Genomic DNA, 102,035 nt, shown 5'->3' on the forward strand with positions numbered 1-102,035 from the left:
TTTTGAACAATCACAATAATGAGCCCATTTTAAAAAATGCTTTAATTTCAGACCCACTTTTAATTTAATTTAACTATTGAAATAAATAAAAACATAGTGTAAAAATGAAATGTAGAATATACTGTATATCAAATATGGATTTAGTCTATGAAATGTAATCTGTTTTTAATTACATTGTTGATCTAAAATAATAAAGCTTTACTCCAAAAATCTCTACATTTCTGAATATATTATTATTAATAGATAGGGTTTCATGCTTGAATTTAAAATGCCATTCCTAATATAATTCTGAATGTAGCCTATTCTTAAACTGTAAAATATGTTGCTATTATATTGACCATATTAATGTCTTAAAGCTTCCATAATACCAGAGGGGCACGTGTGTTCATGCAGGTATTACGTCATTGTCAATATGTATTCCACATTAAACCTGTTTAAAACTATATTATTTGACAGGGCCACTCTTCTAAATGTTAGAGATTATTATTTATCAAACAATTTTGTTCTGGACTGTTAAAATAAAAAGTCCATTCACTGTTGTCAGGAACATTTACCTGATATTGTTCCCCAGCTGCAATAAATCTCCGGCCCCTGCCAGTAAGAGCATGAACATCATCCAAATACGCCGCTGAATAGACACAGACACAGTAAATCTTTTCTGCCTGCGCTGCCGGCCGCACAACACATAAAATGTCTCCCTCAAAATGGGCTCTTTGTGTGGTCAAGTGAATATGGCCCGAAGAATGAACCGCAGCGCTGTGGCTCTTTTCCTGTTTCCCCCGTCTAAAAGCAGACTGGACTGAAACGAAGGCAGACCCAAAAGAAGAAAAAAAAAGCCAAACCAAGAATCCCAGAAGCAAAGCAGGCAGTGAATATTCAGCTTAAATAAGTTCAGGTATCATATCTCCTACATTGCTTGTGCTGCTTTGTGTTATGCTGCTGGACAATGATATGAATAAAGTCATCTGGCTGCTGTGGTTGTTTCACTTTCCTCAAAAGTATGTTGTGTTTTAAGAGTCAACCTTGACTTTACGTCTCAACAAGATGCACGCTCCTGCGACACATATTCATTCGCATGCATCTTCTGCTTCACCTCAGTCTGACCCTTGTCTCGCACTTTCAGGGTTGTGTCATCCAAACGCGTCGAATCCTCCTGTGCCGTCTCGGGCTCCATCGTGGGAAATGTTTCACACTACAATAGCAGTGGCAGCACGGGTTGCTATTTGGGTGCCCTGTCCTGTGTTTTTGTTGGCCATCGGAGCTGTTTTTTGGGAGTCAGACAGAGAACAGGCTAAGGGTCTTTCCCTCTTTCTCAGTACGTCCCCGCTGCAGAGAGACCAGCGCTCAGCTCATCGATCACTGTGCACCAGGAGGGAGGACAGACTCTGTGGGTGGGACGAGAGAACGTAACCGAGACGTGTATAATATGGACACGTATGAAGCTTGTGCACGTCCAGTATTTGCTATTCTGTAATAAATGAAAGTTATGGAAGCATTGTGGGGTTAGTGTGAGTGTGTCGGAGCAGATAAAGGGGATCCAATAAAATATGACAGCGGCATGTTTTGAGCACGAAAAGAAGATGTTTGCATGAGCAAAAGGTCAAGAAGGAATTCATTTGTCTGGCTGGAAAGGTCTGACGTGATAAAACACGCACACAAGCGGCGTGTACACCACCGCCTGCACACAAGCTCGTGTTAACACACTAACCTCAGTCCCAGAAAACATGCTCCTTCAGTCTGTTTGAACAAGGCGCTTGGCTCCATTTAGTTCCCTCAGCAATGACTCCTCAGCAAGACCTAAAGCATAAAAGAGCGCAGCACACACACACACACATGGAGGCCTGATGGATTATGGCTCTCTTGGCCACCGAGGCCTCTCAGCAGGGCTGGCAGACTGAACAGAGACCCCGTGCAGGCCAAGGGGTGAGCCAGAGGGACGAGTAAATACAAAGCTGATGGAATGGGCCCCATTGTGGGACCGCCTGACCAGCAGTAGAGCCCAACCTGGAGATGATATGGAGCCAAGCTTATGACCCGACAGCGGGGAACCTACAAGATCATTAAAGGCTTCGCCGTGGCCATTTGATCAGTGTTGAAACCACCGACTGTAAACACTGGACACAGCAAGCTGCTGCTTTTCCCACTCATCTGGAAATCAATCTGCGTGTGGGTGGATGATGGCTATTTTCATTTCAAATGTCTTGTTGTACAGTCGCTGAAAAAAATGTGCTGTACAGTAAAGATATGGAGCATTTATGAGCTGATCACTTAATTATCCATCTACATTTAACTCCTGACACATTAAAGGACATCATGGAATATGGACAGTCCATTATAAAGACATGGGATATTAATGATCGTGTGGTCAGCTGCAGGCTTTGAAAACAAGATTTAAAAACAGCACTGATATACTATCACCTTTTAATTTGGGGGAGCTTACTAGCAAACAATTTATATGGAAGATATGAAAGCAGATATGGAATTACGTTAACATTAATTTGGATTTGTGTTAATGTCCAACTTACTGTCCTTTTAGTTCTGTTTTGGTCTCTACCAACTCCTGACGGAAATATCACGGGGCTGCAGATTGAGGGTGAAAATTATATGTCGTACAATGAGCAACTCTGATGAGACATTGGTTTTACACTTTCATTTGATAAAACGTCTTTGCTAAAATCCACTACAGCTGCAAGCAAGACTGTCTAACCTTTGCTCAAGCACAAGTAGCACATGTCACTATAAAGGTAGCACAAGAATAGAAGAGTCATAAAGCAAAGTGAGCCGGAAAAGGCAGATACACTGAAAAGTTTAACATTAGCCACTAAGAAGTCCGTATTAGAGCTAATGCTGAAGCGGTGAAACCCCAGTATATTGAAGTTAGCATAGCAAGACCTTTTTCCTCTAATAGGTTACATGGTTACTTTCCTTTAACTGTGACTGGGTCTGTCAATGATATCTATATTTCTAAGATAACTACTAATGGGGGAAAATCACTCGATAACTGGACTTTGTTCTCATTGGTGGTGAAGCTCAGCTGTGTTAAAAACAGATCACTCAACCCAGCGTGTTCCCACCGCTGGACGTGACGACACGTGTTCTGCCATTAACTGAACATAAACGTGGTCTGTCCCCCCCACCCTACAACCCAACGCAAATCAGAACCACCTGCCCCCAGGCCCTGAGAAGTGGCCGGACTTCTCCCCTGGACCTCCTTGAAGAGAGGGAGTGAGAGCGAGAGAGAGAGCGCCTCTTGTTTGGACAAACGTCAGGGCCAGCTCCGGGGCTCGTACATGAAACGAAAGAGTGGAGCAGGGAATCTCGCCCTTCACGTAGCCTCCTGTAACCCCCGGGCCTCGTCTCCTCCCTTCTGAGCGGAGCCCAATATTTTTTAATTACGTAGAGGAAACTCCTGTTACAAAGGACACTTTCTTAGTCAATCTGCAGGGAGGCGGTGAGGAGTTCTGGGGTCACCCTCCCCTCTTTTTCTCTCCTCTCTCCGTCCTGTGTGTGGGCGGCAGGCGTATCGGCTAACAAACTGAGTGCATGCCACCCAGAGATTCGGGTCACCGGTGACAGCCCACCTTCCCAAAGCAAAGATGGCACCTGGTTTCTGAATGCATTCCCCCGTTTTTCACACAACACAGCAGCTACCTCCAGCATCCTTTCCCTTTAGCTACTATCCACACCACACAAATCAACTCCAGCAGCAACTTACATTTTTTCAAGTATTATAAAACAGAATTTATACTTATTTTTGTAGACTTAGACGTGTCAGTAAGCATTTTTTTCTCCCTCAGCTTCTTTGCTCTGGTGGTCTCTAACTGACAGGAACTCAGGCACTATTTGTTATCTTTAGGCCCAATAAGTCCATCTGGTTTTGGTTTGGCTCCTCAAGATCGCCCCTGGAGATGTGGATGGAGGGGACTTAGGGTGAGGTGGTGGAGGGGCAGTTCTAGCAGGCTTTTTTTTTGTTTTTTCTCCCCGTAAATTGAATTTCTCACCATTCCAACCTGGGCCTCGGACCAGGGATATAGAGCGAGAGCTTGTATTCGCCTTCCAACCCTCAGGCTCCTGAAAAGCTAAGCACAAAAAAAAAGAAAAAGTAAGTCAGAGGGGGGAGAAAGATCTTTGGGAGAAATCAGTATCACCTGTTTTGTCAAAACGACTCGTATGTTCGCAGTAATGGCTATTAACCGACTCGGATTCTCTCAACCTGCGTTTGTTACCGAGGAATGTACGAACTCTGTCTGAACTGGGCCCGACGTGAAACCTTTTGTGTCCAATGAAATGATGTGTGAAAATAAACAAATAGCAGACTAAACAAAGCTGTTGGTCCTCGATGGGGTAATCGGGATGGAAAGTATTTAGAATCTGTGTAGGGTGTATTTGGGTGTGTACCTTGTGTAAATGTTAACATTTTATTAATAAATCTACACTATACAAGGAGGAATCTTTTATTACAGGCAACATCTGTAGCAAAAACTAATACATTGTTGATGTACATGTACAGTAGCCATCATAAAAGTCTATATATCAGGCTACCTAGCTAAATAGCTAGTAGCCACATCAAGCTAGTTGTACCTGCGCTTTGCATGTTGTTTATTTTAGGTATACAATCAATATCAGAAACTGTTCACTCACTGTTTACTTTCAAGTCTTTGGGTTTCTCTTTACTTTATCTGAAGCAAAAGTTTAAAAAGTGAATTGAGCACTTTCTTATTATTTGTGTATATGTAGGCTAATATTGTTTTTTTATAATTGGCTTTAATGGCCTAAATGATTTAAAAAATGCTAACCTCTATAGCAAAGATCGATAAAATGTTGCAGTAGCACACAGGCAAATCTCACTGTAGCTGCTTGTTAGCTTGTTAGCTATCTCCCCACATTGGAAAAACACAGTTTACACATTTATTTATATCCACAATATAATAATAAATGGTTCTCTCAGTCATCTATTACCATTTTGTAACATACAACTTGCCCATTTTAATTCCTAACATACACATATTCATCTTAACCTCTTTTTCAGTTGGCTTTTTATATCAGATGTTCTGTATATATTCCTAAGGAGGGTTTCCATTTTTAGTCTCTATCTTTGTCCACTTTCTAAGAAAGATTCCACAAAAGGAGCATGAGCTCGAGTTGATCTCAGATGGACGACAGTTTGTCTCTCTCTCTGCCGTCCATCTGTCTTGTCACCGTCCAGTGCATGCCCTATAAATCAAAATGGAACAGAAAAAAGGAAAAAATACAAAACTGTGAATTATTTTGTCGGCCCTGACAATTTTATGGCCATGACAGTCTCAAACTACTGGATGTAAAAGTGGTCAACTACCGGGTTTCTGTGCTTTTCGGTGGTACAGTTTGCTTTTCTGGTATTTCTGTACAATTAAATATATGTTTTAGATGGTACTCCCCCATAAAGTCTGCAAGTATCCCTGTCTAACCCTGTGGGTTTCTGTAAAATAAGACGTTACTATCTTTTAAAAGATAGAGCAGGCTGAATGTTAAGGTATACTTTGTGGAAATGTACACATGTTCCTAACAAGCTCACATTGCTGTTTCCTCAATGTCATTCATTTCCATGTATTCCCTTATGTGACCTCAGTAAAAATCCTGGATTTTTTTCTGCTTTTCAATTTTTCTTTCATGTGTATCTGAAACAAAACCCTATTTCATCATCATCGTCTTCGTCGTTGTCATCACCGCCATCGTCATCATCATTGTCGCACACACTCAACTTATTTTCTCAGGTGATCAAACAGAACTGCATCAGTCCCTCGGCTGCTCTTCATTAGGCTCCTGGAATCCGCTCTACTTTCCTCTTCAGTAACAGTGTGTGTTTGTGTGTTTAAATAGACCTGCGCTGCGATGGTAAGGTTCTCATCAAACGTAGTTCACTACATTATGACAGATAACATGCTTTATTATGAACACAGCTTTTAATAACAGGGAGGCGAATGCTTTCCTCTCAATAACCAAGAAAGAGTTTAAAGTGAGAACTGAATCATGCTGAAAATAATTGGTTGAGAACAGTAGAAGACAACAAACTGACTGTACCACTTTCCCAGTTCTATGTATGACAAAAAAAATGCTACCTATTGGCACATGGCATATGTTCTTCTAAATGCATAATGTATTTGTATTTTCTCTAATATAAAAACACACACATATATATAATTTTATCTTCAACTTTAATTTAATTAATTTATGTATTTAGCCCCTTTACAGTTTTATTAACTCTCGGCTATACCTTTAAACTGAACCTTGACAAAAATAGAAAAAAAGGAAACAAACTCTGATGAGACAATTTCAGTTTAATGGACGTGTGCACACTTCACAAGTACATGCTGAATTTGAAATTAACACTCTATGGTGACAAGTTCTCTGACTATCTCTCTACGTTCAACAACATTTAATGTAACATTCATCATGACGGTAAGATAACATCACATAAACACATCTAACAACAGTTAATGCACTTAGGCTACATTATAGGTAGGTAGTGTATTGCTTTCAGTTAGTGAACCTTCACAGAAGGTAGTTTAAAGATAACTTTGTAATGTGGAAAACGCATCTAAGTTATAATTCTTTTCTATTAAATCTCACGTAAACATAATACGACATGCAACAAAGAAGAAAAGAAAATACTAAACTTTGCTGATAAGACATGTATTGGTGAAATGTATTTTCTATATAAACACTAGGACGAAGCACGAGGAGACATGAGCAGATTCGACCAGTGGTACTACCGTAGGTTCGGGTATGATATATGATAAAATAAATAACTGTATATAAAGTGCACATACTACAGCTCATGACACCAGCCACACAAATTCCCTTTTGTCCTCACGTACAGTTCACATCCACTAAGATATGACAACATCTGGGTTTTAATCTACAGTTCAGCGTCTATTTACAGCCCAAACAGAATATTCCTAACTGAGAGGGGAGATCATTACAGTCACATTGACTGAATCCCGCTGCAGCCTCCACATAGAGAAAGAGGATGAGGTATGTTTCTAAACACGTAGGTTTTTATCTACAGTATCAGCAGGACATGAAAACAGCAGCAAACAATGACAGCGCAGTGTATTTGGTTATAAGTAAGTGAGGGTGAGTACAGTATATAGTAGTATGTGCATGTTCAACTTTCAAGACAAAAGGTGCTTCACACAGTCAAGCTCATATTTATTTATGACAATACGTGTGTGCGTCTAATGAAGGAAGGTCAGATTGTGACCTTAGCACCGTTTGGATTTAAAATCTACAACAGGATGAGATAATAGAAAAAAAAACACCTTACAGAGTCACGTAATGTAATAAAACATCACCACACGTGTGTAAAAGTCAACGTATCACCTCTCTGACACAGTCTAAACAATAACTGAACACTGTAATCTCCGAAAAGGTCACATTTATTGCATGGAAACAGAATTATATTGAAAGATGCTCTCTCTATTTACCTCCCCTGTTGTTTTTCGAGCATTGCAATGCATTCCTAATTTGAATAAAACTCCTAACTTGTATATTGCTTTATACATTCCAGGAAAATGCCGCAGGTGCATCGACTGATGTTCGGGTAACATACATGGGCGGGAGGGTTGGTCCGGGTGGCCACAGCTGGAGCTGTCACATCAATGCAGAGCCCTGAAAGAAGGAAGGTAAAGTCTCTGGTCTCTGCACAAAATTTGGGACATGCTTCCCCCTTGTGGATGTTTGGCTGTGTGCAATATTTACATCTCTGAAAAGAATAAAGACTTTCAAAAATCAAAATGTGACAAAAGTGTCAAAGAAACAAAACAGCAGACCAACCTCAACTATCAGTCGTGGGCACACATGATGATCGCCGTGATCTGCACATAGTTTTCTGTGAAACAGAGAGGGTCAAGAATAAAGGATTTATTCAAATTAATTTATTAGCCCAGTGGCATATATTATATTACTCCCTTAACATTTTTCTGTATCTATAATTTGCATATTTTGCTTACTATGGCATTTCTACCACATAAGAAATATAAACCTTTATAGTACACATAAATTTAAAAGAGGCATAAACATCTGTGTTCTCTACCTTTGTATTAAGGCGATGATGAAGCGCTGTGTCAGAAAGCCAAGGATGTCTCAATGCCTCAGACGCCCCCATCCTCCAACTGATGACAAACACAGTGGCACATAAATAATCAATGCATAGACTGTGTTTCAATAATAAGTATCACCAGATGTTAACATTAGACATTTGATCGATACCTTTTGTTTACAATAAGGAGCTTGGAGATGAAATCTTTGGCTTCTTCTGTGGTATCTACAAACTCTTGTTCCTCAAAGTTCCACTGACAGGCCAAGATGTTATTCAGAGTCTCGTTGTCGTCATCACCGAGGAAGGGGCAGAGACCACTCAGACTGACGGGACAAGACGTACAGTCAGTAACATCAGTACGAATTTAAAGTGAAAATGTAAATGCCTGTGTTTGCGTGTTTACTCACAGCATGTATGTGATGACGCCGAGGCTCCACATGTCTGTGTTGAACGACACAAAGTCGTAGTTGATGACTTCAGGAGCCAGAAACTCCGGGGTGCCAAAATTCACTTTGAGCTTCTCCCTTGGTTTATATCTATGCAGAGATAGAATAAATAATTTTCATGAGTCCAGCTGATAATAAAACTGTAAATAAAATAGAAGCAAATAGCCGCACTTACATCCTGGCGAGGCCAAAGTCGATGATTTTGATCTTATTTGTAATGCGGCTCACGCACAGAATATTTTCTGGCTGAAATACAAAGCAAAACAAGTATTTTAACAGAGCTTTGATAAAACCACAAGAGTGTTTAAATTCTGTGTGTTATTTAAATGTTGTTTTTTATAACCTTTAGGTCCAGGTGCAGGATGTACATTTTGTGCATGTGCTGCAGGCCCTCACAGATCTGCCTGATGAACCCCACAGCGTCCAGCTCCATTAAAGTGTCGTTTTCATCAATGATCCTGTCGAACAGCTCCCCTCCACCAACACTAAGGTGAAAAACAAAATACATAAAAAACATGAAAACTCCCAGAATTTAAAGCTTATCAAATATTAAGTATCATTTTATGGTGACAAAAACTTTTAAGACTGAATTTTTCATGTAAAATAAATTAACAATCAAATAAATTAGCAGAAATTCTGCAGGTGTCCCACTAAATCAGTACAATTCAAAGGATGTTCATTAGCGATAAAGTGATGAATGATCTGTTTTGAAATGTATAAACGAAATGTGCTGAAAATATAAAAGAAGGAGGAGCATACTATTCAAGTACAAGGATGATGTCATTCCTTGACTCATAAGCTGCATAGAGCTGGATCAGGCTGGCATGGTCCAGATTATTCATGACCAGGATCTCATTCTTCACCACCTCCTACCAAAAACACAGGTGCAGACAGACACACACACACAGATGCAGAAGCAGACAAACACGCACAAATGCAAACAAACACACAGAGACACAGGCGAGCCAGCACACACACACACACACACACACACACACACACACGATGAGAGGTGTCAGCTGTTCTCTGCTATGAGACAATGCATCTTCTCTTCTAGGTCAAACATTTCTCACCTAGGTGAGAAGTATTCCCTTTGCTACTGTTCCAAGTGTGGCCTTGTAGCGTACTACTATGTACTCAAAATGTGTAACTGAGCCCCTCTCCTGCTTTTTATATCATGTGTCGTGGCTCTCACTGTCACTGTACTTGATAAAATAGGACTCGTTCATTATTCATGACAGTGTACGCTCGGTGCTGTACCTTTTCCTTCTGAGCCCTGGCTTTGATGACCTTCGCTGCCAAAGTGAGACCCGAGGAGTTTTCGACACATTTGTGCACTTGGCCAAAACGGCCCCTGGAGGAGGGATAGAGAAGAAAAAAGCTGATTTCCGAAATTGCCATCTGAAGTCGTACAGCTGAGAGGCAGAGAAACAGTTGTGGAACAGGACAGAGTTTTTACGTGTTTTCCCAGGAGAAATCAAAAAGTGATCTTGCTTCAAACAGGGATTCCTAATCTGTTATTTCATTAAATCTGAGCTGCGCTCTGTCTCCTCTTTGAAGACTTGGCTTAACACTTAGTGATTAGCTACCAGCTGGCACCGTGGATACAGTTTCACATACCACTCAGTCCTGGAGTAAAAATAACCGCTGTGACTCTGAAGTTATGAACCAGGGGGAGAGAAGAGGAGAGGGGATGAAGAGGGGGTGGGTTACGCAACCGGGCTTCATGGGAATTGAAACTCTTTCTCATCATCTCTGATTGTGTGATGATTCAACTCGTCACGGTAGCTCTGATTTCTATCTTTGATTTCAGAAGTACAACACTCACCCTCCCAGGACCTCCTGCCAGTTGATGGTGTAGAAGTTGCTGATCTGGTTTGGCTTGGCCGAGACAATGCGGTGATTAAAAGGAGCTGCTGGCGGAGGAGTGGTGTCTACAGTCGGACGGGGGGGGGGACAAGAGAAAAGATATAATCTGTATTAACAGGTTATTAGGAATGTGAGAACACGGGGGCTTCATTGTTGCTCAGCTACAGCGAGGCCTTCGACAGGGGCCATGGCTGCCATAATCAAGTTAGCACATTGTGCACTAACGCGCTATATGATAAACACACTTGTTGCCTTGATACCAGAGAAGCGTGACTTTATATCTTCTACTTACGCTGCCAGACAACCCTAAAGGCTTTAAATTACTTCTTACTGCTGTGCTGTACCGACCTGGCGTTCTCAGATGGGCAAAGGAGTGACACTGTGTCTTAATTACCTCAAACGCACTTTGGTATTTCTGTGCTGTCACTTCTCAGGTGACATACACACAAAAAATGTGTATTGACTGATTTATCAGCCGGGTAGATTCATCAGTCTAGTTCTAGTATGAACTTATATGCAGTTTAAGAGTCATTTAAGCATTTTAATTCAAACTACCAAAGCATATTTAGACACTGGATCTTCACTGGATCTTCAAGTATCTCCAACATGTAATTTTTGTTATATTTAATCATTTCATCACTGCCTCACAGTGGACTACAAGAATTATAGCTATTATTATTATTATTTAATCTTCCATCTTCATGAGTTTTGACTTACCAATAAAGTACCGCTCAGCCTCCTCCTCCTCCTCCTCCTCCTCCTCCTCCTCCTCCTCCTCCTCCTCCTCCTCTTTTCCTGCATCGTTTCCCTTCTTCTCTCTCTCCAGCCGTTGTTTGAGGTTTAACTGGATTTCGACTCCATCTGCCCTGAACACGGCCCAGCCCTCAGACTCCAGCTTTTGTTCTTCTTCCTCCCGGTCTCCTCTCTTCTCCTCCTCCAACACGGGGCTCTTTGTGGGTTCCTCCACCAAAAAGTGCTCCTCGGTCACAAAGGTCTTGGCAGTCGGGCCGTTTCCCTCTGCTTTCTGGTCTGGCTCAGCTGGGGTAGCCTCTCTGTGGTCATCAGGGCAAAAACAAGTTGATGGTATACATTTTTATTATTATTATCATTATTATTAATATTATAATTCAAGAGTATCTGTACAAAGATGTGGCTGATCGAGCACAGCAAAATTTGGGTGAAATTTGGGACTTTTTCAACATGTCAATGAATCAGTGACAAATCTGGAAATAAATCTGTATATTAGATACAAAATCTCCAGACTACTGTGCTGAGAACTGTGTAAAGGAGCTTTTTGTCTTTATGGTCAATATCACATTACCTTGAAAGATGCCTCGGATTTAATTTTAGTTGATTTTGATGTATTAAAAAGATCATAATAATTAACTACCAGAAACAGGACCTTTATCACACTCACACTTTACATTTGTCAACATAACGTAATTTAGCTATATCATATCATAACATGTAGCATGTTTCACATTTTATAACATGCAATCGTTGACTGTTTGGCACTATATATTTTTTATTAATTCCTAATAACATTTTATAATATTGCTTGGTTTCCTGTTGATCAGTTTGTTGATTAGTTTATGAATCATTGCAGATGTTATATTGATTAAACATTTACTACCTCGCAGCAGTTGGTTCTTTTTCAGCAGGGATCTCTGGGGCTGCAGCCGAAGCTTCCTCCTCCTTCTTTTCCTCTGGGACCTCTTCATCCTCTTTTACAGCCTCCTCCACATCAAGCTTGGGTTCCTGCTCTGTGACCACTGCCTCTCCCTCAGCTACCTTCTCCCCCGCTCCCTCCTCACTCGATGCCTCGTGTTTCTCGGCCACCTGGGAATCTTCTCGCAGGTAGTCCACCAAATTGCGAGCGGCGGCATCGAGCTGTTGATCTTTGGGTGAAACTCCGGCCTCCAGATCCAGAAATCCGGTGGTGAGCTGGTGATCTGATTTCTCTACATTTTCCCTGTTGAGCTTCTGAACCTCTTCCAGAAGCAAAACCTGCTTCTTCAGGGAGATATTATCTGAAAAAACAAAGTCCAAACTGAATTTACACTTACACTTTTACAACCTGCCAAATATTGATATCATAGCTTCCTGTCATATTTAAGGCTGTGAAAGGTTAGAGGGTAAAGCGTGAGGTTGTCAAATATCTCACTCCGACCTTTTGAACTTTGTCACGATTCCCATGCAAGTATAGCAACACTTTTAAAAGAATATCACATTAACACAAAACATGTTCATGGCATAGACGCTTTGTGAGCAATAGCATGCATTTATATTAACTATATAAACCTAGAACCTGGACGTTTAAGCACTAAAATACAGCATTTCTGTTGTAGAAGTGTATAAATGTACAACTATAAACTATAACTGCATGTGGATCTCAGCACCTGCTGTGTCAGGGGGCTTCATCCTCTTTTGAGCTTTCTGATTCTGTGGGCTTAAACAAGGCTTCTCGGTCCCGTCTTTAGCTTTATGGTCTTTCATCTGTGAAATACAAATAAAAACAGTCAAAAGAATATAACGGCACAATTTTTTGACATAGCATGATATCATTTTAAAAGAAATAATCTGAATTACAATGTTATATAATAAGAATAGCTTGATGTTCTTCTTTATCCAAACATTACTATAATTAAAAGGCAAATATAAAAAAAATTTGGTTTAGCTATGCAAACATCTCACATTTTGTGGACATTTCACGAAAACAGCTACAGCCCTTTAAGCCAAAAACACGACGAACATTGTTGAACACAGAAATGAAAACAGCACAAACGAATTGAAAAGACAAGTTCCTTTGTGAAAACAGCTTGTAAAGCACGATACACCTACAAATCTTCCACATTTGCGAGGGGCGAGGAAATTCTTTGGTCCGTGGAGCTTTATCTTGTGAGAAGGCTGCGGAGAACTGGGCTCACATGCAGGAGTTATCTGTTGATTCCCTTTACTGGTTTTATTAGAGGTAGTTTTCTAGTAAAAAGACAAGATGGCAACGTTTAGTCGGTTATATGGAAAGGAATACAAAATATCACATGTTAAATATGAATGTTAACAAAACACTGAACATAAAATATGATGTAGTTAAGGTCAGACAACATCAGAAATGAAGCAGAACTCGTGTAAATAATTCAGTGAAATGACAGAGACAGGAAGGTTTGATGAAGTTAGGGCCAAATGGCAAATGCACAAGACAAATTAATCAATAACTGGATGAAATGAAACATAAAGTTATGAAGAGGACAAAGTAGAAGCAGCACCTCCTTTGTTTTCATCTTACACACTAGCACATTTATCTCCATGCGCAGACTGACTGGTACGGCATGCCTTTGATTATTCATGGCAGATGGAGAGACAGCAGCAGGGCAGTGAATTTATAGCTTATCACTTGTCACACTGGGCGACGGAATGCAATGCTGACCCCGAGCGGAAAATATTACAAGCGGCCGTAGGCTGTTGTTCAAATTTCTCGGCTGAGGAAACGCACTAAACACTCTGTGATCAGGTTATAGCAAATGGAAAAACCTGTCTTGAACCGCAGGGGCCTGTCTCACATTTGTGGGGGTATTTTGGAGCGCAGCGTTTCCCCAGCGACAGCAGTGTTTGCAAGAGTTCAAATCTCTGATTGGGAGAGTATGTGTGGAGGGGGTAGCGTGCAGAGGCCGCAGTAACAGACAGAAATCTCACACCTCAGAAGGTGGCGGAAGATGGAGTAACCACCTGACAAGTGCTCTGACGACAACGGAGATTCCTTGAAATGTGACTCACATGGAAGCCGTCGGATTGGTATGTGGTCATCAATCATCAGAGTATAATTTAAGTCGTAAATTGAGGATCCACATTGTCCAAGTCATATCTTAATTTAACACATATGCGCATTCAAATAGAAGACTGCGCTGTTATGAACTGTGCAGAATGACGCAATTATCTCTACAAGTATGTGATAACACGGCCGCAGTACGTCACAATCACTCAGGTACTTCTGCACTTTGCTTGTAGGTCACAGAGGAAAAGAGATATGGCTCCTCACATTGAGAGCCATGCAAGTGATAGTGGTGTGGTGATGCCTGCAAGTGCAACAGAAGCCTCTGATTCCAAGCAGCACTTATTGACCTTTATTCAGTGTCATGATCTGAATTATGATGGGATTATTAAGGGAAAATCCTCAAGGTTTGATTTATGGCTGTCACAGGAAATGTTATTCAGTCTCAAGTGTTTGGCTTCTTGTCCAGTTTGGACAATCCAGACAAGGCAACGTTGAAATTTTGGGCATTGAAAACTCAAATTCTTCATCAGGACCTACAAGTGCAAAGTGCAGTGGAACAACAATCATAATTTTATCAAAACATATTTACTTTTTTACTTTTCTAAACCTGCACCAGCGGTTCTCAAGCGCTGCGTTCTGTGTTAAATGCAGATCTTTATTGGAGCCTTTAAATCAAAACTGCTTTGACATCATTATCAGAAGGAATCCCAATAAAATTTTATGAAGAGTTATTTTCCGCTGCAGAATCACATTGCACTTCAGGCAATACCCTGGTTACAGCAGAGGGGGTAACGACTGGAAACTATCGGTGGTTAAGAGGTGGCACAGAATTTAAATGGACAGAGGTAGGGATACACGGACAGGTGGAAGCAAATCCGGTTTGAGTGAGTCAGAGCGAGAAACAAGAGAGAAGGGGAGAAACACTGACTCACTACAATTTGTTGACACCTAACTCCCTGTGAGCTGAAGGGGTTAAAGCCCTTTTAGACCACAAACACTGCAGCCCCGTTCCAAAAACAGCATATTCTAAACTGGGCCACTCACATTTCACCCCTGGCCTCACACCGGCCCTCTCGTGCCCTGCCGGGAGGTCCCACAGCCGGCCGCATGCCAAGATGGCCACGTTGCATTAAGCGCAGGGGTAGGTACAAATCTGAGTTAAATCGGGACTTTATATAAGCTGTGACGTACGTATTGTGAAGAAACTTACATAACACCATGAACATTTGTGTCCTTAATCACTTTGTCTTCAATCAGCAAATTGGCAAGTATACTGAGGCCCATTACACGTGCCTGTTAAATGAAGCATTCAGCACATGAGCCAAGTCACATTCATAGGCAACATGGATGCTTTACTGCTATGATCATTTTCACATGTTCTGCCAAGAACAACTAGATCCTGGTAAAAATCAAAGTCAGCAAAGTCAGAAAAGATAGCATCATTGACAACACTGACAAGATCAGGACTAGACGTCCATAGTGATGGACGGACTGCGACACCTTTAAGTACTTCAAATTATAAATGCACTGGGAAATATCAAATGCAAGATTCAAAATGTTAAATGCATACTTCAGAACCTAAACTGCAAGAATATTAAACTCTCAGTCCAAAGCAACAATAGCACAAGTTGGATGATATTTCTCTAAAACCCACTTTATGCAACAATAATATAATTCAGCCCATTTACATGAGACTACACTGTACAAAAATATGTTTAGATTTTCAGCATTTCAGGCTCTTAACCTCACCTTGTCCAGCTTCTTGGTTACTGCGTCTGTAGACAATTTTTTCTTGATCGGTTGCTTTACTTTATTGTCTTTGGGTTTGCAGCCCTTCCGAGCCGTGGGGCCTTTCAGTATCAGCTCCATAATCTTGGAACTCTTCACCGTCTCCCCAATGAAGCCGATCACCTGCTGCATGCTGAGGACCAGCTTTTCCATCCCCTCCAGCTTCTGAGCCTGCTGCTCGGAGCGCTGGTTCACCACCGACATGATGGTGCTCATCTCCTGGCATATCTCCTTCACCTCTCGCCCCACGACCTGGGTCTGGCTCATCACCCTGGGCGGCAGATGGATCTCCTCCTTGTCAACCTTCAGAGTCTCCATATCCTTTTCGATGCCGTCGATGTCCTGAGACATCCCGTCCAGGCGGTTCAGCACCTTCTCTTGAATGTTGATGAGCTTGTCCATCTTGCTGCTCAGCGACTCAATCCGATTTTGGATGAGGCTTACACCGTCTCCCTCTGTGTTCACTACCAAGGCACTCATGGCTTCCGGTGATATTAAAATCACGTTAAGACACCGACTTCAGACAAAAATAGGACTGGCAGCGTCCGTGACAAAGTATAAATCAGAGCCAGCTCTACCTTTCAGTGCTCCACCTTGACAGCTATGAAGTTTTAAAATATCTAAAACTGTAAAACCCTGTGGAATAAGCTCTGAAAAGTATCATTTAAAAAAAATCTATTTCTCTCAGACTTCATCCCTGGCTCCTTCTCTCCACAATAGCAATGGTATTAAGAATGGAGTGAGCCGGTGTCCCTAAATGTAAATGGACAGCCTACGTCAGCAGGGGTCAAGTGTTTGGGGTGGGGGCTTGGCAATGCTTGGGCTATGAGACATTTGAGAGCCTTCAAGTGTTAAGCCCACCACCGTCACTCGCCTGCTAGGTGTCAAAATGGTCACTGTACACAGTCCTTCTTCAACATGTAAGACAAGTGGGACAATGCTCATTCATTAAAAAAAAAAAATCCTTTTCGAATGACTCGCTGTAACAGGTGGACGTGTCTGGTTCACATTCTTGAGAGGACTGAGCAGGTGTCCACGAAAGGAGACGGGTAAAGAGTGAGTTCCCAGGTGGGGGTTTTTTTTAAGCGGAAGAACATGTTGAGATAAACTCAAAATAGAAGCTGTGTTGACAACTTAAAAACAAAAATACAAATCAAATGACCGTAATGGCATTGAGGAGACTGAAAGGTCCGAGCTGCTGGTTATTTAGCAGCGCTGCTTGCGGTTCTGTCTGCGCACCGATGTGAACCAGGACCGTGTTGCAATGCGAATGCCCTCGTATCTCTTGAACGCCTGTAACATGCACCCAGTGTCGAAACGTGAGGAACTCTGTGGTTCCCGGGAACCTTCTGCTGAAAGAAGAGACATGACACTTGTGATTTATACGATGCCTGCTCACTGATACAAACTTCTACTGATAACTTCAATTAAAAGAGGACAGCTTCAATTTTACCTTAGCTCCTGTAATATGAGCGTAATCCGTGTCCCCTATAAGTCAAAATATGATTTATTGTAATAACAGACATGTGTTAATCAACTCACAGCCTCACGATTATTCAAGTTCTGTGACAGCCTCGCTGCTGTGTAATCAAGCTATTTCCTGACAAGTTCATCCGCACGCGCTTCCCAAACTCATTTAGCCGCCATAAATTCACAGGTGATAGAGCCGAGGGGAGACTCCGGCTTTGCTCAAGCCACCATGAAATGCTTTTTGACAACAGAGGCACGGACTGCAAACTGAGCCACGTTGACCCCAGCCAAACCCGCCTCACCCCGGTGGCTCGAGCCAAAAGCCATCTACGTGGTGGAAAGGCCCGAGGAGGGACGTGAACTTGGCGGATAGAGCAGAGTTGCGCAGGGTAATGTGACGGAATGGACGGAGTTTACTTGTCAGCTCGTGTTTCCCGACAGGTCATCGCACACGAGGCCGCATGTCACTTTCTGTCTTATAAGAACCAAACTGCATTGGGCAAGAGCAGCTTGACCCCTTGTAGTCTCATTTTTCCTCTGGGTTCAGTCATGTAAGATGACTACAGGGGAAAAAACAAGTGCTTCTGACGGGGCAGAAACAGATGGGAGTGGAAACCAGCCATCAATCAGCCACTGGGACGCTCACACCTGTCTCTGGATGCCAACAGATGACAGACAACATAGGTCATTTGCAGCATGTTGTGTCAATTTGTGGGGCAGGGATTGTCAACTTTCTTATGCCGTGGTGTGCAGGGAACACACCGACCGGGCTGGGGGGGTTTTTTTCACTCGAGCTGCATGAAGAATGTTAAGTGAATGTTTCCGAAAGTGTCAAAAGAAAGAGAAAAAAAGTATATTTACGTCAAAGGCTCAGTTGTGACGTAACTATCAGACGGGCACTTTAGGGTTATGAAACGCTGCAGGGGATATAAACAGACCTGTGACACAAAGCGAATATGGACTTTATCACAGCATCTTGACCAGCGCTCAAAGTGCTCTATCACCTCCTCTGCCAAACCCATAGAGGCATGTGTACGCACAAGGTGGCAGCTGAGAAATCACTGCCCTGTCTCACTGGTGCATGATTAGAGTGGTTAGATCATGTCACAGCAAAAGGATCAGGATGCTTGGAGACAATGTCAAATGCATTAAGTTCCCTGGAAAGCCTGGGAAAAATGTGACGAATAATTCAGTGTTTGTGTGCATGTGTGTGTCCTCGTTGACTTTGTGGTATGAACTTTAAAGGTACATTTAAAAGCACATTGATCATTAGTTCATGAGTTAATGATTCTGAAATCAATAGTATAAATCTGACTTAATATCATTAGTATGATACATTTAGCACTGCAGTTAATAGTTATTTCCATTATCTATTATTTTAAAGATTTTTCAGTGAATTATAAATATGATATCTGATTTGTTTGTCTGTTTGTCCGAAAAACTATTTTTGTTCTTGTCTGACCAGATGTACCAAAAAACAAATGTGTGTAGCATGAAATGTGATTTCAGAAGCTCACCTGATATTTAAAGGTTCATTTCTGTAAAAATGTATCTATTAATTAAAACAATTAATTGATCATTAAACTAGCTCAAGTAATTGATTTCCTGGATTATCACTGTGGCTTCATAATGTTGTTTATAATAAGTGGATCGTAAAGCTGGTTATAATGACAATAAATAAGAGACACACTTAAATCAAGACATATTAAGATCATTTTACATAAACAACTGTTTTAAGCTTTACACTTTCCCTAAAGCATAATTGTTTTTATACACCATGTGACATGTTGAGTAGTAATGTCTGTAACTGACAAAACAAACTTCCCTGAATAATCCCTACATGTGCTATGTGGTATATGTTTGAATAGCATGACCTCAGCATGTGGCCTGTTTGTTCGGCGTCTGGGAGAAGGTGAACTGTTCAAAATGGAGCAGCACCTCCCGCACAGAGAACACAATGTCCTGGGAAGCGGTGGGTCTCTGTGCTGTGGCTACTGTCCAGTCACCTCTCCGGTCTCCACTCGCACAACGCGCCGCCTGCCAGTTCTGGCTATGCTCTCTCTTGGAAACTTGCGGGCTTAAATGTGTGTGGCAGCCATGAAACTTTACTCCCTGCTCTAACGTCTAGGACGTCTCCTCTGTTCTTTCCCTGTCATCTCAGCTTTTCTCTTGGCATGTGAGCACATTCTGCTGCTGCTCGTCACAAGACTTTTTGGTTTTTGTTTTACAGGGTTAGAGAACATTAGACTATATGTTGTGCTGATTCAGGACATTGTACATCTGTCTAGAAGTATACGGTTGTTGAGAGATTTTCATCTGGTGTCCACTAATGCTGTTTGGAACTGGACATGATCCGATAAATTAAATAACATGAAACTATGTGGGCCTGGTCCAATTCTTAACTTCTGTAACCAGCACTGATGGAAAATATGTAGACATTATTTCAAACAGCTACTTTTCAGATTAGCATTAAACATAGAAATCATGCACTGCAGTCATTTAAGCCAGTAAAATATAAAGTAGTTAAATTACCTTTACATTGATGAAGTGGGAAAGTAAAATGACACTCCATGATATATGATAATAATGTAAAATGTACCATTCTGTATAATGAGACCTATTTTAAATAATAAATATTTCCCTGATAATACTTTAGAAAATACATACATGCATCACTTGTATTTGCTTGTCATCATTCAAGAATAAGCAGTGAAATGCAACTAAACACAAATGTTCTTCTCGGGGACAAAAATTCATTGATTATTTTCCTCTACACACTTCAACACAGAAAGTCCATTTAAATTTAAAATGATCATCTCAATAGGGAAAATTATATATGTATAAGGTTTACTAATATATTTCATCATTTCCAAAACATACAAAGTTTTCCTAGGACTGTTGGAAATTAATTAAAAAAATTTCCAAAACATCTGAAATTTTGAAATTTAACTTTGTCAGCATATATATTGTTTAAGCTCTAAAAGAATAACAAGATATTTAGCAACTTTCTCTGAAAGTTTTTGACATTAGAATGCTTGTCTAAGGCAGGGGATTAGAAAAGGTGAAATAACACAGTGAGGGTCGTGTCAGAATAGCTGCCAGGGGCAGATTGCTCCTTCGTTCTGTCCAACATGCAGTTGCTTCTTAGATTACACAGATGACTAAGAAAAGCAACACACATTCACATTTTAGTAACTTCCTGGATTTGGGGTCAATGCTTTTGTGGCTTTTTTACTTAAAAACTACAGAATAAAAACACTTAGCTGATTAACCACTGAATATCTGAATTATTAAGTGTATTCATATTTAAGTGAAGATAACAACCTGGATCTCATGTAACCAGGGTTTTTTTTAAATTAGACCCCAAGTAACCCCACTTGTACTTGAGAAATACTTTCAAGTCCAGTGTTTCTTCTTTTGGCACGATATTTCCAGATGCACTATTATTAGCAGTATGGAAATATAAGAAGCCCCATACATTAAGGATGGATCCGAGGTTAGTGACAGAATGTAAAGAAAGCCTATTTGCATACTCGAGGATCTCCTGCCGTAAATGTCAGTGTGGATCTCCTAAATGCCAAAAGAGGAATGGAAACAAGAGCGGGTGAGGGGGCTTCAGCTTGTCTCCCTGCAGCATACTATCACAGCATTAAAGATAACTGCAGAATGTGTGTATATATGTTCCATGTGTAGCGAATACATTCACACCAAGTATAAATATGCATTTCACAAATTTAAACAAGTGACGCAGGTTCATATCTTACCTTTATTAAGAAATAGCTAACCCTATAACATGCACTCAAACCTATATATTATTTTGGCAAGCACTATGACAGTGCTACAATTCTGCATCACAGCAGCCATGTCATTTATTCACCACTAGATGGCAGCAGAATCGTGATATTGAGCCTCCATCGTGCCTGTGTCACGCTCCACCACTAGAGCTCACTGTTCCTTCACAGCTCATTTTCAAATCTCTGTACTCATAAACACCACCAACACCTTCTCTCATGTTCTATCCTTCCTGCTGATGTCCATAGCATAACTACAGCCACTCATGCATCACGACTGTAACAGCCTCACCTGTCACTCAGATACTGAGAATTATGCTGCAAGGATATAATCCCCATATGTTGAGCTAACTAATTCAATTAGATTTGACATTTAGAGAGAACATAGCATAGCGAGTGTAAAGCAAGCACTTAATTGCACAAATGAAATGCACTTTAAAGGCAACGCAAAGATGGCTTCATTAAGCTTCTTAATGAATAACTTACGAGACAACCTTTTCTGTTGTCTGGGAGCAAAGTGGAGTTATTCCATTATGATTGAAAGGGACATGCCAGTATTATCCCTGTTATTTAGAAATGGCTGAGTCTTCAAGAAACCTGATGCAACGATAAATCATGACAGCACCCAGCCTCTGCTTCCTGCTGGCAACATGTGTGTTCTAAAGACTCGTGAGCTGGATGTCGACCACAGAATTTAAGCAATTGTAGATCATCAGTAATAAATCATTAAAACATATTCAGCTTCACAAGTTATTACAATGAGGACAGTAATATTATCACATAAGGAAGGTCATTAAAGCTGCAGCCATCCCCTCTGAGGACAGTCCAAATCTGTTAATGATATCTATAAGTAAGTGATCAAGGCATGAGGTACAGGTATAGTTGCTTTTATATGCAATATATCTATGAATGATGATCAATATGTAAATCTTATCCTTCCGTAATCATATGGAAAAGGTGACAATGCAAAAAAAATGGTTCCTCCTTCTAACTTTTGAAGCTTTAAATCTACCATCCTAGAGACAAGACTTTGAAGAGAACATATTCTTCAGTTGGACTTGTAATAATACAATTTAGTGGATTTCCAATGGACTGCGATAGAATAGGTGTTTTATTGTCCTGAAAATTGTCCCATCTACATCAACTAATATTAAAACACGTATATATGACACCAACAAAAATACTTTCGGCAATGCTTGGTCCACAAACCATAAAATACACAACAATGGTAGATCAACATCTACCATTGTAACAAGGTTAATATCACTGCTGCTTTCAAACCTGTTGACCTGTGTGGCTCAGCGAATGTCTGAGTGTTAATCCTGAAGTCGAATCAGTACCTGAGACGCAGGTGGAGTAGACGCTCTGTGCCTCCTCCCGTAGCAGAGTACATCCCACAGCCTGTGCCAGAGGTAGGAGGCAACCAAACACATGGCATTGACGAGCCACGCATCCAAGCCTGTGACAAATTTCTCCATGGCTTTAACTTTACTCCTCATCCTTCTCCTGCAGTCTTTTTTTATTTCTTCTTCCTATCTTTAACCACACACCGGCCCTCGTGGAGCTTAGGGAGAAGAGAGTCGAGTGGAGGAGCAGTGGAGGAGATGACAGCTTCTTCTCTGGGTAAGGACCGCCCAAACATTAATACTATCCTCTGCAGCCTCTGTTAATTCAGTCAACACCCACCCACCCCCCCACCAACTCTCAGAGCCAAAGGACAAGCAGTGTGTCCTCGGGACAAAGGAGTGACAGGTGCCAGAGCTTCATCTCACTCTGTCCCCTTTTCATTTCTTTATTCCCACATTCGTCTCTGTGAATAAACTATGTGAACAAGAGTCCATGGAAAACACAATTTATCTGAAACACGGCCCTGACATTGAAGATCAAGAGAACCGTGACGGGGGTTTAGTGTCCCTGTCAGCACAGACACTTGGGATGTGGTGTAAATAAATAGCCTGTGCTATTGGATTACTGCTGCAAATGTCACGCTAACTATCATGTGAGGGGTCGCACTCGGTGGTCTGTGCTTTCTGAGTTTTATATCATCCGTTATTGTTTTCCAAACCTAGATGACAGCAACCAGTGTAAACACAAGAGAATTATCAGTGTCTGTCCTAATTAAGGATTTCTGAACTGAGCCACTTAGTCTGCATGTTGTGCAACAATCACACACTTTGAGAGGCATCATCTGGCCGCTAGTGGCATGTGCAGCATGCCCCCTTAATTCAATCAAACTTTACCAAATTTCACACTCATAGATATCAGTCCCCTGCATAGGCCTCATTGTTTTCATCAAGATCAATCATTGATTCTCTGGAAAATCAGTGAAAATACCCACAAAACACTATATCTCACATTCACAAAGATGGTGAAAATAAAAAATCCTGGATCTGCTCCCTGTGATAAATTCTGTGATAATCGGTTTGGTAGTTTTTGCATAATCTCGAAAACAAACAAACCAACAAACAGGGGTAAAAGAAAAACATAACCTTTGGCAGAGGTAAAAAATGTAATGTAAAGCCACATTTGTTTTTTAATCTTTACTGTAAATATAACTGGAATATTATGTGTTTATAATTTGATTCTCAAATTGGTGAACGCACTGGTATGTAACAGCATTTCTACAATTAAAACATGCATTAGCACCCTCTGGTGCGGCTCAAGCAGACTCAAGGTTGACTCAAAAAGCATATTAATACTTTTTTAAACAGGCTAAGTACCTATTATGAGGAATTCATTAACTGCATGGATACCTCTAGTTCACACTTCATTTCCCAGAAGCAGCGCATGGCTTTCACCTTCTCTAAATAGGGGAGTAGGGCCAGCTTGGTCATGTTTCGGCTGTTGGCAAAATGATGAACTGACTTCAACTTGGCCCCTCTCCCTGAGGGGGACCCTTGGCCGCCAGCCCTCTCCCTTGTGAGCCCTCACTCCGTCTTCTCAGCCTGGTCGACCTCTCTGGTGTGTTTCTCTTGGCTGGATCTTTAATCTGAGCGGAGAAGAGGAGAACGACTGAGGAAGAGGGCAGCAAATCACCAATTAAAGAAAATAGCAACCACTAGATCATGTCAGAATTTTGTTTAACTAAACAATGACTTTCCTTACTTTAAATTGTAAATCGTTAACAGTACCAGGACATTGTACAACTATAGAATTGTTGTAAAAAAGTAGTTCATTAAGCCATTATAACTTTCCAGGAGGCTCGAGGTCTTAAAGTAAAAAAGTAGCTGATATAGACCTGCAGTCCAAACCTCCAGAGCAGTGAGGGACCCTTACACCCTGTGCTGTGGTGATAGGACCAATATGTAATAGATGTTATCACCATATGTATACCAGGATTTTAGATGGAAGTTCAGAATTACATTGTATAATTGTAAGGACAATTGGACAAACAATACATTTTCAGGATAAAGTTTTTTTTTTTTACATTTTGAGGGTGATGTGTTGGATAAATATGTTATATTCTTGATACAACTCATTTTGTTACTAGGAGATGGACACATTTAACAATTTTTAAATAAAGAACTACATCAATACAAGAACAAAGAGGCTCAAACAATCAATTCTGTGTTTTACTAATTTGTATTGACTGATGGAATCTAACTTAAATCTCATACAATACCTCAATTATTAAGTATCCACCAAAAGCGATAAAAGTGTTTTTCAATATACAAGGTGAACAAATGCGGACGAATTTGATTTCATGCACGAAGCTTGTATCGCAAACGCACCACAGAGCAGAAGAGTGCTGGTGTCGGACCGCCCCGTGTGTCCGTGAACGCACCAGGACCGGAACTGAATCATAGGTTTGTTAAGTAAAAGATTATGAATTAATAAAACCTTCTAATGAACGTCATGGTTACCTTTTAAAACTAAATTAAATAAAGGTGAATATAAAGTTTAAAATATTTTAAACCGTTTAATATTAGGACAGTGTTTGGTCACGTGATTGGAGGTTTGGCGGGGAGTGAACATGGCGCAGGCGGACGAGATGAGCTCCTCTGCCGCGGACTCGGTGCAATGTCCGGTTTGTTTGAAAGACTTCACACCGACCACCATCAACAAGCACCTGGACGTGTGTCTGCTGGGAGGTGCTGCTGACACTACAGCGTCCACCATGGCTGACAACAGCGAGCCTCCTCTGAAGAAGCCCCGGGTTAGTGGCGGGTCTGCACCGGCCAGTCCCGCTGTCAACAAACCGGGGGCTGGGTCCTTTTCTCTGTTTCACACCAACAAGTTGAAACCACCACAACCAGGTGAACGGGCTGGTTTGTTCCTTAGTAAACACAGTCCTGTCAACAACAAGGGGCTGAAACGTGGCGCAGTGGAGGAGGCTGACACTGAACCAGCTGCAGGGACAGAGACCGTGAGGGGCCAAACATCTGTGTCCGTGAAGGCACCACCGGCTCCATCGCTGCTGACCATGAGCAAGCCCCTGGCGGAGATTCTGAGACCGAACACCCTGGATCAGTACTTCGGTCAGAGCCAGGTTGTGGGAGAACAGACTCTCATCCGGTCCCTGCTGGACTCGCAGGAGATTCCGTCCCTGATCCTGTGGGGGCCGCCCGGGTGTGGGAAGGTGTGGTGCTCCCTGCATGAAGCTCCATCTACTATGTATCCCAGTTTCTAACTAACAGTAAAATCACCTAAAACTAAAGGAGCAAGGTTTTCAAATGTTATAGTATTTGCTGTTTTTTTGCTTTGTAAGTGATGTAAACTAGAGCTGTCATCAATTGATTATCAGTCGATTGACCAAAAATTCAAAATTCAAATTGGATGATCGAATAACTGTTTTAATATTTTGAAAAAGTACCAAATATTAGCTGGAGCTTGCATCTGAAATATGAGCATTCCATGATTTACTCAATCATATACCTGTAGAAACAAGACATTGGAGTCTGTTTAGTCTATAAAGTGTAAGAAAATTGTGAAAATTTGCGGCTCAGTTAACCCTTACATTTTTTTACATATTCAAAGAGTAGATAGGGTTGTTAAAAAAACTAAAGCAAAAAACTTTCACAGTTTTGTTAGGATGCTCTTGATTGGTTTACGCATATAACTTTTAATTAATTGGTAATAACTGCTGATAAAGAACCATGTTTAGAGTAGCCCTTCTATGTTTTATTAGTTTACGAAACTTACTTTACAACCCAGATTCAATGGAGGTGAATAATATTCCAGTTGTAGGGCTCCATGTATTTGTTACTGACATTTAATATCCCCAGTTTCTTCAGATAGTTGAAATACAGCCCTTTCTCTTAGTGTAATTTGTTACGCTCTGAGTTTTTACAGCATGTTGAAGAGAGTGAATTATTCAGTCTGTGGCTGCCAGGCTGCTTCTCGCTCCTCTTCCCTTTGTCAGACCTTAATATAGCACGTTAATGACTTCTCAACTTTGCCAGGGTACTTGCACAGATTGTTGTACAGCAGCTGGCCGTACTTAGATGTTGTCAACATGCTTTACTCATACTTAACGTCTGTAACTCCCTCCGCCAGTTGTCTGACAGTGTTCAGGTTTCATCAGTGAATTGTTATTTTTCGAGGCCGGGTCAGATGGGTTTACAGTGACAAGATTTATTGGGCTTTGAAAGCAAGGTGCATTATTTGACCTGGGAAATTAAATGTATAACTGACACAATGGAGATTAAAGCTGCCATATATATACAAACAATTATTATGATCCCACGTTGATGAGCAGGAAATGTTTTCACATTCCAAATGTAATTTGACCCATTCATCTTCTAACTGACATAATAGGTTTTAATATAATTACTCTGTGTATGTGATTCTGTCTTTCAGACCACACTGGCTCACATAATTGCCAGCACCAGTAAAAAGAATGGCACGGCTCGTTTCGTCAGCCTGTCGGCGACCAGCACTTCCACCAATGAGGTCCGAGAGGTGATCAAGCAGGCGCAGAACGAGCTGCGACTGTGCAAGAGGAAGACCATCATGTTCATCGATGAAATTCACCGCTTCAATAAGTCCCAACAGGTGAAGCACTGAGTCCGTATTAGTTTGTAAACTCAGATTCAACTACTAAATATTTAAAATGACTTATAATTGTAACATATAATATAATCTATATTAAATACAGGTCAGGGATTGACTGGGATTTAACAACCACCCTGGATTTTCTCACCCAGACCTTCCCCAGCATCTTCATTATTTACATTTTTTGCTCTCCTGCTTTTAAGCTCCACCCTTCGTCTTTTTATTAGGATCTTTGTCTATTTCGTTAAGTCATTGCTATGCTATGAATTGCTGGTAAAGATTTTATTTTCTACTGCAATGGAAGCAAAAGCCCCACAATGCAGTTTTGCCTTTGCATGACATGAGCCCAGAATGAGAAACGCCGCCCCACCGAACATAGAGGTGTCAATCAAAGTGGGCCGACGACGCATCTGTAGGCTGCTTAAGCCAAAAGAAAAAAGATGCTCACAGGCATTCCTCTCGGTACTCAAGTTTATATTTAACCTCCATTTCTTTTCAGTCGTACAGTTTCCATTCAGTCTGTTTACATGATCATGTTTTACGATGTTATCCCTCCTGGGTAAACCACAGTTTAATGTTCTCTGTAAGAATAAATATAAAGTTATAATTAGCTTGCAGACTAACACGTCTACTCCCTCTCTTAGCAGCACCAGTATGAGTCTGTGCTAAACACTTGATTCCCTCTCAAACAATACCCATTTAATTCCTCTGTTTGATTCTTGGAAATCAACTATTATGTGAGTTGCTAAAAGAAGACACAGATTCTACGGAAACCTGATATGTTAGTGTGAAGGCATTGCTCTAGATTTAGTCATCAGAAACATCTAAAGCTTCAGGTTGTTACATTACTGTTCAAAAGGTTTTAAACTGAGATTTGAGTTGTTTGAATAGTTTGCTCCCCTTACTTCCGAGCTCACCATGAAAATACATATCATAGTGATGCAGGTGTTGTCAGTGACTTTGTCTTACGATTCATTCTCTAATGGAGGAAGCCTTATGAAAGTACTCAAACAAATACTTACTTTTTATCGTCCCTTCAGAGATGGTGGTTATTTCTTCTCATGTCACATTAGTCTCTCTCTTCTCTCTTCACTCAGTATGTGTGTTTTTCTCTAGGACACCTTCCTTCCTCACGTGGAGTGCGGGACAGTCACACTGATTGGAGCGACCACGGAGAATCCGTCCTTCCAGGTGAACGCCGCCCTGCTGAGCAGGTGCAGGGTGCTGGTCCTGGAGAGGCTGTCTGTGGAGGCGATGGGCTCGATCCTGGACCGGGCCGTGGCCACACTCCGTATCAGAGTCCTGGGACGAGAACTATCAAATCCTGAAGATCAAGACCAAACAGATGGACACGAGTAAGAGCCGAGTCCGCGATGTTCCAAATGTCATGATCGGGAGCCACCCTACAAGTCTCCTCTTTTATTCCTGGCTTACAGAGTTCAGACAATTGATAAATGGGAGGAGTGGACCAGTAGCTGTTGGAGCCGCAGCAATCTTCCACACTCTGTTTTACTTTGATATGTTGACAGAAAAGACTTTGCATATGAGCTGCAGCTGTTTACTGGCTCACTTTTATCCAGGTTAAATGTCCATGGTAACCAGCACTATACAGCTAATCTGCTAAGGAGTCGTGAAAGTAGCAGGATGAAAACACATAGTAACAGTTTGACTTTAAGAAAAATAAAGTAATAATTTCCACTTAATCCAGATATTGTGAAACAGATTTTTAAGAAGTTGAATCACTTCGCTTCTAATAATTGTTATATTAGAGCTATTTTAATAATCATAACCAATAACAAGCACTTATCTGATTGTGCAGTTTTTTATTCCTCAGGTGTAATATGACAATTCTGTGTTGTTCTTATTGTAAAATTTGTACAAAACACTAATACTCATATTTTGGCAATATTTTATGTCATTGATTAATATTTTATTTCTCAGGTATTGATTCTTTACAGAGGGAAGTGACTACAGTAACAAATATTCACACCGACACTCTCTATATGTTTTCTCTTCCCAGGCCAAAGATATCCATCGAGCAAAAAGCTCTGGACACCATTGCTTACCTGTGTGATGGTGACGCAAGAACGGGACTCAACAGTCTGCAGCTCGCTGTGCAGGCTCAGGTGAGCTTAACCCGGTCGAGCCCGTCAGCGCAGAACGGTTCTCCTCAAGAAATAGTGGTGACGGAGGACCATGTGAAGGAAGGTCTTCAGAGGTCCCACATCCTCTACGATAAAGCTGGTAAGCATGTCTGTACTTATCATTTGCATGTTGCTGTAGTTACTTACCAAAGTAAAGTATGAACCCCACACATATGAGAAGTTAGAGTCCGGGGCCACTTCAATTTATCAGAGCATCAACTGTAGTTACTTCCAAATCATTAAGTCCACAAATGGGGTTGTGTTTTCTGTGTTAGTTTGTCTTATAGTTAGCAGTATTACACAAAAGCTACTGAATTTATTTCCATTACATTTTGTGGAGGGGTGGGGCATGAAGGAAGAACTCAACACATCTTGTAGCAGATAAACGACCAGATCCAAGGATTCTTTACTCTTCAACATGGTGAGATAGAGGGTTGATGGAGTTATGAGCTCTCCGAGGGGGTATTATTAATGATTGCTGAAATGTGAGACACTCTCAGAGGAACATTAACACATAACAACATGTTTTATAAATCCATATTTTAGAAATCCTCTCAGCAGCTTCACTGTAACACCTGTCATCAGTATTTTCTCTTTATATAACGTCTAAATAACTGGAGGTTGAAGGCCTGATCATATTACCCCCTGTTAGCTGTTGGGACTTTATTGTCATGGGGCTTTCATGTGAAATGCATGAAATTATAAAAGATATAACTGTGTCGATGGTGAAGCTGTGTGTGTGTGTGTGTGTGTGTGTGTGTGTGTGTGTGTGTGTGTGTGTGTGTGTGTGTGTGTGTGTGTGTGTGTGTGTGTGTGTGTGTGTGTGTGTGTGTGTGTGTGTGTGTGTGAGAGACTTGAAGGTCCACTGTCCTGTTGCGTAACACTCAGCTGTCCCAAGAGTTTGAGACTTACTGTTCCCAGTTTCACGGGGTGATGACACTGCCCCTCAGTCTGACTAATGACCCTTCATTATGGTTTTATATTCTCTGCTATACGTTTACACTTTAATCTTTTGTTTTAGTGCAGCATTAGTTTATCAGATAATCTGTATGTCAGGTTCTTTGCCCTGTGGGAAAAGGTTTTTTTTCATACCACCTGCAAAATAATCTGTTTCATTTCTCTTTCTTTTCTTTTATTTACAACACAGATTTAACATATCTGACCAAAGAACAGACAAAAGGAATAAATACAAAAAACAAAGACTGATACATATATTATCACAATCTTATCAATAGACCCAACAACCTTATTATGTAACAAAGGGAAAAAAATAATAATAAACAAACAATATAAATGAATAAATAAATAATATGATGTTCTTTCTTGGTTAAATAAGTTTCATTAAAGCCTCAATAAACTTTCACCATCTATACCGATATTCAATGATGTGTCTTTTTGTTTCTCTGTGTCACTCGAAGGTGAAGAGCATTACAACTGTATCTCGGCGTTGCACAAGTCGATGAGAGGCTCCCAGGAGAACGCCTCTCTGTATTGGCTGGGCCGCATGCTGGAGGGCGGCGAGGATCCGCTCTACGTGGCTCGCAGGCTGGTCCGCTTTGCCAGCGAGGATGTTGGTACGTGAAATGACTGCATCACATCATCAAGTGTTTTATCTTACGCAATATGTATGGATATCCTTCATGGATAATATTAGATTTGACTGATACATCACCGACGCTGTAGTTCATGTTGAGCCGGAGTAAAGACTTTGTTCTCTGGACAGGGGCCTCTACATTGTCCCTAAATCTCAGCTCATAATTAAAGATTACTGAGGGCTGTTGCGGTGACATCCCTCAGCTGTGGGGCCTGTCGTGAATCCACAGGCATGTTGAGTCTGGCTCTTCTTTCAAAACTTGTTTTTATGCAGAAGCCTTCACTGTTCTATAATTTCACTCAATTCACTTATTGATTTCATATTCAGCTTTTTTTTATGCTTTGCATTGTTGTATTTGGCTTTTGTGTTATTCTTTGTGAGGTGGTCCTGTTGTGTTTTAATTCATTTATTTTGTGGAAAAGTTCTTTGGAACATTGTGGAAAATAGGATTAATAAATGCATTTTGACTGGATGTTGTTCTCAGGTATGGCAGATCCCTCTGCTCTTCCTCAGGCTGTGTCCGCCTTCCAGGCCTGTCACTTCATTGGGATGCCTGAATGCGAGGTAGGCTGGCCTGACTGTTAGTGATGGTTTTACACAGTTTTCCACCTGTACATCTAAATGTCATGCCTCACACAATAGTTGCATTTCACAAACTTATTTCTGCTGCTCATCAGGTGATCCTGGCTCAGTGTGTGGTGTATCTGGCACGAGCAGCAAAGTCCGTGGAGATCTACAAAGCCTATAGTAATGTGAAGGCCTGTTTGAGGAACCACAAAGGGCCCCTGCCTCCCGTCCCCCTGCACCTCCGCAACGCCCCCACGAGACTGATGAAGCAACTGGGCTATGCTAAAGGCTACAAATACAACCCAGCGTTCGGTAACCCTGTGGAGCAGGAGTACTTACCTGAGGAGCTGAAGGGCATCGACTTCTTCACCTGGACCCCCTCAGACTCATGAGTATACACATAATATAACAAATAAAACCAACGCTGCTAATTATAATGAATCTTTTTAGGTGAACAAAAATGGGATTTGATGTAGCTGCTGGTTCAAAAATGCTCAATTTCAAAGGTAAAGGAACCTGTTCTCACCTGTTCACATGTTCTGTCATGTTCAAATCTTTATACAATCTTAGTTTCATCAATTGTTTTGGATTGTAAGGTTACAAAAAACATTTTGCGTATTCTTGCGTTCAAACAAACCAACCAACAAACCAGCTGACAAGGGGTGAAAACTTAACCTTCTTGGTGGAGATATGACCAAACTAAAATTACACAACATACCTTAGTATCCCTACATAGTAATATCTTTAAATGTGTTAAATATGTGTATGTTGAGATTTACCTCTGTCTTGTCCTTGTAAAAATGTCATACGTTGTTTAAACTAATTAAAATGTCTTTTTATGTGTGACTATTCCATCCCATTTGATTCAATACAAGACAAATATAATATGTACATTTAATAATACAGTTTATTGTTCAGTCACTTCTTCAGTTTTGGGCCATTGTCTGCAAGGAAACAACACAACATTAAGTTTGTGCATGTCACAAAGATCCTCCACGATATTTAGTGTATGTCTTCATGTAAAGTGACATTTATGTGGTTCCCCTCACCTCGCTGATCCAGGGGATGAACGAGGACACACGGGTAAAGACTGTGGGCTTCTGAGGAGTATTACATCCACGTCCGTCCACAAAACTAGTCACTCCCTCGACGTACCACCTCCTGTCTCTGCCCTCACAGTTCAGAGGGCCGCCCGAGTCGCCCTAGAAGATGATGACACGTGTGAAGCATTGGAGCAAATGGTATAATTTGTGTTACACAAGGCAAAACGCTGCTTCGTTGTCCCTTACGTGACACGCTGACTTGCTCTCTCCTCCTGCGCACACCATCGTCGTCTTCACTGAGCTGCCCCACCAGCTGTTTTGTTTGCAAATGCTGTGATCCACCACAGGAAGCAGGGCCTGCTGTAGTGTAGTCGCCTGTGGACCTCCAGCTAAAAGACAAATTGCACACACTTGTTGTAGTAACAGCTGAGAATTTAAATTACATGTGATGCTCCTCTGCTTGTCCCTGAACGGTAAAATGCACTGCACCCATCGTAAGCCGGGTGTTAGCAGACTTGGCAGCAGGGTCTTACAATAGAGACGACCCCAGCCTGTGACATAACACGGCTGGTCGGGGGCGAGAGCAGCACCATGGAACGGCAGGCAGGCCGGCTGAACCTTATCATTGATGACAGCACTCTTCTCCAGCTTCAGCAGGGCAATATCATTCCTGTGTAACAGAACGAAACACAAAGAATTAAAACATTTCAGCAATGATATGTACTTAAAAGCTCAGAGTCTAACAAACTGTAGAAAGTCTGTTTCTTTACATGTTTAGGTGCATTAAACATTTACATAATTATATTGACTCAGCTGATGTTAAACAGAAACTCTCAGGCAGGCACCTTTTTTAAGGACATATTTACTGACTGGCCAGGTTGAATAAGGTGAGTCAGGATGATAACGTACCCACAAGACACACAGTTGTTGTTCCATTTGGGATGAGTGAACATTTTTTCCACCATAATGGACTGTTCAGGTCCCTCCTCCCTGTTCATGTCATGCTCAGCAAGCACCACCCTGTATGTGTGGAATCTGCATGGGAGGAAACAAAACTCCATATCTTTAAACTAAGTTTTAGTGAAGACATTACTTTTCCATCGCTCTCATTTTTATCTGGATACATTCAGGGTCATTTATTTTAGTTTTAAACTGTTTATCTGAGATTTTCCTCACGTGAGGCAGTGTGCAGCAGTCAAAACCCAGTCAGGAGCAATGAGTGTTCCACCACAGGTCGGGAAGAAAGACTCCAGAGAGACCTACAGGTAAATAGAAACCTGGGTGTTTCAGATCACAATGGGAATCAGATGTGTACATTTATTTTTGTGAAAAAGACAACTCTTTGCTCTGACTTACCTGCCATGGCCAGCTGTAGGGTCGGGCTTCGTCCCCGTTCACCACACGGCTGGTGCTGGGCTGGTACCTGGGTTCGCCACACGCAGACACTTCCACACAGTGGGAGACAGACACAAGTGTAAGAGGGTCTTGCTTTCTTTCAAATCAACGTATCAGCAACATGAACTCACCAGTTGTGACGGTCCAGAGGAGGACAAATGCCAGTTCCATCTCTTATTGATCCAAAAGTGTTTTGTTTTTTTATCATGCAGAGCTATTTATGGGCAGCAGGCCAGACCACATCTCACTCTACCTGGGAGGGTTCCTCCCATTCTCCAGGTGGTGAGTTTACAAGCAAATAAATTAGATAAAGGCTGAAATTTAGAACAGCATGTGCAGAGTGAGAGATCCCAATAGTACAATGCAATAAACTAATTTATTAATTATTTATTTCAGATGTGCCCTACATGCAACCTTGTATAGAGTTGTGGTTGTGACAGTCCTTTCAAAGTGACTGGAGCCCAACCATGATTCAAATATTATTACAGAGGTTAATTGCCAATCAACAACACATTTTTAAATGTGTTTTAAGGGGTTTGCATAGTTTCTGCCTTAGAACCCAATATTATAAACCTTGAATTTATGATAAAGGAAATATATAAAAACATGCACCCCTTAAAATGTCCTTAGCTTATTATGTGAGGTAATTTGAAAGCTAGTTTGTAAGGGGTTTGGGTTTTCAATTATCAACAATGTAATCATACATTAATACAAAGAAATCAAATTTATGATGGTCGATTAAGGATATATTAAATATTGTGAAAATAATAGATCGTTGTGTAAATCATACACTTGATTAATAAAAAGATGTACCGGTTATTTACTTTTACTTTATTTAGATGTCATTTGATTTCACGCCTAACAGAAGTTTTACAAGAATTAAATGATACTCCTCGCCAGTCGGTGTCGCTGTGACCGCTGCTGTCTACTTCCGCTCACTGCCGCAAAGAAGAAGTTGTAGTTTAAAAATGGCGCTACCCGGTGGTTTACTCGTGCGGCTGAGAGGACTGAGCAAAGTCCCAAAATGTGTTTATAAAGGAGGCACGACAGCGTCCAACTGGACCGGAGAGATGCGGTGGTACACGACCAAACCCGGAAGCTTCGAGGAACCCGGTGCAGCGTATTTCCAGACTAAACAAAGTGAGTGAAAACCGGCTGTTAGCTAGGTTAGCTAGCGGCTAACGGGTTTGACAGACCTCTGCAGTGCTAACCCTCAAGGACATCCATCCTGAAACACACACAAGTGGATGAAAGCTCAGTTATCACAGCTGTGACGCTAAAATGCTGAAACACATTATATAAACTCAAACAGCTTCGAAAGGAGAAAGAATCACAGAACATTAAACCAGAATTTTCTCAGTTTGGATGCAAAACAAATCCTGACCCTACTTCTCCACAAGCAGTGTTTACCTGAGGTGGATGTTGTTGTCTGACCTTTTTCTTTTTGTTTTTAATTGTTCAGATAACCTCAACACAGATCTCCTCAAGGAGTTTCCACACCCGAAAAGCCTCTTGAGTAACACCATCTCTCGCTCACTGGGAACCAATGATCTGTCCCGGCACATCCAGTACAGTTACACTGAACACGCAGGGGTCAAGGTGAGAATCAGTCGCGATGATCCAGGAAGAGGGAGCGATAATGTCTCGATTATAAGTTTTGTATCGTTTCTCTGTTTCTGTAGAAAGCTACTGTCACACTATTGTGGCCCCACAAGATCGAAGAGGAGGGTTTCGCCTCCAAGAAGAGCGATGCAGAGCGATTCGCTGCAGCCGCTGCTTGTCTCAAACTCAAAGTAAGACTTGCTGTTAAAAGTGGACATGCATTTCTTGATTATTATTTAACGTCTCTGTAATAATTTGCTCATTCTCCACTCACCTTCCCCCCTTTTCTCTTTGTGCACAGGAAATGGGTGTTATTGGACCAAACAATCAGCTCCCCAAGAAGAGAGCTGGTCGGGGTAGAGGAGGGATACGTACAACCTTTAATGATATCGAGGAAGACCCTTGGACAGATGACTTCCACTTGTCTAAATCCAAAGCAGATGCACAAAAACAATACCTGCCCATTGTAGAAGAGTCCTCCGTTGATGATGCTCTCTCCTTGTTTCCTCAACCTAAACATCTCCTAATCCGGGTCATCCAGGTGGCCACGTCGTCTAACAAGACCAAGGTTCGTAGCTCTCGTCCCTGCCACAGTGAAAACGAGTCACTTTTAGCTCACGGTATGTACTGTAAATCAATCTGTCATCTTTTATTACAGGACATAATGAATTTCAGAACAACAGGAGGGAAGCAGAAGAAGTGTGAACTGACCCTGAGCTGGCCGGAGAAGATGACGTTCACAGCCACAGCGACCAACAGAGTGACGGCGGAGAGGAAAGCTGCGGCTCTTGCGTGCATGAAGCTCAAGGTGGGAACGACTTCACTGTAATACTTTACCCTTGCATGTCAGCTTTGTGCTCATGTGTGTTATGTCACCTGGTTTAGGAGCTCCAGCTGCTGGATAAAAACAACAATGCGCTGACTCATGCCAAGTACCACCATGATGAGGTGAGGCAGGCTGGGGACAGGGAGAGACGCCCCCTCCCACTGGAAATCCCCAAATACCTGAAGGTTAACATGAGGGAGTATCTTGAACAGGTGAGAAAGATGGGTGGAGCTTTTTATTTAAATCACATTTATAGATATGTAAACTGCATGGACAAAATTTGAACATGTACTTTTGGTCTTGGGCTGTAGTTTTTCTTGATTGTTGTTGTAGTTCTTGTAGAGACATTTAATTATTACAACATATTCAACATGATCATCTTTTCAGGAAGGTTCCAAAAAGGGCAATTAAAAGTCAGTAATATAATGAGCTATCTTGTGACCCCTCAGATTTAACTTGGGATCCCTTTTGAGGGTCCCAACCCCCAGTTTGGGAACCACGGTCATTGGCCGTTTGGTGATATTGTCATTTTCCTTCAAAGCTAAAGTCTCTGTTTTTCTAACAGTACCCAGTGGCAACAGAAGTACAGAAGCTATGGGAGGAGAAAGAGGCAACGGGAGAGCAGACAGTAAACCAGGAGGATGTCGACAAGGAGGATGACTTTGTGACAGACGCCATCACGGGCAGACCATACAGACCTTTGTCCAAGGGGGAGGCTCAGCAGCTCAACATCCACCTACAAGAGGAGTGGGAGCAGTTGAACCCTGGACTGAGCGTGGAGCTCCCGGTTGACAGCCACCGTCAGAGCGTGGTCTCAACAGTGCGATCCTCTCGGGTGGTCGTGATCGCCGGGGAAACGGGATGTGGCAAAACAACGCGTATCCCCCGTTTCCTGCTGGAGGAGTGTGTGAGAGGCGGGGAGGGTGCGAACTGCAACATCCTGGTGACCCAGCCTCGTAGGATCAGCGCCGTGTCAGTGGCTCAGCGTGTTGCTGATGAGATGGGCCCAGCTCTAAAACGCAGTGTGGGATATCAGGTAGATACAAATTTACAGAACTCTGCCTTTACTTAATGTATTATGTCAGTTAGATGTAAAATTACTAATGGACAACTTACAATAGATAGATAAACATGTGTCCATATAGAGATGGATGGATATTTGAAAATTAATGTCGGCATTTTGTGAATTTTCTCTCAATCTATAAATGATGTGATTTTAGTTCACACTTTATTGCATTACCTCTTACTCTGGTGTCATTAAAGTAGAGACAACAGATGCAGAAATACTTATTTATTATATAAAGGAAAACTTGGACCAGAACAAAATTTATGTTTGACTTTTTATTTATTTTTTTTCAACATAAGCAATGATTGTTGTAAAATATGCTACAATTTTACATTTACTTTTGAATAAGCTGCTATTTTGGTTTTAGAATCCAAAAAAGATGCAATACAAATTCCCCTTTTTTTAATTTGGTGTTTTTATTAAAGTCCTAAACAAAATATTTATCAGGGCAAATTTTGATGCTTTTAACTAAGGTCCTCATTATTCTGTAAGCAAGATGCAGATGTAAAACTTAAAAGGTTTTATTTTTACTGCATTGGTAATGTAATCTTTTTACTCTTGAATTGAAATTTTAAGAGTTTATTAGACTCCCATGTTTCTGGTTGGATTCCATGTGTAGAGTTGATTCCTTCTGTTGTAATGTTCTTGTGATTATTCACATTTGAGGATAAATGTGTTGACAGTTTTTGTACAATAACAAAGCAAATTAATACTCTCTGTACGAAGGTGAGACTCGAGAGCCGACCCCCTGAGCACAGCGGAGGAGCGCTGCTCTTCCTCACCGTGGGCGTCCTGCTGAGGAAGCTGCAGTCCAACTCGTCCCTGAAGGGAATCAGCCATGTGGTGGTGGATGAGGTCCATGAGAGAGACATAAACACAGACCTGCTGCTGGCCTTACTGCGCTCCAGCCTGAAAGAGAACCCCGACCTACGAGTGGTTCTCATGAGCGCTACTGGGGACAACCAGAGGCTGGCCCAGTACTTCGGAGGCTGTCCCATAGTGAAGGTGCCAGGGTTCATGCACCCAGTGAAGGACAGCTACCTGGAGGATGTGCTGAGACAGATGGGACGCCGACTGCCAATCAAAGAGAGAAGGGAGACAGACAAGCAGGTGAGCATCGACTCTGAATGGATTTGTTTTTTTTACTTTCACGTTCATCCCACTTTCCTACATTTTGGTGCAAAAAATTCTCTTGTGTCCTGTGTAAGAGGAATTTGTATATTATTGTGTTTTTAAGGGAGGAAGAAATGAAGTTGCACCTGATCTAGATTTAGTAGCTGATGTCATCGAAAACATTGACAAACATGGAGAACCAGGTAATTAAGCTACAGCCTTTTTTAACTTGCATTAGCTTTTATAGCATTGTTATAGACGGTGGCCTTGGTTATGATTCTCAAACCTCCTTTCCCATCATGCGTCAGGTGCAGTGCTGTGTTTCCTCCCTGGATGGCAGGACATCAAGGCAGTTCAGGAGAAACTCGAGGAGAAGCCCCACTTTTCCCGCGGCTCACAGATGATCCTGCCATGTAAGAGGACGGACGAAGACTTGTCTTCTAAGTGTAAAAAGAAGATTTCTCCCTATGAGCAGAAAACATTTATCATTTCTCTCCTTTTTTCTTTAAGTGCACTCTAGTTTATCAGTGGCCGACCAGCAGGCTGTGTTCCAGCACCCCCAAATGGGCCAGAGGAAGATTGTGCTTGCCACCAATATTGCTGAGACCTCCATCACCATAGATGACATTGTCCATGTGGTGGATGCAGGAACTCACAAAGAACAGAATTATGACCCACGGACAAAGGTTGGTAGAACAGTTTCTGCATTTACCAGTTGTTCATTAAACTTTTTTTTTACATTTGCAAAAGTATAGATTTGCAAGGTGTGCTATTTTCTGGTGGAATTGTATAAAATAACTAAGCAGACATGTTTGTTTTCTAGGTCTCCTGTTTGGACACAGTTTGGATATCCCACTCGAATGTCACTCAAAGAAAAGGGCGAGCAGGGCGATGTCAGCCAGGACAGTCTTACCACCTGTTCCCACGAGAACAACTGGAATCCATGAATCCGTTCCCAATCCCTGAGATCCTGCGCACACCGCTGGAGAGTTTAGTAGTGCAGGCCAAAATTCACAGTCCTAACTGCAAGGTACTGATGTAGAAGAATGGCTTTTGTGTATTTATTTACTGCTGTAATGTATTTTTCTCATACTGAATGATTCTCTGTTGTGTTTAAGGCTGAAGATTTCTTATCCCAAGTGTTGGACAGTCCAGAGAAAGAAGCTGTGAGAGAGGCTGTCCGAAATTTACAAGACATAGGTGAGTGACTCGCAGCAGCTTGTGCTCCGGATCGTGTGAGGATATTTCAACCATCCTGTCTTTTTAACTTGCATGCGTTTCTCTGCTGCATCAAATTGATGTCAATGCTTTTATTTTGGCAGGAGTTCTGGACAAGACGGAAAACCTGACACCTTTAGGAGAGCGTGTGTCCTGTATGTCATGTGACCCTCGGCTGGGCAAATTGCTGGTCCTGAGCGCCATGTTCAGATGTGCTCTGCCCATGTTGTCTATTGCAGCATGTCTGACCAGGGACCCGTTCTACAACAGCATGCAGAACAGAGCACTAGTCAACAAGGTGAGTTGTCCTTGTTTATTAATCAATGTAATTCTAAAAACACAACAGATATGACGTCTTGGATATCTAATATTTAATATGATGATCTGTGCTCTGTTTGTTCAGGCCAAAGAGTCTCTGACTGGCTCCAGCTACAGTGATTATTTGGTGTTCAGCAGAGCTGTGTTGGGCTGGAAGAGAGTTCAGCAGGACGGCATGAGAGAGGACAGAGATGATTATCTGCACAAACACACTCTGTCCAGGGCAAGCCTGCGATTCATCAATGGTTAGTGTGACGCGTAGTGTGTCTCTTTAACATTGTGAGATAGGGCATCTTTCAACATCTTGTTAATTCCTAAGATGATTTTTCATGGATCTTGATTTAAAAAAAAAAAAATAAAAAAAAATCTTGCATGTTAAGGGAACTGATATTGAGTGTGTGCAATTTGATGCAGAGTTAAATCAAAATTCAAATGTGGTTTCCTAAGGGGACTGTTGGGGCCTGACTGAGATATGCGTTCTTCTGAGTGCCGAACTAGTTTCCAACTGCAAAGACGTGCAAAAATGTGTCAAGACGTTCTTTTTAATCTTTGGTAACCTTTTTTGTGAATTAATCTTTTTCATAAACGAATCAAGACAAATCCATATATGGAGAATTTATGGCTGTAGATTATGCTAATGATGAAATCTCACCTCTTTCTGAATGGGTTTAAGGTTCAGTGTGTAAGATTTAGGTGAAAGGGATCTATTGGCAGAAACTGAATATAAAATAATCCTAGTATTGTTTCACTAGTGTGTGATTGTTGTTTTGTTTACCCTAGAATGGGCCCTTTCTATTTAAATACTTATATTTACACTGGGAGCGGGTCCTCTCTACGGAGGCCACCATGTTTTTTACGGTAGTCCAAACTGGACAAACTAAACATCTTTTGAGTTTTTATGACAACTGAAGGCTACCACAGGTTCTCTATCATGTTTGGAAGGGGAGGGTGAGGTGAGGGGTATTCAGCTGCAGCATACAACTTCACCACTAGATGTCACTAAATTCTACACACTGAACCTTTTTTTTAAAGAAGTTTGTGGATTGGACTTGGAACACTTGAAGAACTGTCACAGAAAAAAAGCAAGATGGTTTCAAGATAAGATTGACAAAGAACAAATGCATCACAAAGTCATTCCTCCCCTTGTGTCATAGGTCTCATCTCTCAGTTCAGTGAGAACCTGCATGAAGCTGAGCTGGTGTCTCGTGCCAGTGAGTGTCAGCGTCACATGTCCCTCTACAATGAACACAGCAACCAGGATGAGCTGCTTAAAGCTGTGCTGCTGGCTGGACTTTATCCCAACCTCATTCAGGTATTTGGCAACTTCTCTGAATGGAGTCTAATATAATATGTATCATATACAGCTTCTTTCCTTTGTGCTCCGTCTTTTGTCTTATGAAACTTTTCATCCTGACTGTTTTTTGTTTTAGGTGAAGAAAGGTGTTGTGACCAAAGGAGGGCGTTTCCGTCCCAACAGTGTGTTTTTCCGAACCCTCACTGGCCCGGTGCATCTTCACCGCTCCTCAGTCAACAGGTTAGAGCATGATTGAAAATTCAGCTACAGCAGGTGTTGACTTAAATAGTGTGTGTATATAAATCTAAGGCCTTTCTGTATGTTCCTTCATGATATTTTAGAGGGAAAGAAGAGTTCCCAAGTCGCTGGTTGACCTTCTTCTATGCAGTCCAGTCAGGCGGGACCGTTTTCATCAGAGACTCGTCTGTAGTCCATCCACTCGCACTGCTGCTGCTCACAGACTGTGATATCACAGAGACAGGTAGGACATGTCACTGCTGACAAAATACAGCTTAATTTCACTTCAGTTTAATAAGCCTGACACTGTGTTGTTAACTTATGTCTGAAGTGAAGAAGCTGTTGTTTTACCTAAATCAATGGTCATTTTCAGCCCAGAATGAAGAATATTAAAAGATAGAGGTTTTTTTTTTTTGTCACTTTGGCTCTGGCAAGAAACATCACATTCCTTTTCTTAACCCCACTGACAAACCTTTGAATTGGTTAGTTTTTCCAACCAAGCTAAAAGCTGCCAATGACCAAAAACCTTAATTCATCTCTGGACTGTGCATTCTAAAAGTATTTTCGTCTGAACAGTGACGATGCAAATATATAATCTGTTTTCTAAACAAGAATTATTTTTTTTCCTTGTGTCCCAGTGAGAGGAGACATGGTGGAGGTGTCATTTCCTGGTCGCTCTCTGATGCACTGCGAGTTGACAGCGGAGACGTGGGAGCTGCTGTGGGAGCTCCGCACCTCCATTCAGACCATGCTCTACCGAAATCTCAGCAATCCCAGCAACGCTATCACCAACTCTTCTCAAGATGGAAAGCTCATATCCTTGCTCATCGGGCTGCTCAACAATACAGACTCAAGCTCTTTCCCTCGGCATCACTACAGCGACAGTGAGGTGGATTGAAGACCACGAGCTTTGTACACTTGTACATCGGCTCCTCTGACTGGTACAGAGGAAGGATCATGGCATCCTTTTTTTTGGTTAAATGTCCGAGTACATGAGCTTGCGCTTAATGTGCTGAACTGTGGAATGTCCTCTGCTTCTTGAGGTAAATTATCAACTTGAACTGACGTGGGAGGAATCCATGTTGGACTTAATTGTTTCATGGTGAGTTATTTGCTTTCTGAAAAGCAGGTTGAATTTTTATCTAACAAATAAAGACAGTGTCTGGCCAGAGGTCATTTAAAATGACTGTGAAGTAAATATCATATTTATTGTAATAAATATTCAAATGTCAACATGAGGAAAACTGTTGCATTCTTTTTATTCTCCACACGGAATCTCCACTTAACTGTTAAAGTGTTTATTTACTTAAGAAAAATCTTCCATGAACTGTGTGTGGAAGCTTGTCAGACGTTTCAGTAGTTCCTCCATGATGTCCTGAGGCGTCATGATGCAAAATCTGTAGAAAGAACAGAGGGTTACAGGCCTGAGGTGTAAAATGTTCCAACACGTATTTTGAAATATTCAACTCTTCTTTGAAATGGTCCACTTTAACTGTTTTTATGTTATGATGCATTTACAATTGATTAATCTGTAGTTTTATACCTGATGTGGAAGGTGCCTTCCTTTTGTCCGTACTCACAACCTGGACTGACTAACACACCAGCCTCCTCTAGCAGCCTGGAGCAGTAGAACGTGTCTGGCTTCATTCCCACTTCCTAAAATATGGAAAAGCATCACATTTGATCACAGATATGTGACAAATTAATAACATTGCTCTGGTTTTGCCGTGCATTCTGTAAGATGGTATTGGAACCTTGGCTTTCTGAATGGCTTTAGGTGGAATATGAAGTCTGGGGAACACAAATATTCCTGCCTCCACGGGCTGGCAGCAGAAACCCGGCAGACTGTTTAAAACCGCACGTGCTGTCTTCACATTATGAACCAGCGCCGTCCTGATGTGTTGTTTCTCCTGCAGAACAGGGAGTTGGAGGCAAGAACAGAAACAGTAATTATAAGTAATTTTCAAAAGAAAATCAGGCAATGAAACATCCTGCTAAATAGTACAGTAATCTCTGTGCTCACCACATCATACAGAGGGTATGATGGATCTCCTGGTTGTGGAGGGTTCATCATCAGATCCAGAGCCATCTGACCCAGCACAGGGGCACAGGTGTCCATGGAGAATATCGTGTAGATGTGTTTCATAACCGCAGGGTCCAGATTTACCAGCTCCACATATCCACCACGTAGACCGCACCTGGAGAGACACAAATCCAAATGGAGTCGTAACATTGCCAATATGAAAACTTTTATGTTATATGTTAACCATTTATGAAATGATTATGTGAACTCGGAGACTTAATATAATTGTACGTCTTCCCATCTTCTTCATCATCCCTTGAACCTGATGGTGAGATTGTTTTCTCAAGTCAAGAATGAACTTTGTTCTAAGTTTTGTGACGATCACCCGGCACAGAGTAACTCACTCACTCTCCCATGTAGCCTTTGGACGCTGAGTGGAAGGAAGCCAGCTCCACTGTGTCTGAAAGAGGAGGCCCCATCTCCGCCAGGACCCTCTTATAGGAGACAAACTCACTGTTCTCCCCATAAACACATTCCTGATAAACCTGTGGAACGGAGACTGTCTGAATTTGCTGTGCACCTGTATTTACTGACTATGAATTTTTCCATTATGCTTGGATAGATAACACTTTTAAAACATCCACCTCATCTGCCAGAAGGAAGAGTCTCTTCTCTGAAACTAATCGGATCACCTCCTGCATGGATTTCCTGCTTTGGACGTGACCTACAGGCAAACACAGGAAAACAACAATGTGATACTGAATATATTAGTATAAATATACTTGGATGATCTCCATTCTGTTTTATTACCTGATGGATTTCCAGGGTTGATGACATACAGAGCCACAGGATTACACACTGCCTTGGCAGACTCCAGGGCTCGTTGCAGCTCCTCCACCTGCAGCTCCCAGCCCTGCCTCTCACTCAGGTAATAGGGAACGATGACGGCTCCCAGTCCCTCTAAGGACAACGTGGTTGTGCTGTGACACGGCACTGGAGTCAAAACGCCAGTTCTGGTAGAAGCTTTGCTGTTCACCAGGATCTTGAGCATATTCTTGTAGGCACACGAAAAGACTGGGTGAGCATGAAGATCGTGATAATTTACAAGAGAAAGGAGTTTGTTATAATAATATATATTATAGAAATATTGGTTGTTACCGTGAGCGCCCACTGTGAGCCTGGGCTGATGTATATGTTTTCAGGAGGGGACGGAGCGCCACCATCTCGTCTGGTTATGAATTCAGAGACTCTGTGGACTATTTTTGGAATACCTCTTGTGTTTGTATAGGCACCTGTAGAAATAACACAGATTGTGATGAACTGTCACAAAATAGACTAATAAAAAAAGCTGCGATGAGACTGCAGCACAGATTGATGATATGACGATATAAAATGACTCAGGAACTTGTTTTGACGGCGTTTCAATCCTTTTAAAATGACGGTCAGACACTTGTCGATAGTAGGTCCCTAGAAGTTCATACCCTTGTGTGGTTTGTAATTTGCACTTCAGGCTCACCGTGCAATAACACAAAAACATCCCCTCACTTACTGGGCTTCTAATCATACAGGTTTTAAGTTTTCTACCACCACCCCTTCATTATGCGTTTGAATGAAATCTCATTAGTGGTGTTCAAAACATTGAAAAATTAAAAATTCAACAAGGCCTCCATTCATAAAACAGCCGATCTTTTACTCTGCGTAATTCACAGTAGCACTTTTGTCACCAGTTTTTACAGGAACTATTATTAATGTGGACAAGATATGTTTCTGTAAACGCTTTAAAATGTAATTTTTCAAGGTATTTAGCCCCTTAAACACTAATTCACAACTGTCCCCCCCCCCCAATGTGTTGGTACAGGGCCGAAATCTTCTAGACAGGCATAGGTTACTTAAAAAAGAGAGAAGTCTAAAATGATTATTTTTATGTTTCTAATAACTTCATTACTGCATTCAACCCTAACCCTTACCTACACTCCCTCCACAGCATTCCTGAAGCAGCCTCTGGGCCCTCTGTCTGACGTCCACAGGCAGTTTGTCACTGTTCACAAGCTGAGGGTAAAGACACGCTGCCAGAACCTGCACAAGATGAGACCACATCAGAGAAAGACAGAGGTTATAAGTTCAGATGGAAACACAGGGGGATCGCACATGCAGTTTTTTTTTTACACAGCTTAAAAGTGCAGCCTGTGAAGGTCACTGATTACCTGACGGACAAACGACAGAGGTTTGATTCCTGCCCTGTGCGGGTCGCCCCAGCAGACATCTATCACTTCTTTGTACGGTTTTCTCACTCCCTGTTAACAAAGCCGAGATTCCATGTATCACAACACATTTTGGAAAAACTACTGTAGCTACCATATATCGTAGATTATTATATTACTATATATTTTTTGTCTTTACCTGTTTGAGCTCTTCCCTGATCCGGATTGCTTGTCTGGCCAGGACTGCGTACTCCAACTGCCTCATCTGCTTCACATTTGGACTCATCTCCTGCAGCACGGACATCTCGGTTTGTCTCGAACCTCGATCTGACCAGACAGACGACTGTTCTGAGCTGAGCTGTGTCTTGCTGGTGAACTTGCTCTAAGTCCAGTCACAGAAACCAGACCACACAAACGAGAAAGGACGCCAACATAAACATGGGAGAAATTTGGTAATATGTGCCTAATTAACAGACTTTACTTTTGAGAACATCTTTTCCTGAGAGTTTGCTGTTTTATATTATTGATTAACCATATTTCGCATTGACGATAAAAACCCTTTACTTATCAACTTTTTAGTCGGGGGGGGGCTGCCACTATAGGCCCCATTAGAAATAAAATATTTCTTTTCACAAAAAGCTGGAGGGCTTTTAATTTGAAAAGCTTACAGGAAGCGTCGCATAACAGTGAATTAAATATAAATAAAGGCATATTTATAAGTCTGCTTCAAATAAATGCATCAAGTTAAAACTCCTGTCTTTGACACAAATGTAGTGGTCAAAAGTTTAGGGTGACAGTTGAATGCCAATCGGGTTCACCACATATATCCAGAAATAAACGGGACGGGAGGCTGAGGATTCCAGAAATAGACAATTTATTCAAGTTGGACAAAGGATTTAAAAAAGACTGATCAAACAGCACAGGATCATGTGCAATGTAGGGAGTACTGGCCTGTACTTGATATAAATAACAGATTAAAAAGAGAGAAGTTAAAGGCTCCAGACCCAATTTAACAAAGTTAAAATATCATGCATAAAACAAACACAGCACACTTTAAGAATCCCAACACTGGTGTGATTGCACCAGTGGATTATCACTGCAAGCGATATTATACAATGAAATAACAGAAGAGGGCCTCTAGTTTACGGAGCCAATAACTCACCAATATTCAAGCCATTAAACCAGGATTGCACAGTACCCGTCAACCACATTGCACATTACCCACAGAACAAAGAACAAAATAAAATAAACAAAGAAACCAGAAATCAAACCAATTAATCAGAAAGAAACTAAATCTAAACAAAATGAAATCTAAATGTGGGGAAAAAACAGTGACCGTAAATATTCTGCCTGAAGGCAGCCCTTCAATTCATTAAAATAAACCAGAGACCCACGCCGTCCTTATTGTCTTGACGACAAGTAAAGTATCGTTCCCATTAGTTTGTGTATACACGCTGACTGGAGATTATTACAGCGTGCCTGTATGGCGACGCTGATACCGTCTCTCACACACACACAGCTGTACGCTGGGCTCGCAACAAACAATTGGCGTCCACACCTGCTGCCCAGGCTACACTTCCTCACAGGACCGGCATTGGAAAGAGGATAAACTTCGCCAACTCCCCTCATCCTATAGGCATCGCCGTCCTGTCAGGTTAATTAGAGCTGTGATTTTATATCTACAATGACATGTAAGCATAACTAGGAAAGTAACACTGCGAAAACTATCCTGTTTTAGCTAAAGCTTTTTATTAAGGATTGACCCCATTACACAAATATGGTTTATATGTTGTTTGATGTTTTTGATTAATAAATAGTAATTACTTTGTAATGTAATTTCATATTTATAGTACTTCCGTGTTTCTAACATTTCTGTTGAGTTGGATGTTTCACGGTGACGTTTCTTTCCGGACATAAATAAGAGACGGACTCCTGCACTTCCTGTTGTGTGAATGTAGCTCGGTGCTCAGCTCGGGCAGAAATGGAAGAATTTGCGCGGCGAGGAGAAACACGCAACCTGCCCGCGAAGGAACGCGCCCTCTCCGAACACCGGTGGACCGAATAGACCGCTCAGAAGCAGCGGGCAGCAGTCCCACCCGCCGCGGGGCTTCAGTCACCCCCACCCCGCCTCTGGTGTCCGCGACATGGCTCTCAGCTCGGGCGGCTGGGCTCCTCCAGCCCCGGTGCCTGCCTCCTCGTCCCAGCAGGCTGCCTGCGGCGGGCCTGCGCCGACCGCCTGCTGCACCACCGTGCTAATGTCGGTCCGGGTGTCGGTGTGCCACTCCGGGATCCGGCCGCTGTGTCTCCCCGGGGCGGGCAGCGAGACTCTGCGCCTCCAGCTCAGCATGGACCCGAGCCGGGCCGGAGAGTTCCGCCTGGCGCTGCGAGACACGAGCGGAAACCGCAGTGTGGTGAGAGCCCGTTCACCTGTGTAGCAGCAGAGCAGCCTCCATGTTAGTGAGGAGCCACAGATTGTGTTTGTGTTTTATATCCACACGGGCCTGTACACAGCCTCTGGTGGAGCAGTCAGCCACAGACTCAGGCTTTAAATCACATTAGGTCTCCTCCACTTTGTGTCTTTATCATGACAACACCACCACAGACTTTCCCCCGGATCCACTGCGACGACTCGGCGTCAAACATTCAGCTGAACCTTAACTTCAAACTGCTGTTCTCATCTGACAGTAACTCAGATTAACTCCTAACAAGTTTATACATGTTCTATAAACCTGCAGCTTTATATTGTCTCCGAGTTACAAGAGCCCGAGTTCAGAGCGCTTTTAGTTTCACTTTCAATTCCTCGCTTCCCATCAACACCTTCACTCTTATGAGAATCATAACAGCAACATCGGGGAGGAAACCCTTCGACGGTGACTCTCTTCGGTTTCTCTGTTGTCCCCACTACAAGGAAACAAACAACCGCTTTGTTCAACCTTGAATTTGTCCCATGTGTCATGACAGACATGTAACACACGTACTATGACAGTCCACTCTCTTGATTCGTGTCAGACGTCGCTGTAAAAGTCCCTTTTAGAGTTCCACACATGATTCATCACCCGAGCACAAGGTCAGTTTAGACCCAGCATCTCTTATCATTCTACATCATAACATAAGACTGGGCTTTCCACATGATGTAATCTGGTTGTAACAGTTCAAATACTGTGCCTCTGTTACAGTCTGATGCCACCGCTCCTTTAATACACACTGATCTTAATTACTACATATTCTCTTCTACCTGATTGTCAACATGTAGAAACTTGATGAAATGGAAAAGTAGGAACTAGAGAATTATGAATAAACCTTCACTTTGTTTCACACCAAGCAGGAGGAAATGACTCAGGGATGAAGTGGATGATATGGAGAAACATACATGTTACTGCATGAATTTCCATGACATGATTTCTACTTTATAAGACATGATTTGGAAAATCTGACATGACAAATGCTATTTCTAGAGAATGTGTCCTCTGCTGTGTTCCTCTCTGCTGAGCGGCTGCTTGGTCTCAGGCGGTAGATCAGTGCACGCACAGCAAACGCGGTCCCTCATGCATTTGATAGATGCTTATGAAACACTTATAGTCATTTAGTAAACATGTTAATTGGGATGCGCACGGTAAAATACGATCAGTTATACAAATCAATCTGAGGATTAGAATTCAAGTGGCCCAAATGAGCTCTAATTAAGTTACCAGCTGGATGTAAATGAGTTGCTTGCTCAACAACCAGCGCTTGTGGAAAAGCCCTGATGAGAAAAAGTTTTGAAACTATGACACCAGAAAAATGAAGGAAAGACTCTCTCAGCGTTTGGCAGCGTTATGGTATTTGTTGGGACAAACTTCCTTTTGAGTTCCGGAGTGCTGACGGTCACACGGAACAAAAAGAAACAATAACATACAGCTAACAATGTGCAGCAGTTAGTTTAACGTGAAGTTTAGCCGCCCTGCAACGGTTCAGAGGTAAATTCAACCTTTATTACCACATCAGTGCACAGTTTGCTCACATGAGGCTTGAAGTTCATTTGAAGTAGCAACAACGACATATACTTCATGGTGTATACTTCATGGTGTATACTTCATGGCGTGTACTTCATGGCGTATACTTCATGGTGTGTACTTCATGGTGTATACTTCATGGTGTATACTTCATGGCGTGTACTTCATGGTGAATACTTCATAGCACAGATTTCAGACTGAGCCTGATGCATCATAAAATGATCCACTGAAAGGATCATGAAGCCTAACAGTGGATCTACCACTAACAACATACCTGACAACATACCTGACAGATCAGTAACACAGTGCTTGATGTGTTACTGGGTTAATGGAAGAGTTTCATTCTAGTTTCTTCATCTACTTCTGGTCTTTCCAGCCCAACATATGTACATTTGACCCTTCGGCTAATTATTGCTGGTTTTCTATTTGCTGTTTTCCTCTAATCAAGCAGGTTTTATTGCATCTGATCCTTGTCCTTTACCACCTTACCTCAGTTTCTTCTTGATTTCTCTTCCTTTAAGCGCACACAGGGCTTGTTCACTATAATAAATTTACCCTGCGGTGCTGAAGTAAGTTCTTTAAATCCTTTTGTTTTCTCTGTATCTCAGGGACTTTGTTTCCATTTCAGGACAAGTTCTTTGTTCTCTCTCAGTATTACAGCTGATTACTGGCTGCGGGCCGCATCGACCCCAGCCGTAGAGACGCACGATCATTCTTGAAGTTGACCTTCTTTTGCACTCTGCCAGTCTCACCTCCTTAAGTCTCGCAGTCCTTTTGTTCATCAGATCCACTCTGTGCTTTGTTCCCTAAAATCTGACTTTGCTTGGAATCAACTTTTCATCTCATGCCAGACAGATTCCCTCCCTACAATCGAGATGCTTCTTGATTTGCATGGTTCTACTTTGATCCCAGCTTCTTTTAGCTTGTCTGCCTGAGCTGGCAGGCTTTTCATACACCGTCATTTCACAGTATGTATAGACATATACACACACACACTGTCTGGCAGGTGGCAAATCCCTCTTTGCTGTCTTTGTCTCACCCACAACAGACGTCAGTGCCCTAATGTTTCTCTACATTGCCTCAGTGAAAGAAAAGATTATACTCGACAATCCCTTCGCCTCCAATCTCCCTTATTTATGACAAGTCTTTCACTGTCAGAACCAAGGTTTCACTTGCTTCCTGTAATATTTCAGGGAATTATTTCCCTTTTCTCACTTTATCGTGGTCGTGCAAAGTGTTTTTCGTGTTAACGTCTAAGAAAAGGTTACCATAGGTTTATCTGCAAATTCCAAGGAATGTCTGTTTCCCAAGGGCCTGCAACTAAATGATCATAATAAAAACAGCACTGTCGAGCAAATCAAGTCAATTCATACATGAATCCATCAGCAGATAATTAATTAATCAACAATTATTTAGATTTTTCTCTTTATTTTTTAAGCAAAAGTGACAAACATTTGCAGCTTTTTCAAATGTAAGGATTTGCCTGTAAATTGAAGATTTATAAATTTTGGACTGTTGGTCAGACTCAAAGAATTCATTGTAAATATTTCCCCATTTTATTCTTTTTTGTAAATAGAAGTTAATGACATGCACCACATTTCCTTTCTTATGGCCTTGCAGAAATACGACGACGCCTTCTGAGATCTGTTTGTTGTTGTTCACCCTCAGTTCATTGCCGAGTTTGACCTGCGCTCGGTGCAGTATGAGGTCAAGTCCCCTCGCTGCCATGAGATGCGACTCGCGGCTCCACCACACGACTGCATCCGCTTCAACTTCCGCTGCGACCGGGAGGCGGAGGAGTGGGCCACAGTGGTGATGTCATCACTCAGAGAGGCACATAGAGGTGAGTCTGACAGATTTTGTCTTTATTCCTCAACCTGCTGCGTCTATGAGCTGTTGTTTTTGAAGATGTGGTTAAAGCAGTGGTTCTAACCAATGTCACACACACTACAACTATTCAAGATTAAATAGTACTTAGATAAGACAGATGTGTCCTTGTAGTTTATATAGTTTAGTGTCCATATCTACATTTCCTCCTCTTTCAGGCTGAATATAAAATATGGTAAACCAACAACTGTCATTTGCCTCAAAGGAAAGGAATAAAAATAGGAATGGCACTCAGTGAAGCTCATACATCTACCAAGACACAACATTTTTGCGGGCTATCTCGCAATGTTAAAGCATGTGGGGGGAAAAGGATCCTGGAGCTGCCCCCTGATCCGGATCCACGCCCAAATTTTAGGGGTTCTTCTAGGACTAATAGCACATCCTTCCACCAAGTTTCATGGTAATCGGTTCTGTATTTTCGATGTAATACTGGTAACAAACAAACTAACAAACGCAGATGAAAACATAACCTGCTTGGTGGAGATAGGAAAATAAATACAGGAATAAATAAATAAATTACAGATGTACGTGAGCAGACACCATCATGGAAGTAAATTTTTCTTTTTTTCTTATCTTTAAAATAAAGAGACCAGATGAATTGGATGTTAATCTCATTAGTTCCTCACTGTCTATTAAACATTTATAACACAGAGCTGTGGACATTTTCTAAAGTAAACAAGTTGTTTAGTTGCTCTGTTTATAAAAAACAGGAAGAGCAGCAGTACGTTTGTTAAGTAGAGAATGTTAATTGCTGCAAAACTATCAAGGTAGATTCTTCAAGCAACTGTAAACTGGGACTTAAGTTTGTCAAAAGAAATGACAAGTTAAAGTGTAATGTCTGTAAATTACACATGAGCCGAATTTATGAAATACTTCAATGAAGTAAACGTAAGGAATCGCTTGATTGTGTGTCTGTGACGTGAAGTCTTTTCTGTGGGATTAAGGTGTGTTGCTGATTCACACGTTGGGTCTTTATCAGCCAAACGTAGCCCGAACAAATACTCATATCGGTTGATATTGTTGTCTCTTCTCTCGTCTGACAGTTGCAAACATTAACACGTACGAATCAGATGCCAGACAGAACCATACGGTAGCAGCCATGGAGCAGTGGAGCGCTGCCTCGCTGCCGGTAACTGGTGAGTGTCGCCGTGTTTCATCCCTCTCTCAACAAAACATGCTCTGAAACGGACGCCTCTGAATGCTGCCTCGTTGTTTGTAGAGGAGCTGTGCTTGGAGCTCGCCAGGGCCATCGAAGCAGGCGACACTCAAGCCGCTTCCCAGCACGTGTCCGCTCTGGCTCGACAAAAAGCGGTGCTGACGATCCAGCTGTCTGAAAAGAACTACGCAGAAGGGGAGATTAGGTGAGTGGTGTTGTGCTAAAGAGTTAGTCAGAGTAACTACGACTCATGGGTCTTCCTGGTTGTGTATGTGCAACTCACCGTGCTGTATTTGTGTTGCAGTCTGTCTGTGGTTGTGGAGGATGTTTCGTCGTCCTGTTGCGTCACAGTGAAAGTGTTCCCCTACATGACGGTGGCTGCCCTCAAGCAACAGGTTAAAACAAACAATGAATTGACAATGAGATAAAAAACATCATATAGTTGCTTTGGCAGCTCCAGTGACCTCCTCCGCTCTTCTTCTTCAGGTGTTTCTCGAGTACGGTTTCCATCCTCGCGTGCAGCGCTGGGTGATCGGTCAGTGTTTGTGCACCGAGCCGAGGTCGTTAGCGTCGTACGGGGTGCAGAAGGACGGGGACACGGCGTACCTCTACCTGATCTCCGCCCGGCAGGCCCGCGTTACCCGCCAGCTGTTCCAGCAGGACCTGGAGAGCGCCCTCCTCGCCCCTCCTGTCCCCCCAGGCAATGGACCCATCTCGCAGGATTGGAGGGCTTATAGCACGCTGCCCTCGAGGCTACCACACAACAACCAGGGTCAGACTGATCTTTTCATACCTTTAACAAACAGCTAAGGATTTTAAATAGGATGGTTTAAGTTCATGTTAACACTTCTAAACTAAAAGAGGGTTTCATTTCCTACAGTGAGGGATATTTATACAAACAGCAAACTGCAGTACATGTTATGTCAGTCTTTGGTGAGTTTTATTGTTGGCATAAAAGTCTGAAAATATGTAATGTATGCTTCATTTGGTTCAGTACTTCAGTCATCTAGCCTATATTTCTAAATCTGACACATTTACATGTTAGATTTAATGTTAATTAATGTGCATTGTACAATTTATAAATAAATAAACATAAAACATGCACATCATTCAGCTGATATGGATGTTAACAGTAAATTTTGCCTTCTACTCACCGTTTCATCTTAAAACGAGTGTTTGAGTACAGAGTCAACACCAGGAAACGTGCCACTCTGTACAAGTACTGCATGAATACTCCATTACTACACAGGACAAAGCACAGAACTTGTCTTTTGTTGTTTTTTTTATCAACTTTAGGCGGAGCAGGAGGAGGCGGAGGCGATAGACCAGCTGATATCAAAGATGTCCTCGACTTAGAGAATCTGCGCCTGAGTGATCACACCAACAAAGCCAGTAAAACACAGGTAACTGTATGACACCAGTCTGTACTGTTTATAAGTTCATCATTGATCCTGTAATGGATCTACGTTAAACTCTGCTCAGACTGCAGCAGTTTAAAAACCTAGATAATTTTGAAAACTGGTTTCATCACAAACATGAGAATCGTCACAGATATTCTTCTCAATAATCTTAAACACACCGGTACTACAAGATAAGAAAATAATGACACAGCACAGACTACAGGATATTATTAAGATTATTGCTCCAGAGGCAGCGATGCATCACCTCACGTGTCTCATGTGGCCTCAATGTAATCACAATGTCTGAGAGCGACAACTTGCTCTAATGTTAATGAATAAAAGCAGAGGGCCAAACGTTCAGGATGAGAAAATGGTCAACACGAGTTATCCATTCTTCAGGTGAGATTTTATAACATCTGTCCAGCTGACGTTCATATCAGAATGTTTAGCGTTGCTTGGCAGCTCCGTCAGCTGATCCAGTCTCTGGCTGTTGTGGTTCTGCTCGGAAAGTACTGAAGTAATCATCCAGATTTTAAATCCTGAATATCAAACAAGTTTGATAATTATCAGGGCCGAATATCTACAGCGTAGATTTCTCCACCGAGTCCTGGGGCTCCTGTTGTCTTTAGGCTCCTTTCACTTTCCATCACAACTTAGAACTAGGGCTACGTTGTAGCACTAACGGGCCTGAGCACACGCATTTTGAAGCCTGTTGCAGTTAGTGGAGAGAGCGATCAATGACCAAGCGCACGTCTCCGCGTTTTGCGCACTGCGGCAAGGACAAACGCTTCACTTCCTGCGTCCGTCACGCGATGTCGATCCTTGCCTGCTAATTGCTCATTACGGTCCACGCTATCAATTGCACATCACACCGTGAAAATTTTATGTAAATCAAATGATAGTTGTAAAACAAAGCTTACTTCCTGTTGCCAGACTAATAGATCTGTAGGGGCTCTGATGTAGCGTGAGCAATTTTGTGTCAATTGGACAATGTTACAACAACATAATTATCACACTGATCAGTAGGTGGCGCTATATGGAGCGTCCGTCTGTCCGTCCGCAAAAAAAAAAAAGACAGACGGACGAAATCCACGTAACGTAAGTTACGAAAATGTGGGAAATGGCCAAATTGACCACTAAATCTAAAATGGTCGACATCCTGTTGCCTTTTTCATAATGCACTGAGAGACTATTTTTGTGCATCTGATTATGATACACAACTGTCCTCATTTTCGTGAGGATCGGTGAAAGCTAACTGAGGGTCTTTTCCGTAGGTGGCGCTGTTGAGCCATTTTGCCACGCCCATTTCAAATTACTCCAGAATACAATAACTTTTTGGGGTTTTGAATTTCCTGCAAACTTTGGTCGGAATTTGAGCATGTCTAGGCCCTGAAAAAGCCCAAAAAGGGAAATAATAATAAGAAAAATCCTTACAATGTCAATAGGGCCTCCCACCGTTTGGTGCTCGGGCCCTAATAAGTTCAAATAAAGTTTTCTCTGAGCTGTCAGACTAAGAAGAAAAGTAAAATGACCTTACCTCAACTCCCCTCCTCTCCGCAGACCGAGTGGGCGTGTCCCTCATGCACTTTCATCAACAAACTGTCTCGTCCGGGCTGCGAAATCTGTGCCACAGCCCGACCAGACACACACATCCAGCAGGTACGGCACCAGATCTCCACTATTCAATGCACCTGTGCTTCTCCACTTTACATTTCCCCTCAGTGACAGTCACCTCTTTATTTCTCTCTTTCACAAAGGAGAAAGGGAGGAGAGAGGAGCGGGGGGAGCCTGGTTTGAGCAGCAGCAGCTGACTGCCCATCATCACCCTCCTGTTGCATTTTCTCACTCACACACACATACATGCACACACACGCAGAGTGAGGATGCTGCATCTGCCACATACATGTCGACAAAAATACTCCCATGCAGACTGTCGAGTGCACTGAGTCGTCCGACAGCGAGCAGGCTGCTGACGACGTCTGAGGCGCTGTAGCATGACACAGGCTCAGACCTACGGTGGACGCTCGGAGGATGAACTGCGGCATCAAGCTTTGACCATTCATGATGATGATGATCCTGACATACATCTGAATTTGGCCAGAACTCTTTCTTATTTATTTTACAGGGTGTGTGTGTGTGAGTTTGTTTGTTTGTTTGTTTGTGCGTGTGTGTGTGTGTGTGGTGCAAACAGCAAAGTCTGATTTAATATTTATTTTAGGGAAGAGAGAAGTGACTCCTTCTCGTGTGATTGCGTCTGAAGTCGAGAGGACGTCGTACTTTCAGTTTCTGCCGACTGTGAAGTGAGAGGAAAGGTGAAGCTCTGTGGGAACATCCCACTCTGTTCAGGTGTGTCATCTGTCGGTGCCAAAATGTAGGGATTAAAAAAAAAAAAAAGAGCGACGATAAAATGAACAGAAGTAACGATGTTGCGTTTACAGGGTTGTCAAGTGCTTTTATTTTTTATAACGGTGTATCAAGTGTATTATTTTTAACAAGATCCGTGGACTAATTGATTAGAGTAGATTTTATCCGTTGATCTAATTTTACCCGATTCCCTCTGGGCTGTGACAGCGATGGAATGATCTGTTTTCAGTACATAATACTGTAAAAACTTGCATTAGCTGAATAAACATAATGGAACTAAACCAATCACGTTCTATCTATTGATCTATTTTTCTACGATTCACTGATCGATGGACAAATTGTTCAGGTTTTAATTGCAATCAGCCGCGTGTCTTCATGGATTCCATTGGTTGATCCACCACTAAACGTATTAAATTGCCTTGAAATCCAGTTCAGACATGTATGGTTCCCAGACAATTGTCAGATAAGGACATTGTTGGTTCCCCCAAGTTTTCCTCTGGTATCACCTGCAGGTTGATATTTTTGGCTTTCAGTGAAATTTCTTGATAACATTTGAGAGCTGGAACACGAGTGCATCCGTAGTGATCACCTCTGCAGGGGCGGACATGTTACTCTGAGGATGAATTCAGTAGACTTTGGTGATCTGTCTTTTCCTCTTGTGCCTCTGTCTAGTTACGTTTGGAAGTATCTTCCAAAATGTCTCTCTGCTAGATGGATGAGCAAAAATAAACAGTGTAGATATTCTTCTTTGAAGTTGACATAATTTCCTTAGGTTTAAGTGCAGTAAAATAAAGAACATGTTCCAAACATTTGCACATTCCAGTCTTTTATTTTAGAATTCATAAATATAAAATAAACACGTTCCAAAGAAATTTATCAAAACAAGTATAAAAATATTAGATGTAGTGATGTTTGTTTGTTCAACAGATGCAGGTGAATGAATGTCTCACATGCTGCAGGCTGTTCATTGACCAATTGGTATCTTTCTGTTTCCCCCATAGAATAAACATGTTGATTATTATCATATCATTATCATCCATAAACAAAACATTAAATGCAACAAAACATAAAAACAGTGCAGTGTTTTTCCTTATGCGTCACAAACAAAAGACAGAAACCACGTTAAATCTTTTTTACAGAAGGCAGCCCAGTAGTTACTTATGTAAGATCATCCCTTTGTTCACTTAATAATTTGTAAAATGTTGGAAAAAGAAAGTTTCTGTTTATCAAGAAGGCCTGGTTGCTCTCCATTGTTTTAAGAATTGAATACTTGGAGTTGGTAGTTGAAATCTCAACAAATAACAACAAATGAAAGTAGGAGGAGTCACTGCAGTCTTTCCAAGTCAGGGAGAGATATTTATCTGCTTTTCAATCTCCAGTGGATTTAACTCCCATTCTTCCAGCTGAAGACAAACCTGAAAATACCTCAGAGGGGTTTCTTTCAAAGTCCTGCTTCATCAGTCTCTACTTCCAGAAGAGGATGTTCCAGAACAGCAGCCAGCAAGGATAGACCAGCAGGGCTATCAGTGGGTAGACCAGAGAGCCGTACAGGCAGTGGTCCAAGATGCCCTGCGAGATGACCGACAGGTAGAGCAACCAACCTTCCTGGAAGCTGACGGGTATTTCCTGCAGCTCTTGGAAGAAAAAAACGGAGAAGAGGAGCGTGCAGGCTGGGCTGAGGATGACCAAGACGAAGGCCGACAGAACCCTGAGTGGAGAAGAAGACAGTTCAGTATCACTTCCATTGGACTAACACCTCTACATCTCACTAAGTGTCCTTTTCTTACTTTGGGACGTGGGGTGTGACGAAGGCGGCCACAGGCACCAGGCTGAGAGCCAGGATGAAGCCCAGAGAGAAGTTGATGAGGGCGGTGCAACCCAGCAGCACGGCCAGGTAAAGCACTGCGACCAGCTTCAGCACCTTCCAGCCCTGCTCCGTCCCCTCGCCCGATAGGAGTCTGGAACAGGAAGAAGTACAAAGAACAGCTCAGTCTCCTGCATCACGGTGATCTTATAGGTTGCTCACGTTTACCCTCTGTCTGAACTGAAGCAGCACATGGTCATTTACAGCTGCTCAAATTAGAGATAAGATTTTGAACTACACAGGTTAAATTTAATTTCTTATATCTTACATTGAGACTGTACTCACAAACCCACTTTCCTATTCTTTTTGTGCAACAGGATTTCACTGTACATCTCACACTGCGCAGTTGGCTCAGAATATTGTATCTCTGAACATATAATACATTGGTTAAGACATGGAAAAGAGCATTAAAACCATATCAGAGGTTAGTTAGGGATCAGTAATTACCTGTTTGTGTTATGAGGCAAAGCCAGCCCCGCCGTGTAAACAGCAATGGCAGTCAGGACCACGGCCTCGGTCTCAGACACCGGGAAGTGTTCGACGGCCAGCTCCTGGAAACGGATCGGCAGCATGTACAGAGCTACTCCAGTCATGTGGCTGATCACCAGAGGAGTCAGCACAGACAGCACTCCTGGATTCAACTGCCGGGAGGAAACAGATTTTATTTCAAGTGGTGATTTATCAGCTCTGAGGAGGTGAATAATTCAATATCTGCTTCTCACCTGCTCAATGTCAATGACGCCATCCTCTGTCCTCGGTGGTGGAGTCACAAGTTGAACCCACAGGTCTAAGGCCTGTAGCATTGTCAAGGGAAACTGTGACACTTACAATTGACAAGTAAAAAGTCATAGTTTTAACAAGTAATTGTACCTTTTCAAATTGTAATTGAATGATTATAAAAGGATACACGAAGCAACAGAATGACGGCGAGCAGGCCGAAGGCGGGCATGTAGTAACCAATGGAGACAAAGTGAGAGAGCGACGGCATGAGGTAGAAGAAGTAGGATTGGTGCAGACGCTCCAGAAGGTTATTCAGCTTACGATACATTCCTTCCAGGAGTCTAAAGGATGTTCAATGGGGCAAAAACAGCAGTTATCAGGTGCACACCCACATAAATACATTAAAGCTAAATACTAGAAAAAGTCCATAGAAGCTCGCTCTGACCTGCCGACGGTGGTGGCGTCAGTCTTGTACTGGCGGAAGCTGTTGATGCCCTTGATGGTGGCGGCCTCAATGTGGTAGCGCAGGAACAAGCCGTGATCCCCCCAAGGTCGCCCACTGGCCTGCTTCATTACCATCAGCATCATGGTCTGGACTGCGTGGCTGTAGCCAGATACACTGTCCCAGTCGTTCCTCTGCAGCTGCAGAAACAGACAAGAGCGTAATGTTACCCATCCAACCCAGAGGTAATCAACACAACGCAAGAGAGAAGAGGAAATGTGCCAACCTTGCCCTGGATGGTGCACAGGACTCCTATCTTCTGGCAGAAGGCATAGAAGAGGTTGGCTAAGTCCAGGTTGGGTAACTGGCCGTTGAGGCCTTCCAACACCAGATCCAGGCTGGTGATGAGGTCGTGGCTGAGCTCCAGGGACAGAGCAGCCTGGATTGAACCGCCGCGGCCCTGCAGCGGAGTCCAGTCCATTCCTACAGGAAGTCAATTGAGAAATTTGTTTTTGTTATGAGCTCTGAAAGAACGTGGTTGAATGGTGCTGACTCCGACAGTAAATGAAGAATTTAAAACTAGCAGGGATATTTATTGGTGTGGTTCTTGAGAGCAGGTGATCACCTGTGGTGTTGGTGTGGTGGTAGCCCTCCAGCCAGGCCTGCATACCAATCAGATCATGTTCATTCACCAGGAAGATTATGTCCTTGGCCAAGTAAATCTGACCTATTGAAGAAAACAGCAGGAAAACCAAGAAATCATCATTTACATTGTGTGAAGCCCAAAAACTGATGTTAACCTGCAGCGCACAAACTGAATGAACTACAAATAAATAGATAAATAAAATGCACCAACTGTCCAGTATATGTATTTACAATGTTGCATTCAGGTAGAGTGAGGTGTTGTGGACTATATGTATGTCTATAACACAGACTGGGTGCGACACTCACCCCTGAAGTACTGGGCCAAACCAAGCAGCAGTCCCACAGCCTGGTTGTTGTCGTCACCCGGGCTGCAGCGAGCGCTCAGCACCAGCGCTTCAGTCCGTGGAGCTCGAGGGGCCCGAAGGATCCCGTATACATTCGTGCCTTTCACCATCTGAATTTAATGGGGATCCACCAAAAGTGCATGAAAATCATTTAAAAATCAGGCAGTCACTTAAAGAGTAAAAGTGAAAAGAGAAGAATGTGAGACCAAAAATGTAACTCACATATCTCTCTTTGTCTTCATCAGGAAAGGGAAGGGTGCGAGAGAAGCTCTGTGTAAACACTTCTAACCCTCTAGCCTGCATCGTCTTCACCAACCAATCCACAGGCATCCCACTGCAGAGACACAAGTGATCACACTACAGCACAACAACGAATACTATGAGGCTTAGCATGGCAGCTAAAACCAGGACAGAGCATTAAATATTCAACATCTGACAGATATTCAGGCATTAACATGTTACCCAGTTTTCTTCTTATGAGCAGCGAACTCTCTGCCGGTGGCCAGCGCCCTCTCCCCTGCTGGAAACCGCTCCTCCACCATGGTGGACCCCATGGCGTTCTCTGACATGTACGTCCGCAGGGTGAAGGGCTCGAAAGCCAAACCCATGAACCAGGCCACGCCCGCCATGTAGCAGACCATACTGAGGAAGGGACATGGAAATGACAGAAATTGTATGAAGGTGCAGACACACAGGTGTACAGTGGCTGGAGTAATAAAAGAAAAAGTGTCTGTTGTTTGTGAAAACCCCAACACGGCACTTTGAAAATCGATGCCTGTCTATTCGTGGTCTTACGGTACAGTTCATTGGAGTGGAAAGGTTTAATGACACTTATTATTGACGATTGATTTGATTTACACACAAGACATTAACAAGTTTAATGAAATGGAATATTATATGTATGTTTTTATGAAAATTAAAGGGGAAGTGGCTATAATTTAATTATATCATATTAAATATATGTAATTTTCTCAAAGATTCTACAGTAAAACCTTCTGAAACTTGACACACAGACAGTGAGAGTGACCATGAACAAGAGTGAGGTGAAATATCTGTGTCACCTCTCAAGGGATTTTTGTATATTAATATTTGATATGAGCAAGTAATGAGTGAAATACGAATAGACGCAGTCAAGGTGGGGCTGGCGTTCTACCGGGTTCTCGGGCTGCGGACTCACCAGATGGGGGTGTTGAGGCGGGTGAGCAGGCTGATCAGAGCCCGTCTCCGGTTCGGGTCCGACAGCAGCCCCATGTTGTCGTCTGCGGTAACACGACCCTGAAGCCTGGGCACACTGGACCCTGAAGGCAACACACACACACGTCACTTTAACATTTAAAATACGCACATTAATAGAAATATAGATAATTGTTATCACTGACGACCGCAAACGCTTAATATCACGAGTTTTAGTTTAATGTGAGGATGTATTAATCAGTGATTGTGTCGGTTTTCTGCTGCAGCATCTATTGACAGCTGGGGTTAGCCTGCTGTTAGCAGCGGTTAGCCTCCTGTTAGCTAGCAGGCTCACGTCACTGGACGGTGAAACAGCCGCCATCTGCAAAACCGAGGTGTTTATTCAAAGTAGTGTGTGAAATACTGCGGTAGATTCACTTCTGAACGGAATAAGTATGAAAACAAACCTGTTTACAGGCTACAGCCGGTCACATCCACCTGCCGGGGTGGAGCTCATTCACAGCAGCTAATAAAAGGTCTCCAGCTTCCTTGTTCCTGCGGGAACATTGACGTGGCGGACTGACTTCCGGTCCAGAAATAAAATAAAATTTCATATCCACAACAAATATAAAAAACAAAGCACCGAACAGGATGTGAAATACCACAGCTTTGAGAATTATTCGCATATGCTATCAATCAATTGCTTTATCATTGGTGTTATTTCAAAATTATATTAACCAGCAAAATTATTTGTTTGTATGAAAAGCTCGAGCACAAGTTTAACATAAATTTGATAAATTCAAAAGTTTGAGAAAATTGTGCTTTTTCTGACTTGATTAATTTCTTGACATTGTTGATGAAAACAAACGGCATCACAACATATTGAAAGCGTCTCAGAGATTAATCATTTGAAAGTGATGAGAAGATTTGTCTTTTCTTCCATCTTTGCACGTTTGGTTTGAGGTTGGAATGGGATCGAGCGTCTGACAATAACCATACGAATCTGTCACTTTCTGTACATGTTAGCAGTTGGTCAGATTAATCAGTGCTACAGCTAGTGGAATAAATAAATTCAGCTACTCACAAATAAGCAACACTGACAGGGTACAGAGTTCACATATTTATTGTTGGCTTCCCCACTTATATACAAAAGTACAAAGTAACTGCTATGAATGCATAATAAAAACAAGACAATCCATCCAAGGTCTTGCATCACTCTCCAGTGAGCATCGACACTTCCTGGAGATGATGTCGCACCACCTCATCCAGCACCTTGCTCACACCTTTACAGGCCGTCATGGCCGCTTCGATCAGCGCCTCCAGGTGGTCCTGATGCAGTCTGGCGTCCATCTGAAGCAGGGCTATCTGTCCACTCCGGGGAAGCAGCGCCAAGGCCAAAGAGCTCAGCCCTCCACTTTCCTCTGCGTAGCAAAGGTCGGCAAGGGGCGTCTCGTCCACGAACCCGACTGAGCAGGCGCACACGTAGTCCCGCATGGGGATGCCTGCGTCGATCACAGCCAAAGTGGCGGCATTCACACACACGCTGTAGTTCCCTCCATCTGACTGCAGAATCTGTTTGAAAAGAAAAGTTTTCACTGAATCAAGTAAAGCAAACGAAACCCGATTAAAACCACGTTTCCCTGTTGAGCGCTCTAACCACTGACCTTGACATAGATGTCGATCTGAGACCGCGGGTAAAGCTGGGTCATCACAGCGGCCTCGAACGTCTGTTTGAGGTGGAGGCTCATCTCTGTTGACTTGCGGTCACCATGGGGTCTCCTCTTCCTCTCTGCCGTGCTGAATGTGGCCATGCTGTACTGGCAGTTGATAACGGCCCGGTCGTGGAGAGCCCGACTCCGTGAGCCACGCATCTAGGGGGCGACAAACATACACATTTAATAACATATCTATCTATATTCATGTACTACCCTTATATACAACGTGAGGAGTGTTTTGATGGTTGAATGGTTGTAATATGCGGGTGTTGTTGGTGACCAAGGTCCAAGAATTGCAATGAAAAACAAACATAAGAAGAGAAGTAAAGAAAAATGGGAAAACAACAATGTGACTCCTGTCTCAACATTCACACTAATTACTGATATATAATGAATAAACATCTCTGTATAGACTGTGGAGTCAGATGTAGAGCACCGTGTGGAGGTGTTGGATGGAGGAAAGGTCAGAGGTCAGGGCTGTGTCTCTTCTTAACCCTTCCCCACAGAGATGGTGGGAAATGTCAGTGTTGTAACTTCATGAGGAAAATAAGAAATCCACAAGTGTTCACATACTTTTGATCAGAGCAGTGAGTTAACGAGGCGTTTATTTTGGCTCTAGTAACTTTACTGTTTACTTCTGATTATAAAACGCAAAAAGATCCAGATTTGCACTTTAATCTTCGATGTTTTCCGTTTTAAAAACAGGTCAAACATTACCTGGATGGATCAGCTGATAATCTAAACACACGTGCAACACACAAGTAGATGAATATTTGTATGGTTCATGGGAACAGGCGAACCGGCCTCCCTCCACCCGGGACTCCTACCTCATGAGGACCGTACACCACAGCCAGAGCCTTCGTGTTTCCCTGCTCCAGATACGCGGAACCGTCCGCCTGAGCGAACACCCCCATGCGGGCCTGCACCTTCCGCAGCTCGGTGGCTTTGCGCCCGTCCAGACGGTAACCCTGGTCCGACAGCAGCTCCATGCCCGCCATGTTTCCTCAGAGGCAGCAGCAGCGACCCGCGTGTCTGCTGCTACGGCAAGAGCGAAGGTTCAGAAGGCGAAGTTGAAAACGCGGATAGATTTCTCTCCTCTTCTGAGGGTATTTGAGTTTATAAAATACTGTACATACATGTAAATACAAGTATATTTAATATATTAATATAATATATAATATATTGTCCTGTCACATTCATGAACTACTCTTGTCCTTGTCATTCAATCTCCAGTTGAATCTAAGTGTCCCAAAGCAAGGAGAGCTGCACACCTTCAACACTTTTAAAAATAAAATTTATTAGCATCTCTAATGTGTATAAATAAAAACATATATGAAACAATGCATATACGTATAATGTAATGAGCTTAACAATAACAGGGTTACATGTGATACAAAGGAGCAGTCTTTATTTTAGACAGTGTATTGTGAGGAAAACTGTACCTTGAAATCAAGCCTTCAAATATGCATACCTATAAGTTGCAAATCTACATTCTTTGACAAGAATGAAACAACAATCTGTTTGGGGGGGTAACAGGGAAAATATGGCAAATTACAATTTTTGCATTCCTGTTTCTCACGATTTTAAAATATCCTTAATTTAATACATTATTAAATTCTGTACTTTTTGTAAGGTATCACTAACAATGTTGAGGCACGGAGCCGCAACACCATTCACAATGATCCCCTTAACGTAACATTACACTCAATGGAAACCCTCAAAAGGATTTCACTTCACTCTGTTCAATTTACCGAAGTCACATTGTTCCACAGACTCGTAACGATTGGTCTTTATAAGCAGACCTGAAATCTAGGGACAATATGACTATAATGTTCGACACAGCGACGAAAAGAAAAGAGGAAGATACCAGATGACAGATTTTACATGTAACTCACAGATCCAAAAGGATCAAAAACAAACAACTGGATTAGCATTTGACTAATGTAACAACCTTTGTCATTTTCTGCAATGGCTTGCTGTGCCTGGGTCAGGATACAGAGAAGACAGTGAGCGGATGCTTTAGTGGGAGGGGGAGGGGGGGCGATCTGAGGATTTGGCTCTCTAAGGCAAAAAGCAAAGAAAGGAAAGGACCTCTCTTCTTGTGTCACCCAATATTTTCTATTTGGTCATGCTTTAAACACCCGACGTGTTCAAATGTCTTACAAAACTGACAGATATGCACATAGGACGAACACTACGTCTGAAAGCTGGCCAGTACTTTACAATAGCCAATGTGATGTGGACTTGTAACAGACCGTTAAATATACACTGCTGACGACGAGGGGGGATCCCTTCAACCCACACATCTGTGTGTCAAACTGCCACAGACAAAGTCAGCTACAATGTGTGGACTGTTATTGGCCATTATCTCAGTTTTTCCTCATAAATTCAAAAGAAAAATGTCATACTTTAAAAGGGGATAACAACATCCAAGACTAACTGCTTCAAAGTAAAAAAAACAAAACAGTTGGTAGGTACAAAAAAAAGAAAAAGTAAAAGAAATAAGTGGTGTGTCTGCTTTAATACGCAGGGGTACGTGACAGTGAGAGGTTATCGGCACCCAAGGATCATGGCGACCTCACTCAGCCCTGTGGAATGAAGGGACTATGTAGTAGATCTGAAAAAACGATGGTCTCTGCTCCTTCCCAAGTCTTTAGAAGAGTGCAAAGATCCCCTTATTTTTCCCTGATATATCCATGTTCCCGCGTCCTAAAACTCGGCAAACTCTTTCGTGCATTTTTCCGTTAAAGAAACGCGGATTTCCTCCTCCTCGTAGTCGTCGAAGTTGCTCGTGTCCCCTGGGCCTCTGCACTTTGGTATGAACGGGGCTTCCACCTGCGGGAATAAGAGAAATACACATTTCAACATGCAGTATTTAAGTTAATGTCAAGAAAATAGCAAGAACTGATTGTTATGCTTATGAGTGATGACAACTAAAAGAGTTAGTGAGTGTTTAATGAAGTGCTCGACAGATGATCAGTGTGTGAAACCGTCTCCCTCCACACTTTTCGATTGTCGAAATTGTGTGTCTGGGTCCAACGATTTCTGTGAGTTTCCAAAACTGACACTTGTCAATCATGATCACTTCTCCTGTCTTCACCCTCTGTTCGACAGCAAGTTTATCTTCACAACTTTGAGTGTTGACATCCAGAACAGTTACAACATGAACTCTCAAGCTTTTAGATAAGGTCAGACAACAGTATATGCTTTGGAGTCAATCTCAAGCAAACAACAGCTTCAAAAGGCTCCTGATGTCATGGCTTTTGTTTTGCACCCTTATCATAATTTTTACCAAACATTTAGCTGTAATGTTGCTCTATTTTCAGACAATTCCCCAAAACATATTTCATATTTGCTTACTTGTCTTACGTCTTTGTTTATATTTTGTGATTACAAAAACTTATAAATAATCACTTGAAATTAAAACTATTTCAAACCTTTCTCAAGTGAAACTCAGTCTATTATCAATAAATGTCGGGGTTGTTTCTACTTTCAAGGCTAAAGTACACTTCCCATGTTTGCTTTGTTTCACCCACTGTACAGGAATCTACACATTTGTTTGACTAAAGGTCAACCCCAGACTGATGTATGGCATCGGTGTACTATTTCTGTTAAGTCGTCAGTCCACCTCCCTCAACTCTGTATTTAGTAAACATGTCGTATGTTTGACTGGTAGAGAGAAGACAATGACGGTGGAGAGATACAGAAAAATCTAACATTGTTATAGAGCTTGTGGAAGCAGATATTTTGAATTACTCTAAAGATTAAAGGCAACAATAAATCGGGGAAGGACATAAAGTAACAGAAATGGTGACATGATGTAAAAACAACAACCCACAACCAGCAGGCTCGGCTCTGAGGAGTCATTTGACCAGAAAGTTGGTCTAAAGTTGGTAAAAGCATTGAATGACTGTTTGGTGATCGAGGTTAAACAGAATCAACAGATCAATGGGACTGAAGCCTGAGCTAAACGTCTACTTTGATTAATCAAACAACAACAAGCAAAATGGCATGTGACATTCATTTCTGAAAGCCACTTTTGTGCGTGAACATCCACACAAAACAAACAGTGTCCATACACCTGGAACCCAGAACTATACAAAAAGATGATGTACAGTCCTCAGACACATTCCTGGAAAATAAACTGTTGCAGCATCATAGCCGGGAATTTTACAACTACCAAAAAAAGATCAATGTGAGTAAATCAATATCTAATTAACTTATGTAATGGTAGCTCAGTGTGGTGTCACTACAAATGGTATTCGGTGTCTTGCCTTTCTCTCGTAGATTGCGATCCAGTCTGTTGTGGCGAACCATTTGTGGCCCTTAATGTCATTGACTCCGTTCTTCAGGTTGCCGTAGCGTTTGGTCAGATCCACCTGCAGCAGGTTTCGCAACAGATCCTTTAAGTCGGAGCTGAAGTGGGAGGGAAATCGGACCTGGAAGAAAGAAGAGCTTATTAGTCGGTTGCATTTTTCCCCTCATTTTGGAAGTTATAAATAAAAACAACTGCCTGCTCACCTTTCCAGACACAATCTTCTCATAGATCTGAATAGGTTGATCTGCAAAGAACGGAGGGTAGCCAGCTGCCATTTCATAGATGAGAACTCCGAGGGCCCACCAGTCCACAGCTTTGTTATAGCCCTGAAACAGTCAAGACAGATAACAGGTATATGAGTATGTATTCTTTTTAAGAAGGGACCTCCACATGTGTCTTATATGCCGAAAGGGATGATAATAACATGAGCTTGCAAACATATGTTACAGCAAATTCGCCTCAAACAAAGTGATTTTCTGTATTTTTCTAAATCCAAATGCAGTTTTTTCATTTAACAAAAAGCTCCGTACTTTGCTGAGGATGATTTCTGGCGCCAGGTACTCCGGTGTCCCACACAACGTCCAGGTCCGGCCTTTTACCCTCTTGGCAAATCCAAAGTCTGTCACCTGGAAGTCAGGAGCACATATATTGAGCATGGGTCCACAGTGTGGACAGATGATACACAGAAGCATGATGTGCTCATTCGTTATGTTCCAGCTCACCTGAATGTAGCCATGGTGGTCGATGAGAAGGTTCTCAGGCTTCAGATCTCTGTATATGAGATCTAGTGAATGGAGGTACTCAAACGTCAGCACTATTTGAGCGGCATAAAACCGTGCATGTGGTTCACTGGAAAACAAAACAGCAGAAAATAAAAGGTCAAATCGATGGAAACACTGCACAGTAACACACTGGGAATTACATGTCATGAGTGTTTACTCACCTGAACCTTCCAATTCGTCTTAAGTGTGAAAACATTTCTCCTCCTGGAACATACTCCATCACCATGTACAAATTGGAGTTGTCCTACAAAAACCAAAGGCACTTAAATGGCTGATAATTTTTTTACAGAAAATGCATTTATATTATTCTATTTCATTAAAAAAAAGCACACATACCTTAAACGCGTACTCAAGTCTGACGAGAAAGGGGAAGCTCACAGCCTGTAATATCCTCTTCTCGTTTAATGTGTGTTCTATTTGCTTGAGTTTCACAACCTGACAGATGAAAAGAGATAAGATGAGCTTGTAGGGCAAATCTCACTAACTAGAGCAGCAGAGAAAACACTGAGCGGAATGAGGAAAGCTTTGAGTCATTTATTTATATATTTTACTCGTGTTCTCTGGTAATCCCATAATGCAACAAAACAGGTTAAAATGTCATTTTAGACCATTTGCTGAATATAATGGCACCAGTCTTTTATTACCTCTGCTCTGTTTTCTCCTCTGTCTGTTTGTTTGTTTGACAGCAGGATTACACAAAAACTACTGAACCATATTCCAAAAAACTTGGTGGAAGGAGGGGACATGTCAAGAAAGAGCCCATTAAATTTTGGCACAGCTCGGTACAAAGGGGTGAAGCCAGGATTTTCTCTTCACTTTCTTTAACCTAGTGAGGTTTTTTTAATATTTTAACTAATTCCCTGGGGATTAATTATGGATCTTGATGAAAAAACTGAAATCTTGGCATGTGTGCAATCCGGTGCAGCTTGATTGAATTTAAGGGGACTGTTGCTGGAGGTATGTGCTCCACCGGGGGCCATTCTAGTTGTACCTGCATATTTATGATACAGGTTTCGACTGACCTTCTGCTTGTCCAGTATTTTCATGGCGAAGTATTGCTCTGCTCCTTTGTGTTTCACCAGCATGACTCTCCCAAACGAGCCAGTACCCAGGGTCTTTAATCTCTCAAAGTCATCGAGGCACGTTGTGCTCTGTGGAAATAACAATGCGTTAGCCTCATGTGTGGACAGAGCTAATATTATGTTTAGCCTTTACTTATTCTCACCTGTGGTGGGGATTCCCATTTCCGTAAGAAATCTTCTTTGGCTTTGGCTAGAAACTCTTTCACTAAAAGAGAAAAGGAGAGCATACTAAGATACAGCTAGCCCACTGTTCTTCCTCAGCAATGTAATTTGGGTTTATTATTATAAAAACACAGTCAGGTATTAGATGGGACTGGCAAAAAGACCAAATGCTATCATACTATGAGGGGAAAGGACAATTTGAGGTAAATTGAAATTAAATTGCAAATCAATGCAGAAGAGAAAGGGACAAAGTCAACTCTCATCTGGATATAAATGAAATATTAAGAATACCACATACTTTGTTCTAAGAGGAAAGACAAAACACAAACACAAGACGACAACGTTCAAGACAGGCAGACAAGTGATGCATGCCAAGACACTCAGTATGTTTTGTGTTGTTTAGTAGACTTATTTAAAAGGGAAGGGGACCACAACACTGAAAAGTTACAGGGCAGATTCGTCTGAGCGTCTTGTGCATCACTTAATGCGACTTGGTGGAAAGCTAATAAACACAGCATAGTAATGGTAAGCAGAGACAAACCAATGTATGGGAAACACAGCAGACAGCAGATATCCAGATTGAGAGAATGTGGACAACAAAAACACGGACTCATTATCAAAGCACACAATAAAAAGCAAGCACAACTAGCAAGTCTGTCACAATGAGACCAATGCAGTTCTGCCATTCTGGTCATCGTTTGGAGGAATGAGCATACCAAAGGTCTCTATTGATCACCAAGGTTTTGCAGGAACAACCACCCACATGGATGGGATGATACGGAAGAGAAGAGAGAAATATAGAGTTCATGTACAGAACAACAAGTAAAAACACATCAACAAACATGAAGCATATGTAGTGAATCAAAGCAACAAGAATGAAAACAGAGTTGACATTCACCTGTGGGATTTAAAAACAGACTGATTGTCAGAGAACAGGAACAGAATGTCAAGTGGTAGAAATTCAGTCGTGCATATTAGATCAGACTGAAAAGATAACGATCCATACAAGAGAGAAACAAGATTTACTATCTACTGTGTAGATTGTGAGTTTCTGTTAACTTACAAGGAAGACCAAATTCTGAAAACTGAGATAAACTCATTTAGAAGAATTACAACAACTTTCTATCAGTTGAGAGGCTACTGAAAAGATAATATACGTTTTATTAGTACATAAACAACCATTTAAGTCCCAAATACATAATTTTTTTAATTATGTAAACAGAGACTTGAATTATTACTGAAAATGTGAATTATTAAACAGATGTTGATAAGTCTTTGTGATAAACTAACTGATATATTAGCTGTTTCGGTTCTGGTCTGATATTTTACAAGTCAAATAATAGTTGCAAGCCTCGAACACAACTGCAATGCTGATTTAATATTCTCCATATGGTAATAATATGAGTTGTTTTTGTTCACACAAACTTCTCTCCAACATTTTGTGCCTTGAGGGAAAATTAAATGGTCCAAAGCCAACACAGTTGGCAAAACTTCCCTGAGAACAATGCCAAAACCAGACAAGAATAACTTAGTTTAGTTATGCTGGCGGCTCTGTTCTGTTAAAGTATAGTGTGAAATACAATACATGGACATGGGGGGGGGGAAATAGGTGTCATAATGGCAGCTGTTTAATTTCCCCCTGACCAACTGTGACCATGTTGGTGCGGTTCCAACTGGTCCAGCTAATGGCAGCGATAATAGAGTAAACACAGGTAGTCTGGTGTATAAACAGCGCTGTAGGTGAGCAGGTCGTCAGAGCTGCTTTTCTACAGACAAATCTGCAGCTCAGGGTATCGTGTCAGCTCAAACTGGTTTAACAGTTAGCCACAGCCCAAGATCTCCAGATCATAGCTGCATTCAAAAGAAATGCTTGGCAGTATTGCTGATCTGATCATCTCTGTCTGCCTGAATGTCGAGCAGGCACAGTTCACTGTACCTGCCTGGTCTCTCTCAACAGGTCAATAAACTTCAGAGGAATGTTTCACTGCATCATAAAGTGACTGCTTTAAAACCAAGTGTGTAACTGAACACAGATGGATCCCTACAGGGGCTTAAGAGTGTAAAACGTGTGTGAAGGTAGGGGACACATTCAGTGAATAAATGACTAATTTGAACTGATTCTAGAAAAATCAATCACACCATGAAAAAAAAAAAACACCATGGTTTTTTTTTAACATGTCCAACCAGGCACGAGGAAGCCTGTGATACACTGGGATGGGATGCTCAGTGATGACCAGCTGCACACATCAAAGTATTTAAGTGCAAAGTAACACTGGCCTAGGCTGAATTACGTCAAACCTTTCAAAGCTTGTAATACCCCTTATCCTCTGACGAAGGTTTGGTGACAAGCTGCCCCAGTCAATGACAAGCCGAGTGTGAGAAGTGAGCCCCGGTGGACCTGCACCACGAATGGGGACTCTAAATAAACACGAGTGACACGATTCAAGTGTGTTTGTGTGGGCGTGCGTGTGTGCGTGTGCATATGCCAGGACGACAGTAGTAGCTCCCTGTTTTATGAATGGAAAGAGGGCATTTGTCATTTCTTCACCATATTTGGTCAGGGTACTGTACTGAGGGAAAGCTCTGTTTATAAAGCCAAGAATAAAAATGTGGCAGCGAAGCCCGAGGCAGAAACAGTCCCACAAGTACAAAAAAAATAAATTTACCGGGTATTTATATCAATTACTCAGGGGTTTTGTGGTCGAGTATCGGAGATTTAAGTTTAAGTGTGCTGGGAAGAGGCTGCAACACTGAACATAAGTCAGAAGCAAGTCGTGATTGTCATGAGCTGAAGGCGACAGCATGGAAGATGTGATGAGCTGATGCTACACTGGAGGTTTTTTAGCCATTATCCAAGGATTTAATGGTGTGTGTGTGTGTATGTGTGTGCAGGCCTGAGCAGCAGCACCACCACCAAGAGGCAATGCAATGACAGGGGCCTTCGGAGGGCTAATCCCCCCCTCTTCATAGCTAAAGTTAGCAGGCTAGCTGGCCATCAAGCTCGATCCCCCCCTGTGCTACAGCTGCAAACAACCGTTTAGTGGGAAATCACCCATATTGGGGGGGAATTGATCGATCAGCATTGCATTAGCAGCCCTGTGATATGCCTTCATAGATTGTTACCACTGTCTGTCAGTGCTCTCGCCTCCCCAACCCCCCCCCGTTGAAGCCTCCAGAAAACCACAACATGCACGGGGGTCTCCTCGCTGCTAGCTAACTTTAGCCGGGCCTTTAATGGTTGAACGTGCAACTAAAGAAATATAAAAACACCCCAAAGATGGTTGTTTTGTTCGTCAACTAACTAAAGAGCGAGTGTGTGCGGGTGGTGGTGGGAGAAGGAGGGGGGAGGACAGGCGGCCCTCCCCAGCTGCCGGATGGGACAGCGCTAACTGTGATAGCTTGGTTAGCTAGCTACTGTCACAGGAGAGGCAACAATAAATAATAATAATAATAATAATAACAACAACACAGAAAAACAGGAGCAGGTAAATCAGTGGGACTTACCGCTCTCCAGCTCGTTGCCCTTCTTGGCGGTGGCAGCGTTCCCCATGGTGCGGAAGACACGGCGGTCGCTCCGGCGGAGGAGGCGGAGGAGAGATGGCGGTAGGCTACAAGCTAGCAGATGATATCCCCCGAGCCCCCTTCTCCTTCTTCTTCTCCTTCTGTTCTTTTTGGAGATTATCGCTAAACACAAATCGATAACCGGATAAATCGGAGATCTAACGCGAGCGAGTGATGTCCCTTCCGGCCGGCAGCCCCCCCTCACTCTCCCTCTGTTCCGCTCCTCCTCTTGCTAACAGCGGCAGGGTAGCGTCCGTGTCTCCCTCCGTGTGACATGAAGCTAAAGCGGTCACTTGTTCCTCGCTGAGCCGCTGCCGCTCTGCCCCCCCTCCGCAGCACGTCCTCATCCCCGGGCCCTCCCCAGGTTACGGTTCAGGTCTGGAGACGTCTCCGCGGTCCCGGCTCCGCACCGACGCTGCTTCCGCGTTCTTTACCAGCGGGGCGATGCTGGTTTGACATTTTGCAGGGAGTCGGTAGCAGGACTTTATTATCAGTCCAGAAACTCACCTCAAATTGTGGAGAGAAATGTTCAGCATTGACTGAAACAAGTGTCTCTGCACTAAAACACAGTTAGTCAAACCTGGAGTCACATTAAAGAACCTCAGGCAACAAGTGATAATTACTCTGTTATGAAACCTTTAATTTCCCCCCCAAAAAGGAAATGTTTTACATATACACTAAACATTTGGGCTGAATTTCTCACCAGCAAATGAAGATTGGCTAAAACAAACCCTTCACAATATTTAAATATTAATCAAAAAGCTAAAATCATAAAATACATAAACACAAATCAAGCTTTACTTGTCCAAAATAGTATGTTACTTATTTATTCGTACACAAGTTTATTTATTTGCTTTGCATTATTATACCAAGTCATGAGCTCAGTCGCTAAGTTGTACTAATGTGTACTTCACCATTTGGTACTCTTGATTATATTTTTGATTAATTAGTTTCTACCAGTTTTTTAATTCTAAATAAAGTTTTATTAAAAAAATATTAAAAAAAACATTACCAGAGGCTAAATATAACTCAGGCGACTACTTTGTTTTATCTGTAATTTGTTACTAATGCAGCCCTTAATTTGCACAGAAGCGTTTTGAAATGGCAACAGACTGTTTCCATTATGACCTAATATACTAGTAATTAGCAGGCACTTAGTTTTAAAATGCTCCTATAAAGTTTTATCTCATGACAATTACACTGTTTATTAGCTGCGTAGACAGAATACTTTCATTCTACGCATGATACACTTGCAAGTTTGTGTATTTGTAAAAGGAAAGCAAAAAAAATAAATGATAAAATTACTAAATTAACTAAATTAACAATTTTATTTACGTTGCCTGAAATTGTATCTCAGGTAGGCTACTCAGATTCTTTGCTTAAGTAAAAGTGATAATATACTCCATTACAAGAAGTAAAGCTTGAATCGCTTTAAGTGGAGACTTACCCACAAATTAGGTGTTTAATATTCGAATTATAGTTACCAACTGTGTTAATGTTAACTTTAAACCAACTTAAATTATTTGTGTGTAACCAGCTGAAGTAATTTCTTCAATACAATTCAATTCAATTTTATTTGCATGGCGTCAAATCATGTCATATATTATCTCAAAGCACTTGAGGTCAAAATGACAGTTCCCACAACAAGTCTCCTCACAGGAAGAAGAAACCTCTAGCAGAATGTTGGACGGCCATCTGCCTCTTTAAGTTGGTCAAACTTTTTTTCTTTCTTCAATGTATCGTTATCTCTACTGCTAATCCTTTGAGAGTCATGTGGTCGAGTGGTGTGGTACATCCTGGTCCCCAGCTTATCGCAGAGCCAACATTCAGAGACAAACAACCATTCACTCTCACATTCAAATCTAGAATCTGATGTAGAGCAGTTAAGTAAATTAAATTAAATTCTAACACTGCTTATCTAACTATTAATATTTATTTTTTAAAGTGTTTACAGCTCAAAGAATAATTAACTATTGCGAGTATGATTTAGCGTATTCATATTTAGAAGATATTACATTTTTAACCACTTCTTGAAACTTTTATGTCTTGTGCATCTCATTTGCTTATCTCATTTGCTAGTTGATTTCGATCACTGATAATGTAGCTGTTACAGTGTGTTTTATGGCTCAAAGATTACAAGACTCTTGCTATTAGGAGATTACTGTTACACTTTCTAATAGCTGCTCATACTGAATGCTATCACATCCAGTGCATAAAAGCATTTAAGCATATTGGTACGTGTTTACATTTGACAAACATGAAGGATTTCATAAAAATACATATAAAATAATCGGGAGACAAAAAGAAATATGACTGTACTATTTTACTGTAACTCATAATGCAGTTATATAGAAATGTTGGCCTTAAAGTACCAAAAGTAAAGTACTTGCAGCTGAATGGCCTCTGTTAGATAGACTGAGGGGTGATACTGGTGTATTCATGTTTAACAGGTCATTGAAATAACCCATTTGAGATAAATCTTCACTTCTTTGATTCAATAAATCACATAGAGTTGTTACACGTGATCATTTCTAAAATATAACAAATAAATGGTTACAATTTCCGAATAGTAAGTTTTCATTTTCAAGGTTAAGGGCTAAAATCACATTTATCCATGTATGGTGTATTTGTTGAAAATGTCCATTCACCAGCACAGTCTAAATCAATTTGTCTTGCTGATATTCACTCAAAGTTTAGCCTCATTTAACTGCATGCAGTAAAAATTCTATAAATCTAAATCACTATGAGCCACCAGGTACAGCTATACAGCTGATTTAATATAGTTGTGTTCAAGCCTGCTCTATAGAAGTTTATTGTGGTGGAGAATACATCAGTTTACTCCAGGAAAGAAGAAACTTTTGGAGGTGTTTGTAATTTACTTGAATATTTCCACCTCATGCTTTCTGTTCCACCCTCATTATGTGAGTTGGATTGTTTCCTGGAAGCAGTTCTGAAATGAATACAACACAAAACCTTTTAGAGTAGTTATAACAAATCAGAAAGATACGAGATACAACCAAAAACAACAAAACTTGATTCACAAAGGGCAAAGCAATTTTACTTACATAGCAAATTTATTTCAATAGCACCTAACAAGAAATACAACAAGAGCTTTATGTAAGATATAAAAGGTATTGAGATAAGATGTAATGTTTACACAGGGCAAGTTAGAAACATATAAAAGTTAAATTACACTTTTGCTAAAACACATTATAAATAATTCCCCATAAAAAGCAATGAATATAAAATGTAATGTCGAAAGAGTTCAAATTAAAAAGAGTAAAATAACCACACTATAGCTCCACCCATGTTGAATTAGCAGCACATTAGCCTAGCTTGATTAGCACATCATAGAAAAACTGAATTAACATCTCAAATTATAAACATTTATTTAACAGTTGCAATAAAATGTATAGTTCCCACAGACTATGCTCCAACAGGAACATGTTGCAGGCAGATGCCAGCAGATGTCTGTCAATATTTGCACTGAAGGACAAATCTGACATAATGGTGGATGTAAGAATGTCAGTGGAAATGTTACTGACGTGGAACTCCACCGTGTTGTGGTTGCTATAGCAACAGAATGTTCAACTGAGACCAACTGCTGCTGATGAAATACCACTTTTATTATTCTACTCCGTTACACCAGGGATGGAAATATACTTTTTCTCTACATTTATGTGAGAGCTTTTATATAACCATCTTTTTCCTTTTTCTTCTTGGAGACTGAGCTTTAACTGAAACTGTTAAAATGGGTTAAAGATTCTCACTTGAATTCTTTCTGAAAATGTATTTAAACAATAAGACTTTTTTAAAACCTTATTTAATTTGTGTAATATTGCTTGAAGTGTTTAGGCTGTTAACAGTAAGTCTTAATGTATCATACTTTAATTTGTTGTTGTTGTATTATTATCACTAAAGTTGAATATCCAGTTAAATAATCCAAAGTGATTTGAAATGAAACTGACTGCTTAAAAGGTCCAGTGTGTACGATTTGGGTGAAAGGGATATATTGGCAGAAATTGAATATAAAATAATCTTATTGATGTTTTTTGCTAGTGTGGCATCATCTGAATTCTTTACCCACTAATGGACCCTTTATATTTAAATACTTTATATGTACATCAGAAGTGGGTCCTCTCTATGGAGGCTGCCATGTTTTTTACAGTAGCCCAAACTGGACAAACTAAACACCTTTTGAGTTTTTATGACGACTGGCTCCACAGGTTCTCTTTCATGTCTGGAAGGGACGGTTGAGGTGAGGGGTGTTCAGCTGCAACATGCAACTTCACCACTAGATGTCACTAAATAATACACGCTTAACCTTTAACATTTGACGTATTTTAATGGTATTTCGCTTTGTTGGTACATGAGTTTAGTATTGTTTACACTGTGGTACTCTATTTTCTATTCACAAGTAGTAAAGAAAAGTAAAAGTTAAGATTATTTATTTCTACCACTGCTTGCTGACTGTAAGAGTAATGTACAGCTAACTATGAGGTGGGTGTGATGGCTAAGGTCACTGCACAACCTCATGCAGATACCGTGGGTCTTATTATCATTTCCATGTGGGAAGGGAGGTTCCTCCGTCACTGACACACTCATAGCCAGCTGTCATATTTTGATAAGGTGTCTGATGATTGGTGTTTGATTACAGACTCACTGCAGAGCCCAATCTCCTGCGTGACCTTTTCTTGGTTGGTACACTATTGCTCAAATAGGTTTACGTGTGCCTTCTCCACCTTTGAATTGTGAATGTATAGTTTTTTTTGTATTTAATCTTGAGTTTTAAAATGTCTCCTTACTCTAATGATAATAATACGCTTATATATGTAGCACTTCAGAGATTATGAACTGCTTTACAAGCACAAAATAAAAAACAATAAATAAAACAGAAAACATTCATGGTACATTTTAGTCTCAAACATATAAACTAACCTGCATAAACACATAAATACACATATGCAGCCAAATGTACCAAAATTGAACAAGGTACAATAGCAATATAAAAAAAATAGGTTATTTCAAAGAAATATGTTCACAATAAAAGAAGATTCTGATTTTTAAAGACAAACAAAATCACTATTCTCTAAATACACTGCTACACTCGCTGACATTTATGCTGTGAACAATTTAGACCACAATCGAGCTGCATGGTGTGTTATTCACCCATTTACATTAACAATTATTTCAGTAACAGCTCTCTCGTGCTGCTTCTCGTGTCAGACTGATATATCACAGCGTGATGTAAACCGCTGTAATGTTGTTGACGGACGTGTATGTGCTCTCTTCAGGTGCTATTACACTGAAGTACACAAGAGGGCAGCAGATCTCTGTTGCATAATCCGTGGAGAAAACGTGGGCCAGTTGTGTGGATAGTGATGTTTGAGCCTTGGCCACAGTCACGGTGACTGGATGCAATTTCATAATTTAAATCAATTGTTTTCTCGGCTATGAATTCTCTGCTCAGATGTCCTCATTAGGATATTTGGGCTTTTGGCTGATGTAAGCGTGCGGGTTGTCAACTGGGTGAATTGAGCATTTCTCTTGTAATTAGGTTGCACTTTTTTGGGGCAAACACATGATGCCCCATTGTCTTGTGAGAGCTGTGGTATGTTCATGCTAAAAAAAAAAACCCTGAGTTTTATGTAACCCCAGTCTTCCAAGAGGTTTTCTCTCAGCCAATAAAGTATAGTGCCTCCTTTTGTTTTTCATAAAAGAACATGCGCGAGCCTGTGAGGAGGTATTTCTGTTATTGAACGGGACACTCATCTGTTTTCACTCTTTTATCTCCTCATTTCTCCGTTTCTCTCTGTGTTCTTCCCAGCAAACAGCATGTCGTGTTCATCCCGACTGACCAGCTGCTCTCCATATTGGCTTTCTTATGTTCCTTGCAAACACACTGGGCTGTTCTTCAAAGGGAATGATTGATGTGCTTAAATGAATGAATGAAAAGCCATATCTTTCCTGTTTTCTGATCCTGTCTGCTTGGAGCCGTAACCATGGACTGCGCCGCATCATTTCAGCCTGACGCATCCAACTTGATTTAATCGCAGCGACGATAATTGGGAACATTTTGTCGTTGCAGCCGAATCTAGCTGGTTAGCGTAAAACATGCTGTAACTTTAACGCAATTGTAAGCCTTTATTCGTCGAGGCGAGTGAACTATTGCGTGGAGCGGCTGTATTTCAGACACACCCTGCTATACACATTCACACAGGAGCTAGAACCACAGATTTCCTCTGTTGGCGACCGACCAACTCCACTCCAGTGGTTGGGGCTGAAGTGCTTTCCTCCGCAGCACATCAAGTGAATTTATAGTGAGTGAGCTGTTTGATATTTGCAGTTATCCAGCTTCTGGTTGTCACTGCATCCCTACATTTTCATCCTCACGCTGAGATTCAAACCAACGAAATAATGATGGAAAATTCTTGGTATCATTTTTAAGAGTACTAAGGCCTGGAGAGCACAACCGTTGGACTCTGGGCATGCAGGGTGGGTGTGGCGGTGCCTGCATGAAGCTGTTGACTGCTGAACATGATGTATTGTGGTGTCGCTGATTTAAAAGAGGCGAGCGAACTGATGTAATGCACAGAGGAGACCAAAAGCCTGAGACCACTTATGGGAAAGTGGTCTCAGGCTTTTAGGAAAGTCTCAGACTGGTCCCCATTGTATCTACGTTAATTTGTTAATATCAGCACAATTTTTCAAGGTTGTGCAAAGACAACAAAAAAAATAAGAGCATGAGCGAGTGGGAAAGAAGAGGTTACAGGTTGCAGATGACAGTGATGATCTGGTTATCTCCTTCTTATCAGTCACCAGCTCCTATTAGGATGTTGCATGTGGTTCCAGGACATTACCCATTTCCTCCTCTGTATATCAAAGCCTCCAGGTCCCCCCTCCCTCCCGCAGCCTAATTCATTCCAGATGAGCACAATGGGACATTTGATTTAGTGTGCACAGACACATGTATACAGCTGTGTCAGCTCGCCTCACACAGCTGGCGCGGAGCTTCAGTACGACTTTTAATCATGCATTTGTTTATGTAATTAAGATGGAAAAAGAGAAAAAAGCCTCACAGCACCGGGAGGACTGTGTTGCGTCGTCCTCAGCTGCAGACCGATCAGATATTTCAGCGTGATGTAGGTCCTGTCTTTATCGCAGCTCACACTGCTAACAAATGCTCATGGTTTAATGACATGCAGGTGATACAAATCATGTGCGAACTGCAGAAGGTCTTCCAAATGTTGTCAACACTCGTGACAGCTCTCTCGCCGAATATATTTATGTTGCATATGTCCTCTGGCCCCGGCACAACTGGCTCAAATGACCCATTGCAAAGGCCTAAAGTCTAATTGAAACTATCATGTAGTTCATTTTTTATCTGCTTTTATTAAGATGTTAAGAATTTTGACTTGGAGCAAGAGCCGTGCAGAACACGCCTCACATCTTTGCTTCCCATTTTTTTTTCTTTTACTTTCAAGCGAGGTTCTTATATTAGCTCCAAGCTGGGTGAGCTCTGCACATGAAGAAGGTATCATATACACATATATTGTACGTCTGTCTGGGTATATTGATCTGAAAAACATAACTCTACTCCGTTTCAATTCTCTGCACCCAGTCTCCTTTGTGCCTCCATGCAGGGAATATCTACGCCTTTTTGTCCTGTGGTAGGCTCAGTGGCGCACTACAACATAAATGCCTATAATTTCACAACCGCAAGATAATGTATTCTTACCAACAGAGGACGGTCTAAAAGTGCTCAGACAGTTGCTCAGGCAGCTAATTTGGGAAAGATGCACAATATCCCTTTGAAGTTCTGCTTTAGTGCTCGCACTTCAAAATCCCCCCACCCCCCCTAGAAAACAGCACATACCAGCTTCTCTGCGGTTCACTGTTTTAGCTGCTGAAAGGAAGGTAATGTTGCATTTTATTAAGAGGAAGGTTGGCTCATTAACAAAGCACTGCACGCACGAGGGAGTCGAAAAACCAAGTACAGCAGAAAGAAGTGGTCTGAGTCACCTTGTGAGTGTCATATTTATATATTTTATTTCAAATAACTATTATTTTCCTCCTTGACAGACTAAACCATGTGTTTTTTTATTTATAATGTATTCAGCGCTCCCTCAGAAGATCTGTCTCAAGTTTTTTTTTCATAGATAAGGTGATTCATGCTTTCTGCGTGCGGGGGGTGAAAATATTGGTCGAGGCAGCGCGGAGACAGACAAATCCAGTCAGTGTCTTTTCCACTGCAGCGTTTCAGAGATGGCAGAGATTATGGGAGGATAACACTGCACAACATGGCCGCCCCAAACCAGATCAAAGCAAAGACAATCAAAGCCAGAGTGAAAGCTACAGCAGTAAGCTCTTTTAAATGTCTGCCTCCCCCACCATGCCCCGGCCGAGTGAGAGTGTTACCCTCAAGTCAACTGTTTCCATCCCCAATCTTTGCACTCCTGGGACCGACATAAGCCCCTTCCGTAGGAACACTGGACAGAGAGTCGTCCAGACATAAATCCTTCAAAGCAATGCAAACAGTGGAGTAAATGGCCTATGATGATATTAAACCTAAGCAGTGGTGCTGTAAAACCTGTGTAATGCCAGAACTGATAAGACATGACACTGGTCATAATCGTTTATGGCGCTGGTTTCGGGCTATATAAGATCGTCATGACAAACGACTTGTCATGACTCATGTATGGTTTTACATGAAAGCGCACGACCACAGGGCTTTGCACACCAGGGTCGAAGTTTCGAACCGCTTTCTCACAGACGATAGGCGACGCAGTGTAACGCAGGCGGGAGAAGTCTGTTGACACCTCCCCATACATCTTAAAAGTCAAGCCTGCTTGACTTTTAAGCCTTTGACCTTTTACCTCCTTGACTTTTGTCCATATGTTTTCAGATTGATGAATGCAGGTTTTCCACCTCACAGACAGCTATTGGTTTCAGTTCATTTCCAAACGCTGTGACACTCAACATCAAGAGACCTGCCCGAGAAAGGTAATCCATCATAACCGACTTTTTATTCATCTTTATTCGTCGTCAGAATGTTGGGTTAATGGTCGCGTGGCAATGCACTTTAAAAGGCTGGATTGTTTCAAAAGGCTTTCAAGTGCTCAGAGGAAGCTCCAGTGACCGAAGGCCTGTATGAATCTCAGCAACTATTCTCGTGCAAAAAGCTCCCGAATTCACATTTTCAGTGAAGTGAAGTGAATTTAAATTTTTGAGAAATACGATCCAGCCATGCAGCTCGCAGCTCGCAGACATTTTTAGCTCGTGATTTTGGTTTTCTGGTCTGTGTGTGGACTGTGTGGTCGAGTCTCTCTGTTCTCAACAAACCCTGTGTTTTAAAACCATGAGCAGCTGTTTCCAGCAAAAAACAAAAAACAAATCAAACTATAGGCCTGTACACTGGTTGCCAGAAGTAAATGGCAATGAGCTGATGTAAACTCGTACTGGTGAAGAAAAATCCAACATCTAGAGATGAAAACCAAGATATTTGTGGACAAAAACAAAAGCTTGATGTGACTCAATACTCATCTAAGATGTATCAGGATCATAAATAAAACCTCCTCTTGGATGTTGCTGGGTGGAAGCTTCATTTGAACAGTGACTAGGCAGTTTGCTTTCCCTTCTATGTTAGCTAGAACAACAGGATGAGCACATAATGCCTTAGAGCTGTATTTGTGTTGCCCCATCGTAGTAATACATTGTTTGATAGAGTTTTAAACCTTTAAATCAAAGGTGTTTTTGAATAATATTTTACTCCCTTAGTTATAACATGTCATTTACTTGTTATGGAACACACACGTTGAACTATATTCTATATCTCATTTTTATGAAAAGAATAAAACTTTTATAGTGTAAAATATGTGTTGCATTTTTTACTCCCTTTAAGCGAAATTGTTTTCTGCTTTGGAGTTATCATTTATTCAGAGTTAGTTGGGTGGCCACGGTAACCAGGAGCTTACTCAAGTTCTGAATATTAAGAGAAATGACAAGATTATGTTTACGTTTGCATAAATGTTCATCTTTCAGGTTTGAAGTTTCCCAACTAATTTAACGTAGTAATTTATAAATTACCCCAAAAAATGGATTAACTATCTAAATTCCAAATGCTCTACCATATCATTTTCATCTTAAAAGTAAACGGTGTCTCCCAAGAAGGATAAAACATTCAGTGACTCTGTTGCTGTTGTACGCTTTGGAAAATGGTTTGCAGCAGAATAGATTATGCCCAGTTTGCAGAAAAATGGGCAATGCACAAAAATGCTGGTGTGGACCTGTACAAAAAAAAACACTTTAGTTATGAGTCTGCAGTCTTAGATGTAAGATTTCACCTCAGGGACGGAGGTGTCTCACAAGCACGTCTCAGGGACAGAGGGGATAAATGTAATGTTTCACCTGAACCAGCCGCTGGGGACGGACCTGTATCAATTAAAAGCATCATACTGATAACGACTGAGATCAAACACCCCACCTGACCTGGCTCTGCTTGTCGAATCCACAGACAGCAACTTCTGCAGAGCCTCTGTGAGAGCACACTGAGGGGAACTCTCATTCTGTTTGAAGTAGTTTTTGTCCTTTTTGTGTGCCCTTGTACATCTCATACCAACGGGGATAGAAACTGGTCGACAGCCCATCATTGTGTTACCAGCGCCTCTATTGTACCTAAATGTACAATTCAATTAGACCAGATACAGGTTAAGTGGTTTGTTGGCCGGTTCGTCGAGACATTGCTAGAGAAAGGTCAGACTAAGAATGAACGTACACATGTTTGTAGTCTTATCAGGCTGTTTTCTATATATCCTGTATATTCTGAAGCGAGGATCCTTGCAGCTGTTGCTTTCTTTTGTGTTCTTTTCACCATAAGTCTTATAAATGAGTCTCTACGAAATGTGACAGTTCGGTTTCTAACTTTTGTATCATTCCGTTTTTTCCCCCCACTCCTTTGTTTTCCGAGCACTGATTAAATGACTTTCTGGCATCAGCGCGGCAGACTGCGGTCGTGTTTCATGCAAATAAAACGAGTGCTGCCTCTGCTCTAAATATTTAGTCATTGCAGCCCTGCAGTTCATGCTCTGTGTCTGCCTTAACAAGATGTGACCGTGTCTGGACTTTAACTCCATTCACATTATTACACTTTTCAAATAGCTCTAAATTTCGCCTTGGACATGAGAGACAGTTTTGGCCTCAGGTACCAGTGTTCAGCAGGGAATGGCTTGTTAAATAGCACAGAATCTGAGCTGTGGAGTCTGCAGAGGCGTCTCGCACGTATTGCTCAAGACATTGCCGATTCCAGTGTAACTTTCTGATCTTTCAGTATTCAGCTTGACTTCAACTTTCCCTTTATAAATCAAGAATGTGGGAGTGGTATTCTCAGCCCATCTCTTTTTTTCCAACTCTCCTGATAGCTCTGCTTCCTGTGTTCAACATCTTTTTCTCTAGCCTAGGTCTGCCTGCTACCGTTGTAATTAAGACCCAGTATTATCAGACCGGGATCAGATGAAAGGCTCATAAAGCACTGCTGAATTCAGACGTATGCCAGGGGCCAGCTCAGTTACAGACTTAATTCATATTCCCTTTGTTCCTCTCCAATCTCACAGAGGTCTGGAGGCTGCTGGAGGACTAGTGGCTCTAGTGACAATATAACAGGTATTGAACAGACCATTTCCAGTGTCACCATGTGGTGACTAAAGGCTTCAAAGAGCCAACAATTTGCTATGAAATTAAACCAGGGATCAGTCTGGCCCACACGATACTGTGAATCTCCAGCACTGCAATGAGAAATGTTGTGATGCAGACATTTAGCACCCCCACATTAGAGACCCCTGAACATCATTATTTTCCTGAAGATATTAGACTGCCGTGGCAATCGTGTGAAAGAGTTATTTTCATTTGTAGTGTGTATAAGTCATGATGTGTTTCCTGAGTGTGTGGCGTGGACCAGAGCGAGCGACATCATCCGTTTTGCTTCCCTTTCTTGGCTCAAACCCTCTAATAGGCTGTTTCAAGTCTATTTCTGTAAACATGGCAGAAATTATGCTACCTAGCCTTGCAAGTGAAAGGATTCTGTTTGTAAAAGCTTGTTTGGTATTCCAGTCATTCCCCACCGAGCCATCTGGTGGCGGTCTTTGCACTCTCCTAGTGGATCATTACTCTTAGTGATGCTGTTGCCCTATCACCTGTTACCTCATTAAAATGAGTGATAATAAACCCCACAGGCCACGTGCAATGAAATTGATCTTCAAACACATGCATGTATGCATATGCATGCATGTATGCATACAGAACCACAAATAAGCTCTTATACAAACCGATCCACTATTAGAATATTTCATCTCAAATCCCTCCTCATGGTCCAGCACATTTGCAGGTGCTCGGTTCACACACACTATAGAGACGCAGAGCGCAGGCTGGGTTTTGAAAACACAGACCAGAGAGGAATGTTTAATCAGCCAAGGTCACCGTGTGTTGCCATGCACTGTTGTAGAAGGAGGTTCTGGGAGAGGAGAGCGACCATCTCTCATCTGTATTCTCTTCAGATGGCTTGCGTTAGGAGGATCATGCAGATACGGGATCTTTTCTCCCAGAATTAAAACCCAGATGTCATGCTACCAGACACACACGTCCTCGCCACAGTAAAATATTATTTATGGCGCTGCAGTCAGCATAACTAATGCCTCACACTCAGCAATCACTCACTGTGAACAATGCAAAAACAGTCGTCAATTTGAACTTGTTGGCAATAATCCAGTTCCACCCATGCACCTAAATCTATCTGCCCTCCTAACTCCGCTCACACACGCACGCACTCACATGTGAATGTTAAAAATTAAACAATTTCACAGAAACCATAAGAAAACAGTTATGTTTCTGTGATATTTCTTTCCCCCACTGTGGTCCCAGTTATTTTCTCTGGATGCGAGTTTAAATGTCAGAAACATCGAGTAAAAAGACTTTTGCTGCAGCGCTGCATAAACACAGCAGTTTAGCCTCTTTCTTGAATAAATCCTCCACTCACTGATGTGATGTGGAATCTACTCATTTGCATTGGAATTTGGAAGTGTGAATAGTAAAAGAAGTTAATTATTAATTCCATACTAAGGTGAGAACTGAAATGCTGCATTCACATAATATATGCGACACCAGATTATCTTCTCACTTCACAGAGACACACACAGAGAAGATGACAGGTTACGCATCGGGAACTTCTCGCACAGAGAGATTTTTAACGCCTCTCTTCTGCGTCGTTTAATGTAATTATAAACAAATTTCTGCATCATATCTACAGATAAACTTGACACGTTAATGCGTTTTTGTTGTGAGGCAGAAATCCCAGATCCATCCTGAAGTGGCAATCGACTGTGCCACAGATATGAAGCAGCCGAGAGCCTTCTGCTGTTTTACATAGAGAAGGAGAAGCTTTGATGTTCCCCCATGAATTGTGCTGCAATAACAGTCCCAACAGGAGAGATAAGATCCACATGTCACAGGTACAAGCGACGCAACAATATGACAAGGGTTTCATGCAGTATTTGATTATGCTAATGCGCCACATAAACACGGGCAAGGCACCAAACAGCAGTTTAATATGTCTGTTCTTTTGCTTTGAAATATCCTGGAAGCTGCAGTGATTACTTCTGTGATTTCTTCTTTACAAAGTGACTCTTCACCCAAAAATACCCCAAACTCCTTTAAAACCCACTGATGGGATTGCGCAAGCTCCAGGGTGTACGTTGGGTAAAAATAATAATAATACTAATGCAAAAGAGATGAGAGTGTTTGTCATTTTAATGTTCGCCTTGGCATTTTTTGGCAAAACACAGGGTTCTTCGGGGAGCCTATGAGTGAAACCTTTTTGACTCTGTGCCCACATCGCTGCATTCTCTGTTCTGTCATTACGAGTCCTCACAACGGAAAAGCAGCCTGAGCCGGTGCCAGCCATCTTTACTTAGAGCGGAAGACATTAAATGGAGACATACCTGAAGTGACACAAACTTGGCAGGCCCGAAATAGTTTCCAGATAGTTAATTAACCTCAGCGACTGGTACGGCAGCGTGTGCGTGGCTGGTCAGTCGCAGCCCGTGCCGGGATAAATACAACCAGTCATGTTGACATGCCACAGTTCATACATGTCATGTGTGCACTGCCAGCTTTTACACGTTGTTTAGAGCTGAGTTCACAGGGTGTTTTCATCAAGGAGGGGGAAAAGGTGCGGAGCCATAACGGTATGCAAACATACAGGGAGTCTCCCTGCCCATAATTAACTCAACTAGTTTCTAAAAGGATATTTGTGTAGAGTCGTGATACAACCTATGTCCTTTTCTCTCATTTTTGATGACATAATAAATAGATATAATCTTTATCTAAAAGACCAGTCCACCAAAATTACCAAAAAAAGCACATCTTGGTAATTTTAAAGCTAGTTTTAGTTTGCATGTATTCTTAGTCTAATGTGATATCAAATTAAATATATTTAAAGGTTTTATGGTTTGGTCAGACAAAATGAAAGTTGGTGGAAGGCTGCAGTATGGGTCAGGGAGGAACCCATTACATTTTGGTGCAGATCCATGTTCACATTGCAAGATTTTATTATAATTATCATTATTATATTTATTTTAATATTATTATTGTTGGATAAATTTGGTGCTGATCCATATAATGATCTGGATGTATCTGATCTCAATATGGTGCTAAAATGGCCAATCAGCCTCAGTGGGGGTATGAACTCTCCAAGTGCCCTACTAGTTTAATTCAGTTTAAAAGATTCAAAAAGACGAATTCATCATGAAAATAAGTGTTTGTTACAGTCTGAATTGAGATATTTTATTTCTATGATGAAAAGTCAGTGACTACATTGCCGCAGTGCTCTGTTGGAGAGATAAGTAGCGAAAGCCAAACTGACGTTTAAAGAGTAACAGTGGTTTGGATGCATGAGGTCCAGATGTCACTCTGCTGGGATGTTATGGAGAGAAAATGTCGAGCCAGGAGGTGGTGGCTCAAAGTATCTATTAAGTCCAGAAAGCGACATGAACATTTATGTGGATCCCTTCTCTGGTTTTAATCATTTCCATATTTCTCATCACCATCGCACACACAGCTAAGTTGATTTTCAAAAAGCCTTGTCTCCAAATCAAAACGTCCGAGCGAGTGGGACCGAGAGGGAAACATGTGGCGGGCAACACCTCGCAGCTCCTGGGGAAAGAGAAGAAAAAACATTCGTTGAAAGAGATTGCATGTGTCAGAGAAATGGAGGTAACGTTGGCAAGATGAATCTGGGAACTGGAATCAGGGAATGATGACACTAGCATGGCTGCGATTACACAAATGAATAGAAAACAGGTGGAATCGGCATGCACACACCAGAGACTCTCCATTTTACCAGTGTTGATTTTTTTGAAGGCTATTATCCAACCACCCTTTGTGTGGCGAAACCTTGGTTTTTTTGGTTGTGCTCAAAGGTTACGCACATGCTTTCTTAGTCCCACTGTGTGCACGGCACATTTCTCATACCAGGCTCGTCATGTTAGCTCAAATGCAGAGGTTTTTTGTCAAGTTGTATCAGTGGAGAGTTCAGCACACAGCTGTGTTCACTACCTCAAATGCTTAAAGACGTCTGTCCGGGACAAAACGAAAGACGGCAAGATTTTGTCGCAATTTGTTGAGCAAACCCAGTCAGTTTGAAAAGGTATATTAGCGTGATATTGGTGCCAAAAACAATCATGGCCAACATGTTGAGTATCCCAACCTCTTTATGTATATATAAGCCCCACAAAAGCGTCATACCCCCGCGTCCATTGCCTGACATGTCTCTGTCAAATTGCCCCCTGATATTTTGTTTTAACAGAGTTTAGGTGATTTAAGAAACCCTAACAGAAGAAGACATGCGGTTTGTATTCTCATGGCTCTCTCGGCTTAAATGTCTCCAGATTCCTCATGGAAGGGATTGTAGGGGGTGATTTGCTGACGTTATTTACATGGAGAGGGATTCGCAGCCTCCTCGTTGGCCAGAGCATCAGGATTTTGGAATTTTTTGGCAGTGACCTACATCTGGATTTCTGCACTAGCGGATGCCCCACCCCCTGACAGCCTCTCGCAGAACCACAAGCCTGTTTTTGCTCTTGCTCTGAGTCACACTGCAACCCACACAACTGTGAATCTAAGAGTTCCCTGTCACACCTATCACAGCGGCGTCCAGTGCACTCCTAAAACAACACTTCCTCGCTGTCTCTGCAACAAAATACGAGACACGGGAGGGAGAAACAGAAAGCGTCCTTAAGGCCTTATTCTCCGTGCTGTGTGTGGAAGAGAATGTGGAGCACCCAATCTGGTTTTCATCCTCGGTGCCCCACCCTGGCTTAAATACAATGGATTGGGAGCAGGCCTGTGACTTTTAACTCACTCTGCAGATTCTATGCTCTGCCGCCAGTCTGGCCAATCTGCAGCCCAGAAAATTCCCTTGATGTGTCCGCCAAAGCAGCTTTGAATCCAATCATAAGGCCATAGGTTCCCTTGTAATAGAACATCCATGGTCCTTCGCTCAGACACAAGGACGTTGCGTTTACGTTCAGCAATGTGGAAAAAGACAGAATGATTTTAGCCATGAATCTCAGATCCCCCAAGTGATGCACTGCAAGACGCAGATAGTTGAGTAAACCTCCTCAATAGTTAATCAGTGAACTCCCTGGTGAAACTCTGGCTGGGAAACAGTTAAAGTCTCGTTTCTTTTTGTCAGTTGTTGAAATTCAACCATAATTTTAATATACAGTCGAATATATCATCTGGCGAGTCGCCCGGGGTGTGTAATCAAATCTATATTCGTCTTAGTTATTTCCACTCTGTTACTGAAGCGCCGTTTTCCATAGTAGAACCAGGATGGAGACTTTAATTAAAGAAAGCTGTGGTGAATGAGTGAACGTCAGTCTTTAAAAACCCTGTTGTTCACCCGTCAAACTTTGAACCACTGTTCTACGGACTTGAGTGTCTCCACAGTGGGTTTTGAATGATTTTCTTGTTGTAGCCACCGTACAAACAAAGGCACCCCTGTAGATTTATGTCTCATCCCTCTCTCTCATATTGGACTCTGAGGGTTTTAAGGCTGTAATTAAATTCCAATCCCCACTCTCACTTCTCCACCGACTGTCCCCCTCTCTGTGGGAGGTTGAGAAGCTGGGTTTTACCGCCTGTTGTGGTTTGTTTGAGAGATCCAGAAATCTCTGGAAACCCCGGCCATTACAATAGAATTCACACATGTGGTGCAAAAAGAGAGGGAGAGAGAGAGAGTGCGAGAGAGGGAGGGAGGGAGGGAAACGGCCAGTGCTGGTTCACAGACGGAGGACTGGTGTGACATCCGGTCTGGTCGAGCATTTGAGACACTGCAGCATGTTTTACCCACTTCTCCACCTCTGCCTGTGAACTGCAGGATTTGAGCATTCTCATGTCAAAGTTAGTGAATTTCGTTCCAACACGATGCCGTTTCATGCATTGTGATGGTGCTTTTCGGGTGTTTAAGATGCCCTTATGAATAACTCAATCATCGTACCTATCAAAGCTTCTCCTTACCAGACGGCCACCCACTGCCAGAGCACAGATTGCTGGAGTCGGCCCATAGCATGGCCGACAAACTGGAATCAGCTGCAGCAGCAGGCTGTCAGTTGGGACTCCTGACAGCGATATGAGGGGCTAGACCGAGCAAGTCCAGTCCAGCAGGGACCAGCGGGAGTGGAAGGATGAGTTCTGCACCACTGATCCAGAGTGACAGTGATGGACAGGTTCAGAGAGGAGAGCTGATGGCCAAGGTTTTTCTCCTGTCTGAACAGCGTTTGAAAAGATGGACATGGCGGTCGCAGGGCTTCAGAGTCCAACACGGCATGCGTGTGTGCCTGAGTGTGTGTGTACGTGTATGATTGCCTGTCCCAGAGTGTTGATGTGGGTGTGCATGCATGTCAAATGGTCAAGCAGAGCAATAAATGTGAAGGGTGACAGTGAAATCTGAGATCAGAACCTTGTTTATGTTCCATTTTAGGTGGTTTTTAGAAAGTGATGTGTGACATGTAATGTAGGGCGGCACTGTATTTTCATTATATATCCACTGTTAATATATTCTTTTTAATTGATCAGTTTGTTAGGCAGATAAAATATCCGAAAATTGTAAAATAATGCTCATAATATTTTTTTGAAGTGGAATCTCCAGATGTCTTGTTATGTATGACCAACAGTCAGATGTTCAGCTTTCTATCGCATTAGAGGAATAAAGCAGAAAATCCTCACAAACGAGACGATGAAATAAGAGGGTGTTTAGCATATGTGCTTGAAAAATGATTAAAAACTAATAATCTATTATCACAACCGGTGCCAAATATTTAGCTGTTGATGATCAACTAATTGTTTCAGCTCTGTAATTTCTTAAAAAAAACAAACGTTCATTCCCGGAGCCTGCTGACGCTGCAATTACTGTATAAACCCCAGTAAGAGAGAGGGACACATTGGTTCTTTAGGGTTTTGGGAGTCAGCTCTGTCTTGTTAAAAACCTGAGTTATTTGTCACAAAACATGTTTCCGCACAGCTCGTGTGTCGTCGAGAGTCAGGGTTCCCTCTGACAAGTAATTACGTCAAGAACAAACGTTCCCAACGGCAGCAATGAATGTTGAACTCATAATACACAATGATACCCCCAGGCCCCGGATCTAATATGAACACTGGCACCCCTTGTCGTGCCGTTTACCCAGTTGCCTGCTCTGATGACTCACATACTTAAACAGGTTTTCTTATTAAGTTGCATGTGTGTGCATGTTTCGTTCACTCGTCCCCCATAGTTCCTCTGTGTCCTTAATTCTACAGATTGGAGTCATACGGATTATATATGCCATCATATCCAAGGACCAGTAATAGAACTTATGTTTTTTCTTATGGGAACTTAGTTTTCAGACACATACATTATCGATTGCTACAACTTCAGGATGCAGACTGGGTGTATATCCTCTTTATGATGAAATTAATCTTTCTTTGACTGTGGCTTCTCCTTCAAGATTTGCAGTTCCTCCAGGAAATACATTGAGCGCAGATCCCTCTTCACCCCCTCTGGAAATAAGCGAAAACACAAGCCCTGGCCTCCCCATTTTTCCTGGATGCCTTCAAGGTCTCCACTATATCTCACACACACACCGCGTCCAAGTTTGAATTATGTTTAACACAATTCAACCATGGTCAGGAGAGCTTTCAGAATCAATACACGATAGGCTCGGACAGAAAAATGACCAGTGCATCTGCTCGATGTGGAAGATTGACATGCAGCATTTGGAGTCTGTGGTTTGAGGGACGGCTTCCTCTTGTGCGTGAGGTGGTCAGAGACAGCTCTGGGTTTAGGCTTTAGGGGCTTTGTGAGGTTGTTAAAAATGTTCCTGCTCACTTTTCCAGCTGCAGCCTTTTAACGGTGCATTAAACGACAGTTACCCCCAAAACGTCACAGGGGAAAACAAGAAATGCTATTTGAAAATCAAGGGAGGGTCAAGAACAATCTTTTTTTTTTTTGCACTACTCTCTCTCTTTTTCTTTTCCTTACTGTTTTTTTTATGTGCGGATGTGCAAATAGAAAAAACAGATGAGTCATGACTCATTTTACTTTGGAAAAAGATAGTTCCCAACCCTTAAAATGCATCAGTAACGCAAACCTACAAGAGTATTGAAGTGTTTATTTTAGTTTTTAACAGCTATAGTCTAAGCTTTTTATTTATTTATACCCCATCACTCGTAAGCATCTACAGCTTAAAAGCTCTGTAAGGCTGGATTTAGAGATAGGTGTTGTTTTGCTTATGTCGGCTTGCTAATGCTCACAGCGGCAATGCTAACGTGATGATGTTTAGCTTGTATGTTTACAATGTCACCAGCTGAGTTTGGTGTGTTAGCAAACATTCGCAGATTACAACTAAATACAAAGCACAATCTAAGACTGTTATTTTGTCATAAGCCAAACTCGGCTTTTCAGTCCATCCAACAGTTGCTATGGTATTTCACTAAAAACCACCACAGCTGACCTCATAGTGGAGTCAGATTTTTTTAAAACCATAAATCAAAGAAAACACATGTTAAAGGAACAAGGAAACATGGTTGAAAAACTAACTGAACTTCAGCTAAAGCAAGGGAGCAAAGTTAAACAAATAATAAAATAATCCCAGTGATGTTTTCACGAGTGTGTTTCATCTAAATTGTTCTAATTGTTGTTTTCTTTACCCACGAATGGACCCTTTATATTTAAATACTTTATATTTACATAAGGAGCAGGTCCTCTCTACGGAGGCTGACAAGTTTTCTACAGTCGTCCAAACTGGACAAACTAAACACCTTTTGAGTCTTTATGACAACTGAAGGCTACCACAGGTTCTCTTTCATGTTTGGAAGGGGAGGGTGAAGTGAGGGGTATTCAGCTGCAACATGAAACTTCACCAGTAGATGTCACTAAATTCTACACACTGAATCTTTAGTGTGTCACTATTTTCTCACCACTAGCTGTTTCCTGTAGTTCAATTAAATCTATTTTGATGAACCGACATTTTGGTTATTAATTTTGTCATTCTTTAATTATTGAAATGGCTGTTTCTCAGTAACGTAAGGACATACCAAATATTTGTTTGTCAAGTATGGTTTCTGACATTTTAGATACTTTCCTTAAGTGTTTGATATTAAATAGAGATTTGATGCTAGAACAATTCACTATATTATATTGAAAAATATCAAAGACGACAGCTGAAATGGACTTACAATTGGTCAACTACTTTGTATCGATTAGTAATTATGAATGTGAGCAAGCATAAATCACATGTGGAGTTCCTCAAGGGTCTATTCTTGGGCCTCCTCTTGTAATCAGCATGTAAATACTCTGTGTTTCTCAAACTATGGAATATTACATAGTCTCTTACTATAACCTAGCAGATGACTCATAATAGGACTAATAGGACTAATAATAGTCCCTTACATTCACTGAAGAGGTGCATTGAACAAGTCAATGAGTGAAAACTGTATTTACTGTTTTTGGCCACAAAGAAGAAAGCTAATAAATCAGTGTTTATCTTGAGTCCATGACACTTAAAATCTAGAAATCACACCAGAAATCTTACAGTTATGGACTCAAACCTAAATTTCAACAGTCACAAAATACAATAATATAATTGTAAAATCCAGCTCCTGTCATCTTAAAAAAACTATAATTAATGGATCTGTCTAAAAAAGATACAGGAAAATGTTCAAGTGTTTATTTTCAGCAGGCTGTTGCAAAGCATGTCTTCACAGGTCTTAGTAAAAAATCAACCAGACAGCTGCAGCTCATCCTGAATGCTGCTGCCAGAGTTCTCACCAACACCGAGAAAGTGGAGCACATTACTCTGCTCCTTAAATCACTGGATTTCAGTGCTTCCTGTGTGTCAGAGGATAGATTTCAAAATCCTATTACTTGTCTATAAAGCACTAAATGGTTCCGGGCCTAAATACATCTCTACTTGTACGTTACCCCTCAGGCTATCTGGAACAGGTTGACTCCATGTTTCCAGAATTAAAACCAAGCAAGGTGAAGCAGCTTTTAGTTTCTGTGCTCCCAGTACACCAGTGGAACAAGCCTCCTGAACACCCAAGGCCTGCTAAAACTGTCTGTTCATTTAAATCAGGTCGTAAAACACTATTGTTCCCTGCAGTTTACCAATAAATCACATGCATAACCTCTTTTTATTCTAATCTTTAACTATTTATTTTCTTGCTTTTGCTTTTATTATCTGTTAAATTAATTTGTATTTCAATGCCTCTGGAAATCACTTTAAATTGCCTTGTGTCTGAATGGTGCTGTGTAAAGACACTTCACCGTCGAGGGGAATAAAAACCATCAAGATAGTTTCATACCAATAAAGTGTGGTTAAATTAATTTAAGGTCACATCTATTTAAATGTATGAACTTTAAATAGTTTTTTTACATTCATTTCAATGAATCACTCACAAGTGATCAATGGATAGCACATTAGAAGTAATATTTCCTTTTTTCTATGCTAGTCATAACGCCATAGACTTCTCAGAAAACAGCTCACGCTCAAGGTCATATACAGCATATGGATTTATATTTATAGAAATACATTTATTATTTATTTTATGGGTATACACCCAAAGAGAAAAAACTATTACCATTGCAGCGTCTTTTATTTCTTCCACAACATTTCATTCACTTTCCCAGCACTCGAAAAACAGTCAGTCAAAAACCTTTCTCGATTTAGAAGCAACAAAGTGATGAGAGAAAGAGGAGAGGGCAGACAACCAAGGCTCTGCAGGACCACAGTGGGAGATTTCCCTTTATACGTTGACTGAAGAGGCCTTTCGGCTCTGGTAAAGTTGAATATGTGAGTTCTTGAAATGTAGCTCATCATTTAAAATGCACCTCCTCAAGAAGTGTATCCATGGGAGTAAAAAAAAAGAGGTGCAACGCAGGAACAAGTGTTGTATTGGGCTCTCAATAGACTGAAATGTTAAAGATGAACGCAGGCATGGGGTGAAAACTTGGAGATTTCTCAGACTGCCTCGAGCTTTTCCAGTCTGATCTCTCACAGGCCTGAGAACACAGAGCTGCAGTGACTTTCCATAAAATATCATGGTTTTCCTCCTGTCGACTTCCGAATGACTTTTCTATCTTACATTGCTCAAATGAAAAAAAAGGAGAAGAGAAAGTATTGCTTCTGAAAAAAACACAGAGGCAGATATGTGCCCTGTATTTATTATTTATTTTGCATCAATACAATTCTAACATTATTCTACTCTTTTCCATCACTGGAAAATCAGCTGTCTTCTCTCCAACAAGACCTCTGGTTCACATTCAAGTCATTCACAAGCATGAACAGAGCTTTTTCTGGCCAACACTTTTAGTAGAAAAATAAAAAAGTAGTATATCTACATAGTGTGTTAGGTGTGGAAGGGATATTAAATGGCCTCAAAAACATACAGTTGGACTGCCAATACACATAAAGTGAAGGTGATATTGGCCTGTTGGACAAGCTAACATTTGAGTTGGCCTTATAAAACCATGTCAAACAGATGTTAATATATCATCTGATATAAAACTAAAACTATTATCCTCTCTTGTTAGGAATGGATTTGACAGAGTAAAATATAAGAAAAAGTAAAGTTACATCAATATCAACCATAGATTCAACAACAACATTAAGTTTGATCGGTTTAGTCAGACCTTGCTAATGTTAAAATGCTAGTGGTAGTAAGTGTTTTAAGAAAAGTGAAATCTGCCTGGTCCTTATTGTTAGATTTTTATTTGACCTATTGCAGATTTTTAAAAATACATAATTCACTAGCTGGTAAATTAACAGATATTTGGTTTATGCTTATACGTTTGTGGGAAAAAAAGGAAGTGATCCACCTTAATGTCCGGAGACTCAACTCTTTCAATCGGCTCGGAGACCTGAGGTTTGCCACACATCTGTTCCGCAGTTGACCGCAGACCCCGCTCAGCAAGGTGCCTTGCTTCAGGGCACATCTGATGGTAGGAGGTTGAACCAGCTGAGGAGCTTCCCTTTCAATATTCGTCTCAACCTCTCAATGAGAGGGTCAAGGAAATGTATCCAGACCATCAAAGTACAGCATATTCTGTTTAGTGTCGTGTGGTGAGTCTGTAGATGACCATTTCTAATTAAAAAGATAACAAAAAGATTCTTTCGAAAAAAAAAAAGTAAGACGTTGAAATCTCCCCCACAAAAACATTATGTTCTCGCTGCTCTTTTGTTTCCGTGTGTCTGTGGGTGGTTCGGGGCGTGTGCCTCCGTCTTAACCCCTAAACCAAATATTTTGAGGAAATATGAACCGTTGTTGATGTAGTGTGTAGCAAAGGTCATTAAGTGTCTACAAGAGAGCAACAATAAAACATGTCACCATGTGTAGCGGCTCAGTGCATCACAGCTCTGCAGTTTTCAGGCTGAAGCCAAACTTTTATTCAACTCTCTTTCTTTCTCTCTCCCTTGTTTTTTTAAACCCGCCGCTTTGAATTTCAAATCAATGGCCCAGGAAAACATTGCTCTGGGCATCTTTTGAATGCAACTTCAAGCATGACATTGATTATCCTAGCTTCATAATTATCTCCACATGCTACTGTACCGTTGTACTTCGCATTCAGCCGAGGCGCGCTACATCCTCTCTGAGCGATAATGGCAACTGTAAGTTAATTAGCGGTGCGTAAAGGCCTTTTAAATAAAGCGTTAGGCAAAGACATCCCGCTGTTTAATGCTATAAATTTCCTCGGTGATCCGACAGCGAGGTCAGCGACAACACAAGAACCGCACACTGACATGGCTACCGTCAGTCGGATGGAAAACGGTTCTACCGCCGCACTCAAATATTCAGTTGTCCTGTTTTGCACTTTAAATCTGAAGCAGAGTTGTACAGAACAAATCGCGCCAGCGGTTCCTCATTTCATTGTTTTGTCTTTCTCTGTCCCTTTTCTGTGATAAATTGGAAATGCAAAATCGCCACAGATGTGTTTGTGTAATGGTGGGGCTTTCATATAAATAATGGGTGTACAGTTTCAGAGATATATGGAAAACATCTGTGAGAATGATCTGTAATTATCACTCTGAAATTCCACCGAATAAAACAAGAACAAGGCTTTTTCTTGAAGCATTTATAGCCCATGCTATACATGATTCAATAAGAAACGGGCTTTTCATATTTTTCAAAGAATTTTCTGTCCAGGCTGTCGTTGACAATAGCGTCTCTCTGAATGGACATATCAAAAGGCACTTTGAAGTGGGACATACACTAGAAATGACCGTATTTCATGTTCATATGCGTTTCTCACGTTTGAAGGAACGTCAGACACGTTTGGAGTTAATTCACATATTCGCTTTTTCTTCCCCCCACCCGGTCCTGCATTTAAGAAACAATTACAATCATTACATTTTGACTCTAATGACCAAAAACTGTGGGAGCAATTGCTTAAATATGGTGAAATTCCTCTCCTGAGCTTTTGACTTATAACAGTCATGTGTTGTGTTTATGTCTCCGGGGAAGGCATTGACATTTTTCTTCTTTTTTTTTCTTTTTTAAACCAGACACAACCCAACAAAAACACAGGCCTGTGCTGAGTGTTTACTGTATAATGGGTGTGACATGGTACCTTAGACCAGCGCTGAGGTCACTGCTGGTGTTTCCTACGAGGTATGACAGCTTTACAACTGCGGGGCTCAGACTCGGATTGTTTCTGACACGTTCGGCTGCGGCTGCTCTCCGTCTTTCTCCTTTGACGCTGTATCTCAAACACTCACTTTTTCTCTCTTTCATTTTCACACACACACACACACACACGCACACACATGCACATGCACACACACGCACACACACGCACACACAGGCAAGAAACGATATCAAGCCTTTCTCAGCCAGACTCAAAGAGGACTCTTGAGCATATTTTAAGCCCAAAGTCTAAATCTCTCATAATAGGCTTCTTTGTGGAACTCAAGGAGGAGGCCTGTATTTCTTGTGAAAAAGCCCCTCTGTTGCATGGAGCGAGTTGTGGTGATATTCTAACAAGCATTGAAACAACAAACTAGAAATGTCACAAGGCTAGAATAGAAAAAAGAAAACGAAAAATGACAGCATAGTTAAATTGAAATACTTGCATCGGAAGCAGTAAACAGCTAATTTTAACAGCACAGATCGTCAGAGCAACGTTTTGTGGTTTCTATATTGGCCTGTGCAGCTTTTCCTGATGCTCAAACAGCTTCATCCAGCCTATAACACAGCCTATAAGCGCTCCATCCTGTACGAGGCGCAGCTATAAAAATGTGACAGGACCTGATTTCGTCTTGTCTTGCCGTTTCTGCTGGCAGCACTTCTCGGTCTTTACCGGGGCTTTAAACGCACACAGGGAAGTTGAGTCAGCCAAGGCGGCGCGGCGTTGTTCGGTGGGACGGTGGCAGCCGAGCAGCAGCGATTCAGATGTTCTTTATCTTCCTGCTGCAGAGTGAAATGCAGAGGAATGTAAGCTGTACATTCACAGAGGCCCTGAGGAAATATAATACTCCTTCTCCATTGTGGCTGTGCTAATGTAATTATGCATAGTTCCTGCACCAGCTAGAGAAAAGATTACTATCCACGTATACAAACATTGTCTGTAGGAACACCATTTCATTTTAATAATAAGGTTATATATGTTTTTAAGCAAGACCTCGGCGGAGCAGGGTCAAAAAGCGGATTTGTATTAATGCAGAACATAATGCTCATTGCGGGAAAAGTTTGGGATAAATCACGAGGAATAAATAAACCGCTTTTAAGTGCTCCTGCTTACAAGAGTATGTACAGTATAAGCTGCGTTCGCTCGGCACGCGCACACGAATGCACACACGCCGCATTTTGGCCGCGGCTCTCTGATCTGATTTTGAATGCAGCATCTTGTTTGATGTCTTTTTGATGATGGACATGAAATAATGTCCAAATCACCAGAGGCCGGAACATCAAACAGATCCAAATGAAAACACGGTAATGTCTTCTCGGACTGAGCCTTATTGCGCTTTTCATTTGCCTCTGCCCCATGGAGGCCGAGCTTTGACTGGGAGCAGATAAAAGATGGGCTGATAAATGAAGCGCTTTCATCTCCCAACAAACTCTGACAACTTTTTCATTTGCAAACGCAAACACCGCACGGGCGATGTGCCGCATCGTAGCATAATGAGATAAACGCAGATTGTAATGTCAGCAGCTCGAGAGGAGTCAAAGGTGGAGGGCGGTATCAGAGGGAGAGGATGAATGGCCACAAATCACGACAGCCGACTAAGGAGAGCACAGGATCTGCTGATGTGTGAATCAGGACCCCCCCGGTCTTATTGGAGCAGAGGATGTGAGCATCTACACTGTATATTGTTCAATTTCAGAATCCAATGTTCTTTTAGATCATGGGCTGAGAGAGCTAATACAGAGCACAGGTGACTTAGTGATAATGAACCAATATATATGCATCACGCAAAACCGATCCTTATGCTTGGGAGAGGGAGCCCTGCTCATTCATTCATCACAATTTTGTCTGTTATGAAAATGCAGACAGGGAAACTTCTCCCCTTCTTCGCCGTGACATCACACTCACCCCGCAGGGCCCGTCTGTTGCGAGCTGCCATGTCGACTCTCCAGTGTTTGTAATAAGGAAGCGTTCGTAGACAATGCCGGGCCCATTGCTGGTGAACCGTGAGCGGGTCGTCAACTTTTGCATTTAATTTGATTTATAGCTGAACGGGAGCCAAGTTTCCATATAATTTACAGAGCCATTTGGTGTCTCTCCGGGCTTTTGGATGGCTCTGTGTAAACCGAGAGGCTGATGTTCAAACAACGAGGCGGGGGAGCCACGGTGGACTCAGAGCTTTGCCTTGGCCTCCACGTCAGTCTCCTGACAGCAAACTGGCACCCGGCTCAAACTAATAAAGTGCACCACCCAGATCCTCCGGTGACTGCATGTACTGTACGTCTGCCGAGTGTCTGTGTGGTCAGTCGGAGACGAACACTCCTGAAAAGCCGCGGGCGAAAGACGAGGATCTGCTAAAAGTCTGTGACGCGAGTCTCCTTCAGTCTGTCTCCTTCTCGGATGATGTGCTGCATCTCAGCACTCGAAGTGATTTGGACACAGAGACTGATCAAAAATGATTACGGCCCGTCCTGTTAAACTCGTAATTAATTACTGTCATAAAAGCCTGGTGATGTTGTATTATTTATTATGGCTGACAACTCCCATAAAAAGAAATAAGAGCAACAATGAAGTGATGCTCCTACAAGAAGGGCAGATTACCGACAGGGCAACTGTCCAGAGGCCTCAGAAGGTTAAGTACACATCAGTTTGGTCTACATAGCAAAACCGCTATGATCTGTGCCCCATCCTCCCTCTTGGAGAGGGGCTCAATGCCAAAAACTCATTTTAAGACCTTATTGTTTTCGAAAACTCCTCCGAGAAGGTTATGTTTTCTTCTGCATATGTTTGTTTGTCTTTAATTTAGCAGGATTATGCAACAACTACTGGACAGATTAGCACAAGACTTGGTGAAGGGATGCCGTACGGGTCAGGAAAGAACCCAATAAATCTGGTGCGGACCCAGATCAGGGGATGGATCCAGGATTTTTTTTTACACGCTCCTTACCATTACGAGATTTCATGGATCTTGATGAAAAAACAATCGGACATGTTTAGGATATATTTATGAGTGTGTGTGTGCAATTGGGTGCAGATCCAAAGAAAATCTAGTGAATTTAAATGTGGTTGCGTAAGGAGACTGTTGGGCCTTGGCAGAGGTGTGAACTCTACTGAGAGCTATTCTAGTTTATATTGAGTTAATATGTTGTCAGATGACAATCAGAACACTGAGCAACTCTCAGGTTAAGGAACATTAATCCATCATAGAAGTATGAAATAGTGGAACATTATTCATGTGGTAGCTGAATCTACAGCCACACAGTTAAATAAATGGTATAATTCACTCTGTGTCACCACATTATATGGATTCAATTCAGGTTCATGGTCTCACACACTGAGACCATAGTTATTTTCTTTGCAGTCACATTTC

General features: G+C 41.8%; 9 protein-coding genes across 12 annotated transcripts; 3 read left to right on the forward strand and 6 right to left on the reverse strand.

Moving 5' to 3' along the window:
* Positions 1–6,297: 6,297 nt before the first annotated feature.
* Positions 6,298–18,441, reverse strand: mylk4a (myosin light chain kinase family, member 4a). 2 transcript variants are annotated; one of them, XM_035170177.2, is made up of 15 exons: positions 15,917–18,081; positions 13,237–13,374; positions 12,795–12,891; positions 12,029–12,425; positions 11,113–11,447; positions 10,355–10,460; positions 9,787–9,880; positions 9,286–9,395; positions 8,870–9,011; positions 8,702–8,772; positions 8,488–8,616; positions 8,251–8,403; positions 8,075–8,153; positions 7,816–7,870; positions 6,298–7,650 (listed from the first exon to the last, which is right to left on the reverse strand). In XM_035170177.2, exons 1-14 carry the CDS (start codon positions 16,433–16,435, stop codon positions 7,817–7,819), a joined length of 2,424 nt encoding a protein of 807 aa, XP_035026068.2. In that variant the 5' UTR covers positions 16,436–18,081; the 3' UTR covers positions 6,298–7,650; position 7,816. The 2 variants fall into 2 exon arrangements, with proteins under 2 accessions (XP_035026068.2, XP_035026070.2); XM_035170179.2 differs by lacking the exon at positions 13,237–13,374 and having other exon boundaries at positions 15,917–18,441.
* A 6,607-nt stretch (positions 18,442–25,048) lies between these two features.
* On the forward strand, positions 25,049–32,361 carry wrnip1 (WRN helicase interacting protein 1). Of its 2 annotated transcripts, XM_035169848.2 has the most exons (7): positions 25,057–25,795; positions 27,016–27,210; positions 28,327–28,565; positions 29,231–29,454; positions 30,773–30,928; positions 31,433–31,512; positions 31,626–32,361. In XM_035169848.2, exons 1-7 carry the CDS (start codon positions 25,190–25,192, stop codon positions 31,905–31,907), a joined length of 1,782 nt encoding a protein of 593 aa, XP_035025739.1. In that variant the 5' UTR covers positions 25,057–25,189; the 3' UTR covers positions 31,908–32,361. The 2 variants fall into 2 exon arrangements, with proteins under 2 accessions (XP_047197999.1, XP_035025739.1); XM_047342043.1 differs by lacking the exons at positions 31,433–31,512; positions 31,626–32,361 and adding an exon at positions 31,078–31,346 and having other exon boundaries at positions 25,049–25,795.
* A 52-nt stretch (positions 32,362–32,413) lies between these two features.
* LOC118117544 (chymotrypsin-like elastase family member 3B) lies at positions 32,414–34,124 on the reverse strand. The gene is made up of 8 exons (XM_035169851.2): positions 34,085–34,124; positions 33,915–34,003; positions 33,735–33,817; positions 33,468–33,593; positions 33,092–33,228; positions 32,805–32,947; positions 32,565–32,717; positions 32,414–32,459 (listed from the first exon to the last, which is right to left on the reverse strand). The coding sequence occupies exons 1-8, from the start codon at positions 34,122–34,124 to the stop codon at positions 32,442–32,444; spliced, it is 789 nt and encodes a 262-aa protein (XP_035025742.2). The 3' UTR covers positions 32,414–32,441.
* A 773-nt stretch (positions 34,125–34,897) lies between these two features.
* Positions 34,898–42,865, forward strand: dhx30 (DEAH (Asp-Glu-Ala-His) box helicase 30). The gene is made up of 19 exons (XM_035169844.2): positions 34,898–35,093; positions 35,416–35,552; positions 35,636–35,746; positions 35,857–36,123; positions 36,214–36,363; positions 36,441–36,593; positions 36,947–37,417; positions 38,174–38,557; positions 38,685–38,763; positions 38,869–38,973; positions 39,071–39,246; positions 39,384–39,590; positions 39,679–39,760; positions 39,883–40,076; positions 40,182–40,341; positions 41,251–41,408; positions 41,527–41,630; positions 41,732–41,871; positions 42,266–42,865. The coding sequence occupies exons 1-19, from the start codon at positions 34,922–34,924 to the stop codon at positions 42,523–42,525; spliced, it is 3,510 nt and encodes a 1,169-aa protein (XP_035025735.2). The 5' UTR covers positions 34,898–34,921; the 3' UTR covers positions 42,526–42,865.
* A 68-nt stretch (positions 42,866–42,933) lies between these two features.
* Positions 42,934–46,214, reverse strand: LOC118117542 (alanine aminotransferase 2-like). The gene is made up of 11 exons (XM_035169849.2): positions 46,051–46,214; positions 45,855–45,944; positions 45,618–45,726; positions 44,809–44,942; positions 44,461–44,704; positions 44,295–44,374; positions 44,059–44,195; positions 43,651–43,825; positions 43,382–43,537; positions 43,171–43,283; positions 42,934–43,024 (listed from the first exon to the last, which is right to left on the reverse strand). The coding sequence occupies exons 1-11, from the start codon at positions 46,153–46,155 to the stop codon at positions 42,934–42,936; spliced, it is 1,434 nt and encodes a 477-aa protein (XP_035025740.2). The 5' UTR covers positions 46,156–46,214.
* A 1,533-nt stretch (positions 46,215–47,747) lies between these two features.
* LOC118117543 (ranBP-type and C3HC4-type zinc finger-containing protein 1) lies at positions 47,748–56,931 on the forward strand. The gene is made up of 9 exons (XM_035169850.2): positions 47,748–48,262; positions 51,512–51,686; positions 52,774–52,866; positions 52,950–53,091; positions 53,191–53,281; positions 53,373–53,658; positions 54,183–54,289; positions 55,847–55,945; positions 56,044–56,931. Exons 1-9 carry the CDS (start codon positions 47,996–47,998, stop codon positions 56,095–56,097), a joined length of 1,314 nt encoding a protein of 437 aa, XP_035025741.1. The 5' UTR covers positions 47,748–47,995; the 3' UTR covers positions 56,098–56,931.
* A 532-nt stretch (positions 56,932–57,463) lies between these two features.
* gpaa1 (glycosylphosphatidylinositol anchor attachment 1) lies at positions 57,464–62,423 on the reverse strand. The gene is made up of 13 exons (XM_035169845.2): positions 62,306–62,423; positions 61,843–61,963; positions 61,128–61,307; positions 60,888–60,999; positions 60,628–60,775; positions 60,302–60,403; positions 59,963–60,159; positions 59,680–59,876; positions 59,422–59,575; positions 59,237–59,308; positions 58,962–59,155; positions 58,438–58,608; positions 57,464–58,358 (listed from the first exon to the last, which is right to left on the reverse strand). The coding sequence occupies exons 2-13, from the start codon at positions 61,914–61,916 to the stop codon at positions 58,115–58,117; spliced, it is 1,845 nt and encodes a 614-aa protein (XP_035025736.1). The 5' UTR covers positions 61,917–61,963; positions 62,306–62,423; the 3' UTR covers positions 57,464–58,114.
* A 522-nt stretch (positions 62,424–62,945) lies between these two features.
* On the reverse strand, positions 62,946–64,604 carry exosc4 (exosome component 4). Its single transcript, XM_035170491.2, has 3 exons — positions 64,381–64,604; positions 63,503–63,709; positions 62,946–63,410 (listed from the first exon to the last, which is right to left on the reverse strand). The coding sequence occupies exons 1-3, from the start codon at positions 64,549–64,551 to the stop codon at positions 63,051–63,053; spliced, it is 738 nt and encodes a 245-aa protein (XP_035026382.1). The 5' UTR covers positions 64,552–64,604; the 3' UTR covers positions 62,946–63,050.
* Positions 64,605–64,830: 226 nt separating this feature from the next.
* On the reverse strand, positions 64,831–73,917 carry prkacbb (protein kinase, cAMP-dependent, catalytic, beta b). Of its 2 annotated transcripts, XM_035170489.2 has the most exons (11): positions 73,402–73,917; positions 70,614–70,622; positions 69,879–69,940; positions 69,676–69,804; positions 68,990–69,088; positions 68,815–68,897; positions 68,594–68,720; positions 68,402–68,497; positions 68,075–68,197; positions 67,828–67,992; positions 64,831–66,388 (listed from the first exon to the last, which is right to left on the reverse strand). In XM_035170489.2, exons 1-11 carry the CDS (start codon positions 73,445–73,447, stop codon positions 66,263–66,265), a joined length of 1,065 nt encoding a protein of 354 aa, XP_035026380.1. In that variant the 5' UTR covers positions 73,448–73,917; the 3' UTR covers positions 64,831–66,262. The 2 variants fall into 2 exon arrangements, with proteins under 2 accessions (XP_035026380.1, XP_035026381.1); XM_035170490.2 differs by lacking the exon at positions 70,614–70,622 and having other exon boundaries at positions 73,402–73,915.
* Between the last annotated feature and the right edge of the window lie 28,118 nt (positions 73,918–102,035).

This window comes from Hippoglossus stenolepis, chromosome 11, assembly GCF_022539355.2.
Source record: "Hippoglossus stenolepis isolate QCI-W04-F060 chromosome 11, HSTE1.2, whole genome shotgun sequence".
Classification (NCBI taxonomy): domain Eukaryota; kingdom Metazoa; phylum Chordata; class Actinopteri; order Pleuronectiformes; family Pleuronectidae; genus Hippoglossus; species Hippoglossus stenolepis.

Excerpts from the sequence above, each read along its gene's own strand:
- exosc4 (XM_035170491.2), bottom strand. The coding sequence starts at position 64,551 with ATGGCGGGCATGGAGCTGCTGTCGGACCAGGGTTACCGTCTGGACGGG. Across the intron at positions 63,710-64,380 it reads TGGTGTACGGTCCTCATGAG|ATGCGTGGCTCACGGAGTCG; the intron begins GTAGGAGTCCCG and ends GTCGCCCCCTAG. Across the intron at positions 63,411-63,502 it reads AGATCGACATCTATGTCAAG|ATTCTGCAGTCAGATGGAGG; the intron begins GTCAGTGGTTAG and ends CTTTTCAAACAG.
- wrnip1 (XM_035169848.2), top strand. The coding sequence starts at position 25,190 with ATGGCGCAGGCGGACGAGATGAGCTCCTCTGCCGCGGACTCGGTGCAA. Across the intron at positions 29,455-30,772 it reads CATCCTCTACGATAAAGCTG|GTGAAGAGCATTACAACTGT; the intron begins GTAAGCATGTCT and ends TGTCACTCGAAG. Across the intron at positions 31,513-31,625 it reads TTGGGATGCCTGAATGCGAG|GTGATCCTGGCTCAGTGTGT; the intron begins GTAGGCTGGCCT and ends GCTGCTCATCAG.
- LOC118117543 (XM_035169850.2), top strand. The coding sequence starts at position 47,996 with ATGGCTCTCAGCTCGGGCGGCTGGGCTCCTCCAGCCCCGGTGCCTGCC. Across the intron at positions 53,092-53,190 it reads TACGCAGAAGGGGAGATTAG|TCTGTCTGTGGTTGTGGAGG; the intron begins GTGAGTGGTGTT and ends TTTGTGTTGCAG. Across the intron at positions 55,946-56,043 it reads CAGACACACACATCCAGCAG|GAGAAAGGGAGGAGAGAGGA; the intron begins GTACGGCACCAG and ends TCTTTCACAAAG.
- mylk4a (XM_035170177.2), bottom strand. The coding sequence starts at position 16,435 with ATGAGTGCCTTGGTAGTGAACACAGAGGGAGACGGTGTAAGCCTCATC. Across the intron at positions 12,892-13,236 it reads CTCGCAAATGTGGAAGATTT|ATGAAAGACCATAAAGCTAA; the intron begins GTAGGTGTATCG and ends TGTATTTCACAG. Across the intron at positions 11,448-12,028 it reads AAAGAACCAACTGCTGCGAG|AGAGGCTACCCCAGCTGAGC; the intron begins GTAGTAAATGTT and ends TGATGACCACAG.
- gpaa1 (XM_035169845.2), bottom strand. The coding sequence starts at position 61,916 with ATGGGGCTGCTGTCGGACCCGAACCGGAGACGGGCTCTGATCAGCCTG. Across the intron at positions 61,308-61,842 it reads CGCCTCAACACCCCCATCTG|TATGGTCTGCTACATGGCGG; the intron begins GTGAGTCCGCAG and ends TCCCTTCCTCAG. Across the intron at positions 61,000-61,127 it reads GCTCATAAGAAGAAAACTGG|TGGGATGCCTGTGGATTGGT; the intron begins GTAACATGTTAA and ends GTGTCTCTGCAG.
- dhx30 (XM_035169844.2), top strand. The coding sequence starts at position 34,922 with ATGGCGCTACCCGGTGGTTTACTCGTGCGGCTGAGAGGACTGAGCAAA. Across the intron at positions 39,591-39,678 it reads TTCACAGTCCTAACTGCAAG|GCTGAAGATTTCTTATCCCA; the intron begins GTACTGATGTAG and ends GTTGTGTTTAAG. Across the intron at positions 41,872-42,265 it reads CTGTGATATCACAGAGACAG|TGAGAGGAGACATGGTGGAG; the intron begins GTAGGACATGTC and ends CTTGTGTCCCAG.
- prkacbb (XM_035170489.2), bottom strand. The coding sequence starts at position 73,447 with ATGGGGAACGCTGCCACCGCCAAGAAGGGCAACGAGCTGGAGAGCG. Across the intron at positions 69,089-69,675 it reads AAATACTGGACAAGCAGAAG|GTTGTGAAACTCAAGCAAAT; the intron begins GTCAGTCGAAAC and ends TTCATCTGTCAG. Across the intron at positions 66,389-67,827 it reads TCGCAATCTACGAGAGAAAG|GTGGAAGCCCCGTTCATACC; the intron begins GCAAGACACCGA and ends TTATTCCCGCAG.
- LOC118117544 (XM_035169851.2), bottom strand. The coding sequence starts at position 34,124 with ATGGAACTGGCATTTGTCCTCCTCTGGACCGTCACAACTG. Across the intron at positions 33,818-33,914 it reads CCTACAGCTGGCCATGGCAG|GTCTCTCTGGAGTCTTTCTT; the intron begins GTAAGTCAGAGC and ends ATTTACCTGTAG. Across the intron at positions 33,594-33,734 it reads ACTGCTGCACACTGCCTCAC|ATTCCACACATACAGGGTGG; the intron begins GTGAGGAAAATC and ends CCTCCCATGCAG.
- LOC118117542 (XM_035169849.2), bottom strand. The coding sequence starts at position 46,155 with ATGTCCGTGCTGCAGGAGATGAGTCCAAATGTGAAGCAGATGAGGCAG. Across the intron at positions 44,943-45,617 it reads ATGCTGTGGAGGGAGTGTAG|GTGCCTATACAAACACAAGA; the intron begins GTAAGGGTTAGG and ends TTATTTCTACAG. Across the intron at positions 43,826-44,058 it reads TCCAAAGGCTACATGGGAGA|GTGCGGTCTACGTGGTGGAT; the intron begins GTGAGTGAGTTA and ends GTGTCTCTCCAG.